Below are 142347 nucleotides of genomic sequence, written 5' to 3'. Positions count from 1 at the left end.
TGCATGTGTCTGCATGTGTGTGTGTGCCCGTGCAAGTGTCTGCATGAGTAAGTGTGTGTGCGCCCGTGCATGTGTCTGCATGAGTGTGTGTGTGCTCGTGCATGTGTCTGCATGAGTGTGTGTGTGCCCGTACATGTGTCTGCATGAGTGTGTGTGCCCGTGCATGTGTCTGCATGAGTGTTGTGTGTGTGTGCCCGTGCATGTGTCTGTATGTGTGTGTGTGCCCGTGCATGTGTCTGTATGAGTGTGTGTGTGTGTGCGTGCCCGTGCAAGTATCTGCATGAGTGAGTGTGTGTGCGCCCGTGCATGTGTCTGCATGAGTGTGTGTGTGTGTGCCCGTGCATGTGTCTGCATGAGTGTGTGTGTGTGTGCCCGTGCATGTGTCTGCATGAGTGTGTGTGTGCTCGTGCATGTGTCTGCATGAGTGTGTGTGTGCCCGTGCATGTGTCTGCATGAGTGTTGTGTGTGTGTGCCCGTGCATGTGTCTGTATGTGTATGTGTGTGTGTGCCCGTGCATGTGTCTGCATGAGTGTGTGTGTGCCCGTGCATGTGTCTGCATGAGTGTGTGTGTGCCCGTGCATGTCTGCATGAGTGTGTGTGTGTGCCCGTGCATGTGTCTGCATGAGTGTGTGTGTGCCCGTGCATGTGTCTGCATGAGTGTGTGTGTGTGCCCGTGCACGTGTCTGCATGAGTGTGTGTGTGCCCGTGCAAGTGTCTGCATGAGTGTGTGTGTGTGCCCGTGCACGTGTCTGCATGAGTGTGTGTGTGTGTGCCCGCGCACGTGTCTGCATGAATGTGTATGTGTATGTGTTCCCGTGCATGTGTCTGCATGAGTGTGTGTGTGCTCGTGCATGTGTCTGCATGAGTGTGTGTGTGTGCCCGTGCATGTGTCTGCATGAGTGTTGTGTGTGTGTGCCCGTGCATGTGTCTGTATGTGTGTGTGTGCCCGTGCATGTGTCTGCATGAGTGTGTGTGTGCCCGTGCATGTCTGCATGAGTGTGTGTGTGTGCCCGTGCATGTGTCTGCATGAGTGTGTGTGTGCCCGTGCATGTGTCTGCATGAGTGTGTGTGTGTGCCCGTGCACGTGTCTGCATGAGTGTGTGTGTGCCCGTGCAAGTGTCTGCATGAGTGTGTGTGTGTGCACGTGTCTGCATGAGTGTGTGTGTGTGTGCCCGCGCACGTGTCTGCATGAATGTGTATGTGTATGTGTTCCCGTGCATGTGTCTGCATGAGTGTGTGTGTGCTCGTGCATGTGTCTGCATGAGTGTGTGTGTGTGCCCGTGCATGTGTCTGCATGAGTGTTGTGTGTGTGTGCCCGTGCATGTGTCTGTATGTGTATGTGTGTGTGTGCCCGTGCATGTGTCTGCATGAGTGTGTGTGCCCGTGCACGTGTCTGCATGAGTGTGTGTGTGTCCGTGCATGTGTCTGTATGAGTGTGTGTGCCCGTGCACGTGTCTGCCTGAGTGTGTGTGCCCGTGCATGTGTGTGTGTCCGTGCATGTGTGTGTGTCCGTGCATGTGTCTGCATGTGTGTGTGTGTGCCCGTGCAAGTGTCTGCATGAGTGAGTGTGTGTGCGCCCGTGCATGTGTCTGCATGAGTGAGTGTGTGTGCGCCCGTGCATGTGTCTGCATGAGTGTGTGTGTGTGTGCCCGTGCATGTGTCTGCATGAGAGTGTGTGTGTCCGTGCATGTGTCTGCATGAGTGTGTGTGTGCCCGTGCACGTGTCTGCATGAGTGTGTGTGTGCACGTGTCTGCCTGAGTGTGTGTGTGTGCCCGTGCATGTGTGTGTGTCCGTGCATGTGTCTGCATGTGTGTGTGTGTGTCCGTGCATGTGTCTGCATGTGTGTGTGTGTGCCCGTGCAAGTGTCTGCATGAGTGAGTGTGTGTGCGCCCGTGCATGTGTCTGCATGAGTGTGTGTGTGCCCGTGCACGTGTCTGCATGAGTGTGTGTGTGTGCACGTGTCTGCCTGAGTGTGTGTGTGTGCCCGTGCATGTGTGTATGTCCGTGCATGTGTCTGCATGTGTCTGTGTGTGTGCCCGTGCAAGTGTCTGCATGAGTGAGTGTGTGTGCGCCCGTGCATGTGTCTGCATGAGTGTGTGTGTGTGCCCGTGCATGTGTCTGCATGAGTGTGTGTGTGCCCGTGCACGTGTCTGCATGAGTGTGTGTGTGTGCACGTGTCTGCCTGAGTGTGTGTGTGCCCGTGCATGTGTGTGTGTGTCCGTGCATGTGTCTGCATGTGTGTGTGTGTGCCCGTGCAAGTGTCTGCATGAGTGAGTGTGTGTGCGCCCGTGCATGTGTCTGCATGAGTGTGTGTGTGCCCGTGCATGTGTCTGCATGAGTGTGTGTGTGCCGTGCACGTGTCTGCATGAGTGTGTGTGTGTGTGCACGTGTCTGCCTGAGTGTGTGTGTGCCCGTGCATGTGTCTGCATGTGTGTGTGTGTGCCCGTGCAAGTGTCTGCATGAGTGAGTGTGTGTGCGCCCGTGCATGTGTCTGCATGAGTGTGTCTGTGCCCGTGCATGTCTGCATGAGTGTGTGTGCCCGTGCATGTGTCTGCATGAGTGTGTGTGTGTGTGCCCGTGCATGTGTCTGCATGAGTGTGTGTGTGCCCGTGCATGTCTGCATGAGTGTGTGTGCCCGTGCATGTGTCTGCATGAGTGTGTGTGTGCTCGTGCATGTGTCTGCATGAGTGTGTGTGTGCCCGTACATGTGTCTGCATGAGTGTGTGTGCCCGTGCATGTGTCTGCATGAGTGTTGTGTGTGTGTGCCCGTGCATGTGTCTGTATGTGTGTCTGTGCCCGTGCATGTGTCTGTATGAGTGTGTGTGTGCCCGTGCACGTGTCTGCATGAGTGTGTGTGTGCACGTGTCTGCCTGAGTGTGTGTGTGTGTGTGCCCGTGCATGTGTGTGTCCGTGCATGTGTCTGCATGTGTGTGTGTGTGCCCGTGCAAGTGTCTGCATGAGTGAGTGTGTGTGCGCCCGTGCACGTGTCTGCATGAGTGTGTGTGTGTGCCCGTGCACGTGTCTGCATGAGTGTGTGTGTGCTCGTGCATGTGTCTGCATGAGTGTGTGTGTGTGCCCGTGCATGTGTCTGCATGAGTGTTGTGTGTGTGTGCCCGTGCATGTGTCTGTATGTGTATGTGTGTGTGTGCCCGTGCATGTGTCTGCATGAGTGTGTGTGTGCCCGTGCATGTGTCTGCATGAGTGTGTGTGTGCCCGTGCATGTGTCTGCATGAGTGTGTGTGTGTGCCCGTGCATGTGTCTGCATGAGTGTGTGTGTGCCCGTGCATGTGTCTGCATGAGTGTGTGTGTGTCTGTGCATGTGTCTGTATGAGTGTGTATATGTGTCCGTGCACGTGTCTGCATGAGTGTGTGTGCCCGTGCACGTGTCTGCATGAGAGTGTGTGTGTCCGTGCATGTGTCTGTATGAGTGTGTGTGTGCCCGTGCAAGTATCTGCATGAGTGAGTGTGTGTGTGCCCGCGCACGTGTCTGCATGAATGTGTATGTGTATGTGTTCCCGTGCATGTGTCTGCATGAGTGTGTGTGTGCTCGTGCATGTGTCTGCATGAGTGTGTGTGTGTGCCCGTGCATGTGTCTGCATGAGTGTTGTGTGTGTGTGCCCGTGCATGTGTCTGTATGTGTGTGTGTGCCCGTGCATGTGTCTGCATGAGTGTGTGTGTGCCCGTGCATGTCTGCATGAGTGTGTGTGTGTGCCCGTGCATGTGTCTGCATGAGTGTGTGTGTGCCCGTGCATGTGTCTGCATGAGTGTGTGTGTGTGCCCGTGCACGTGTCTGCATGAGTGTGTGTGTGCCCGTGCAAGTGTCTGCATGAGTGTGTGTGTGTGCACGTGTCTGCATGAGTGTGTGTGTGTGTGCCCGCGCACGTGTCTGCATGAATGTGTATGTGTATGTGTTCCCGTGCATGTGTCTGCATGAGTGTGTGTGTGCTCGTGCATGTGTCTGCATGAGTGTGTGTGTGTGCCCGTGCATGTGTCTGCATGAGTGTTGTGTGTGTGTGCCCGTGCATGTGTCTGTATGTGTATGTGTGTGTGTGCCCGTGCATGTGTCTGCATGAGTGTGTGTGCCCGTGCACGTGTCTGCATGAGTGTGTGTGTGTCCGTGCATGTGTCTGTATGAGTGTGTGTGCCCGTGCACGTGTCTGCCTGAGTGTGTGTGCCCGTGCATGTGTGTGTGTCCGTGCATGTGTGTGTGTCCGTGCATGTGTCTGCATGTGTGTGTGTGTGCCCGTGCAAGTGTCTGCATGAGTGAGTGTGTGTGCGCCCGTGCATGTGTCTGCATGAGTGAGTGTGTGTGCGCCCGTGCATGTGTCTGCATGAGTGTGTGTGTGTGTGCCCGTGCATGTGTCTGCATGAGAGTGTGTGTGTCCGTGCATGTGTCTGCATGAGTGTGTGTGTGCCCGTGCACGTGTCTGCATGAGTGTGTGTGTGCACGTGTCTGCCTGAGTGTGTGTGTGTGCCCGTGCATGTGTGTGTGTCCGTGCATGTGTCTGCATGTGTGTGTGTGTGTCCGTGCATGTGTCTGCATGTGTGTGTGTGTGCCCGTGCAAGTGTCTGCATGAGTGAGTGTGTGTGCGCCCGTGCATGTGTCTGCATGAGTGTGTGTGTGCCCGTGCACGTGTCTGCATGAGTGTGTGTGTGTGCACGTGTCTGCCTGAGTGTGTGTGTGTGCCCGTGCATGTGTGTATGTCCGTGCATGTGTCTGCATGTGTCTGTGTGTGTGCCCGTGCAAGTGTCTGCATGAGTGAGTGTGTGTGCGCCCGTGCATGTGTCTGCATGAGTGTGTGTGTGTGCCCGTGCATGTGTCTGCATGAGTGTGTGTGTGCCCGTGCACGTGTCTGCATGAGTGTGTGTGTGTGCACGTGTCTGCCTGAGTGTGTGTGTGCCCGTGCATGTGTGTGTGTGTCCGTGCATGTGTCTGCATGTGTGTGTGTGTGCCCGTGCAAGTGTCTGCATGAGTGAGTGTGTGTGCGCCCGTGCATGTGTCTGCATGAGTGTGTGTGTGCCCGTGCATGTGTCTGCATGAGTGTGTGTGTGCCGTGCACGTGTCTGCATGAGTGTGTGTGTGTGTGCACGTGTCTGCCTGAGTGTGTGTGTGCCCGTGCATGTGTCTGCATGTGTGTGTGTGTGCCCGTGCAAGTGTCTGCATGAGTGAGTGTGTGTGCGCCCGTGCATGTGTCTGCATGAGTGTGTCTGTGCCCGTGCATGTCTGCATGAGTGTGTGTGCCCGTGCATGTGTCTGCATGAGTGTGTGTGTGTGTGCCCGTGCATGTGTCTGCATGAGTGTGTGTGTGCCCGTGCATGTCTGCATGAGTGTGTGTGCCCGTGCATGTGTCTGCATGAGTGTGTGTGTGCTCGTGCATGTGTCTGCATGAGTGTGTGTGTGCCCGTACATGTGTCTGCATGAGTGTGTGTGCCCGTGCATGTGTCTGCATGAGTGTTGTGTGTGTGTGCCCGTGCATGTGTCTGTATGTGTGTCTGTGCCCGTGCATGTGTCTGTATGAGTGTGTGTGTGCCCGTGCACGTGTCTGCATGAGTGTGTGTGTGCACGTGTCTGCCTGAGTGTGTGTGTGTGTGTGCCCGTGCATGTGTGTGTCCGTGCATGTGTCTGCATGTGTGTGTGTGTGCCCGTGCAAGTGTCTGCATGAGTGAGTGTGTGTGCGCCCGTGCACGTGTCTGCATGAGTGTGTGTGTGTGCCCGTGCACGTGTCTGCATGAGTGTGTGTGTGCTCGTGCATGTGTCTGCATGAGTGTGTGTGTGTGCCCGTGCATGTGTCTGCATGAGTGTTGTGTGTGTGTGCCCGTGCATGTGTCTGTATGTGTATGTGTGTGTGTGCCCGTGCATGTGTCTGCATGAGTGTGTGTGTGCCCGTGCATGTGTCTGCATGAGTGTGTGTGTGCCCGTGCATGTGTCTGCATGAGTGTGTGTGTGTGCCCGTGCATGTGTCTGCATGAGTGTGTGTGTGCCCGTGCATGTGTCTGCATGAGTGTGTGTGTGTCTGTGCATGTGTCTGTATGAGTGTGTATATGTGTCCGTGCACGTGTCTGCATGAGTGTGTGTGCCCGTGCACGTGTCTGCATGAGAGTGTGTGTGTCCGTGCATGTGTCTGTATGAGTGTGTGTGTGCCCGTGCACGTGTCTGCATTAGTGTGTTTGTGTGCACGTGTCTGCCTGAGTGTGTGTGTGTGTGCCCGTGCATGTGTGTGTGTCCGTGCATGTGTCTGCATGTGTGTGTGTGTGCCCGTGCAAGTGTCTGCATGAGTGAGTGTGTGTCCGTGCATGTGTCTGTATGAGTGTGTATGTGTGTCCGTGCACGTGTCTGCATGAGTGTGTGTGTGTGTGCCCGTGCACGTGTCTGCATGAGAGTGTGTGTGTCCGTGCATGTGTCTGTATGAGTGTGTGTGTGCCCGTGCACGTGTCTGCATGAGTGTGTGTGTGCACGTGTCTGCCTGAGTGTGTGTGTGTGTGTGCCCGTGCATGTGTGTGTGTCCGTGCATGTGTCTGCATGTGTGTGTGTGTGTGTGCCCGTGCAAGTGTCTGCATGAGTGAGTGTGTGTGCGCCCGTGCATGTGTCTGCATGAGTGTGTGTGCCCGTGCATGTGTCTGCATGAGTGTGTGTGCCCGTGCATGTGTCTGCATGAGTGTGTGTGTGCTCGTGCATGTGTCTGCATGAGTGTGTGTGTGCCCGTACATGTGTCTGCATGAGTGTGTGTGCCCGTGCATGTGTCTGCATGAGTGTTGTGTGTGTGTGCCCGTGCATGTGTCTGTATGTGTGTGTGTGCCCGTGCATGTGTCTGCATGAGTGTTGTGTGTGTGTGCCCGTGCATGTGTCTGTATGTGTGTGTGTGTCCGTGCATGTGTCTGTATGAGTGTGTATGTGTGTCCGTGCACGTGTCTGCATGAGTGTGTGTGTGTGCCCGTGCACGTGTCTGCATGAGAGTGTGTGTGTCCGTGCATGTGTCTGTATGAGTGTGTGTGCCCGTGCACGTGTCTGCATGAGTGTGTGTGTGTGCACGTGTCTGCCTGAGTGTGTGTGTGTGTACCCGTGCATGTGTGTGTGTCCGTGCATGTGTCTGCATGTGTGTGTGTGCCCGTTCAAGTGTCTGCATGAGTGAGTGTGTGTGCGCCCGTGCATGTGTCTGCATGAGTGTGTGTGTGCTCGTGCATGTGTCTGCATGAGTGTGTGTGTGCCCGTACATGTGTCTGCATGAGTGTGTGCGCCCGTGCATGTGTCTGCATGAGTGTTGTGTGTGCGTGCATGTGTCTGTATGTGTGTGTGCCCGTGCATGTGTCTGTATGAGTGTGTGTGTGCCCGTGCATGTGTCTGCATGAGTGTGTGTGTGTGCCCGTGCATGTGTCTGCATGAGTGTGTGTGTGCCCGTGCATGTGTCTGCATGAGTGTGTGTGTGTCTGTGCATGTGTCTGTATGAGTGTGTATATGTGTCCGTGCACGTGTCTGCATGAGTGTGTGTGTGCCCGTGCACGTGTCTGCATGAGAGTGTGTGTGTCCGTGCATGTGTCTGTATGAGTGTGTGTGTGCCTGTGCACGTGTCTGCATTAGTGTGTGTGTGTGCACGTGTCTGCCTGAGTGTGTGTGTGTTTGCCCGTGCATGTGTGTGTGTCCGTGCATGTGTCTGCATGTGTGTGTGTGTGCCCGTGCAAGTGTCTGCATGAGTGAGTGTGTGTCCGTGCATGTGTCTGTATGAGTGTGTATGTGTGTCCGTGCACGTGTCTGCATGAGTGTGTGTGTGTGTGCCCGTGCACGTGTCTGCATGAGAGTGTGTGTGTCCGTGCATGTGTCTGTATGAGTGTGTGTGTGCCCGTGCACGTGTCTGCATGAGTGTGTGTGCCCGTGCATGTGTGTGTGTCCGTGCATGTGTCTGCATGTGTGTGTGTGTGCCCGTGCAAGTGTCTGCATGAGTGAGTGTGTGTGCGCCCGTGCGTGTGTCTGCATGAGTGTGTGTGTGCCCGTGCATGTGTCTGCATGAGTGTGTGTGCCCGTGCATGTGTCTGCATGAGTGTGTGTGTGCTCGTGCATGTGTCTGCATGAGTGTGTGTGTGCCCGTACATGTGTCTGCATGAGTGTGTGTGCCCGTGCATGTGTCTGCATGAGTGTTGTGTGTGTGCCCGTGCATGTGTCTGTATGTGTGTGTGTGCCCGTGCATGTGTCTGTATGAGTGTGTGTGTGTGTGTGCCCGTGCACGTGTCTGCATGAGTGTGTGTGTGTGCACGTGTCGGCCTGAGTGTGTGTGTGTGTGCCCGTGCATGTGTGTGTGTCCGTGCATGTGTCTGCATGTTTGTGTGTGTGCCCGTGCAAGTGTCTGCATGAGTGAGTGTGTGTCCGTGCATGTGTCTGTATGAGTGTGTATGTGTGTCCGTGCACGTGTCTGCATGAGTGTGCGTGTGTGCCCGTGCACGTGTCTGCATGAGAGTGTGTGTGTCCGTGCATGTGTCTGTATGAGTGTGTGCGTGCCCGTGCATGTGTCTGCATGAGTGTGTGTGTGTGCACGTGTCTGCCTGAGTGTGTGTGTGTGTACCCGTGCATGTGTGTGTGTCCGTGCATGTGTCTGCATGTGTGTGTGTGCCCGTGCAAGTGTCTGCATGAGTAAGTGTGTGTGCGCCCGTGCATGTGTCTGCATGAGTGTGTGTGTGCTCGTGCATGTGTCTGCATGAGTGTGTGTGTGCCCGTACATGTGTCTGCATGAGTGTGTGTGCCCGTGCATGTGTCTGCATGAGTGTTGTGTGTGTGTGCCCGTGCATGTGTCTGTATGTGTGTGTGTGCCCGTGCATGTGTCTGTATGAGTGTGTGTGTGTGTGCGTGCCCGTGCAAGTATCTGCATGAGTGAGTGTGTGTGCGCCCGTGCATGTGTCTGCATGAGTGTGTGTGTGTGTGCCCGTGCATGTGTCTGCATGAGTGTGTGTGTGTGTGCCCGTGCATGTGTCTGCATGAGTGTGTGTGTGCTCGTGCATGTGTCTGCATGAGTGTGTGTGTGCCCGTGCATGTGTCTGCATGAGTGTTGTGTGTGTGTGCCCGTGCATGTGTCTGTATGTGTATGTGTGTGTGTGCCCGTGCATGTGTCTGCATGAGTGTGTGTGTGCCCGTGCATGTGTCTGCATGAGTGTGTGTGTGCCCGTGCATGTCTGCATGAGTGTGTGTGTGTGCCCGTGCATGTGTCTGCATGAGTGTGTGTGTGCCCGTGCATGTGTCTGCATGAGTGTGTGTGTGTGCCCGTGCACGTGTCTGCATGAGTGTGTGTGTGCCCGTGCAAGTGTCTGCATGAGTGTGTGTGTGTGCCCGTGCACGTGTCTGCATGAGTGTGTGTGTGTGTGCCCGCGCACGTGTCTGCATGAATGTGTATGTGTATGTGTTCCCGTGCATGTGTCTGCATGAGTGTGTGTGTGCTCGTGCATGTGTCTGCATGAGTGTGTGTGTGTGCCCGTGCATGTGTCTGCATGAGTGTTGTGTGTGTGTGCCCGTGCATGTGTCTGTATGTGTGTGTGTGCCCGTGCATGTGTCTGCATGAGTGTGTGTGTGCCCGTGCATGTCTGCATGAGTGTGTGTGTGTGCCCGTGCATGTGTCTGCATGAGTGTGTGTGTGCCCGTGCATGTGTCTGCATGAGTGTGTGTGTGTGCCCGTGCACGTGTCTGCATGAGTGTGTGTGTGCCCGTGCAAGTGTCTGCATGAGTGTGTGTGTGTGCACGTGTCTGCATGAGTGTGTGTGTGTGCCCGCGCACGTGTCTGCATGAATGTGTATTTGTATGTGTTCCCGTGCATGTGTCTGCATGAGTGTGTGTGTGCTCGTGCATGTGTCTGCATGAGTGTGTGTGTGTGCCCGTGCATGTGTCTGCATGAGTGTTGTGTGTGTGTGCCCGTGCATGTGTCTGTATGTGTATGTGTGTGTGTGCCCGTGCATGTGTCTGCATGAGTGTGTGTGCCCGTGCATGTGTCTGCATGAGTGTGTGTGTGCTCGTGCATGTGTCTGCATGAGTGTGTGTGCCCGTGCATGTGTCTGCATGAGTGTTGTGTGTGTGCCCGTGCATGTGTATGTATGTGTGTGCCCGTGCATCTGTCTATATGTGTGTGTGTGCCCGTGCATATGTCTGTATGAGTGTGTGTGTGCCCGTGCACGTGTCTGCATGAGTGTGTGTGTGTGTGGCCGTGCACGTGTCTGCATGAGTGTGTGTGTGCCCGTGCGAGTGTCTACATGAGTGTGTGTGTGTGCCCGTGCACGTGTCTGCATGTGTGTGTGCCCGTGCATGTGTCTGCATGAGTGTGTGTGTGCCCGTGCACGTGTCTGCATGAGTGTGTGTGTGTGCCCGTGCAAGTGTCTACATGAGTGTGTGTGTGTGCCCGTGCACGTGTCTGCATGAGTGTGTGTGTGTGTGCCCGTGCATGTGTCTGCATGAGTGTGTTTGTGTGTGTCCGTGCATGCGTCTGCATGAGTGTGTGTGTGCCCGTGCATGTGTCTGCATGAGTGTGCAGTTTTTCTGTCATTCGCGCCCGTGCGTGCCGACGTTTCGTCTCTGCACAGGCACGGCGATGAGGCCGCGTACGGAGACGGTCCGTGCGCACCAACCACGCGAGTTCGATTCCCGCCTCACGGCCAACACCGGTGACGATTATCATGAACGAGGTCCCGGGCCTCCCCCGAGGTCGACTCGGCCTCAGCCGAGTACCCGGTGCGGTGTGTAAACATCGCCACTGGGGAGACAAAGGCTGCCGGGCGTGGTGCTGGCCACCCACCCCCTCGTGCGCCGTGCCGGCCTTCATAGGTGCTCGCTAACAGAACTTGCCCCGACAGACTTAAGGCTACACGGGTGGGGGGGGGGGGGTTCTTTGTCTTCGTGTCTCTGCAAGCTTCGAACCTGAATCTGTGACACCCCTCCCCCCTGGTGAAAAATATTGTCAGAGGCATTTCAGAGCGTAGCCGTTTCACTGATAAAAACAGAGCTGCCATCAACAATCAAGGGATGATCGAGATCATCTTTTCCGCGCTAAGAATCGGTCTATATATTTTTGATGTTTTATCGCTTCTTTCATTGATCCCACGTGAAGTAGCTCGCAGATTCCGTGAATGCAGCGTCACACCCATAATCAATGCCTTGGAAGATAAAAGTCACCTCAGCACCTATTATCCAGCATTAGACGATTCACCGTTACATGCCCTGCATAAAGTGTTTGACACGTGGCGAACTTAAATGTTGAAGCCAAGTAATAAAAATCATTTTAATACGGATTTCCTGTGCAGTTTTTGTTGGCCAAGCATTTCCGTCGAATGAGAATCGGATTTAAGCACAAGTGGCTGCTAGGATTTGAACCCGCGAACTGGACACATCCATCGTGTTGTGTGTGTGTGTGTTTAGTTTTGATTTGAAATAAATCACAGTGATTTATTTTATACCTACGTGACTTTACCGAAAGAACCAAAGAGTATGTGCTTAGTTTGTTGTAATTCCCCCTACATCTCCGATCAGCACGATTGGCTACGTACGGCGCGAAAGAAGGTCAACATACGTAAGTACAACAACAGTGGCCTTAGATGTAAACGATATTTAAAAAGACGATTTGGACAATGATCCTGCATCGCTCATGAATAGAGGCCAGAGAGACGGAGTGGATTATACGGGTTGGAGACTGCAATTTACATCATGGAGGCTGATGGACAAAAAACCCCATTTAAATTGGCGTATGAATAATGACCTCATCGTCTTGGTAAATAAACTCGTTAACAGTAAAATTATAAAACCCTGCTGGCACGTTGCATTGTGAGAAGGTTTGTTCTTGTGAGGTCAAAGTGCAACTGTAGCGATGCATTATTTTTGCCACAATCACCAAGCCCAATCGAAGGGATTTAACTGCCTCTCAGTTCCCGAGGCAGAGCCATCTAAGAGAGTGTATCGCGCGCCCCGTGCTCCTAATATTGTCATGTCTGGCCAACCCTTTCCACAAGTGTTTATTCATGTGGGAGGAAATTGAAGAAAACATACATTACGTGCGAGGGGGCAACACTCAATCTCCACGAGGGATAGAAGACGGGTGGGAATGAATCCACATGTACTGCCTTACCCTGCAGGTCAGGAGATGGTGACTGCAGTGCTTTTGTTGTGATCCACCAATCCTCATCTCCACGTGGCTGGATTACAGGCATTGCCGGGTTCAGGCATTGCCGGGTTCAGGCATTGCCGGGTTACAGGCTTTACTTGGTTACAAGGATTGCTGGGTTACAGGCATTACTGGGTTACAGGCATTTCCGGGTTCAGGCATTGCCGGGTTCAGGCATTGCCGGGTTACAGGCATTGCCGGGTTACAGCCATTGCCGGGTTACAGGCATTGCTGGATTACAGGCATTACTGGGTTACAGGCTTTACTTGGTTACAGGCATTGCTGAGTTACAGGCATTACTGGGTTACAGGCATTGCCGGGTTCCAGGCATTGCTGGGTTACAGTCATTGCTGGATTACAGTCATTTCTGGGTTACAGTCATTGCTGGGTTACAGGCATTACTGGGTTACAGGCTTTGCTGGGTTACAGGCATTGCTGGGTTACAGGCATTGCTGGATTAAAGGTATTGCTAGATTACGGTCATTGCTGGAATACAGTCATTGCTGGGTTACACGCATTGCTGGATTACAGTCATTGCTGGGTTACAGGGATTGCTGGATTACAGTCATTGCTGGTTTACAGGCATTGCTGGATTATAGTCATTGCTGGGTTACAGTCATTGCTGGATTACAGTCATTGCAGGGTTCCAGGCATTGCTGGATTACAGTTATTGATAGATTACAGTCATTGCTGGGTTACAGGGATTGCTGGGTTACAGTTATTGCTGGGTTACAGGCATTGCTGGATTACAGTCATTGTTGGATTACAGTCATTTCAGGGTTACAGGCATTGCTGGGTTACAGGGATTGCTGGATTACAGGGATTGCTGGATTACAGTCATTGCTGGGTTACAGTCATTGCTGGATTACAGTCATTGCTGGGTTACAGGGATTGCTGGATTACAGTCATTGCTGGGTTACAGTCATTGCTGGATTGCAGTCATTGCTGGGTTACAGGGATTGCTGGGTTACAGGCATTGCTGGGTTACAGGCTTTACTGGGTTACAGGCATTACTGGATTACAGGTATTGCTGGGTTACAGGCTTTGCTGGGTTACAGGCATTACTGGATTACAGGCTTTGCTCAGTTACAGGCTTTGCTGGGTTACAGGCATTGCTGGGTTACAGGCATTGCTTGATTAGAGGCATTGCTTGGTTACAGGCATTGCTGGATTACAGGTGAAGAGGAGTTGGAGACTGGTTAAGCACTTCTTTATTCTTCAACCCACAGCCACACTCGTTCCAAAATCAACCCCGAACATCAGATGTTTCATCTCCTCCTGCAATGCTCTGATATTTTCTGCCTCTGTCTCAAGAGTTAATTTCCCTGACTGGAGAATAATATTCCTTTTGTCAATGGCTTGCAGAACTTTGACCCAAACAGTCAACAGAAAAACAGTATAAAAAGTTTCAAAATACTTTTTTAGGCCGCTGGCTTCAGACCGAGCCTCTGGTGTCAGACTGCAGGTTGAGAGGATGGCATCAAGAGCTTCTAGGACACTGGGCAGGTGCTTGGCTATAGGCTGAACAGCCTTAACCCTTGCACTCCACCGAGTGTCTGACAGACGATGTAAAGTGCAACCCGTTTTTGACTTATAGATGGCCCATCGCTCTGGGCTGGCACTAACAAGTGCATAAAGGCGATTGACAAAGCCAAAAAAGTTGGTAACCTCTGGACTTGATTGAGCTGCATGCACACCAACAAGGTTCAGAGTATGAGACGCACAAGGGGAAAAAGTAGCCAGCTTATTCTTTTTTAATAATTGGGCTTGAACCCCCTTGATTTTTCCAGACATGTTTGCCCCATTATCATAGCCTTGGCCCCTGCAGTCATTCAGATCTATGCCATGACTGTTAAGCACATTTACAATCATGTCTGCAATCTCACTGTTTTTTTGTGAAAATCTTTAAACTCCAAAAACCTTTCAACAACCTCCCATTTCTTGTTTTCTTGATCAAAACCTACATATCGTAAGAGTAATACATTTTGCTCTGTATGTGAAATATCAGGAGTAGCATCGTAAATGACTGAATAATAGACTGATTTCTCCCTTTCCTCAAGAATACTACTTAACACTCGTTTTCCACATAACTCCATAAATTCGTTCTGAATATCTGAGCTTAAATAGTGTCAATCTTGTTCCTGTTTTTTTGTCTCTGACTTTTTATGGATGTTCGTTGAGTAGTGGGTCATAATGGGACAGGAGATCAAGGGTGCCCAAGAAGTTGCCATTATGAAGGTCCCCCAAGTCTTTTGTTTTACCCCTAAAGGGTAAATTTCGAGAAGCCAAGAACAAGGTTACATCTAGTATCCTCTTCAGAATAGCTCTATTTTTGTCTATTTCTGTTTGTATGAGCTTCTTCAGCTTGCTGTCTATTCCCCCAGGGACAGCTGCCATTACAGACTGTTGTAAGGTTTTCCATTTTAAGTAGCACTCTCTGTGTGCTTTGCTGCTTTCGTGGTTAGGGAATTTATCATACATTCGACGCCATGTTATGTCTTTGATTTTATAACCATGTTGACTGCTTAGTGCGCTCATACAAGGTTTATTTAGCTCATGACCAAATAATACACAAGGAATACAAAATAGTGCTTTTGTGCTTTGGCTGTAAATGACCCAGTCTCTCTTAATCTTTTCCCTGCAATTTCCTGACTTTGTGTACTTGAGGTATTCTGGGAAGGCTTTACCTTTTGAATCATGTGGCATTTCTTGTTCTTTATCTTTAGAAGAAGCTATTTTTTCCACAATTTTTTCTCTGTCTGCATTGCTAATTTTTGCTGGCCACAAAGCAGGATCATTTGACACAAGTCTCTTCTTCATCTTCCTCTGAGTCTGCTCTCATGGCTTCCCCTGTTCTCTCATCTTCCTCTGAGTCTGCTCTCATGGCTTCCCCTGTTCTCTCATCTTCCACTGAGTCTGCTCTCATGGCTTCCCCTGTTCTCTCATCTTCCTCTGAGTCTGCTCTCATGGCTTCCTCTGTTCTCTCATCTTCCTCTGAGTCTGCTCTCATGGCTTCCGCTGTTCTCTGATCTTCCTCTGAGTCTGCTCTCATGGCTTCCCCTGTTCTCTCATCTTCCTCTGAGTCTGCTCTCATGGCTTCCTCTGTTCTCTCATCTTCCTCTCTTCTGTTATCTTCCTTTACACTTAGGGCTCCCTCTGTGCTCTCATATTCCACTATTCTCACCGCTTCCTCAACTTCCACACTCTTTCCTGGCAAAACTCTCTGTCTCTCTCTTGTTTCTGTGGAGTTAGGATAGCAAAATTATTTTTGTCCCCCAGTCAACAACAGGTTACAGCTTAGAATTAATATTTTCGTAACTGCATTGTTGAATAATATTATATGAAACATATAACTATACAACACAAGAAAAAAATTAGACAATCCAAAACTTAATTAGTTTTTTACTACCTTGGTAGCTGACCATGTTCACCTTACCTGACACTGAGAGGACTGGGTCATTAGTAGGAGAACGAGGTGCAGACAATAAAGCTGACTCTGCATCTGTATAAGTCAAACACACACACGTAATAATAACCATATTATTTTTATTGGCCTATTTAGTTTTCTTAATATAAAATATTAAAATATATATTTTGTAAACTCCTTATAGCCAATGGTTACTACAGACACATGTTTTATTCAATTTTATATTATTTTTTCTGGGCCATTTTATTCACATTAAGAACGTCAAGTTTGACAGCATTGATCGTAGCAGCAGCACTGTCACTTCACAGAACACACGACACACACACGGCAAACTGATTTTGTAATTTTTGAAGCGTGTAGATTACTTTTTGTTTTGTAAAGTTATCATCATGTGGCGAACATAGTAGATAAGACGTGTTTAGAGGCTTCAATCTTCGTGAAGTTTCGCGCTCAGGCTCACCTTGTTCGGCTGAGACGGGGACGGGGGACGTGGGGGAAGGAGGATGTGGGTGTGCAGCAGCCGCTGAATCTGTGTCTACGAGACATGATAACCCCGGAGACAGCAGAGATGTTATTATTGTTGGATGTAAATCATAATTCAGTAATTATTTTACTAAGCTAGCTAGATAAAAGCAGGTCATGTAGCAACAAAAATAAGTAACTCTGAAAGTTTTGGAATAAAGGAATAGGGCAAGCTACCTTTCTTTTTGAAAAACTGTGTGACATACTGTCGACTTCGGCGTTCTCTGTCTTCTCTTTCCTTCTTTTCTTTCCGTTTTTGATGCCCTGACTTTTGATGTGACATGCCTGCGTGTGTCACTGTCTGCACTGCATCATAGCAAGTGCAATAAGCAAGAGACACTACACTAGCGATCGTAGCTCGGACAGCGCAGGTGGAATGAACCATTGTGAGGGGGAGGGGTGTGACTGAAACAGTAAATACATTATTTGTTTTTTTAAATATTAAATCTATGGTCAAAACGGACAAAATACACATTTAGTGCATGAAGGGCCCTAGCACATTTAATGTATGTATAAAAAAGAGAAAAGAAATAAGAAAATAAAAAGGGGGTCTGCTCTTCTGGGCCCTAAATCAGCCTGGGCCCTTAGAATCGTCCTAACCTTCCACCCCTTTAGGGCGCCCTTGCGAACATGCGTCTCACAGCCCCTTTTAAACCCCCCACCTCCGCCCTCGTTCTCAATACACATCCTCGTCCCGCACGCCTAGTCCGGGTGACGGCAGTGCCCTTTAACCCCTGACCCCCGTCCAGCGCATTTCCGCTCGTGTGATTGGTGCGTGTTATAGTAAGAGCAGAGATTCGTGTCTGAAAAATGTGCAATAAAGCAAAAGTAACACAATACCATTCCCCCTCCGTCTAATTGTTAACAAGAGCACCGCCTCTGTAGCAGACTTCCCTCACGATCCGATCCCTTTAGTGAACACAACAGGGTTGCAGGGATGTCTGTGTCCACAACTGCGACGAGGTGGCGTGAGCGTGAGCGGCTTAAGGGGCCCCGTCCTGTGGCCAAGTCCTCGGCTGATGCTGCGGCTGCGTCTTCAGCCACGGACGCCGATGGATCCGGTGCTGGCGTCCCGGTCACCTGTAGTCCTGCAGGGTGGACAGTGGCTGCATTGTCAGTCGGACACGTTGCAGGCCGCGAGTGTGACAACCTCCTCCCACTCAGCCGAACTGACGATGAAGGTGGTGAAGGTGAAGATTCATACTCTTTGTTTTTTTTCGGTAAAGTCACGTAGGTAAAATAAAAACAACTAAATTAAATCACGACATTTCGGAGGCAACACAAGCTTCCGTCTTCAGGTGGAACAGTCACAGCAGAATAGCTGTATCAAGTGCAGAGCTCTGAGACAACCGAGATTATATACAGGTTAAGGGGGGGGGGGAGGAGCCAAGAAGGGATGTAAGTGGGGGGGAGGGCTGAGTTAAGCCATCTTTTGTTATGCTGTAGGGGGTTCGGGGGGAGAGATGCACGAGTACATGCAACCCACTGAAAGCAATGGCAATGGCTGTACAATTATAAGGCAGTCAAACTTTGACTTGGTTTATAACATCTTTTCAATGGTTACTCAATTTGAAACCATCCTCTCGGTTGAAGTTGTGTCTATGTTTGTATATCTGGATAGCTTCATGAATTTGTCCATGAAGCCATGGATTTGTCCATGAAGCCATCCAGATATACAAACATAGACACAACTTCAACCGAGAGGATGGTTTAAAATTGAGCAACCATTGGAAAGATGTTATAAACCAAGTCAAAGTTTGGCTGCCTTGTAATTGTACAGCCATTTCCATTGCTTTCAGTGGGTTGTGTGTACTCGTGCATCTCTCCCCTCGAACCCCCTACAACATAACAAAAGGGTGTTTTACCCGTTTTCGTACAGTGCACCACCGCTACCCCCGAACCCCCTGCAACATAACAAAAGGTGGCTTAACTCAGCCCTCCCCCCCACCCACATCCCTTCTTGGCTCCTCCCCCCCCCCCTTTAACCTGTATATAATCTCGGTTGTCTCAGAGATCTCCACTTGATACAGCTATTCTGCTGTGACTGTTCCACCTGAAGACGGAAGCTTGTGTTGCCTCCGAAACGTCGTGATTTAATTTAGTTGTTTTTATTTTACCTACGTGACTTTACCGAAAAAAAACAAAGAGTATGAATCCTTGCAGTCACGAAAGCTTCAAATCTAGAAAGGAAGGTGAAGATGCTCGTAGGGGCAGCTCGAGCGCGACGTAACGTTTTAGCCTAGAGGGGTGAACATACCACCTACGCTTTCCCATCTGAATGTGAACACATTGAGGTCGCAATACCTGCAGCACTGTGACCAGGCCCTGCCAGGGCAGTTTTCCTGACATTCCTAAAGGTACCTTGCGAGCTCGCGCAAATACCTGAATGAGTGGCGGAACGTGGCTGGCCAATCTCTTGCACGTGATGGGACAGGGCGCAACTGTGCCTCAATCGGAGGGCTCGGTTCGCGTCCATACATCAAGAAAAATGGTGAATATCCCGTTGATGCATGCAACGCCGAGTGATAGGCCGTCAAAACCCCAGGGATGTGCAAATCCCAGTCTGTCTGCTGGTCAATGACCAAGTGACACAGCATCCCCGAAATGGTGCGGTTAAAGCATTCCATCATCCTGTCCGTTTGTGGGTGGTAAGGAGACGTCCGTACCTTCTTGACACCTGGCATGTCACACACCTCGCGCAAAAGCTTGGAGGAAAAGTTTCTGCCCTGGTCCATCAGTAGCCGCTCGGGAGCCCCCTTGTCAGTGACATACCAATTTACAAAGGCGTCTGCTATGGACGCCGCCATCTGGTCGGCCAACGGGCAGGCAAAGGGCCATCGTATAAAGTACTCCATCCCCAACAGTAGGTATCTACTTCCTCGAGGAGTGGCGGGGAAGGGGCCCAAGATATCGAGGCCCACGAGCTCATTTACCCGGGAAACTTTAATGGACTGCAGGGGAGTGCTTTGCACGACCAGCGGGGGCTTCCTGCGCGCACAGTCCGCGCACGCCGATACCCCACGGCAGATATCGGCGGACATGCCCGGCCAAAAATAGTGAAGGCGGAGTGCAGCCTCGGTCTTACGGCTACCTAGATGAAGCAACTGTCGGACGTGAACAACGGTGGATAGCTGAATTCACAGGGAAGAGGGCACCACCAGGACTTTACGGTTGGCAGTCGCATCCCAGCGCATCAACAAGCCTTCCCACATGAGGAAAAATTTCCCCGACGTGGGGAGATCGTCAGCGCATGCCGCCTCCGCCAGCCGGTGAAGTGGTGCCTTAGCCGCTTCTAGCTGCTGCTGATCCCCCCATTCCCGCAGGGTGAGCCCCAAGTCATTATCAAGCGATACCGGAGGCCTCGCCCGGTTTATGTCCCCGGCGGAAACCGGCGCCACGATCTCGGGTTGCGCCGCGGCCGGTGGTCTACAGTGCGCGGATCCATCGCTGCAGGCGCACTTAACGTGGGCTGCCAGTCTGGACAATGCATCGGCGTTCGTATGCCTAATTCCTTTCCGATGCACCACTCGATACATGTACTCTTGCAACCGCTCGAACCATCGGGCCATCTGACCGGTCGCTTGGTCAATGCGGAGTGAGTACTGCAATGCCGCATGATCTATCTGAACAGTGAAGTCGCGGCCGTACAGGTAGGGCCGAAAAACTGCTGAACAAAGTGGACGATGGCAAGCAGCTCGCGGCGCGTAACGCAATACCGCTGCTTGGCCTGCGACAAGACACGACTTCTGTAGGCATTGACAACCTCTCTCCCCTCCTGAATCTGGGAGAGAATGGCCCCATTGCCCACGTCACTCGCATCCATGTCCAGCAGGAAGGGAATCGAAAAATCGAGGTATGCTAGGGGCGGCGCTTCTGTCAACCACTGGCGTAGTGTCAAGAACGCGTTGGTCTCTGCCTGGCCCCAACGAAACGACTGTCCCTTCGCCGTGAGCGCATTCAAGGGCTTAGCGATGGTAGCAAAGTTCTCGACAAAACGGCGGTAATAGGATACAAACACCACGAATCTGCGGACTTCAGGCACGGACGTGGGTGTTGGACAATCACGGACGCACGCTGTTTTGTCAGGGTCTGTCGTGACCCCTGATGCATTCATGACATGACCCAAGTATTTTATGGAGGAGAGTACCAGATGGCACTTGGAGGGTTTTAACTTGAGCTTTGCATCACGAATTTTCTAAAGCACCTGTCGCAACCAGGTTAAGTGCGCCTCGAATGTGCGAGCAAACACGATCACATCATCCAGATAGATGAGGTACGACTCCCACTGCCAGCTCCATCAACCACTGGAAAGTGGCAGGAGCTGTCTGTAAACCCATCGGCAAACAGTTGAAATGAAAGAGACCTTGAGGCGTTCTGAACGCCGTTTTTGGTCTGATTCAGCATCTAGTGGTAGCTGCCAGAATTCCAGCAAAAGGTCTAGTGTGGAGAAAAGGATTGCTCCTGTGAGTGCATCCAATGAGTCATCTATGAGTGGGAGCGGGTAGGCGTCCGCCAAGGTAACTTTGTTCATCCGCCAGAAGTATATGCAAAAACGCAAGAATCCATCCGATTTCTTAACCAAGAAAACTGGTGCCCCCCCATGGACTCGTAGATGGCGATATGATGTCAGACTCCATCATCTCCTGCACTGCCTGCTGCACTTGCTCCTTCTCGCTAGGACCCATCCTATAGGCGTTCTGCCAAATGGGTGGTGCATCGCCCGTATCAATGTGGTGCTCCATCGGCGTCATGCGACCAACATCGTAGGGACCCTGACTGGACACTTCTGCAAAGTCACTCAACAAAGTCCTGAGCTCCCCCGATTCCCTTGCCGACAGATTGCTGTTCTGTGGCAGGAGCGCATCTATCCATGACATGTCCTCTGCGCTGACCGATGGGCCATCCAATTGCACATTGTTGACGGTGTGCGATTCAGGTTTCAAATGCATGGGACTGACATTTGCAAACAAGGTCTCTTCCTGAATTATAATGGGTGTGTCAGCCGTGTTAAAGACCTGCAGGAACAGTGGCTGATTCCTGTGCACGAGCATGTCAGCTGCTGCTAGACAATGGCGACCCACCACCGACGGTACTGCGGAGACAATGGGTGGTGCATCCGACCGGGAAGTGACAAGCAGGGTGCGATATCGAAGCGGCACCAAGGCCTGCGCACCAGGCAGGATCGAGACCTTAGTCCCGACCAGCGCCTGAACTCGCGGAAGCTGCTTCAGTTCCTGTGACTCAACAGGTCCGTGCCCAGCAGGCAGGGAACCGTGTGCACACTGGAGACCAGTACCAAAGCACGTACCTCCAGCTCCCTGATGCGGACCGGCACTACCACTTGGCCACTATCCCCATACTTCCCCCATTTGCGGCTATGTACCTGGCCTGCACTGGCGCGAGACGACGCTGTCACTCCGGTAACAAGTCAAAGACACACAGGGATATGATGCTGGCCGATGCACCTGTGTCAACCAACACGCAGACGCTAACCCCTGACACCGAGCCTACCAACACGGACGTCCCAGCCATGGCCGCCACCACCCTTCTTGCCAACCGATGCCACTTATTAACCGTGTCCGGCCACGAGCCCGGACCGTCAGCGGGAATCCTAGCTGCCGCCCCCGGGATGATCTGCGGCTGCGGTGGCGGCACTGGGTCTGCACCGCCGGGTTGGTGGAGGAAGGTGCCCACACGGAACAAGCAGCTGCCACGGACCTCATCGATGAGCCGGGAGACGAATCTCGACTCATCGGTTCCATTTCGGAGCAAATCTCGTTCTGGGCACCGAGAGCGTCTTCTGGTTGTGTCTCCCCTTTGGGATCTTGCGTCGGTTGAGGTGAGATATCCCACTGCTGCAAGTGGGATGTCTTAACCAGTCTCCGAAGAGTCGGAGACTGTTTAAGCACCTCTTTATTCTTCAACCCACAGCCACACTCGTTCCAAAACCAACCCCAAACACGCGTCTCACAGCCCCTTTTAAACCCTCCACCTCCACCCTCGTTCCCAATACACATCCTCGTCCCGCACGCCTGGTCTGGGTGATGTCAGTGCCCTTTAACCCTTGACCCTCGACCCCCATCTAGTGTATCCCCGTGCGTGTGATTGGTGCATGTTATACTGAGTGCGGAGATATAATGTCTGCATGGTGCGTGTGTGTGAGGGTGGCTTGCAGATCCCTGATACAGGCATTGCTGGGTTACAGGCTTTGCTGGGTTCAGGCATTCTTGGGTTCCAGGCATTGCTGGGTTACAGGCATTGCTGGGTTACAGGCATTGCTGGATTACAGTCATTGCTGGATTACAGTCATTGCTGGGTTACAGGCATTGCTCTTTTACAGGCATTGCTGGGTTACAGGCATTGCTGGGTTACAGTCATTGCTGGGTTACAGGCATTGCTCTTTTACAGGCATTGCTGGGTTACAGGCATTGCTGGGTTACAGGCATTGCTCTTTGACAGGCATTGCTGGATTACAGACATTGCTGGATTACAGGCATCGCTCTTTTACAGGCATTGCTGGATTACAGACATTGCTGGATTACAGGCATTGCTGGGTTACAGGTGTAGTGGAGTAGACAATACACATGGGTAAGTTGGCCATATACAGTACATACAAACAGTGTGGGTCATGTAAGTTCGATCAGGTGATGAAGTCACGGGTGGTGTAAACAAGCCAAAGTAATTAAGGGAGTCAAGGGACGAGGGCTGTGATTGGTCGAGAGGCTGTTAGCGTTAAGTGGTGGCGTCATGGAGTCTGGGCCGTTGGACAGGTGCGGAGCTGGCGGGATAATGCCAGTGAGGCACGTGACAATTAATTAAGGCTGATTGGAAAGGGGATAAAAACGCTAGGTGATTTGGACGAGGGAGAGTTGGCGAGAAGTGGAGACAGCAGCGGGTAGAGAGAGATGCGAAGAGTGGAAGCCCAGCAAGTGTTAGTGGGAAATAGATTGAGAGCCGAACCCAGAGGACAATAAATAGCGATAGCGAGAGTTAGCTTGAGCAGAGTGGAGATTACGGTATAGGTAAGTACAGGGAGAGTTAGCGATAGACAAGTCACTGTGTGTGAAGAGATTGACGAGTCACTGTGTGTGAATAGATAGACAAGTCACTGTGTGTGAGGAGATAGACAAGTCACTGTGTGTGAAGAGATAGACGAGTCACTGTGTGTGAGGAGATAGAGATAGGAACACTGTGTGTGCGGTGAGAGAAGAAGAGACTGTGTGGGGAGACAAGGAGTATGAGCGGACGGTGCTGAGGGGAATTCGAGTGTTCGAGTTGGCGGAGCGCGGAGAGGAGAAATTATAGTGTGCGGAACGATGGAAATAAAAGTGACGGTGAAAGAAAGGCAATTGTCGTCCGAATGAAATCCAAGGCACTACACAGGCATTGCTGGGTTACAGGCATTGCTGGGTTACAGGTGTGCAGCTTAGCCACAGGCGCCCGGCAACGTGAAGGCATAATGCTCAAGGCATCGTTTAAATCTCGCAGAAACCTTTCCCTGAAACATCCATTTGTAATGATGGCATACAAGACAGCTTGCATAAGATCATCGCCTTGCAGCAATTTCACGTGAAGGTCAAAGTCATCACTTTTCCTGGTCTCAAGCAATGCATGCAAACATTTCTTATTGGATAGATACAAAAATATATAAATATATCTACTCTTTTTTTAAGCAGGCAAAGGTTACCAATAACAATAAGGTCGCATAATTAAAATGTAGCCATAAAACAAATATTGATTGGGCAACAAAAAAATTGTCATAATTTTTCGTGCGGACTGGGCTGCCTCCTCGTGCACGCATTCATGGCTCTATCCACGTCACAACAGTGTCGGGATACAGCCATGGGCGGGGGCGGGGGTTACGTTGGGGGGACACCTTCATTAATTTATTTTCAGTCGTTTACAATTAAGATTAAAAAAGTGCTTAATTACATGTACCCGCGAATCCTGATGTGGGGAACAAAGCGAACCCCTGCCACCCCACTGGTGGATACAGCCTTGTCTCTATTATCTACAACAAAACACAAACCCTGACAGGTTCATACTTAAATGTTGTAACAATCACGAGAAATGTCCTAAAGTCTGTAGATAACCAAAGTTCCATTGACAGCTCCGCTGGCAATTGTCTGGAGGAGTGCCTTTTGGATTCGCTGCAAGGATCCTGTTTGTTGCGGGGAATAGAGCGCCAAGGGGCTTTTACAAACTATGATAAAGTTTTTTTAAAAAAATTATTCGTAACAAAGGGTTTTTGGGTTAGATCGCGTAAATATAAATGTGTCACGTAGAAGGGAAACAATAAAATAATAAAAATATAAAATAAAATTCTCACGACGTTTCGACTGCAACACAAGCAATCATATTCTTGGTTCTTTCGGTAAAGTCACGTAGAAGGGAAACAATAAAATCATAAAAAATATAAAACAATTAAATTCTCACGACGTTTCGACTGCAACACAAGCAATCATCATCAGGTGTGAAAACCACAACAAAAAAATTGTTTCCCTTCTACGTGACTTTACCGAAAGAACCAAGAATCCCTGCAGTCACGAAAGCTTTAAAACAAGCAATCATCATCAGGTGTGAAAACCACAGCAATATATTTTTTTCAAATTTTCTTGCTGTGGTATTCACACCTGATGATGATTGCTTGTGTTGCAGTCGAAACGTCGTGAGAATATTATTGTTTTGTATTATTTTATTGTTTCCCTTCTACGTGACTTTACCGAAAGAGCCAAGAATATGAATCCCTGCAGTCACGAAAGCTTTAAATCAAAATTTATAAATGTGTCGTTAACCCACCACCACCCGACACAGCCAACTAGTAAGGTTTGTCACGTAAAAACAAAACGTGACAAATTAGTTACTTGTTCAGCACACCGGTGTGTTGGGACAGTAAACCCACCAAAACATTTACAATTAGAGTTTCGTGACGTTTCGCCGTTGATTACATCCACCAGCATCATCGGGCGAGTTTGCCATAGCTGGCAAATCAGTGATGCGAATGAGAACGGTTGACGACTTGCCACTCGATACGCTGCATTCCAAGTGGAACAAGATATGTTTAAGACGTTTGCTATTGCCACTTTTTTTCCAATCCCAGCATTAGCAATCCATTACTGCCACCGTGACATCAACATGTAATGGATTGTAATGGTAAACAAATAATATCATAGATTTCTGGAATAATAGAACTCAGATAGACGAGCAATCTGCGTTTGTTATATTAGGTCTAGCGGTTGAAGTAATCAGTTGATTTAGATTGTACTGGTTGGTAAAGTTTAATGTGGTAGGTTTAGCCAATTCCAATTGAGTTCCCTTATAATCAATCGTTCACCTATTTGCAATGGGTGACGTAACTTTATCCAGAGATTAGTTTGTTACATTCGCTCTTTGGTGGGCTATAGAGTAGTGAGAGACGAGGTCCTCGCCCACACAGGGACCGACAGCTGAGCACCCCCCTGGGTCCGGCCTGAACCACGGTACATTAATGACGGTGACTGAAATATACAGCGTGCACATTACATACATACAGGGGCGCCACGGTGGTTAGGAGATGTTAACAACCTCGCCTGGTGTACAGGAGGTCGTGGAGTCGATCCCGACCCTGAAGTCTGCTCTTTATTTGGAGTTTTCGTGTCTCTACCCATGGTAGCGTTGTCCTCCGGTTTTTCCCCCTCCACATTTAGAATCAACACGCGTTTGGAGAATTTGGCTACTGCAATAAATGTCCACGTGATAAGCCACGTTTTTGAGCTATTATTTGTGGCCAGGTCGCTTCTGAAAATAAGCTATGCAGCTCAGTGGGCTTTACCTGGTAAATTAAAATAAACATTTGTACGTGTACAAAGTACAGTGAGGGATTAAAGTATTCGATCCCCTGCAGATTTTGTACGTTTGCCCACTGACAAAGAAATGATCGGTCTATTATTTTGAACAGTGAGAGATAGAATAACAACAAGAAAATCCAGAAAAACGCATGTCAAAAATGTTATCAATTGATTTGCATTTTAATGAGGGAAATAAGTATTTTACCCCCTCTCAATCAGAAAGATTTCTGGCTCTCAGGTGTCTTTTATACAAGTAACGAGCTGAGATTAGGAGCACACTCTTAAAGGGAGTGATCCTAATCTCAGCTTGTTACCTGTATAAAAGACACCTGTCCACAGAAGCAACCAATCAGATTCCAAACTCTCCACCATGGTCAAGACCAAAGAGCTCTCCAAGGATGTCAGGGACAAGATTGTAGACCTACACAAGGCTGGAATGGGCTACAAGACCATTGCCAAGCAGCTTGGTGAGAAGGTGACAACAGTTGGTGCGATTATTCGCAAATGAAAGAAACACAAAAGAACTGTCAATCTCCCTCGGCCTGGGGCTCCAAGGAAGATCTCACCTCATGGAGTTGCAATGATCATGAGAGCGGTGAGGAATCAGCCCAGAACTACACGGGAGGATCTTGTCAATGATCTCAAGGCAGCTGGGACCATAGTCACCAAGAAAACAATTGGTAACACACTACGCCGTGAAGGACTGAAATCCTGCAGCGCCCGCAAGGTCCCCCTGCTCAAGAAAGCACATATACATGCCCGTCTGAAGTTTGCCAATGAACATCTGAACGATTCAGAGGACAACTGGGTGAAAGTGTTGTGGTCAGATGAGACCAAAATGGAGCTCTTTGGCATCAACTCAACTCGTCGTGTTTGGAGGAGGAGGAATGCTGCCTATGACCCCAAGAACACCATCCCCACCGTCAAACATGGAGGTGGAAACATTATGCTTTGGGGGGGGTGTTTTTCTGCTAAGGGGACAGGACAACTTCACCGCATCAAAGGGACGATGGACGGGGCCATGTACCGTCAAATCTTGGGCGAGAACCTCCTTCCCTCAGCCAGGCAGCCAGGGCATTGAAAATGGGTCGTGGATGGGTATTCCAGCATGACAATGACCCAAAACACACGGCCAAGGCAACAAAGGAGTGGCTCAAGAAGAAGCACATTAAGGTCCTGGAGTGTCCTAGCCAGTCTCCAGATCTTAATCCCATAGAAAATCTGTGGAGGGAGCTGAAGGTTCGAGTTGCCAAACGTCAGCCTCGAAACCTTAATGACTTGGAGAAGATCTGCAAAGAGGAGTGGGACAAAATCCCTCCTGAGATGTGCAAACCTGGTGGCCAACTACAAGTAACGTCTGACCTCTGTGATTGCCAACAAGGGTTTTGCACCAAGTACTAAGTCATGTTTTGCAGAGGGGTGAAATACTTATTTCCCTCATTAAAATGCAAATCAATTTATAACATTTTTGACATGTGTTTTTCTGGATTTTGTTGTTGTTATTCTGTCTCTCACTGTTCAAATAAACCTACCATTAAAATGATAGACTGATCATTTCTTTGTCAGTGGGCAAACGTACAAAATCAGCAGGGGATCAAATACTTTTTCCCTCACTGTACATAGGGATGCTGCCATACAGTACAAGACTTGCAATCTGGAGGTCACCTATTTGACCTCATTACTTCTTGCAAGTTTCACACAGCCAATAACTTAGCCCGAAATATTGTCCTTACATCTTACCTTACCTCACTCCCTGATGTTTCATTCCAGTGCCTGTCTTGATGAAACTCACCTTCCTCCTCCATACTGCACACGTGCCGAACACGTTCCAAGCTCCTCTTCCTGATTACATCTATTCCGTAATGCCTTCAAACCTCTTCCCACTTTCTAGTTGCTGCCACACAATCCTTAGTCGTAATCCACACTTATGCACCTCCACTGAAAGCCACGACGTGCCTTCTCGAGCTGCCCTCTATGATTCCCCACTTCCTTACATGACACAGATGTTACCCCTGCCTCCTGACACTAACGTTCCCCTTATAAAGTAATCTATGTGGTTCCTGAGAACGAACCAAATAAAAAGGGCTAATCAATGCTTCCAAGTGACGTCTTTCTCGCTCAAATTAATGTTTGGAGTTGCCCATCTCTCTGTTGGCAGCTCACAATCCCATGGCTGGGAATGGTCGTCCCAACGGTCGTTACCCCCATTGCTAGAGTGGGTCAAATGCCAATCAAGCTCTGTTGTAACGGCTTTCATAACCACCCAGATGGCCCAGTGATTTTAGCGGACCTTGGTCAGTGTTAAAGGTACAGATGGGCAGTAATGAACATCAGCATGATGACTGTAAGTAGCACTCAGTTCCTCTGTATCCTGTTAACACTTTGCTGTATGCTCACAGGACGGATCCCTATGGTCAGTGTGAACATTCCCTTTACACAAGGCCACCCGCCTCTGTTGTAGCAGTCGTTCTAAATCATCTTCCCAAATCTAACAATGTGGCCAGATGTGGGAACCATACTATTTAGGACCTCCAATTAGCACGGTTGGCTACGTACGGTGCGAAATAAGTCCAACGTGCATAGATGCATTGCACTAAAAACATGATCAACTCAAGGTTTCACCGAATATTGTCCAGCCAAACGAATTGAGCGAGGAAATGACCGTGCTTTATAACTAAACTATAAACGAAACTATGTTCTCAACATGGGACCTATGTTTTCAACATTCTTATTTTTTCATAAACTATGTTTTGTTATTTTACCAGGTAAGGCTCACTGAGCTATGTAGATATTTTTCAGAAGTGACCTGGCCATCACAAATGGTAGCTCAGCGAAGTGGCTTATCGCGTAGACATTTATAGCAGCAGCCAAATACTCAAAAATACCACGGGTCCATCCAAACAAAATGTTTAAGATCGTGGCATGTGGATGTTTACGGCCGAGAAAAAAAACAATCCTTTGGAATCTTTCTCCGGCGGAGAGATTGCAATGGGACACTTTTGTCAACAGCACTTCCCGGCATCGACACGCTCCCCACTGCACTGTGGGAACCGCGAATTCCTCATACGGTCACTCTGACAAGAAGGTGGGATTATAAAACATTGGTTTAACTTACATTTTTACTTAAAACTTTCGTGACTGCAGGAGTTCATATTCTATGGTCCTTTCGTTAAAGTCACGTAGATAGACAAAATAATGACAATAAAATTACAAAATTATATGAAACTAGAGTGAATAAAAAATATAAAAAACATCACGATGTTTCGATCGCAACACAAGCGGTCGTCATTAGGAACAGGGAGGTTAGCCTCTGAGGGCAAGCTGTTTATAATGTTAATGTAGGAGATGGCTCCGACATCGGCAGTAGGTCTACACCAATCAAAGCATTTTACCTCGCTCCAAACACCCACACTGCTGACAGTGGAGGTGGACAGGAAAACACAAATCAAGTCATGACCCAAAGTGGTTGAAGACATCTTTTCAATGATTTGCCGAGTTTAAAACCGTCGTCTCGGTTAAAATTGTGTCTGTGTCTGTATATATGGATGGCTTCGTGAACGAATCTTTGTTGATAGCCAGTCGGCTTGCAAAGTACCATCGTATAAGAGAAATGAATTTCATGTGAGCCAGCCGCATTGAAGTAATGATCAGCCACGGCAGAAGTATTGGTCCTGCCGTGTTTCAGATCTGCCTTATGTTCACAAACACGGTCCAAACCATGTCGTTTGGTTTTCTCAATGTAACTGCTGCTGCAGATACAGCTTAGTTTGTAGACGCCGGGATATTGCATGTCAGGAATCTTGTCCTTCACAGATGGGATTAGGTCACAAATTTTATGCACTGTGTTAAATCGGAGCTGGATCTTGTGTTTGTTAAGATTTTGGAAATATTGTTGGTTATCCCTGCTATATAAGGTAAGGTGATGGTTTTGATTGGATCTTCAGATGGCTCCTTTCTCACGGTTGGGGTGATGGCTTTGCGGCTTGTGTAGTCTGAATATCCATTCGCCTTGAGAGCCTGGTGTATGTGTTTGAGTTCACTGGTCAGGTGTTCATGGTCGCAGATACATTGAGCTCTCTGGTGTCGCGTTTTGATGAGGGAATTATTATGGGATGGATGGTGGTGGGAATCAGGTTTTAGGTAGGCGTCAGTATGGGTTACTTTCCTGTTGACAGAGTGGCGCATTGAGCCATCTGGTCTCAATTAGCCACAATGGAGCCCCCCTTCTAGAATCACTCGGGAACAAACAAAATAAAGACTAAAATCCACTTCGTCTGTTTCTGACTTGGCATATTGTTGAACGTCATCATCAGCGGCATCAGCCATGCTCCATCCACTGCCAGATGAAAGCCTCGTCAATGCGCTGCCGTCTGTCACGGTCCTGCGGTGGCAGTGTGCACGGCAAAGGAGGTAAATACCAGTAGTGCCATCCAGTGACTGCCAGTATGCATGTGCTGTGTGCATGTTGAACCTCTTTCGCACCGTACGTAGCCAACCGTGCTAATCGGAGGTGCGGGGGAAGCACAACAAACTAAAACACAAAAAGCAGTTCTCAAGAAATGTGTTTTCAATCGAGTGGATTTAAAAGTGCATAGCTCCAGTGGCTTCCGAATATCGGAAGAGCGTTCCAGACGGCCGCAGAAGCGCATCTGAAAGCGCGCGACGTGGTGACTGCCGTCTTTGTTCGATGGTCAGCCAACATCTGTTGCTGCGAGGTTAATCGTAGTTCGCGTGATGGTTTAAGCTCCTTGACGAGATCAGCCAGGGATTGGAGTTCATCTGTGGCAAGCACTCTGTTGTGTATAATGAGCGCGACCCTATAATGCAAATCGTTCGGCAACCGGAAGCACAATGGAGCTCGGCGAGCACCAGGCAGACGTGTCGGAACTTGCGACGCGTGCAGGGAATGGGACGGCCGTTACCGGCGCACGCTCCTCGGATGTGCGGGCAAGGGGGGTGGGGGCACGTCCCACCCTGGGCGTGCGCAGATGCCGCGCTCGGCCACGCAGGCACAAAGCAACGATTCTAATCGGCGCGAGTGGGTGGGGGGTGCCCCATTAAGCTGCCTCCCCCCAACCCAGAGGTGTGAACGGCAGTAAAACGCAAATCACCACGCCCAATCACGCGGCGTGTGCTGGGCTGGGCACTATCGTGACCGTGGGCCGCACCGCCTCCGTATTCCAGCGACGGTGCCAGTCTCCACAAGACTGGCAACTGACCACCCGAGATCTTGGCACAGCGAGGCTCCGAGTGAGCCAACTAAGCAGCACGCCTCTCTCACTTCCTGCGTTGTTATTCTGACTTCGCGATGACTCTCGTCCTGACGAGTTCTGATGCAGTCCTAAACGAAACGTCGTAATCCAGCCCCATAAGATTTAGTTGTGGGAATTGGCCCTTCGACTTTGCCGGGGAGCTGAAACATTCACAATTGGTGCGGCAATGTATTTGTTTTGGTTACCTCGGGGTGGTTGAGGGTTTTGACACAGATCATCAACGCGGCCCAAACCAAGCGTGAACTTACGGGACACCCATTGAGCCACAGGGCGACTTCTTCAAAATACGCCAAATGCACTCTACTGAGAAAACGCGCGCACTGTGTGGTGGGTGATGTGCAAGTCGCAAATTACGTTGGGAATTTAGAGAATGGGACGTGGCCTCAACCCTCCTGCTGCTGCTGCTACTGCTGCCGTGTGATGAGCAAAGCCCCCAGTCAAGGTCTGCACCACCCCACGCGCTCCGTGGAGTGACGAGCAGCCAAGGAGCAGCCAACGAGCAGCCAACGAGCAGCCAAGGAACAGCCAAAGAGCAGCAAAGGACTGGCCAAAGAGCAGACAAGGAGCGACCATGGAGCAGCCAAGGAGTAGCCAAGGAGCAGCCAAAGTGTAGGCAAAGAGTAGACGATGAGCGGCCAAAATGCAGCCAAGGAGCAGGCAAAGAGCAGCCAAGGAGTGGCCAAGGAGCGGCCAAAGAGCAGTCGAGGAGCGGCCAAGGAGCAGTTTTGCGCAGCAGTGAAGCGTCCCAAACCCCGCGTAGTCACGGACCTCGCAGGAGCACGACGCAGGGCGAATCGCAGTGCTCATGCTCGCCGACCTTACTTTGGGACCGCACTTTTTAACGCAACGGGGAGTTGTGAACCAGAGGTCACCGGTTCAACCTCCCGTCGCGCCAGTCAACTTTCTTATATCATCCCGCCTCTGGTCCGTGCGCTTGTTAAATCTATAGATTGAAAACTCGTTTTTTTAGAACTTCTTTTTTCCTGTTTCGTTTGGTTGTCCCCCGCACCTCCGATGAGCACGGTTGGCTATGTGCGGTGCAAGAGAATCTCAACAATGCATACATTGTACATGCAGTGTAAATGGGTACAACCGTAGCTAGTCGACCGGCAGATCGTGGTTGCGGTTGAACGTCTGGCCAGTGTGGTATAATTACGGTAGGGTAGAGGAGTCGTCTCCACGTTGGCCACTCTCCAGAGGTGCCCGGGGAGCGAGGGGATGGCGCAGGGCTCGGCGGGACCGCGTGGCTCCCTCTATTACCGACGCCGGATTCTCACTGACCGCGCTGGCAGAACACACCCACCTCACTCACCTCACCCACCCCACAACAATCGTCATTCGCCAGTAAGTGGTGGTGACGTCACCACGACGCTTGTGCCAGGCTATGTGCACGTTGCGGCCACGTGAAGTGTCGAACACCCGCTGGCAGGAGGTTACGGGGCAGACCCAGGTGCCACGGGTCGAATGACTGAGATGACTGAGATGACTGGCTGATGCACCACCTGTGCCCCCTACTGTGGCAACTTGCTGTGCTTTATCCACCCGGCGCGCCACTCGTTGTTGTGAGCGTCGCTCCTCCGCTCTCCGTTGTTGTTGGAGGGCGACTGCCTCCAACTGCCCAGTAGCATCCTTCACGAGCCTCCTCCACAGTGGCCGATCTTGACACCGCTGGTACCAGTCATCGGCAAGTCCACTCAGCTCCACATCCTCCTGTACCACATCACTCCATATCTTCTCTAGCCCGTGCCGCGCCCATTTAGCCTTCTCTATCTGGCCGAACAAAAGCTGTTTGGGCATGCGGGCTACATGACCCAGCCAAGGCAGCCTTGCCTGTCGGAGGAGCTCACCGATGGGATTTAATCCAGCCTGGTTAAACCCAGGATGGATCGTAGGCAGGCCAGCCTAAATGTTTCTAACCAGCGAAGATGTTCCATTAGGTGGGTCCACGTTTCACAAGCATAGAGAATGGAGGGAATGACTGTGGCCGAGAAGACCTGAAGCTTCGTGCGGAGCAACAGACCAGGTAGCTTACACACAGCGTTACGCAACAGATGAAAAGATAATGTCGCTCGACTGATTCGGAGACCTCTGCTGTCAAACCTGATCCGGTCATGAGCACACTGCCCAGGTATGGGAAACTCGCCACTCTCTCCACAACTTCCCTATCACCAATTGGGAGTTGTGGGGGTAGAGTGTCTGATGGTACAAAATACCCAGGCAGGTGCTTAGTTTTGGTGGGGTTGATGGTAAGTCCCCAACTCCAGGTTCAGCAGCAGCACCTCCAACTGCTGCTCACTCTTCTGAGTAAGCAGCAATTACCAGATCATCGACATACATAACATGTTCTTGGTTCTTTTGGCAAAGTCACGTAGTTAGGTTCAAATAAAATAACAAAATAACAAAATACTACGACGTTTCGATAGCAACACAAGCAATCGTCATCAGGAGAAAAAATAGCGGGAAAGCTGCCAAGGCAGGATTTTTAAAGGTTTAAAATGGGTGTAACCCAAGGGACATAAGCGAAGTGGGTGGGGCTAGTGATGTTAAAGTGAGAAATTTGCATGTAAATGTAAGGTCGGAGACCTACCTCCATGACGCCAAAGGCACGGAGGTGGCCATTATGTTGTGAGAGATTAGCATGTCAATATAAGATCGCAGAGCCACCGCCACATCGCGGACACGAGCGACGGTGGCTGTGTTAGTGTGAGACATTTAACCTGTTAATATAAACCAGAGAGTCCAAAATAACTACTGTATTTTCCCGCATATAACCCTAAGATGCATATACCCCGCAAAAAATATTGTTTCGTGTAAAACAAATTTCAGATATTTCTAGATTTAAAGCTTTCATGACTGCAAGGATCCATACTCTTTGGTTCTATTCGGTAAAGTCACGTAGGTAAAAAATAAAACAACAAAAGCCATTGGTTTTCACACCTGATGATGACCGTTTGTGTTATGGTCGATTCGTCGTGACAATTTTTATTTTTTATTGTTTTATCTATATTTTATTATTTTATTGTTTCCCTTCAACGTGACTTTACCGAAAGAGCTAAGAATATAAAATCACGAAGTTTCGGCCACAACACAAGTGACCTTCATCAGGTGAAGGGACCAGACTGTACAGAGGACAGCGTTGGAGTGAAGACAGCCAAGCCCAGGTCGTGTCCTTTAAGCTTGCATTCATATATTTAACGTCGTTACCGCAGCTTAATTCCATCATATTAATATTAAGTTTACATTTGTAATACATTCCACTATCAATTATTAAAATTAAAATCATAATGTGCACAAAGAAAACAAACTAACCGGAAACGAGTGAACTTAAAACAGTAAATAAGTAACAAAAGTAAATATCCAATAAATAAGTAATACATAACTGATAGATAAGTAAGTACAGTTTTAGCACTGGTAGAGTGCACACTGCGCAGACAATAGCGGTACTACAATAACGCCATTGTCTCGCCCCCAACCCCCCACCTCTCTCCCCCCAGCTCTCCCGTCACCGGTAAACAAAGTGCGCCCACTTCAAACATTGTAATTTCATTGTACAAACAATTCGAATCATTTAAAAAGTGATAACATGTGCAATTGTAGTGTGAGTGGTTTATTCAGCAGTGCTTTAGTCAAAGGAAATTGTTGCATAGTGGATAGTCCTACCATGCCTTATGTTCACGAACACAGTCAGAGACATATCGCTTAGTATCCCAAATGTAACTACTGCCGCAGACACAGCGTAGTTTGTAGACGACGGGGTATTGCATGTCAGTGATCACATCCTTCACAGATGGGATCAGATCACGAATTTTACATACCGTGTTAAATCGAACCTGGATCTTTTGTAAGCTCATGCTTTTGGAAATATTTGTAGTGACCCTTGCTATGTAATGCAAGGTGATGGGTTTGATTGGGTCCTCAGATGTTACTTTCCCAACGGTTGGGGTGATAGCTTTACGGATTGTGTGGTCTGAATATCCATTCATCTTGAGAGCTTGGTGTACGTGTTCCAGTTCACTGGCGAGGTGATGACGGTCGGAAATACATCGAGCTCTATGTAGAGTTTTGATGAGGGAATTATTCTGGGATGGATGGTGGTGGGAGTCAGCTTTTAGGTAGGCATCTGTATGGGTGGTTTTCCTGTAGACAGAGTGTCCCATTGAGCTATCTGGTCTCTTTTCAATTAAAACATCCAGGAATGGTAACTTGCCATCCTTTTCCACCTCCATGGTGAATTTGATGGCTGGGTGTATGGAATTGATGTGGTCAGCCATGTGGCCAGATGACAAACGTGTCATCTATGTACCTCTTCCACAAGGACGGACGTAGAGTGGATGCCTGGATGGCATTTGTCTCAAATTTTTTCATGAAAGCATTGGCTACACCCATTTCAAACCTTAAAAACAGCCTGCCTCAGCAGCTTTCCCGCTATTTTTTCTTCTGATGACGATTGCTTGTGTTGCAATGGAAATGTCGTAGTTTTTTGTTATTTTTGTTATTTTACTTGAACCTATCTATGTGACTTTACCACAAGAACCAAGAATATGAATTCCTGGTCACAAAAGATTTAAGTTAAGATACATAACATGGTTGAGCAATAGGGAAGCCATTACTTGATCGCACCTGGGCATCGATCAGCCTCCCATTGTATCTGTACCAGATGGAAATTCCTCCAGTATAGCTATTGAAGGCTTCACAAACTACGTGGTCAAAATAGATGTTAAATAATGTGGGAGCCAGAGGACATCCCTGTCGCACCCCAAAGTGAACAGGGTATGGCTCTGACTTCCGTCCACGTAGTTTTACCCGGCACGCTCACCATCCTGAAGGTCCTTAATGATCATGAGCAGAGAGTCAGGGATTCCAAAAGCACGAAGAACAACCCAGAGCCCAGGTCTCATAGGCCTTGACCAGGTCAATAAAGCAGAGATGTAGATCTTGTTGGAATTCCCTGCACCTCTGCTATAGCAGACGGACAGAAAATATGGCATCTGTGCAGGACTGCCCTTTCCTGAAACGACATTGAGCTCTGCAAGCCTCTCCTCAGCGTGCCTGGCAAGGCGGTGTTGAATAATACTTGCCAAAACCTTTCCCAGCACAGTGAGGAGTGAGATGCCCCTGTAGTTGTTACAGTCTGTGCAGTCCCCTTTATTAAAGAGGGGGACCACCAGGGCATCCTTCCAATCCCGCGGAACCCGTCCAGTGATCCCGACTGTTGTTATGATCTTGACTTAAAGCTTTCAGTAAAGTCACTTAGATAGGTTCAAAGAAAATAACAAAAAACTACGACTTCTTTCAAATGTTTCTTGCCGTTGGTTTTCACACCTGATGATGACCGTTTGTGTTATGGTCGAAACGTCGTGAGAATTTTTATTGTTTTATTATTGTATTGTTTCCCTTCAACGTGACTTTACCGAAAGAGCTAAGAATATAAAAAAACTACGACGTTTCGTTCACAATACAAGCGGTCGTCAGCACGATGATGTCGACCGCTTGTGTTGCGATCATCACGATAACGACCGCTTGTGTTGCGATTATCATGATGACGACCGCTTGTGTTGTGATGGAAACGTCGTAGTTTTTCGTTATTTTCTTTGAACCTATCTTCGTTACTTTATCGAAAGACCCAAAGAATATGTTGTTATGATGTCATATAGGGCAATCTGTGCACAAACGCCACCCTCCCTCAGCATTTCGCTTGGGAGATCATCTCTGCCCGGTGCCTTTCCTGGTCTTAGGCTCTGGATCGCCTTCAGTACTTCCTCAACAGATGGCACCTCACTCAGCCACTCACAGGGGGTGACTTCTTCCAATATTTGAGGCAAGACAGCCTCAGCAGGGTCATCCCCACTTTGTCCCACGATGTTTTCCAGGCTGAGGGATTTCCCCTACCCCAGAACCTCACAGAAATGCTCAGCAAATCTGAAAACCTGTTCCTGAGTGTCGGAGATTGGATCACCATTATTTCCGCTAATGATGGTAATAGGTGTGGCGCTGCAGGTTACTTTTTTGATGGAATTAAAGAGCGATTTGTAATCACGGGCCATTGAGGCAGACTCCATCTCCTCAGCAACCCGCGACCACCAACCATCCTTACAGCACCTCACGGCTCTCCGAACCTACGACGTGGGATGTGTAGACGATGAAAGTGGGCCTGTCGTTTTTTCTCAGCCAGCCTGAACACCTCCTCTGTCAGCCACGGTCTCTGAGGGGGTCTGGACTGTGTACCAAAAGCAGCCATTGCAGCTGCATGAGCCACAGTCCTAAACCTCGCCCATTTCCCCTCGACATCAGGAGGAGTGGGGGATGATGGCAACCCCTGCCGCAAGCGATGATGAAATTTTCGCTTGTAACTTTCATCAGCTAGCTGAAGACCATGCCACTATGGGTTTGAATGGGGTCCTGGGAGTACACACACCACCGGAGTGGAAGAATGGCAGGCGCATCTTACAGATGACAAGTCGATGGTCAGTGGACAGATCAGCTCCACGCTAAGTCCTGGTGTCAAGGACATGGGCCCGCATCCGCTGTTCCGTCACTATGTAGTCCAGCAGATTTTCTTGCTTGGACCTGGCATGCATCCATGATGTTGTGTGAATGCACCAATGACGGAACAGCGTATTGGGCTGCACAAAAACACTAGCAGGCTCGTACCCTTGTTATTGAGCTGATTTGGCCCATGTCTTCCAATCACTCCAGACCAGGTGCCAGCATCATGACCAACTTGGGTATTGAAGTCACCCAACAAGATGACTCTATCCCGAGGGTCCACTTTCGCCAGCACCTGTGACAGGTCATAGAAGGCATCTGACTTATCGGCCTTGCCTGCATCCCTCCACGTATGTTCGTCTTCAGTGAGGGCATATGTAACCACGACCACCACTCCTCGCCTCTGGTTGATGGGAAGGCGAGCCTAAAGTTGCCTGGGGTTTACAGCTTCCCACACCTCACCGCCATGCTCCCACATCCCCCTGCATTATTTTGTTCAGAAGAAGAGCCACTCCCTATTGTTTGGCAGTCGCCTGCCCCGAGTAGAGGACTGTCCACCCCTCATGGTGGCAGGAGCCAGAGTCGGTCCACCGGACCTCCTGAATACCACAGAGATCCAGGCAGGACCGGTCTAGCTGCCGACAGAGGAGTGGCAGCCTCTCCTCCGCAGTGAGCGTTCGAACATTCCACGTGGCCATCCATCGTGGCTTTTTGTTGTTTCTGGAGGAGCCCTGAGGGTTCGGATTCAGTCTCCTGGCTCTGTCAAATAGGGTTTGGCGAGGAGACGTCATAGACGCCTGTCCCCCCAGGGCCACCGGCAAAAGCTTAATACATGTTTTACCTCATAGTTTAGTGGTAGTTAATTGAAGGTGGAGGGGTTACCAGCCCCTCGCACCCATCCAGAGCCCCCATTTAGTCACTGTGGTGGTTACAAACGCCATGAAGGGACAGGCCAATTTAAATTGTCCCTCCTCCCACGGCACTGCTCACCACAACGTTGCCGTCTGGCACCACAAGGAGGTAGGGAGTTGTTTTTGCCGGACCCTCACCTCACCCACCCCACCTCACCTCATCCACATAAACTCACCCACCCCACCCTACCTCACCCACCTCACCCCACCTCACCTCATCCACCCCACCCCACTTCACCCACCTCACCCAGCCCACCTCACCCACCCCACCTCACCTCATCCACTCCACCCCACTTCACCCACCCCACCCCACCCACCTCACCCACCTCATCTCACCCACCCCACCCCACCCCACCTCAAACACCCAACCTCACTTCAGCCACCCCACCCCAACTCATCCACCTTATCCACCTCACCCCACCTCACTTCATCCACCCCACCTCACCCACCCCACCCACGCCACCTCATCCACACATGCGAGCACACGCGGCGCTCCTCCAGCCACGGGTTTTTGTTTTATTCACCGTTCAGTAAAATAGTAAATCTGCTGGTCTGACTGCGCTAGCGACATCCGTGCGTGGGGGCTGCTTGATGCGCAGGACGGATCGAGCGTGGAAGCTCGCGCCCCCGTGGATGTTCGCAATTTTCCTCTGCGACGGTGATTTTTTGTTGACGTTTCAGAAACCCACATTAATGAGATGCCATTGACTTAGAGTAGACAGGTAAGGAATACGGTCTTTAGTTGCCACTGAATACATGTGCAGGGATACATCTTTAACGATGAAAGTTCAGTTTATAATAAAATAGAATGTGTTTACCTTCATTATTTTAAGGGATAAATATTGGAATACCGTTCAAACACTCGATTACAAACCATGCACCAGGCCACCGAGCAAGCAATCGGCCAGCAGTGGCGATCGGTGAAACGACCTTTACAGCGATTTGGGAATCAATTTGAGACGTGCCAATGGCTGGCAACCTACACAAAACGCAGGCACATCGTGAAGACACCAGACAGTCCACGAATACCATATTCAGTACTTTCTCTGAAAATGTTTTTATTTAAGTGCCCATATTTGACCTATCAAACTGATATTAAAGTAAAAACTACTTTACCATCGTATTATAATTAGTTAACCATCGGAATATTAAAACTTTATATATATTACTATACACCATTATTACCCAACAAATTAAGCAAGTGATTGGTAGACTTTGTGTATAGGCGTTCTATATATAAGGAACATAGACGGTTACAGAAATATATTTGTAAATGCAATTTTAATGTGCGATTGAAAGAAGTGTGTCTTGCGTGGTTTATCGGGGGTTTGCGATATAAACGCGTGGATGCAATGTGAGGGGGACGTTAACAAAGCTATAACCACAGCCGCGCTTGGGCCTTGTAGTGATGGCATCTGTATATACCTGATAATAGGGAAGGGGTTAAGTGAGGATTCCAATTGATAACCCTTTGCTCGTCCTTCATTGGAACAGGGTTAAGCACGAATTGTGGCTTTTTTTTAAAGTGACAACAACGATGCACAACACAAAAAAAAGAGCAAAACGTGAAATGAGACCTCGAGGATGCGTCACCCACGTTGAGCGGGACGTGAGAGTCACGCCGCTGGCAAGCCGCGTAGAGGTGACACGGGACGGGACCACCCCCCCCCACCTCCTCCCGTGGTGGCCGCGGCATTAGCGTCAATCGCCAAAAGTAACGAGAATGCACGACTCGGGAATTGCCCCGTGATGCGAGCGAGTAGCCGCTAGCCCAAACGCCGCTCGCCAGATAACTCTGGGGGTCACTTTCCCGGACCGCGGACGCTCGACACCGCGGGCAGCCACGGGGCAGCATCGTTCATCGACAGCCCCTCTTTTTAAAATGCACGCTCAATGGCCAAGGCTGTACTGCGTGTGCACACAACAGTAGCCCTTATAGCTTTAGGCTGACATACGCACCCCCCACCACCAGATATCACATTCACGTAACGGGAGCGTTTTTTGTTGTTGTTCCATGTACCGTACACATTGCGTGTGCGTGCGTGCGCGCGCGGCGGCGGCGTTAAAGGAGGAGGCTGTTGTGTACACACGACGCAACGGCGCACCCCTCTATACAATTACAAAAATGGCAGCCCACCCCAACTCGAGGAAGGGGAGGAGGAGTGGGAGAGCTCCGTCGTGCGAGTCAGAGGCGAGTTTGTGCTTCGGGGATGTAGATCTCGATGCTGTCGGCGCTCTCCGTGGCCGAGTTCTGCCGCATCGATGCGGCCCTCTTGGCCGCCAGGAGCCGCTTGCGCGCCTCCACGCGCTGCCGGTCCGCCGCCTCGGCCGACTTCTGGCGGTAGAGGGTGGAGCGCGCGCGGCTCGGCTTGCGCGACATGGGGGGCGGCAGCTGCTGCTCCTCCTGTAAGACAGCAGCAAAAAAAGACACGACGATGACACCACCGCCGCCGCCGCCACCGTAGAACACGGGCAACGGCAAAATCGTTAGTCCAGGCAAGAAATCGGGGTGAGCAAATAGTATGATGTACATCGGTGTGTGCGCGTGTGTGTGCATTGAACTTCTTTCACACTATATGTAGCCAACCGTCAACAAACTAAACACAAAAAGCAGTTCTGAAGAAATGGGGTTTCAGTGTAGATGATTTACAAGTGCATAGCTCCCAGTAGATCCCTGACATCGGAGGGAAGAGCGTTCCAGACGGCCGAAGAAGCGCATCTGAAAGCGCGCGATGCGGTGACCACCTTTGTTCGATGGTCAGCGCCAAGAGCCGTGTGTGACTTCAAGGTTGTGGCAATGCCCCTTTTGATTAACGTTTTTGCCGGTTCTCGAAGCGGGGCGATTCCCCGACTTCAACACGAACTTGGTCATGAAGCTTGGGGCCACTCTCCCATTGAATAGTTCATCAACAAAGTGTGAGGAGAGCACCTCCCCTCCCCACGTTGCGGGCTGACAGGTGACCCCCTCCGCTCTCGCGTAAATTTATTTTCGACAGTCCTTGTGATGCGTTGACAAAGTGCAACTTCAGGCGAACCTTGCATCTCGACGTCGTTGAGCTAAATAAATAAATAGATGCAGAAAAAAAAACGCCCTCACCACGTGCCAAATTCTGGATTCGCAAAGTTTTTCATATTCGCGAGTTACAAAATGTAGACCTGTTCCTTATTCGCGACCCCGCCGGACTTTAGCATTCGCGAGTTGCACTTAGTGCCTGCAGACCACCCACACCGTGAAGGTTCACGCAGAATGCCCCTTACTGTACATGTTACTACTGTCCATGTTCCTAATGTATAATTCCTACTGAACGCCGCTTCAGCTGCCCGCAAAGTCCTCAGTCTCGCAGTCATCCTGCTCCGAACTCGCCATTGTGTATTAAACTTTTGCACGAGGGGACTCGCAGTCGACTCGTCTATCCACGTTGGTATTGACGAGTCGACTGCGTTACAAAGAACGCGAATGCAATCAGGGAAAGTGTTTGCGGGTTGTGCACTCCTCCACAGTGCTGAAGTTATAACTGCGGAGTTGTTTACCAATCGTCTGCGTCTGCCACGGAGTCATCCTCCTGAATTCTTCACCATCACCTCCATCGACATCAAATCATTCTCATCCGTTATTAAAAAAAAAAAATCTGTTTTTATTACTATTCATTTATCGTAGTCATTGTCAAGCATTTACCATTTCCCCACCTGTGTTCACTCGTACCAGGGATGTAACCCCATTTTTTCCCCAATGCAAACGAGGGTTCCTGCACTCGGGAATTCTGCATCCGTGAGCATTTTCGAGAACGTAGCCCTCGCGGATAGAGAAGAAGCGTTCACTGTCATGTGCGTTAACGTGCAAACAAATGTCTACAGACTTTGTAAAGATGTGTTTTCCTTTCTACACGTGTGTGTGTGCTTATTGCCATTTTTAAGGATGGCATCTTCACTATTCTATCTTCCTGGCATAAGAAGAAGCGAGTTTCATTGATCGCCACTTCTTGCTCTCCATCTTTCTTTTTTTTTTAAAGCACCTTTCCTCCATGGATGGAGAAGAGAGGTGGGTGCTATAGCCACCATCCACTTAAAAGGCAACACGTGAAACGCTGGCAGGGAATGACAGCGTCTGAGCAGGTGAGCCATGACATAGAGACGTGGTTCTGCGAGGCTACCTGGACTTCCTCCGCGTCGGCTTCCTTCCACTGGTTGACCTTCAGCTGCTGTAGTTCCCCGAATTTCATGCCAACATCCTCAATGGCCAGCTGCAGCATGTCCCAGAAGCCGGCCAGGTCTTGCGACGTGGGATGTGGGTCTGCCGTAGGGTTCTGTAAAAGAAAAAATCAGTAAAATTGTTGCGACGGATACTTGCTGTGGTGATGTATTACCAACCATCTTTCGGAAAGGTGCAAGATGAACCATGCTGCTAAGCTGCTCCTCACTCAGCGTGGGCGAGTGGCTCGTCACTGTGTCCTAACTCTCACTCGTATTATCTTCTCATCACATCTACTGTATATTTCTTCTGAATACATCTCCTATCTCTGATCAATCTCTTCCGGCACTAGCACAAAGGAACTTCCTCCCCCTGCCATCCATGCTGCTGGCTCCCTGCCCTGTTCGAGTGCAGTCTCAAGACCTCCTCTCTGTCTACTCAGTTTTCTTTACCTCAAAATGTGAAATAAATGAACATTCCCGCTGGTCTAGCTGCGATGCTCCCACGCTTTTTGTAGAGCGGCTTGAGATGGAATGGTTACAAATTCCACATTGTGATCATAATCCAACGGTCGCTGTTGCTGCATCCGATACTGGTGCCGTTGGGTGCACCGGTTGCAGCTCAGGCACCAAACACCGGCAAACGGACAAAGCGACGCCGCAGGACAATCGCATCGAGTAGGCAGCAGCCACTGACTGCAGAAGCTGAGTGCAGCAGCGGCCTATCACGGCCTCAGTGCGACAGGGCCATGAGTCGAGGGTAATAATGCTCTGTGCGTGAGATTGCACAATAACTGTGTACGCTAATGAAAAATATAAGAACATGCTTTACCCTTTCTGGCGATAAAACAAGATCCATAAAGAAGGCTGTCTTTGGTGTAGGCCAATCAGTTGCAAAGACAATGCATGTATTATCAGAGCATGTTCAACGCAAGTACGTATGGTTAATGTAGACTTGATTTCTTGCCAAAGGTATCTGTTTGGTGTTTGAATATCTTAACACAACTCCTTTTGTATTGCCAGAAAGGGTAAAAACCTATTATTATTTTTCATAAAACAAAAGTTGTGTCAAGATATTCAAACACCAAATAGATACCTTTGGCAAGAAATCAAGTCTGCATTAACCACACGTACTTATGGACAAACACGCTCTGATAATAGTTGCTTTGAAATTAGATGCTCTGATAATAGTTGCTCTGATAATAGATGCATTCACTTCGAAACTGATTGGCCTACACCGGGCCATCTGGTGGTTTTAATTCCAGAAGGGGTGAAGCCTATTCTTATATATTTTTCGTCATTTCGATACTGTAAAAAAGATCCCATAGAATGTGTACGCTGCTTACTGCAGAGTACATTGCGCATTAAATACGTTTACTGCATCGTTAGCTTGGAATTAGCGAAAATGCTCACGCTCAATCCGAAAGTCACAAAAAATGCCAAAGTGTGGTGTTACTCATTCCCTGCTTGGACACCTACAGGAATTAATTCCCACTTCAAAATCCTCCGACTCACCCTTTGGGAATAGGTGTTTATTTTGTCATTCCTATTTAGCAATGGTAAACGAAAGAGAGCAGATTCAGAAGTTTTATCAATTATGGGGAGAAGGGGTAGGAATCCATTGGATGTCATCTGGAGAACGTGTTCAATATAGAGCAGTCCCTGTGATGTTCACAAGTGTCCGTTACATGGGCAGGTGTTCGTTGAGATATTGGAAAGTTCAATTGATGTAGAGACACATGTTCATCCTGCGCACCCTCGCCCAATACTTTTAGGAGGCAAACGGGACATTTGTCCAAGACCCAAAACTTGAAAGATCCACCAACAAAATAATACATATGAACACACATTAAGAAAATACTGTTTATCGTTTGGAACCGAGTATGCATCCTGGTGTGTCTCTGTATGTGTGTGGAGAGCGGTAGTGTAGCGGTTAACGCGCTGTGTAACGCGCTGCGCTACGAACCCGGTGGACACGAGTTTGATTCGCGCTCACGGCCAACACCAATGACGATTATCTGAACCAGTATAGGCCTCTCCTAGATTGACTCAGCCTCAAATGAGTACTTGGTGTGGTGTATAAACATAATCACTGGGGAGACAAAGGCGGCCGGGTGTGGTGCTGGCTACCCACCCCCTCGTGTGCCATTCTTGCCTTCGTAGGTGCCACTCGCTAACAGCACTTGCCCCAACAGTCTGTGTGTAAGGCTAGAGAGGGGATCTTTTTTTGGAGGGGGGTAGGCTGGAGTGGGGGAGCTCAATCCAGCCCTGTAGCACCACGGTAGTGAGACGTTAACTACCTCGCCTGTTATACAGGAGGTCGTGGGTTCGATCCAGACCCTGACGCCTGCTGCTGTATATTTGGAGTTTGCGTGTCTCTCTCCCCGTGATCACGTGGATTTTTCTCCGGGTCCTCCGGGTTTTCCCTCCACATTTAAAATCAACATCACGCGTTTAGATCATTCGACTGCTTAAATTTCCACGCGATAAGCCACTTTGTTGAGCTATCATTTGTGGCCAGGTCGCTTCTCAAATATAGCTATATAACTCAGTGGGCCTTACCTGGTAAAATGAAAATCGTATTAATAAACAGTAAAAATAGTGTGCCTCGTACACTGCACACATTTTTTTAACATGGCACGTTAGCCGTGGCATTTCCACGGCCTCCAGTAGAGACCTGGCACTCACCAGGTTCTCATGGCACAGTCCCTGGAATTGCTGGAATTTTTGGCACATGAGCAGTCGCGCACTTCCCACTGCACTGCGGATCTTCCCCAGGACTGCAGGAGAGCACGCACCACAGCACACACAGCACACACATCACACACAGCACACACAGCACACACATCACACACATCACACACATCACACAGAATGCACAGCACACAAAGCACCACAGCACACACTGCACACACTGCACACACAGCACACCTAACCAACACCCTCGTCAAGTGCACAGTACAGCCCTCTTGGTCGACGCAGAAACTGGGATGATCACTCCTGTTAACCGTAGGAAGGTTGGGATGCACTAGATGGATACCACAATGAACATATGTATGATAAACGTAGTCAACCGTGCTAATTGGAGGTGTGGGAGGGCGACAAACTAAACACAAAAAGCAGTACGGAAGAAATTCGTTTTCAATCGAGATTATTTAAAAGTTCATAGCTCAAGCGAGTTCCTAATATTGGAAGGAAGAACGTTCCAGACGGCCGCAACTGCGCATGTGAAAGCGTGCGATGCAGTGACCGTCTCGTCTTTGTTCGATGACCAACTAATAGCTACTGTGAGGATGACCGGAGTTCATGTGATGGTTTATGCTCCTTGACGAGATCAGCAAGGTATTGTGGTTCATTTGTGGCAAGCACTTTGTTGTCTGTAGTGAGTGCGACCTTGCATTGTGTTCGTTCGGCACCCGGAAGCCAATAGAGCTCTGAGAGCACTGGACGGACACGGTCGGATCTTGCAGTACCCGTCACGACACGTGCCAAATAATTGTGTACACCCTGCAGCTTGCTAATTTTTTTTTTTTTTGCCAGACGTCAAGTAGAGGAGTGAGTTGCAAATATCGAGCCTTGCCACAATAATCGAGCCTTGTCATCACCGTCATTCAGCGTGACCCACGGAATTCACTTTCCATCGGTAACGAGAGGCTTCCCAATCCACCCACCCGACGGACAAGAGGAAGATGCGCGGATTGCGTGGAATTTATGATTAATAGGACACTAGATAAGATTATCTTAACAATAAATATAACCATCATCCAGTCGTGGACCAGTTGAAGGCTGCCAGATGAAAACGGTAATTAAATGAGCCAGCCTCACACAGCCCAGGTGATGAAGCCTCAAGGGGCCATCCCTGCTGCTACGAGTCGTCAGAAGAGTCGGGGGTCATCGTGTGGCAGCCTGACAAAAGGGGCGCCCCTTACAAATGTCTGTTCCCACAAGCTTCTGTCTCAGACTTGTAAACTGCGAGGAGGCAGTAAAAACGAGGCATATGCTGGGATTCGATCAAGCCACAAGGGAGGTCATTCATACAGCCGCACACACACAATAAACCTGGAGGGTATCCATTCGTGAGCGTGGAGACAAGGGTGTTTAGTCGTCCTGGAACTGTGTCGGGATGTTACAAGTTTAACTTGATTCTGTGTAACGAGGCAATGACTCTAGAGACCGGGGAATGCAGTCTCACTTGCAGGCGTGACCTGGGTCACAACAACAATGACAAAAACAAAAACAAGAATGGTAAGCACGACAATGAAAGCGAGAACAAAAATCTGAAAAAAATGGCAAACAAATAGAAATCTGCGCAAAAGCAACCCGCGGCTCCGGGAGGACCAGGGAGCGGAGTAACTCACTGTCCTCGGGCAGGTCGTTCTCCTCGGCGTCATTCTCCATCTGCTGGCACCAGCTCTCCATCCGCTCACGCTCGGCCTGCAGCAGCTTGAGGAACCAGGTGCCATCGCGGCGCCCTGCGCTGGCCCGCGGCGCCGCCAGCAGCAGCATCAGTGGCTCCCGGCCGGCGGCAGCGGCGGCGCTGCGTGAGTCCCCCACGCTCGACATGCGCACCTCGGGGGGCGGCGGGGGCGGCGCTCCCCCCGGCCGGCCGCCGGGGCCCCCCGGCAGGCGCCAGGGGTCGAACTCGGGTGGGGAGTCGTCGCTCTGCACGTTCTCCTGGCGGCGCATCTCGGCGCGCCGGGCGTAGCGCATGAACGCGTCCGTCTCGGAGGAGCGCCGCCGCAGCGGCCCCCCGCGACAGGAGCCGTCCTTGTCACGCGCGATGCCGCCGCCCTCGTCCGCCGCGTAGTAGCCCTCCGGCTCCAGGTCGGCCTGCACACTCGCCGACACGCTGTTGGAGCGGCCCAGGCGGCCCAAGCTGCCACACGCGCACAGACAAGTCGTGTTCAGCTTCAGGCAATGGTTCTGCAAAGTTGTTCATTTGTGATTCTTCGAGATGCGGTTGCCATTTCTTTGTAATTACTTTGTTAATTTCTTCGATGTTTTTCCCCAACTGTGGCCGGTAAGTTTGAGGTCACAGAGGGGCAGGGGGTTGGCTCCAGGGGGTAGGTGTTAACCACAGGGGGTAGGGATTGACCCCAAGGGGTAGGGATTGACCGCAGGGGACAGGGGTTGACCCCAGAGCGCAGGGGTGGACCCCAGGGGGCAGAGGTTTACCCTAGAGCACAGGGGTTGACTTCACGGGGTAAGGATTGACCCTAGAAGGCTGGGGTTGGCCCCAGAGGGCAGAGGTTGACCCCAGGGGGTAGGGGTTGACCCCAGGGGGCAGGGGTTGGACCCTAGGGGGCAGAGGTTTACCCTAGGGGACAGGGGTCAACCCCAGAGGGCAGGAGTTGACCATCAGGGATAGGGGATGGCCCTAGGGGGCAGGGGTTGACCTTAGGGGGCAGGGGTTAACTTAGCAATTTAGTAGCAGGGGCCCTACGGAGAAGGGGTAGGACTTGTGAAAGCGGGTCATGAATGAGAGCAACCGCCGATGGACATTTTAAAACACCGTGGAGCGCAACACCTCGTCCAGCGAGATAGCGCCCCTAGTCGTCCCCAGACTAGTTCCCCCCCGTCACCTGACACTTACCGTCGCTCCTCCTCCACCTGAATGCCAATTGATTGAAAGCGACTCAAGATCTTAGTCTCCTTCTCTGCTTCTGGCACTGGCTCCGGGCCGTCCACCTGCACAGCGGAACGCACATCCCTCACTGGACACTGTACGTGCAGCAGCAGCATTCATTACAAATGTCAGAATGAGACTTTGTAGGTATACTGGAGGAATCCTTCGAGCTATGAAGCTGTTTTTTCACAGATGTCCAGTAGGGGCGGGTCAGAACCTTACAACAAGAAACTACAAAAACCACATTAGGAGTGCAAAGTATAGGAAAGGTAAACAAATAACTTCAAAAAAATACAATGACCGTGCACAAACAATATGCGGCAGAACTAAACTCTTTATATTTTTATATTCTTAGTTTTTTCGGTAAAGTCACGTTGAAGAGAAACAACAAAACAACAAAATATATATAAAACAATAAAAAATTCTCACGACGTTTCGACCATAACTCAAACGGTCATCATCAGGTGTGTTGGTTTGCATAAATTTATTTTTAAACGGCACATTTATTTATTTATAAAAAACGTTGGCGTCACGCGCAGCGATTGGCAGCTTGCCCAGGACTAGTCCATCTATTTTTTTCTGGCTTCCATGAGAGATTCGTTCATGAGGCTATCCACATATACAAGCACAGAGACAATTTCAACCGAGAAGATGGATTCTATCTTAGCAATCATTGGAAAGATTTGATAAATCATTTCAGTTCTTGATTGATTGTTCACGCTTACAGTGGCTTTCAGACAGCATACATTATAAAAAATTTCGTCTCCCCCCTCCTCTTTTCAAAAAAATAGATGGACTAGTCCTGGGCAAGCTGCCAATCGCTGCGCGTGACGCCAACGTTTTTTATAAATAAATAAATGTGCCGTTTAAAAATAAATTTATGCAAACCAACACACCTGATGATGACCGTTTGAGTTATGGTCGAAACGTCGTGAGAATTTTTTATTGTTTTATATATATTTTGTTGTTTTGTTGTTTCTCTTCAACGTGACTTTACCGAAAAAACTAAGAATATGAATTACTGCAGTCACGAAAGCTTTAAATCAAAATCTTTATATTTTACCAAGTAAGGCCCATTGAGCTCTTAACTTCTTTTTCAGAAGCGACCTGGCCCCAAATGATAGCTCAACGAAGTGGCTTATCACGTGTCAATTTATGGCAGCCAAATACTCTGAATAATCTAAATAACGGACGTTTCTAACCTGACAAGCAATGCACTCGTGCGGAACTTCACGCTCTCGAGAGTTTAAACACGCTCTCCCGAAGGAGCGTGCCTCCCTGTGTCTCTGTGTCTCCCCGTGTCTTTGCCTCCCTGCGTCTCCGTTGAACCAAAGCAAATGTTTCATGGCTAAGTGGAGTAAATTTGCGGACAGCACCGAGTTCCCCATGATATTCGCGCCCCCCGTCTCCCCACATCGCCCGTGGCTGAGAGGAGTTACACTGCACGAGTAAGATGACCGATGTGTTCCAATAAGAACACAAGGTGGCACTTTGTTAAGTTAAAACAGACGATCGGCAGGGAGCTCACACACGACTGTGCCCCAGGCGCAATCGTTTTACTTATTTACACTTGACAACCCGGCTTCACACAGGAGGAGGGCGGCAGTGGCAGAAGCGTCATTGAAAGAAGAAAAAGGAGAATTGTTTGACTGTACGTTATGCAAAGTCGGTGGTGAGGGAGCTCCTCAATACCAAACTGTGGTCCGCCGCAGTCCAGCGACTGAGCCATGGATGCTGACAGGGGGCGCGGGTCATTTGTGCTTGGTAAAAATCTTCCACATACTTACTGAGGGCCGCAGCATCTCCAGGTTTCACTCAGATGGTCCGGCAAAGTGGCCAACGTGTTCGTCGGTGATCGGGTGGCAGACACTGATTATTACCGGATCTGCTACCTGTGTTGTGTTTAATTTAATTGCAGCGTAATGCGCAGTTTTAATAATAGACTGAGGCCAATTAGCAAATATGTCTGGGTTTGGTCAGTGGGAGAGATGGAAACCCCATGCTCATGCCTGCATCCCAATCCATACGCTGTGCTGCTCACCACGCCAACAACCATGCCCACGAGGGAAACTTAACCCTTTCCCGTTCCGTTGATGTACATGTACGTCATCATGAAATAAAATAACTTTATCGGAACGTCTACAGGTCGGAAGACTTACCGAGGCTCCCACAAGGCCATGCGTGAGGTCTCGTGGCACAGATTGGCGCCAGCTATCATAGAGTGCGGTGGTGGTGTCGCTGCGGTGAGTAACGACGTCTTTAAAAACGGTGCTATGCCCCTCTAAATAAAATGAACGCACACCGCTTGCGCGTTCCGAGATTCGGCGGTGAACAGGACACCACCCTGCAACTTGCAGACTTCTCGGAATGGGAAAGGGTTAACATGCTCCTCTAGCATAGCAATAAAATGCCTTTGCAAAAACTGCAGCACAACCACAAACACTGTAACGTACAGTCGGCGGTGTGCATGGGGCGTGTATCTGTATTGGCGGTGTGTGTGCACGTGTACCTGTATTGGCAGTGTGTGTGTACCCGTATTGGCGGTGTTTACATGCGTGCGTACCTATATTACCATTGTGTGTGTGCATGCGTGCGTACCTGTATTGGTGGTGTGTGCGTACCTGTATTCCAATGGAGAGACAGCGAGTGGGCAGCGGCTCGGCCACCACCAGGGTAACTTCTGGCTGCTCCTTCTCCCGGTGCTCGCCGGGGCCGTGCTTTTGAGCGGCCGCCGCCTCCATGGCGACGCTCAGGGCCTTGGCGCTGTCCAGGCTGTCGGAGGAGTTGCTGTAGTTCTGCTGGCCCCACTCGGAGCACGGCGTCGCCCCGGCGGGCCCGCCCGGCAAGGCCTGGTCGGCCCGCGGCAGCACGGTGCGCTGCAGCGGCGAGGGCCGCCCGGCGCCGGGGCCCGCCCTGTCGGCGCGGATGCCGGGCCTCTGGCGGGGCACCGGCTGCAAGGCCGTGGCAGCTGCGCCATTGCGCCGCTTGCCGGCGCCGGCAGGCTCCAAGTAAGCGTCCTGGGCCGACTCGGTGCTACTTTGCGTCGTGACGGAGATCATCGGCTTGGCCGAACGCGGGGGGATTGGCGGTGGCTTCTTAAATGTTGTTATAGTCGTCACTGGAAGGTAAAACACATTGTCATTGTCATTATTATTCCGACTACGCTTGCTTACCCATGAAAGCCTCACTGAGTCTCAGTTATTTTTTTAGGAGAGTTTTGCCAAGTTTTTAATCGGGGGTGGGGGGTGATGTTATTTTGCATATGTACGCATGTGAATGTTGAACTTCTTTCGCACCGTACATAGTCAACCGTGCTAATCGGAGGTGGTGACGCAAAGGACGACAATGGGGAGCGACAGCAGCACAACTGCGAACGCCCTCGCAGGCGAATAGACTCGGCAAAAAACGCTGCGCTAAAAAGGCAGTGTGTCATAGACAATGTTTTGGACAAAGGCCCTTCCTCAAACACACACAGAGGCCAGAGACGTGGGAGAGTATATTTGAGAGGTGGGAGGGTATATAATTGCGGTTCTTGAGCGCTACTTTTGCCAATGCCGTTGTGGGTCACGTTGCATGGCAGGCAAGCGAGCGGCTTGTTACCGGCGGTGTGACAGATCTGTTGAGAGGTCCGCGCCGGCTGATAGCATGCGCCGGCGCTGGCTCTGATGGTCGAGATAGCGGTCATGGGCGGTGGCGGTGACCCGGAGCGAATGGAGATGCCGTCGCTGCCGTCGGCGTATCCCTCTTGGATGGCTCGCAGGTAGCTGTGTGAGCGCGAGCGGAAGCAGCCAGGCAGGTCCAGGGCCTCCATCGCCTGAGACTCCATTTCACTGAACACGGATTCACACACCGTCTCAAACTGAAACACGCACGCGCACACAGGCAGACACACAAAACAGCCACAAATGGAAGTTACCGGTTAATCAAAACGAGTTGTGTGGGATCCAAAATAAAACAAACATCATTATGAATAATAATCTACAGCCCTTTCTCAATCTACTGCTAGACGTAAGCCTCTCCATGGGGGCTGTTTGACCATACCTCACCAAGGCGGTCAGTTAAACTTAAATCTTTTTTTATTTTACCAGGTAAGGCTCACTGAGCTATACAGCTTTTTTCAGAAGCGACCTCACTACAAATGATAGCTCAACGAAGTGGCTTATCACGTGGAAATGTATAGCAACCAAATAGTCTAAACGCATGTTTCTAATTGTGGAGGGAGAACCTGAGGGCCCAGAGATAAATCCACACAACCACTGGATCAGAGACATGCAAACTCCAAATACAGTGAGGGAAAAAAGTATTTGATCCCCTTCTGATTTTGTACATTTGCCCACTGACAAAGAAATTATCGGTCTATAATTTTAATGGTAGGTTTATTTGAACAGTGAGAGACAGAATAACAACAAAAATCCAGAAAAACGCATGTCAAAAATGTCATAAATTGATTTGCATTTTAATGAGGGAAATAAGTATTTGAACCCCTCTCAATCAGAAAGATTTCTGGCTCACAGGTGTCTTTTATACAGATAACGAGCTGAGATTAGGAGCACACTCTTAAAGGGAGTGCTCCTAATCTCAGCTTGTCACCTGTATAAAAGACACCTGTCCACAGAAGCAATCAATCAGATTCCAAACTCTCCACCATGGCCAAGACCAAAGAGCTCTCCAAGGATGTCAGGGACAAGATTGTAGACCTACACAAGGCTGGAATGGGCTACAAGACCATTGCCAAGCAGCTTGGTGAGAAGGTGACAACAGTTGGTGCGATTATTCACAAATGGAAGAAACACAAAAGAACTGTCAATCTCCCTCGGCCTGGGGCTCCATGCAAGCTCTCACCTCGTGGAGTTGCAATGATCATGAGAACGGTGAGGAATCAGCCCAGAACTAATCGGGAGGATCTTGTCAATGATCTCAAGGCAGCTGGGACCATAGTCACCAAGAAAACAATTGGTAACACACTACGCCGTGAAGAACTGAAATCCTGCAGCGCCCGCAAGGTCCCCCTTCTCAAGAAAGCACATATACATGCCCGTCTGAAGTTTGCCAATGACCATCTGAATGATTCAGAGGACAACTGGGTGAAAGTGTTGTGGTCAGATGTGACCAAAATGGAGCTCTTTGGCATCAACTCAACTCGCCGTGTTTGGAGGAGGAGGAATGCTGCCTATGACCCCAAGAACACCATCCTCACCATCAAACATGGAGGTGGAAACATTATGCTTTGGGGGTGTTTTTCTGCTAAGGGGACAGGACAACTTCACCGCATCAAAGGGACCATAGACGGGGCCATGTACCGTCAAATCTTGGGTAAGAACCTCCTTTCCTCAGGCAGGGCATTGACAATGGGTCGTGGATGGGTATTCCAGCATGACAATGACCCAAAACACATGACCAAGGCAACAAAGGAGTGGCTCAAGAAGAAGCACATTAAGGTCCTGGAGTGGCCTAACCAGTCTCCAGACCTTAATCCCATAGAAAATATGTGGAGGGAGCTGAAGGTTCGAGTTGCCAAACGTCAGCCTCGAAACCTTAATGACTTGGAGAAGATCTGCAAAGAGGAGTGGGACAAAATCCCTCCTGAGATGTGTGCAAACCTGGTGGCCAACTACAAGAAACGTCTGAGCTCTGTGATTGCCAACAAGGGTTTTGCCACCAAGTACTAAGTCATGTTTTGCAGAGGGGTCAAATACTTATTTCCCTCATTAAAATGCAAATCAATTTATAACATTTTTGACATGCGTTTTTCCGGATTTTTGTTGTTATTCTGTCTCTCACTGTTCAAATAAACCTACCATTAAAATTTATAGACTGATCATTTCTTTGTCAGTGGGCAAACGTACAAAAGCAACAGGGGATCAAATACTTTTTTCCCTCATTGTATACAGGCACCAGGGTGGGGATCGTATCCACGACCTCCTGTATATCAGGCTGCATATTATAAGAGTCGTGACCTAACCAGGATTCGAACTCACGTTGCCAGGTTCATTGCACAATGCGCTAGCCACTGCGCCACCGCTCCACCCCAGAACCAAAATAGGAAGTGGTAATCATGTTATAAAGAGATCCCATAGCCCTAGATTCGGATGTTGGGTTGCCACCTGTTCTTGTTTTCCCAGTATCCTTTTTTTAGGCACCTGCTGTCCTGGAAATTCTGCACATTTCTTTGGGATTTTAAAAGTCCCAGTTTTTCTGCATTGCTAATAATGCACAACTCTGGACAATGCATTTGCTTGCAGATCTCCCCTCTCCTGGTGCTGCGGCAGAGTCTCCTTGCCACGACCTATCCTGGTGCAAAGCCCCGAGCAAGGTGGCAGCCCTCGTCACTAGCTCCGAGTCCCTCCCTTGGCAGGCTCTCTCAGGCCCTGCTCGCCCTCGCGGTCGACTGGGGCTCTGCCATGCTCGCCGCGCTCCCTTCGGAGCCACTGTGGACCGGGAGCCAATCCGTCCTCTCCAGCGAACGCCGGTCGGGCCTGGAAGCACCTCTGCTCATCGCAGGGTGTCTCGACATATTCGTCATGTTCGCCACGTGCATACGGGGTGTCGAGCAATCCTGCGCCTGTGCTCATGTCAAAGGGAAGCTCCGTGAATGGGTTCGGTTGAGGTGTAAAAGGCTGACTCTGGGCAATGTGGTTTTGGCAGCGGGCGAGCATAGAGGAATCGATTGTGCGGGTTTGCTGACCTGGCTGACGCAGCTGGCCTGACTCACGGTGCTCACTGCTCGCAGGTAGCTCTCGTTACGCGACCGATACCTGCGATCAGCGCACGCACGCACAGCGCATGGTCACAGCGTGGGTCACAGTGCTCGGTCACAGTGCTCAGTCACAGCGTGGGTCACAGCGCTCGGTCACAGCGTGGGTCACAGTGCTCAGTCACAGTGTGAGTCACAGCGTGGGTCACAGAGTGGGTCACAGCGTGAGTCACAGCGCTCGGTCACAGCGTGGGTAACAGTGCTTAGTCACAGTGTGGGTCACAGAGTGGGTCACAGCGTGGGTCACAGTGCTCGGTCACAGCGTGGGTCACAGAGTGGGTCACAGCGTGGGTCACAGTGCTCAGTCACAGTGCTTAGTCACAGCGTGGGTCACAGCGTGGGTCACAGCGTGGGTCACAGCGCTCGGTCACAGTGCTCGGTCACAGCGCTTGATCACAGCTCGAGTCACAGTGCTCAGTCACAGCGTGAGTCACAGCGTGGGTCACAGTGCTCGGTCATAGCCCAGGTCACAGCGTGGGTCACAGCGCTTGATCACAGCTCGGGTCACAGTGGTCAGTCACAGCGCGAGTCACAGCGCGGGTCACAGCGCGGGTCACAGCGTGGGTCACAGCGTGGGTCACAGCGCGGGTCACAGTGCTTGGTCACAGCGTGGGTGACAGTGTGGGTCACAGCGCTCAGTCACAACACGAGACGCGTCAGACACCCGCGAGACACAGCGAGTCGCAACGTAAGACATGAGACACGGTGTGAGTCACAGTGAGCGACAGCATGAGCCACTTGCCGACTGGGAGTGCGGAGAACCCTGTTTACCTGTCGGCGGCATGCTCGCTCATGGTGCGCTGCCCGGTGGCCTTGAGGTAGCTCTCCCGCCGAGAGGCTCCTTTGGGGGACACCTTGGGGCTGTCCGACTCCCCGCCGCTGTCCTCGTCGCCCATCGCCTTGATGTAGCTGCCGCTCCGCATGCGTCTGCAAGGGATCTCGTCCTCCTTCCCGACGTTCCATTCCTCCTTGGGCACCTGTGACACAAGCGGACACTTCTGCATTAAGATTGTGTTTTTTCCGGCCATGTGGAAGCGGGGGGGGGGGAATGTGGGGGGGGGGGGGGGCTGGGGTGCCACCTGTCTAGTTTTGACCCAGACAGTCCAGCAATCGGAGTGTGTTCGTCTGGTAGAAATTGATTGGGGTGCTGCGGTGGCGAGATGTTAACTCCCTCGCCTGGTATGCATGAAGGTTGTGGGTTCGATTCGGACCCTGACGCTTGTATATCTGGAGAGTGCTTGCTCTCCTACCATGGTCACGTAGATTTTTATCGGTGTGCTCCAGATTTTCCCTTCACATTTAGATTCAATGTGTGTTTAAGAGTATCTGGCTTCCATACATTTCTACATGATAAGCCACTTCGTTGAGCTATCATTTGTGGTCAGGTCGCTTCTGAAAAAGAACTACACAGCTCAGTGAGCCTTACCTGATTAGATAAAATAGGTAAAAATTGGTAATTGGATTTGCACCGAGCCCCTGGCAGCGGTCTCGCTGTGTTGATCTCTATTCGTGTCGAGCAGTGATAGTGTCGTCTCCCATTCCAGGCGTTATCCTGGTGCCACAGCACTGCAGCACGGCTGCGCCTTGGGCTGTAAGTTGCAACTGGTTTTACGTGGTGCCGAGGGCTGTCGATAGGAGGGGGTATAGGAATCAAGGGCCAGTGGCACCATCTTTGTTTTTGTGCGGCAAGCTGGACCGGTCGGGCAGGGCACGGCGCTCCATGCCTCTGCACTGCTGCTTAGAAGCCGGTTGCAAGTTTGTTGCAGTTTTCGGCTTTTAAAACGTTGGAAAATGTACACGCAAATGCGCTCAATGGGGATCGTACACGCACACGGAAATCGTAGCTCCCTGCTGAAAGACCACTGCCAATTTGCAAACAAGGTACTTTGCTGAGTTACGTATCCGCAGGGGCAGCTGCCACTGGGGGTGTCATCTCCTGTGTTTACGATGAGATGGGGTAAAAGTTCTCTCAGATGCTCAGTGTAGAGGGCGCTTCATCAAAAACTAAATCACGATAGTGTGTGTATACACTGTAATAGAATATCATTACGCCATTTGTTTATATATAGTTTACAATGAATATCCATAAAAGCGCCACTGTCAGCTCTGGGCATGGGTGTTTCCAGGCAGGAGATTGAGTGACCCTTGAGGCCTACTGGCCGAAGTCAGGAACTTTGACTCGGTTGTGCAGGGGCGCCATGATCGCGAGATGTTCATTCCCTCGCCTGGTATACAGGATATCATGGGTTCGATCCCGACCGTAACGCCTGTTGCTGTATATTTGTCTGCGATACATTTACACGTGATGATAAGCCACTTCGTTGAGCTATCATTTGTGGCTAGGTCGCTTCTGGGGAAAGTGCTACATAGCTCAGTGGGTCCTACCTGGTAAAGTAAAAAGAGTTTAGTTCTGCCGCACGTTGTTTGTGCATGGTCATCGGTGTTCCCAGCTCGTAAAACGAAACACGGGGACACTGCTTGTTATAGTTGTGTTTAGCTTCTTGTCCCCCCCGCCCCCCACCTCCGATTAGCGCGGTTGATTACGTACGGTTCGAAAGAAGTTCAGCATGTGGGCAGTCCTCGGCTCACCAACACAATTCGTTCCTGAGAGCCGTTTGTAAGTGGGACGGCTCGTAAGTCGGAACACAATAATGTACTGTATTTAAATGCCCATACGGTCAGTGTTGGGCATTTAAATAGGGTGGAATGGGCATTAGAAATTTGAATTCTTATATTTAAATGTGTTATGGTTCAACAAGGGAAGCATTGTTACACTCATAATTAAGAATACATATTGCACATTTGCATGCAGCACTGTAAAGAAATACTATATAGTAAACAAAGCATAAAATAATTAACATGTGTAGTGATGGTAGCATCACTGTGTACACACGCCCAAGTGTGACGTCACTAAGTGGGGGAGCGTCATGACCACGCAGGTCTACACACACATGACGTCATCACGGCTGGAGGCAGGAATGACGTTGGGGCCGGTTCTGGACTCGGGAGGCCACGAGGGTGGTGTGAGGCCGTGGCACTCTCTGTGACCCCGGCTTGACACGTAACTGGACCCCAGTGGGGGCCGGGGGCCTAGGGGGCACCTCGGGGGGCACGTGGACAGCAGGGGGGCTTCGAGAGGGTTCTCGAAGGGAGGCGTGGCCGGGGCGGGGCCTGGGCACGCCGAGGCCCATATAAGCAGCCTCCTCACGAGGTTCGAGGCTGCTGCCCATATCAAGAGTGAAGATGCATCGAGAAGACGCCAAGAAGAGTCAAGCCTCCAGTCAGCGGACCTGCCAGTAGCCCACCTGGCTTGGTCACGCTAGAGTATCTGAGAAGTGTGTGTTAGCTAGAGTAGGTCGGTGGTCACCACCTTATGTACAGTGTTATATTACTTACCGTTCTAATACATAAGTGTTGCCTCCCAAGGAGTTGTGTGTGCACCTAATTCGAATCCACTACATATGTAATGGGCTCCAATTAGGCGCACTCACAACTTCTTGGAAGGCAACACTATTTATTGTTAATACAACACAACATAGGGTGGTGACCACCGATCTATTCTCGCTAACACACACCATCACTCACGAGCACTAACTCTCGGATACAACTAGCATGACCTAGCCAGGAGGGCTACTGGCTGGTCACGCTGACTTGAGGCTTGACTCATCTTCATGAGGCGTCTTCTTGAGGCATCTTCTTTCTTGACACGAGCAGCCTCGAACTCGGTGCGGAGGCCGCTTATATGCGCCTCGGCGTGTCTGGGCCACACCCCGGCCACGCCCACCTTCGAGAACTCTCGAGAAGGTTCCTCTCCTGTCCACGTGGCTCCCAAGGTGGCCCAAGGACCCCTGGGCCACCACCTTGATCCGGTTACGTGTCCAGCCGGGTTCACTCAGAGTGCCACAGCCATATCTAGTGCCACACTCAACTCTACAAACAGCTACCCTAATTACTTTGTGTCCATACTTGTTCGATTTGCCACTACACCTGCAAATGAAACAGCTCATAGACACTTCTAGACTCCATCTTTGTATCCTGTTAAACCCTATCTTTGTCCCATTACTTCACCAGCACTCCTTCCAAACTTCATTCTGCTCTTAAAAATAACACCATCTGCGAGCTGCTGCTATTCGTCCAAGGTTCGCCGATCTTCATCCTTTCACAGAAAATACTTGTGCAAACTATTAATTCTACTTTTCTTATTTCTGGGTGGTATTGAGCTTCATCCTGGCCCAAATGTAAAGAACTCGTCTAATTCTGTAGATTTTTCTGGCAGAAAAGGTGTTGGTGTTCTACATGTCAACATCAGAGGGCTTGTGACTAAGTCAACTAAAACTACAAGTGGCAAATCTTGACCTGGACATTTTTTGCCTAACAGAAACATTTCTCACTCCTGCCGTCAATGACTTGCAGATTACGATTGACAACTACAACTTTTTTCGGCTTGACCGAGGATCTAAAGGAGGTGGAATTGCCATCTATGTTCGTAATACTATTGCATGTTCACCAGCTCACTCCTTGTTAAAAAAATGTTGCTTTGAAGGTTTGGCTCTCAGAATAACTCTCCCAAATAATCAACAGATATTGGTAGTGTGCTGCTATAGACCGCCTTGTGGGAAGGATGTTGAAGCTGCATCGGCACTGAGAGAGCTTTTTGGGGGCCTCCCTAAAGGTGAAATTGTTTTAGTGGGTGATCTAAATTGGAATTGGCTAAACCCGCCGGCCGTGGCCACACATTTTACAGATGAATTTAACCTGTTTCAATTAATAAATGTCCCCACAAGACCCAACCTAAAAAATCCGGGACAGTCAATTCTGCTTGACGTCCTATTGACAAATGCCCCTCACAATTTCGCACTGACTGGTCTTCTGGGTAATAACCTTAGTGATCACTCCTTCATTTTTGGGGTGAGATCATCAGCCAGACCCAAAGCCCCCCCTAAAATTGTTGAGAAGCACTCTTTGAGGCACTTCAGCACTCAGGCATTTACAAATGATGTGCTTCACTCGGATATTGATAAGGTCTGTGATATCCTCAACCTGACTACGGCTTGGGAGACTTTCAGGTACACGTTTCTCCAAATTCTTAACAAACATGCTCCGTTGGTTAAATTTAAAACTAAAGGCAACCGCCCACCATGGTATGATCCTTTGATTACAAAGCTCATGAAAACTAGGGACAAGGCTTGGGCATGTGCTCAAAAAAGTAATTTGGTAAATGACTGGCTAGAATACAGGATTTTAAGGAATAGATGCGTAAAAAAAATACGGCATGCAAAAAATGCCTACTTTTCCTCCACTCTCCTGGAATCACATGGAAATGCCAGGATTTTTTGGAAAACAATCAAATCTATCGAAAAGGCATCCAAAACAGACAATCTGCCCGTTGAGATTAACCGAAATGGGGAATATTTTTCAAATCCCAAAAAAATTGTTGACAATTTTAACCTTAATTTTTCTGAAGCTGGTAATCTTTTTGATAATGTATTGGGAGTCATCCCTGCTCCTGCAAATTCCTACACCCCTGTCCAAACATTAAACAAATTTAGTTTCCAACCAATCCACGAAAATAATGTTCTGAAACAACTGTCCTACCTCAAAGGGTCCTCCGCTACCGGAGCAGATAGTTTTCCCGTCTTTGCTCTACTAACTGTTGGTCACCTAATATACAAACCTATACCCATATTTTCAACCCGTCCATCAAAGAAGCATCAGTTCATCTAGAATGGAAACATTCTTATGTCCGTCCACTTCACAAAGGGGGCCCTAAAGATGATCCCAATAACTACCGACCTATCTCAATTTTGTCCCCATTGATGAAAATTTTTGAAAAATTATTGAACTACCAAATTAGCAGTTTCCTGTCCACCAACAATCTACTACATCTAAAACAATCTGCGTTCCGAAAAAATACAGCACCACATCTGCTGCATTAGACTCTTTGAATCAAATTTACAATAGCCTTGATAATAAGCAGTACTGTGCCTGTCTTTTTCTTGACCTGTCCAAAACTTTTGATACAGTAGACCACAACACCCTGCTTAGTAAACTAAGTTGCCTCGGTTTTTCCGAGAAAACAGTACAATGGTTAAAAAATTACCTCTTTTCTCGCACCCAAACTGTATTCACAGATGGTTGGAGGTCAAACAGTGTTAAGATAACAAAAGGGGTTCCACAGGGTTCCATCCTCGGCCCCCTCTTGTTCTCTCTTTATGTCAATGACTTGGGCACTGACCTGGATCATTCCAGGGTAAATCTTTTTGCAGATGACACGATACTGATTACTGCTGGCCGCTCTCCGGATGACGTGATTGCTAAGCTCCAGGCTGATTTCAACAAACTAAAACATCAGCTAGTTTCTCTTAAACTAGTTCTTAATACCTCCAAAACCAAGGTGCTATGCTTCTCACCAGGACTAAAGCAGGAAGTTATTTTTCCCCAATTACATTCCTTGAATAATTATCAAATAGAGCAAGTCAAGATCTATAAGTATCTTGGGGTCATCCTGGATTCAAAACTTAATTTTGAAGATCACATTGATTATATTGGTAAAAAGACAAAAATAAAAATTGGTTTTCTGTATCGACACAAGCACTGCTTCCCCCCAATGTTCCATTTGGAATTGATAAAAGCTACCATACTGCCTCTACTCGACTACTGTGACATCGTGTATAAATCAGCCCCAAGTACTGTACTGAAGAAGCTTGATTCCATCTATCACTCGGCCTTAAGATTTGCATTTAACTGCCCATATAGGACTCACCACTGTGATCTGTACATTGGGTCAAGCTTAACATCTCTTAATGTTCGACGGCTTGTGCACCAGATCTTATTTATTCATGATGTACTTACAAAAAAATCCGCAGACTACCTACTGGATCTCCTCTCTGTTTCAAAGAACAAATTTGACCTCAGGTCTTCGCTCATCTACCAGCTTCACATTCCCTATTGCCGTACAAAAACTGGAGGAAGGGCCTTTGCTATTGATGCCCCCAGGGTCTGGAATGCTATTGCCAATAAACTGCAACTTGAATCACTACCTATGAGATCTTCACTCAAAACTGCTCTAGAGGAGTTGTACACCCCTAGCTGCCACTGCTATTCAGTGGCCTAAAATATGGCTCTAGATTTTGGTGTTATAATTTATGTAGTGTATTGTTAAAAATTCGGTCACAGTCCCTATGATCGCTGTTACATTGCATTTATGGCTTTTATTTTGGTGATTTCGAAAACGTTTTTTTGTTTTGGCCATGTTTTTGTTTATTGTAGTAGGGAGTTAGACTGATGGCCTTAATCTTAGTTGCCTTGTGGTTGTTGTTGTTATTTGACTTGCATCCCACTGGGATTTTTGCACACAGCGTTGGTGTACGGTGCTATTTCAGGAATATTTTTGTTTTTTTCCTGGATTTTCTGTTTGCACTTTAAGGTGTTTTCTTGTTCATGTTTTTTGTTTGTTGCGGTTGCACCCGATTCAAGAGCCGAATGGCTCACAGGGCTATATCAAATAAATGAACTATGAACTCACACAACCCCTGCGGCTACGCACGGCCTCCAGATCTCCCGAACCGGCCGTGACGTCATTCCCGCGTCCAGCAGTGAATACGTCATGTGTATGTGTGTGGACAAGCGTGGTAGTAACGCTCCCCCGCGTAGTGACGTCACGCGCGTGTGTGTGTCCACATGGTACTGACGCTACAAGTCACTATAAATATAAGGAAAAAATCAGTTGCATTTTCACTTACCTCGAGTCCTGATGCTGGCTTGCTTGTCGGAAGGCGGGAAATGAGTCACCACAATTACACATGCAACAAAGATCCCCCGTATGGCCTGAGCATACTGTTGAGGCAAGTGCTGTTAGCGAGCACCTATGAAGGCCGGAACGGTACACGAGGGGGTGGGTGGCCAGCACCACGCCCGACCACCTTTGTCTCCCCAGTGGTGATGTTTACACACCGCACCAGGTACTCATTTGAGGCTGAGTCGACCTAGGGGAGGCCCGAGACCGGTTCAGATAATCGTCACTGGTGTTGGTCGTGAGCGGGAATCGAACCCGGGTCGCCAGGTTCATAGCGCAGCGCGCTAACCGCTACACTATCGCTCCCCACACACTCACTTTCACACACACTCACTTTCACACACACTCACTTTCACACACACTCACTTTCACACACACGTGTGCACGCACACACACTCACCCTCAGCGCGAGGCCCACTCACTACATCTTGCAGAGCAGGGGTCGGGAACCTATGGCTCGCGAGCCAGATGTGGCTCTTTTGATGATTGCATATGGCTCGCAGATAAAACAAAATATTCTCACTTGTTTTAATCCATCCATCAATTTTTCACTGCGCATGTCCTGTTCAGGGCTGCAGGAGCAATTGTCCATTATTTTAATTGGATGATACTGGCCTACGTATGCATGTGAGCAGTCATTCTCACATCTTAAAAACATCAAGTCCAACCTACGATCACGTTTAACGGATGAAAGCCTCAACGCTTGCATGAAGCTTAACCTCACCAAGTACCAACCCGACTACAAAGACATCAGCAAATCCATGCAGCACCAGAAGTCGCATTAATGGTGAGTGTTATAACAACATTATTTAAAAGAATAAATTCAGAGGCTTATTATACTGACATTTAGTTGAATTCACTTTTAAAATATATTATATGGCTCTCACTGAAATAAATTTCCAAATTTTTTGCTTTCATGGCTCTCTTAGTCAAAAAGGTTCCCGACCCCTGTTGCAGAGGATCGCTCCTCTGAACAAAATAGTTCCATCCACGATTCAATTTGCAAGTGCGAGTTAGCGTTATAAGTCAATGTTCATTTTTGTTATATTTCGTAGAAGCTGGTTCGTTAGTATGGGTGTTCGTAAGTATGGGAATTCATAAGTGTAGGTTTTTGTAAGTATGGGTGTTCATAAATGTGGGTGTTCGTAAGTATGGGTTGTCTGTAAGTCGATGCCTGCCTGTACATACAGACGCGGTGGCGAGCGATGCTGGCACAGGTTGGGCACGCGGCAGTGACACACGGAGAGGGCATACGGACCCGCGCGGCAGGGGGCCCCCCTCTCTCCCCCGAAAGCCCCCCCCCCCAACTCCCTACCCCTACCCCCACATTCATCTCCACAGCCCCACCGCCCCGGACCTATCCTCTGCGCGAACCACCGCCCGTGGGCAGAGCGACGCTGCATCTCAGTCAAGGGCCCAGGAGAATATTTCCCATCCAGCACAACCACTACCAACCATCACCACATCCAGAATACCTCCTGCGATGGCTGTAGCCTGCGAGTTGTGTGCCACCTACTGCAGTTATCAGCATGCTGTTGAACAGCCAATCAGAAATGAAACTCTACAGCAAAACCATAGACCACGTTTTGCTTTCTTTAAAAAAAACTATTCACTTGATTTCAGCTCATATATTTACGGCTTCTATCGTTTGTATTTTAAAAAATATTCTCTGAAATCCTTCCCTTGTCACAGGATATTTATGTATTAACCAAAACAACATTCAAAATAAACACAACAAAACCTTTCCAAAGTATTTAACCGTGAATTCCAAATATGCAGTATTAACCTACAATATTGATTGCCTAATATTTCCCTTCAGTAGACGGCATTAGGAACGGCCCAAATGGCTCCTCGTACAAAGTCATTACAGAAACAGCTGCTGCAGGTCCGACAGAAAACATGAAGTATAAACTGTGCAGAGCCCTGTGGAATTCTGGAGCCTGAATCTCCCAGACACGTGACATGATAACAACTGCAGATGCATGCAGATTGTGGTCTTTAGCAAAAGTGTCATACTGTCATAAATTGTGTGGGGGCAACCCCAGCAAATCATACAATACCCACTCGACCAAGCGTGTTTATCATGTGTGACATGAGGCCCTTTTCCTATATGGCAGGTGCAAGATATGGGGTGTGTGAGATGAGTGAGACAGAGAGTGAGGGAAAAGTAGGGCGAGTGCGATGAACCGGATGAATGAGGTAGGGGAGTGAGACGTGGGATGGGTGGGATGGTCCAGACTGACAGGCATCTGAGACCTGGGCATCTGAGACATGGGCATCTGAGACACGGGCATCTGAGACACGGATATTTCAGACATGGGTATCTGAGACACGGGCATCTGAGACATGAGCATCTGAGACACGGGCATCTGAGACAAGAGCATCTGAGACACGGGCATCTGAGACACGAGCATCTGAAACACGGGCATCTGAGACACGGGCATCTAAGACACGGGCATCTGAGACACGGGCATCTGAGACACGGGCATCTGAGACACGAGCATCTGAGACACGGGCATCTGAGACACGAGCATCTGAGACACGGGCATCTGAGACACGGGCATCTGAGACAAGGGCATCTGAGACACGGGCATCTGATACATGGGCATCTGAGACACGGGCATCTGAGACATGAGCATCTGAGACACGGGCATCTGAGACACGAACATCTGAGACACGGGCATCTGAGACACGGGCATCTGATACATGGGCATCTGAGACATGGGTATCTGAGACATGGGTATCTGAGACACGGGCATCTGAGACACGGGCATCTGAGACACGGGCATCTGAGACATGGATATTTGAGACATGGGTATCTGAGACACGGGCATCTGAGACACGAGCATCTGAGACACGGGCATCTGAGACACGAGCATCTGAGACACGGGCATCTGAGACACGAGCATCTGAGACACGGGCATCTGAGACACGGGCATCTGAGACACGGGCATCTGAGACACGGGCATCTGAGACACGAGCATCTGAAACACGGGCATCTGAGACACGAGCATCTGAGACACGGGCATCTGAGACACGGGCATCTGATACATGGGCATCTGAGACACGGGTATCTGAGACATGGGTATCTGAGACATGGGTATCTGAGACACGGGCATCTGAGACACGGGCATCTGAGACACGGGCATCTGAGACACCGGCAGGCACAGCAAGATGATCGAAGCGATACCTGAACAAGAAATAGGGAAAAACGGGAGGAGACACAGACGAGGAAGACAGAGCCAAACAGGGCATGACATTGCTTGTATATCTATTAAGTGTTCTTGTATGGATCATTAAAGGTTCAGGATGATTTCGATTTAAAGCTTTCATGACTGCAGGGATGCATTGTTTTGGTTCTTTCGGTAAAGTCACGTAGAATGGAAATAAAATAATAAAAATGAAACATAATAAAATAAAATTCTCACGACGTTTCGGCCACAACACAAGTAGCCTTCTTCAGGTGAAGAAACAGGACTGTCCAGAAGACAGCGCTTGAGTGAACACTTCCAAGCATGGACAGCGTCTTTTAAGCTGTGTGGGAGTAATTAACATATGAATTAGCATGTTAATATGAGGGACAAGCTTCGGAACGGAGGAGGGGGGGGTTAAAAATAGAAAACAGCCACGGTGCCCTGCTCTGTCCTGTGTTGCGTTATAACTATGCTATAAACTGGACTACTATACAATACAATATCATACCTTCCAATCAAAACTACATGGTATAATATCATATCCATAGACAAATTCCACCTTTGAATTATACAATGCGTTACTATACACTACCCTATACTTTAGACTATAAAATATTAGACTTGTAATATTACACTGTCTTATTCTATCAACCCTACTGTATACCACACTGCTGTATATTCACTATACAATTACGATACTATATATTGCCTTATGAATTATGTTAAACATTACAATGTTATACTATTTATTATTATACAACATGCTATAAACCATACCATTGACCGTCGTGTGAAAGGTATTAAGAGGCAGTGCCAGCGAATGGACTGCAGTCTGAAGGTCACCGTAAAATACAATCAATTAAGAACCGAAACGGCTTATAACATCTTTCCAATGGTTACTAAGCCAGAATCCATCTTCTCGGTTGTGTTTGTATATGTGGATGGCCTCATGAACGAATCTCCAGACCAATTCCTCGATCACATCAATTCCAGACATCCAGCCATCAGATTTACCATGGAAGTCGAAAAAGATGGCAAGCTACCCTTTTTGGATGTCCTAATTAAAAGGAGACCTGATGGTTCAATGAGCCACTCTGTCTACAGGAAAGCTACCCATACGGATGCTTACTTAAAACTGGATTCCCACCACCATCCATCCCAGAAGAACTCCCTCATCAAGACTCTATTACCATAGAGCCCAATGCATTTCCGACCAGGAACACATTACCAGTGAACTCAAGCACGTACACCAAGCTCTCAAGGCTAATGGTTACTCCGACTACACAATCCGCAAAGCCATCACTCCAGTCATGAAGAAGGATCCTCTTGAGGAGCCATTCAAAACCATCACCTTACCCTGCATTTCGGGGGTCACAAAAAGATCTCCAAAATCCTGAATAAACACAAGATCCAGGTCCGATTCAACACAGTACATAAAATCCGTGATCTGGTTCCGTCTGTAAAAGATGTGGTTCCAGACATACAGTACCCGGGCGTTTACAAACTAAGTTGCCTTTGCGGTAGCAGCTACATTGGAGAAACCAAATGACATATCTCGGACCGCATCCATGAACATAAAGCAGACTTGAAACAAGGTAGGACGAACTCCTCAGCCGCGGCAGATCACTGTTATAATTCAGTGGGCTCACATGACATTGACTTTTCCAAGACGGAGGTTCTCTGTAAGCCATCCGGCTACCATGAGAGATTCGTTCATGAGGCCATCCACATATACAAACACAGAGACAATTTCAACCGAGAAGATGGATTCTGGCATAGTAACCATTGGAAAGATGTTATACACCATTTCGGTTCTTAATTGATTGTATTTTACGGTGACCTTCAGACCGCAGTCCATTCGCTGGCACTGCCTCTTAACTTTCACACGATGGTCAATGGTATGGTTTATAGCATGTTGTATAATAATAAATAGTATCAAATTGTAATGTTTAACATAATTCATAAGGCAATATATAGTGTAGTGGAGTACGAAGGTGCATTGTGGAAACAGCGTGAATACATGATCACACAGACAGTACGGGTTATCTTGGGTCAGCCTGTAGTGAAGGCGAATACAGTGCAGGTTATGTTAGGGCAATCAAGCTGGGGTAGCCGTGGACGGCTGTGATTGGTTGGTGCTGTTGCCGGGACTGGAGAGGCGTCTGGAAGTCTGGCGAGAAACAGGTGTGCCGGTCACGCGGAGCGCCGTTGGGACGCGGGTTAATTAATTGGAGGTGTAATGAGAGCGGGTATAAGAGCGGGAGTCGGAATCAACAGAGGGGAGTTGAGTTGGAGTGAGGAGTTGGAGTTGGGAGCTGGACGAGACAAGACGTGGAGTTTGGAGGAGAGTTTGGAGACAGAATTGGAAACAGAGTTTGGAGACGGAATTGGAAACAGAGATTGGAGACAGAGTTGGAGACGGTTGGAGACGGAGTTTGGAAACAGAGTGTGGAGCGGAACTGAAGAAGAGAATAGCCAGCAGTGGAGTGAGCATAGCGATAACGGAGCTGAAGAGAATAGCCAGCAGTGGAGTGAGCATAGCGATAGTGGAGCTGAAGAAGATAAGTACTTAGAGTAGAGAGAGTGCGTAGCGATAGCGGAGCTGGAGACGAGAATAGCCAGTAGTGGAGAGAGTGTAGCGATAGCGGAGCTGAAGACGCTGTGTGCGAAGTTGCTGTGTGCGAAGACGCTGTGTGCGGAGTTGCTGAGTGCGGAGTTGCTGAGTGCGGAGTTGCTGAGTGCGGAGTCGCTGAGTGCGGAGCAAGCGAAGTAATTGTGGGGAGTGGAGAGACAAAGGTGGCGAGCGAGTCGAGTGAAGCATGGCGAGCGAGCCGTGGCGACCTGGATATTGTGGAATGTGGAGGACATGCTAAGAGTTGTAAATAAAGCGGCGTTCGAAGAAAGACAAAAGTTGTCCGAGTGAAATAGAACACTACAATAGTATCGTAATTGTATAGTGAATATACAGCAGTGTGGTATACAGTAGGGTTGATAGAATAAGACAGTGTAATATTATAAGTCTAATATTTTATAGTCTAAAGTATAGGGTAGTGTATAGTAACGCATTGTATAATTCAAAGGTGGAATTTGTCTATGGATATATTATACCATGTACTTTAGATTGGAAGGTATAATATTGTATAGTAGTCCAGTTTATATCATAGTTATAACGCAACACAGGACAGAGCAGCGCACTGTGGCTGTTTTCTTCTTTTTTTAACCCCCCCCCCCCCTCCTCCGTTCCAAAGCTTGTCCCTCATTTTAACATGCTTATTCATATGTTAATTCCTCCCACACAGCTAAAAAGACGCTGTCCATGCTTGGCAGTGTTCACTCAAGCGCTGTCTTCTGGACAGTCTTGTTTCTTCACCTGAAGAAGGCTACTTGTGTTGTGGCCGAATTTTATTTTATTATGTTTTATTTTTATTATTTTATTTCCATTCTATGTGACTTTACTGAAAGAACCAAGAAGTTCAGGATGATGTGAATATACAAGTGGATGGTTATCTCGGGAGGAGGAAAATTTAAATTCTCTAAAGGGTAAATACCAATAAACTAAAATCAAATAAATCAGCTGGCATCCCATGCCAAGAGCTGGAATAATAAATACTAAAGATCAAGATCTATATGTCACCATGGCGAAAGCCGTTAACACCACCAAAATATGAAAACTCATTAAACGATAAAACCTAAGTAAATATGCCGACATTAAAGGTGCATAGGTCAGATTGTTACAGGAATAGATACCGAGACAGATCTGTGCCTAGATTGGAACACCAAGCCGATCGAGATCGGGTCACATCCCACACGGTTCATGAGACCGCGGTCCACTCAGCCAATTGGAGTGAGCCAAGCGAGCGAGTGAGCGAGCAGGCAGCTGGGACCCGGCGCTGGAGTGAACAATGCCTGCGCTGTGCACGGCCGCTCGCCTGCTGCGACCCCACAGCCGGCGCCCCGTGGAGCAGCCTCAGATCTCTCCTCACGGCTTGGCGCTCTCCCTGTGATCTCTCTTCATGGCCTGGTGCTCTCCCTGTGATCTCTCTTCATGGCCTGGCGTTCTCCCTCTGATCTCTCTTCATGGCCTGGTGCTCTGCCTGTGATCTCTTTTCATGGCCTGGCGTTCTCCCTGTGATCTCTCTTCATGGCTTGGTGCTCTGCCTGTGACCTCTCTGCACGGGGCTCTACTCAAGTGAGCACACAAACGATCACTCGCACGAGCTTGTTTCCACCCCCCCCCCCCCCATGTCTTCGTTGCTCCCTCCACCTGGGGCTCCACTCAGCTCACCACTGACACGCCCTGCGATGGCCTCACCTTGACCTCCGTCTCTGCTTTGGTTCCATCCCGTCCTGCCGGTCTACGTTGTCGGCAGGCTGAATTGAGCTTATGTTTAACCTGAGCATCCTCACCCCACGTGGTGTTCGTGTTGGGATGTTCTGGTGGCAGGGATTACTTCATAGCGATATCTGGTGCTGTTCTGTTTAGCTTTATTAAAGGACACAGCACAGTTTTGATAACAGACCTCGGCTTACCAAGTGGCGCTGAATAGGGCGATCTCCATGCACGCCGCTTCATTTTACCCCACTCGACCTCTCCCGTGACCCGCTTAGCGGTGGCGTCCCGGGCAACCGGCTGGCTGGCTGGCGTTGCTCACCTGGAGGTAGTGGGGCGACTTGTCGATGGTGACCTTCCTGGTCATCTCAGGATGCGGCTTCCAGGGGAGCTCCGGAGGGGGCAGCCGCCGAAGAGGGGGCTCCGACACTCGCCACGCCAGTTCTGGAGGTTTGCGGGGCACCTCGGGCTTAAACGTGGGGGGCCGTTCCCTCATTTTATCCACGTTCATCGCCGCCTTGCTGTAGACCTCTCGCGCTTGGCTCACGGTGAGCGAGGACCAGGAGCTGTGCTTCACGAAGCGGCCCTCGGGAACGGCCTGCAGGCTCACACAGGTCGGGCACTTTACGATGTCCTCATTGCTCTTGGAGGCCTTGAGGGCCTGCTCAGGCAGGGAGTGCGACGACTCGAGCTGGTAGCGCGGCGGCGGCAGCGGGAACTCAGCGTAGCGCGCGGGCACGACGGGACCGTGGCACAGGCTCTCGCTGTCCAGGTTGTCGTCGGAGCTCCACCAACCGGCCTGCGGGGTGCGCGGCTTACCGCGGTCACGGCTCTTGCTCCGTTTTCCATGGTGCCTGCCATGGTGCGTCTGGTCGTTCTGGTGGTGGTGGTGGTGCTTCACCACGGAGCCGGCGCCGTGCAGCTTGCTCTTGGCGGCGGCTCCCTCCAAGGAGTGCGACTTGGTGAAGAGCTTCTGGACAGAATGGACCAGGTGACGGATTTTGCCGGGGCTGTCGCTGCGATGCTCCGTCATGGTGCGCTGGTACTGCAGCGTGAGGAAGCCGTCACGGTGCAGAGGAAGCTGCCGCTCGAACTGATCGATGAGCCCTGGAGGAATGCGGTTCACGCGCCCGGGCGGGGGCCCGAAGGGCACGCACTCCTCGGGGCCCTCATAGTAGGAGGGCGGGCAATGCATGCGAGGGAATGTGCTGCTGGAAAGGGGCTCGGGGAGGGATGTCGTCGGCACGAGCTGGCATTCCGAGTGGATGGAGTTCCTGGGGGCGTAGCCGGAGCGGTGCGGGTCTCCTCCTTGGCACAGGTCCACGGGGCCCACGAGGCAGGGCCCGTGCATGCCCTCCTGGCAGCAGTGCGAGGGCTGCTGGTGCACATGGTCGTGGTGCACGCGGCAGTCGTGGTGTAGGAAGGTGTTGGTGGCTGCAGCTGGGCCCAGCTGCATGATGCCGCGCGTGTTGGCCAGGCTCTTCATGCCGACCGAGAGGCTGCGCGGTCGCCCGCTTCCGGGGGCTGCGGGGGCGACGCCGCAGCGGACGAGCGCTGGGCACCGTTAGGGGGGCAGCCGCCGCCGCGTCACATCCCAGGGCGCGCGCGGTGCTCCCCCCTCTTGTGCAGGCTCATGACGTACTACCTGCGACGTGGCCACACGGGGACGAGCTGTCACGCGGCGAGCAATGGGGTGCGCTGCGCCTCGGGGACGCGCATGCATGGCCATCCTGTCGACTCCGTCAACATTTTTTTAGTATCTTTTTGTATGCATCACAACGAAATGGTTCCATGGCACCCAGATGGTGTGGGATCACTCGGGGAGCATTGGGTAAGGCGGGGGGCGAGCCAGGGGTGGGGGGGGGGGTGTAATTGGTGTGCATCGCCTGCTGTGCGACATCAGTGACACGGACACTGACAGAAATGAAATAACAGTGAGAGGAGCATGGAGAGGTGCATGCTTGGAACTGCGTTGACAGACAAAAACAGGAGCACACGGATTAGAGAACACGTGTACATGTGGTGAACTTCATTCATTGAACTTTCTGGTGAGCCGCGGACAAACACACAATCAACCCCACAGACCACGGAAACGATAACATCTTCAGCCAGGCAAGAACTCAGGAGACCAAACAGTACGATGTAAGCATTATTCGTTGAACTTCTGTGACACACACTATACCTAGCCAACCATGCTACTCTGAGGTGCGGGGGAAAAAAGCCACTGCAGCATAGCTGTATCATAGCTCCAGTAGCTTCCTCATAGCAGAAGTAAGAGCGTTCCAGACGGCTGCAAAAGTGCATACGAAAGCACACAATTGGGTGGCTGTTCGATGGTTAGCCAAAAGCCGCCGCTGCGAGAATGACCGGAGTTCACGTGAGGGTGAAATGCACGCAGTTTAAATAATAATACTATTTTATATAGCGGCATTCATGCAATTGCATCCTATAACGCTGCAGATCAATGAGCTGGTCCCTGTTCAGATGAAACAAAACCCTCACTTAGCAAATCAAAAACAAATATTAATTACTACTATAATGAGCCAAGAATGTCTGTGTGTAACGCGCGTGACGTCACTCCACATGCCCCCCCCCACTGTCATTAATATTCATGAGCGGGTGGATTTTTACACTCGGGCAGAAGAAAGCCGAGTGGAAAGACATTTTTTTCGCAAATTCGCTTTAAGTTTCACGTTACTTTATTGAAAGTGAATCTAATAAATAATTCTACGCAGCAACAAGTGGATTTGGTGTCTTTATTTATTTCTTCAGCACTTGAGACAAAAGGTAAGTCTAATTTATACTTCTATATTATGGTAAAATAGATATTTCCCAGTGGTTTTCCAGATAGATTTACAATTAATTTCAACCCCAAAGACCGAAAGCAGAAGAGAATAAAGTATCACAGCAGTGAATTTGAAAAAATTTAAGGTCAGTTACAGAGGGAAAAAAGTATTTGATCCCCTGCTGATTTTGTACGTTTGCCGACTAACAAAGTAATGATCAGTCTATAATTTTAATGGTAGGTTTATTTGAACAGTAAAAGACAGAATAACAACAACAAAATCCAGAAAACGCATGTCAAAAATGTTAAAAATAGATTTGCATTTTAATGAGGGAAATAAGTATTTGACGCCTCTGCAAAACATGACTTAGTACTTGGTGGCAAAACCCTTGTTGGCAATCACAGAGCTCAGACGTTTCTTGTAGTTGGCCACCAGGTTTGCACACATCTCAGGAGGGATTTTGTCCCACTCCTCTTTGCAGATCTTCTCCAAGTCATTAAGGTTTCGAGGCTGACGTTTGGCAACTTGAAACTTCAGCTCCCTCCACAGATTTTCTATGGGATTAAGGTCTGGAGACTGGCTAGGCCACTCCAGGACCTTAATGTGCTTCTTCTTGAGCCACTCCTTTGTTGCCTTGGCCGTGTGTTTTGGGTCATTGTCATGCTGGAATACCCATCCACGACCAATTTTCAATGTCCTGTTTGAGGGAAGGAGGTTCTCACCCAAGATTTGACGGTACATGGCCCCGTCCATCATCCCTTTGATGCGGTGAAGTTGTCCTGTCCCCTTAGCAGAAAAACACCCCCAAAGCAAAATGTTTCCACCTCCATGTTTGACGGTGGGGATGGTGTTCTTGGGGTCATAGGCAGCATTCCTCCTCCAAACACGGCGAGTTGAGTTGATGCCAAAGAACTCTATTTTGGTCTCATCTGACCACAACACTTTCACCCAGTTGTCCTCTGAATCATTCAGATGTTCATTGGCAAACTTCAGACGGGCATGTATATGTGCTTTCTTGAGCAGGGGGACCTTGCGGGTGCTGCAGGATTTCAGTCCTTCACGGCGTAGTGTGTTACCAATTGTTTTCTTGGTGACTATGGTCCCAGCTGCCTTGAGATCATTGACAAGATCTTCCCGTGTAGTTCTGAGCTGATTCCTCACCGCTCTCATGATCATTGCAACTCCACGAGGTGAGGAGCCCCAGGCCGAGGGAAATTGACAGTTCTTTTTTGTTTCTTCCATTTGCGAATAATTGCACCAACTGTTGTCACCTTCTCACCAAGCTGCTTGGCAATGGTCTTGTAGCCCATTCCAGCCTTGTGTAGGTCTACAATCTTGTCCCTGACATCCTTGGAGAGCTCTTTGATCTTGGCCATGGTGAGAGTTTGGAAACTGATTGATTGATTGCTTCTGTGGCCAGGTGTCTTTTATACAGGTAACAAGCTAAGATTAGGAGCACTCCCTTTAAGAGTGTGCTCCTAATTTCAGCTCGTTACATGTATAAAAGACACCTGGGAGCCAGAAATCTTTCTGATTGAGAGGGGTCAAATACTTATTTCCCTCATGAAAATGCCAATCAATTTATAACATTTTTGACATGCGTTTTGCTGGATTTTGTTGTTGTTATTCTGTCTCTCACTGTTCAAATAAACCTACCATAAAAATTATAGACTGATCATTTCTTTGTCAGTGGGCAAACGTACAAAATCACCGGGGGATCAAATACTTTTTTCCCTCACTGTATATACAGTGCTACAGTAAAACACAGTGAAGTGTTTGATGACGTACTTTTGTGCAAGATTCACTGCCATTAAATTTACACACGATACAGTTATACTCTGCTCAATTTTTTCATAAATATTACAGCTTCCATCCTAGGAAGGGCAAAGGGCAAGCACATAAATAACGAGAAAAAAATTGCATCAATTTGAGTCCCATTGGGTAGGAATCCTCACGAGAAGAGACGATGGACGGTCGGGGGTGAGACAGAGAACCGAGTGGCAGCCCCGGGAGGGAGTGTGTTCAAAGGGATGCCTCCCGCGGAGACGGAGCTACGCGATCGACTCAACGGCTCACGTGCCGGGCGGACAGTCACATTGCGAGGGCTAACGAGGGTCGGCGACGGCTTTGGGAAGGCTTCAACCAGCGGTGAAGTGATCCGTGGCTGGCGACGTGTCATCACCTCATCCGTAGGATGGACTTATCGATTTGCGGATGAAGTCAAAATGAGGAGGCTTGCGGACGGGTGGGGCATGCGTGCAGATTGGAGGTGAACCAGCGTGGGCACCGACCGAGGGGCTCAGTTATCGCGGGGTAGATCTACTACTAGATTAACCGAATACTGCGAGGGTGCACCTCGTGTAGGGAGCTCCATAGCACGAAACAATTGCTGAGCTCAGATCCCCAAAAGCCCCAAAACGACAAAAATCCTGCAACAAAGAGCACTCCCATAGTTGTGGTGGATAGAGAGTGCAACGCGCTTCTTGAATGGAACAAGGTTAGAAGAGCTTTGGGAAAAGGAGACGATTGGAGGCAGATGCCAGGGAAGACGCAAAAAGAGTGTAGTGACCAGCAGATGTTAACTACCTCGCCTGGTAAACAGGAGGTCGACGTTTTGATCCTGACCCTGACGTCTGCTATATATTTTGAGTTTGCATGTTCTCCACGTGGTCATGTGGATTTTTCTCCGGGTCCTCCGTTTATTCCCTCCGCATTTATTAAACATGCGTGAGGGGGCATTTGTCTGCTGCTATAAATTTCCACGTGATGACAAGCCACTTCGTTGAGCTATCATTTGTGGCCAGGTCACTTCTGAAAAAGAGCTACATAGCTCAGTGTCCCTTAACTAGTAAAATAAACATAGTAGTAGTAGGATAGCGGCTTAAAGCAGCTTCCCAAAGTGTAACCAATCGGCGGTTAGGGCTCTGAACTATGAGGCGGCCGACCTCAGGGGGAAGTGCTCCAACTGGGCACCCTCATGGCAGGCGGAGCGACCGTGAGAGGACACAGCACGGCTGCAGCTGGAGCAGAATGCCACTGCGTCAAGTAGCAGGCCGGCAACCCTGAACCAAGTACTGCCTGTTCTCCTATATAACGTGATGAATGTATTGGGGAACACATTTTATTTTTATAACGCGAAAGTGAATTTGATATAACGCGATCGAGCGAATGGAACGATGTCGCACGAGTGGGAATAAGCAGTCATATGGCTGCCTCGGCGTAGCATCACACAAGGCGGGATGCTGCTGGATGCTTCTAGATGCGCCTCCGTCCTTGTTCAGCCTGCGTACGCATCTCGCATGTTATCGCGGATTGTGCTTTACCCTATATTATCATTATGTATTATTTATTACAACACGATATTTTCCATAATGCAGCGTTCTTCAGGAATGCAACAACTACTGTCTGTGTCACAGGAGAAATATGAGAACGAGACTGTGCAAGGGGAGGGCACAGAGCCGCTTGAGAATCTGTGCAGGACGAGCGAGACACCCCCGGGAGCCGAGGGCACCGACCGCCTCTGTCGTGGCGAGCGGCACCGGTAGCAGCGGCGGCCACAGCGGCACGGGTTGCCCGCTCCGTGCGCCTCCCTCGCAGCAAAATGCCGCAGAGCAGATAGATTGTGATCGCAAGTTTGCTAAATTCAGAGTTTTATCGTTGCAGGGCAATGTTTGACGATTGGTAAGTGTGAATTGTTCTTACCTGTTCACTTTGGATTTCATTGTTACTTAAGGAAGTGCCTCTTCTCTGTCTTGTTCCTGTAGATTCATAGAAAAATAAAAACGTGGGCATGTTTTGCTGAATATCGTCATGGTTGTACTTGTTTACCCGTCACAGCCTAGCTCAACAAATACGGAAGGCTGATCTGCGTGCCCAGTCCAGACTTGTGCGGTCTGCCATTGCCGTGGCGTGTGGCCAGGTCGCTTCTGAAAAAGAGGCTCATAGCTCAGTGGGCTTTATCTGGTAAAATAAAATTATTGAGATTTGGTTACCTTTCCTATGCTTTGCACTCCTATTGTATGTTTGTATTGTTTGTTCTCGTAACGTTCTGACCCATACTTACTGGACATCTGTAAAAAAGAGCTTTATAGCTCATCGGATATCTCCAGCATAAATATTCTGTACCTGATTGGTTCACCTCGTGCCATACGAGGCCTACCGCTTCCAAACGGCATAAACATGTACAGTATCTGTCATTGTAATTTATCTGTCAGTGTTGAGACTTCAATTTCTCGAAGCATTGACAGTGGTGAGATATTAACTTCCTCGTCTGGTATACAGGAGGTCGTGGGTTCGATCCCGACCCTAACGCCTGCTGTATATTTGGAGTTTACATGTGTCTCTCCCTCTCTCTCCCCGTGGTCGTGTGGATTTTCCTCCGGGTTCTCCGGTGTTTCCCTCCACATTTAGAATCAACAACATGCGTTTATAGTATATAGCTGCTCTATATTTCCACATGATAAGCCACTTTGTTGCGCTATCATTGTGGACAGGTCGCTGTATAGCTCAGTGAGCCTTACCTGGTAAAATAAAAATAGTTTCTAGTTTAGTTTTTAATTGTTTTAATATAAAAGGCATTTTATAAAATAGAGATTATTATTTCTAGATTTGAAGCTTTTGTGACTGCAAGGATTCATACTGTGTCAAGTGGACAGCTCTGAGACAGCCGGGATTATATACAGGTTAAGGGGGGGGGAGGAGCCAATTAGGGACGTGGGTGGGGGGGAGGGCTGAGTTAAGCCGTCTTTTGTTATGCTGCAGGGGGTTCAAGGGTAGCGGTGGTGCACTGCACGAAAACGGGTAAAACACCCTTTTGTTATGCTGCAGGGGGTTCGGGGGGAGAGATGCACGAGTACACGCAACCCACTGAAAGCAATGGAAATGGCTGTACAATTATAAGGTATTCACAATAAAGGTTTTTTAAGGTTGCCAAACTTTGACTTGGTTTATAACATCTTTTCAATGGTTGATGCTGTAGGGGGTTCAGGGGAAGAGATGCACGAGTACATACAACCCACTGAGAGCAATGGCAATGGCTGTACAATTATAAGGCAGCTAACGTTTGACTTGATTTATACCATCTTTCCAATGGTTGCTCAATTTGAAACCATCCTCTCAGTTGAAGTTGTGTCTGTGTTTGTATATCTGGATGGCTTCATGGACAAATCTCTGGTAATAACCGGGAGGTTTGCAGAGAACTTTGGTATCAGAGAAGACAATGTCATGAGAACCCGCTGTGTTGAAACAATGATCAGCCACGGTCGAAGAATTCGTTCTGCCGTGTTTCAAATCTGATTTGTGCTCGCGGATTCGGTCAGAAATATGTCGTTTCGTCTCCCCGATATAGCAGTCACCGCAAGTACAACTCAATTTGTAAACACCGGGGTACTGTAAGTCAGGAATGACATCCTTTACGGATGGGATCAGATCACGGATTGTGTCCTGTATTGAACCGGACCTGGATCTTCTGTTCATGCAGGATTTTGGAGATCTTTTTAGTAACCCCTGCAATGTAGGGTAACGTGACGTTACGTGACGTTACCATACATAATAGGCTGTCCACTTGACACAGATATTCTGCTGTGACTGTTCCACCTAAAGACGGAAGCTTGTGTTGCCTCCAAAACGTCGTGATTTAATTTAGTTTTCTTTTCTTTTATTTTACCTACGTGACTTTACCGAAAAAACCAAAGAGTATGAGATTATTATTGTTATTGCACCTCAGCCCCACTAACCGGGTACACGGAGGGGAAACCTTTAACCTAGCAATATCGCAAAGGTGAGAGCTCAGTATTTTAGCTTTTGATTATGTAACTCTGAGGTGTGCCTCTATGCTGCCCACCAAAGGCATTCGTAAATCCTATTCCACCTTCCGTAAGGAAAATTCCTATACTCCCCTGCATCACATTTACAAGCGTAGTTTTCCATATTCGTATGGTTTCAAAACACACGATGGTACATACCTAATCAGACAGTATAGCAGATCCTCTTGTGACGGCTGTATAATGCCCACAGCTGATGCATGTCAAGATGAAATTACTTCTATTGCAGGATGGAGGGTTGTTTCCATGCCCAGCAGCCTGTGCGATGCACAAAAACACAAAGAGAAGACAGAGATCCCCGGTATGACCTTAACAGACTGTAGGAGCAAGTGCTGTTAGCGAGAACCTATGAAGGTCGGCACGGCGCACGAGGGGGGGGGGGGGAGGTGGCCAACACCACGCCCAGCGCCTTTTTCTCCCCAGTGGTAATGTTTACACACCACGTCAGGTACTCATTCGAGGCTGAATCAAGCTTGGGGAGACCCAGGATCGGAATCAAACTCGGGTCGCTGGTGTCATAGCGCAGTGCGCCAATTGCTTCACCGCCACTCCCCACAAACACAGAGCTTGTCCTGTGAAAGGAAACAAACAAGTTTACCCTTTGGTGAACAAAACCTCCTCCCCATTGAGGGACATTTTCCATTGATAATTATTCAACGTGCCACACTCAAGTTATTCATAATCTCGATACTCATCGAAAAAAATATATTTCTTATCGGGCTACAAGAAACACCAAAAACCAATATTCGACATGCGCTACTAAGTGACGGTGACGTCACCACGGCGCCTGTAACCAGGTCAGGTGCACTTTTGAGACTACGTGAAGTGTCGAAAAGCTTGCTGACAGGAGGTCATGGGACAGACCCAGGTGGGTTGACTGAGATGACTGGCAGATGCACGAGCTGTGCCTCCTACTGTGCCAACTTGCTGAATTTCAGCCGCCCAGCGCTCCTCTGCCCTCTGTTGTTGTTGGAGGGCGACTGCCTCCAACTGACCAGTAGCGTCCTTCACGAGCCTCCAAAGGAGCGTCCTTCACTAGCCTCCACAAGAAACACCCAAAATCGGACACATGCCATGCAATTAGAGTTACCACCTGCCAGGGTTTGACCCAGATGGGCGTCTGTGTTCACGTGGCAGGAATTGGTATGTGCCGTGCTGCGTTGAACTTCATTGCAGTAGTGAACGGCAGTGCCGATAACGGTGGCAACACGGCTTAAAATTCCTCTCTTCCCCCCTTCTGTCTGTATTCATGCACATGGGAATTACATCGCGGCAGCGCTGCGTTCACCACCGTTTCCTTTTCAAAGGTTCTACTGGGAGTGTAGCTGTTTTGGGGCTGTGTAATGCAGGCAGCTTTAACGCCCGTCTACGGGGTGGCTGTCGTGGGTGTTGAGGAGGCTGATGGGATGGCGCTACTATGCATGCCATGCCTGTGTTCAATCCAGGGATGGGGAAACGTATGGCAGCGTGGAACGATTTAAAATTCCCGAACAATTGGAATTTTCAGAAAGCAACTTGCAGAATGCAGAATTTTTTTTTTAACAAAACATTGGGAACGGAATGTTTTACATATTCAATGACTTTTGATTTAAAGCTTTCGTGACAACAGGGATTCATATTCTTGGTTCTTTCGGTAAAGTCACGTAGAAGGGAAGCAATAAACTAATAAAAATATAAAACAATAACATTCTCACGACGTTTCGACTGCTACACAAGCAATCAACACCTGATGATGATTGCTTGTGTTGCAGTCGAAAAGTCGTGATAATTTTATTGTTTTATATTTTTATTATTTTATTGTTTCCCTTCTACGTGACTTTACCGAAGAACCAAGAATATTCAATGACTTGTTCAGCAGTTCTCCTGCTTTGTTTGTCTCACCTGATGACGGTTGCTTGGGTTGCAATCGAAATGTCGTGATCTATTAATTTTCTATCTACGTGACTTTACCGAAAGAACCAAAGAGTATCTTAACACCTGTTTTATTGCCAAAAAGGGTCAAATCTAATTTTTTCACACTGATAGTATTTATTTACAGTAATAAAATATACCTAGTAGTAGGTATGTTTAACTTCTTTCGCACCGTATGTAGCCAATCCTGCTGATCGGAGGCACAGTAGTAACTGCATCATGATGAATCTGAAGAAATTAGCAGTGGATTTAAACTTCGACTCACAGCACCGCACGAGGGCTCCCGGAGAGGGGCACCATCAGTAGCAGAGTAATGAGCGGAGCTCCCCTTGACAACCACCATAGTGATGTTTTCAACAACAATGTAAAAAACAAAAAAACGTATTTAAAACATGGTTTAAATTTATTTTCATGAAAATGCTTTCATTTAACGTTCCAAGTTTCATTTTAATTTAACCAGAGCGGGAAGGTTTGGCTTCCACAAATCAAATATTGGGGCCCCACACGACCAATTGCCACACCCCTCGGGCTCATAATATTGTCGTCACTACGCCACTAGACACCGTACACCGCGTTCGCTGGAAGTGAGATTCGCGGTCGTGTAAATTATCATTTAGAAATCTGTACTCCACAAATCGAGCATTTGTCACAACCAGGGAGGGTGCAAATTAACGGGACTAAAGTGTCCATTACACGGTCGTGTAATGGTCACGCGCTCCGCCCTGTAACGTGAGCAATGGCAAGCGGCAACAGCCTGCCCCGAATGTTATTACATCCCTCCACCTCCCCCGTATATCCACGCCACCACCGAGGTGAGCCCCACCACCTGCTCCTCCTCTATATTCAGTCGACATCACAAGAGAGCATGCACGCGGTCACCACCCCGGTGGTGTCTTTGTCATCGCGGGTCCATCTGTGCGCGTCATGTTTCAGCAGCACCTCCTCCTCCTCGGCACGCTAACATCACTAGTTTCTCTATATAACTGCTTATTTTTGTTGTCTTTAGTTTGTTGTCCCCCCCCCCGCACCCGCACCTCCGATTGGCACGGTTGTCTACGTACGGCGCGAAAGAAGTTGAAGGCATGCTTACATCGTACTGTTTGGTCTCTTGCTTTGCGAAATATGTTTTCGTTTCCGTAATCTGTGGAACTCATTGTGTTTGTCTGCGGCTCGCCAAATATACACCTTTTGTGTGGCATCAAGTATGCATTAACCACACGCAGTACTGGTGGCAAAACATGCAAACAAACATGCTCGGATAATACAGTGAGGGAAAAAAAGTATTTGATCCCCTGCTGATTTTGTACGTTTGCCCACTGACAAAGAAATGATCAGTCTATAATTTTAATGGTAGGTTTATTTGAACAGTGAGAGACAGAATAACAACAAAAAATCCAGAAAAACGCATGACTAAAATGTTATAAATTGATTTGCATTTTAATGAGGGAAATAAGTATTTGACCCCTCTGCAGAACATGACTCAGTACTTGGTGGAAAAACCCTTGTTGGCAATCGCAGAGGTCAGACGTTTCTTGTAGTTGGCCACCAGGTTTGCACACATCTCAGGAGGGATTTTGTCCCACTCCTCTTTGCAGATCTTCTCCAAGTCATTAAGGTTTCGAGGCTGACGTTTGGCAACTCGAACCTTCAGCTCCCTCCACAGATTTTCTATGGGATTAAGGTCTGGAGACTGGCTAGGCCACTCCAGCACCTTAATGTGCTTTTTCTTGAGCCACTCCTTTGTTGCCTTGGCCGTGTGTTTTGGGTCATTGTCATGCTGGAATACCCATCCACGACCCATTTTCAATGCCCTGGCTGAGGGAAGGAGGTTCTCACCCAAGATTTGATGGTACATGGCCTCGTCCATCGTCCCTTTGATGCGGTGAAGTTGTCCTGTCCCCTTAGCAGAAAAAACACCCCCAAAGCATAATGTTTCCACCTCCATGTTTGACGGTGGGGATGGTGTTCTTGGGGTCATAGGCGGCATTCCTCCTCCTCCAAACACGGCAAGTTGAGTTGATGCCAAAGAGCTCCATTTTGGTCTGATCTGACCACAACACTTTCACCCAGTTGTCCTCTGAATCGTTCAGATGTTCATTGGCAAACTTCAGACAGGCATGTATATGTGCTTTCTTGAGCAGGGGGACCTTGGGAGCGCTGCAGGATTTCAGTCCTTAACGCAGTAGTGTGTTACCAATTGTTTTCTTGGTGACTATGGTCCCAGCTGCCTTGAGATCATTGACAAGATCCTCCCGTGTAGTTCTGGGCTGATTCCTCACTATTCTCATGATCATTGCAACTCCACGAGGTGAGATCTTGCATGGAGCCCCAGGCCGAGTGAGACTGACAGTTCTTTTGTGTTTCTTCCATTTGCGAATAATCGCACCAACTGTTGTCACCTTCTCACCAAGCTGCTTGGCAATGGTCTTGTAGCCCATTCCAGCCTTGTGTAGGTCTACAATCTTGTCCCTGACATCCTTGGAGAGCTCTTTGGTCTTGGCCATGGTGGAGAGTTTGGAATCTGATTGATTCATTGCTTCTGTGGACAGGTGTCTTTTATACAGGTAACAAGCTGAGATTAGGAGCACTCCCTTTAAGAGTGTGCTCCTAATCTCAGCTCGTTACCTGTATAAAAGACACCTGGGAGCCAGAAATCTTTCTGATTGAGAGGGGGTCAAATACTTATTTCCCTCATTAAAATGCAAATCAATTTATAACATTTTTGACATGCGTTTTTCCGGATTTTTGTTGTTATTCTGCCTCTCACTGTTCAAATAAACCTACCATTAAAATTATAGACTGATCATTTCTTTGTCAGTGGGCAAACGTACAAAATCAGCAGGGGATCAAATACTTTTTTCCCTCACTGTATTATCCGAGCATGTTTGTTTGCATGTTTTTCCACCAGTACTGCGTGTGGTTAATGCATACTTGATGCCACACAAAAGGTGTATATTTGGTGTTTGAACATCCTAACACCTATTTTATTGCCACAAAGGGTAAAACCTATTCTTACTTTTCTTCACTGGGAGTAGTTGATACAGACGTAGTAAACAACCACTGCTGGTGGTTAACGCTTGCCTCACTCTACTTGGGAATCATCAGTGGTGCCGCCAAGCGAGAGCCCTGCAAACGTCCACTGCCATAATTCACGCCACGAGCTCTTCAGACGGAAAGCTGCCCAGGCACAACGAGCCGTGATCGCACCATGTCATTGACGAACCGCAGCCAAGCGGCTGTGAAGAATGAGCAGCTGGGATTCTCTCCAGGCAGAGGAGAGGCAGTCGAGACCCTGATCTCAGACGTCCCTCCGTGGACCCCCATCTTGCCCGAACAAATGTCCCTTCCCATCTAAAATCGCTCTAATTTTTTTGTTGCAACGCTTTAAAAAATATGTAAAGTGCTGTGAGCCAAGGCGCTCTATAAATATATAATACAAAGAGAAAAGCATGTATCCCACAAAAAGAACTGCAGCGTATATGTTTGCACATCGCTGGTTGCTTTTTTGCTTAGAATGAACACGGACGGAAAATGCATTGCTCGGCGTGGCACCACTGATTATCACGCATTTCACGTGCGTGATAATCAATGCTCGCTCTCTCTCCCTCTCCCTCTCCGGCCACACGGCTCTTCCCCTGCCCTGTGGCTGATCTGCAGCCTCCTTCCACCACCACAGTCAATACCAGAAGACATCTCTTCAATATCCCCACTCCCCTTCCTCCTCCTCTCCCGCACTGGTGCCACCTGCCGGCCAGTCCCACTTCATTTCCCGGCATCCACGAGAGACGGTGTTGATGTAATCAGCATCGGGCACAGCCAGGCGAGGCCAGCCAGGCCAGGCAAGCCAGGCCAGTCAAGCCAGGCCAGCCCAGCCAGGTCAGCCCAGCCAGGTCAGCCCAGCCAGGCCAGAGAAAGCCCCTTTGTGAATTCGGGCTTCGGAGCCTCGGGGAAAATAGCGACAGATTTGGCCAAAACAAAACCTGATCGCCGGATCCCACGAAATAACATCTGGGATTGAATCTCAACCTTGAAAAGAACGGTCCTCGTTAAATCAAATTCCGCATGCCTCGTGGCAGAATGGCCCACTGGCACCTCGACAAGCAAGGAATCCAAACAGCCCGGCGTGCAAAACACCAACCCGGACCATCGGCCACTGCAGACTTAGTACCAGTCTACGAGTCTCTCCGTGAGTTTATACGAGTATGAGTCTCTATGTGAGTCTTTGAGTCACTCGGCCAGCAAGCACTGTGAACTCCAAAAGTTCAATGTAGGCATTGGAGCAATCACCGCACACCAAACCCAAGTCATTTTCCTGGCGAACTAATCCGCGCGTAGACGTGTAACTTTGCTATTCATATCCGGCCACATGGAGGAGCGAGCTGATCATTCGTGCTACCCTCCCCTACCCACATCCCCACAGCCCTCAGCCAGACAGCCACGGCTCCTCCAATACCCCTTTGTGCTGGGTTAAATAACGGTCCCCCAGGACCATTCCCAAAACTCTTACCTAAGCGTGAGTAAGGGTTGCTACTCGGCCACGACGCTATCTATATACAACGCCATATGCAAGAAGTGGCATAAGCGTGCTCCAGACACTGACCTAGGCTAGGGGGGGATCCCTCGGGGGAAACTTCCGGATTTCACTTTATCTCTTTTTTATTGCCGATTTTTGTTATGGCAAGATGTTGCATCAATCCCTATACATCGCATCTCAAACATCTGAAGGGGCCCCCCCCCACCCCACTAGTGGCAGCTGTCCCTGTGCTGCACGAGGTGACTCAAAGTGGGCACGAGTCTGGTCTGCTCTGTACGTAGGCAATGATTGCCCTCTTTGTGTAGTAATCCCAGTTGAGCGATTTGCACGTCCTCCATACGCCACGGTCAAAATTTGATAAATTAGGGAAAAAATATGCTTGTGCATAATCCTAAAATAGTCCTCCACGATCCTAAGGGAGTCGTTTTTTTTGTTGTAATTTGGCAAATGTTGACGGTGACGCTGATGCGCATGATGCCTGACAACTCATTTTGAATGCATCAAGAGGTCATTGCAGTGGCTCTCTCCCCGTGGTCGCGTGGATTTTTCTCCGGGTACTCCAGATTTTCCCTCCACATTTAGAATCAACATCACGCGTTTAGAGTATTTGGCTGCTGCTGTAAATGTGCACATGATAATAAGACACTTTTGTTGGGCTGTCATTTGTGATGGCCAGGTCGCTTATGAAAAAAACGAGCTACAAAGCTCAGTGGGGCCTTGCCTGGAGGTAAAAAAATAATACAAATAATTAACGGACACTGTGAAGCAGGTGGCGCGGGAGTGCGTTAGAGACAAACTCAACCCGCAGCGTTAACTCGGGGCTGCCTGGCGGGACCGAACCGCAACCCTCGACAACAAGTTGTGTCAGCGAGCACCCCTCCTACTAACGTATTAGTAGGAGGGGTGCTCCCTTTCCTAGATGACACACAGTCGGGTTTTTTTTTTAATCTGGCATTCAATCAATTCATGTTGACACGTTTCTGTTATTTTTTCTCTTTTCCATGCGTCAAGCTTTAAGGCGTTCTCTTGGTGAGAACAAAAAAGTGTTGCCTTTGTTAAATGTTGTATAAAAACGTATTCAGTGGGATTACACAGCGAGAGAGAGGGAGAAGCAATGATCGTCCCTTTACTGGCGCCTCGGACCCGCTTGCAGAGCAGGTAACGAGTCGCCCTGTGCCCGCAGGGTCAGCTGCCGCTGGGGGTGCCCTTTTAAAATGTTTGAGATGCCCAGTGTATATATATATGGTACCGTATCAAACGCCAAATAATTATCATTGTTACCCGAGGTCAATGACTCGGGCGATATGTGGAACATTCCGAACTCTCTACCACATTGCTGTAGGCCGAGTGGAAACGCACAAAAAAATATGATACTATACACCTACCATCACGTGGTAATTAAGGCTATATAAATATAAAGGGGTTAAAGATTTGTCAAAATGTTATACAGGCATTGAATCCGTTACAAATGCACTTGTGTCAACGCATCACACAGACCAACTTTTGAGAGCGGCGTGTTCCCTACCCATGCCCACCCACGTATACAGTGCGTCCATAACTGAGCACGCCACGTGCTGACGCGGCAGTTAAAGCGTTCGAAATTCCACACAAAGTTGCCTCTGAGATCGATGTCGTTGGCCTGGCCCTCGGGTGCCACGCTCACGATGGGCGCTGTCGCCTTCACCGCCAAAATTCGCGTGGAGCTTGCGCCGTCGGCATCGGCATCATCGCCGTCATTCACATCCGTCTCAAGGTGAAATTAAAATTTGCCATCAAATTTGTTTTATTTTACCAGATAAGGGCCCACTGAGCCATATATAAGCAGCTATTTTTCAGAAGCGATCTGGCTGGCCACAAATGATATCTCAACGAAGTGGCTTATCATCACGTGGGAATTTATAGCAATCAAATAACTCTAAACGATTGATGTTGATTCTATATATGGAGGGAAAACCCGGAGGAACCGGAGAAAAATCCACGCGACCACAGGGAGAGATACAACTCTAAATACAGCAGGCGTGGTCAGGGTTGGGATTGAACCCACGACCGTCCTGCATACCAGGTGAGGTAGTTAACATCTCCTCACCACCGCGGCCGCCCTAACCACAGAACTGCCCCTGCCGTGATGTTGTTTTGTGAAGCGGTGCTCGGGTGTGCACCGTCGCTCAAACACAAAGCGTGCAGACGAAATGCACGTGGAACCTTGCCGTGCTGCAATGGATTTACAAACCTCACACTGACGGCCTTGTTAAACGACAAAAACAGCGGACGTTTTTTACGTGACAAGAAACTTCATTGTCATCATCATCGTCGGCAACGCATTTATCTTCATCAGGATAATATCGTGGGGTTCCGTGCAGGACGCAGCTGTAAATCTTCGGCTGTGTTCCATCAGCCCACTTGAGCGGCTGGCGTCCCATGGCGAGTCCCGGGTGTTGCACAATAGACAGCGCCCTCGTCAATTGTACTTCGACTCGGATTCATTGTAATAAAGGATGCTTTAAATTGTTTTTTAAACACTTGTGAGAATTTGCAACAACACCACAAGAAATGTGCTGCTGCCTCCGGGCTCTGGAGACCACCTGGAGAAGATTCCAGGCACGTGTTGACAATGATGGCGAACAAGTGGATACTCTTTGATGTTTTGAAGCTATTAACATACATGTGTGATCATGTTACAATGCATTTACCGTTCGTTTTCCATTTAAGTGTTAACATTTCTTTTGACGCACCCTGTATATTGTACCGTTTATGTTGTGCGCTTGTGTACTTGTGCAGCGTCTGTGTCAATCCACTGCTGTGAGTCTCCCCCCCCCCCGCCTTCACTAACCGTCACGTGGGTTATGTGACCATACTTCACCACTTTGGTCAGCGTGGGTAGAGACGGAGAGGGGGAAGAGGGGGAAGCAGAGACGTTGGGAGCACACAGGAGTACATCACAACCACGGGTTGCATTGCACCGCCGCCCTCTGCTGACGGCCGCAGCGTGGTGGTCGCCCATCCAAGCACTAGAAAGGCTCAGCCCCGCTTAGCTTCCACTAGATCCGATGAGACCGGATGCATTTGAGGTGCACAATGTCAGAGGCGGAACACATTTCTGTATCATCGTTCTTGCTGTTATAATTATACATGGCACGTGAAGGCAACTACCCATCAACATCCATCCGCGAGACGCAGACCGGGCTGGAGGGTTGGAATGGTCGTGTCTGCCCGTGTCCCCGTGTCTGCCCGAGGTTGCCCGAGCCACAGAGGACACCCCCGCAGCAACCAACACAGCACGGGGTGGTGGTGGTGATGGGGTTGTCGAGGGTGTGGATTCCTCCGTCCGGAACGACGGGGGGCTGGGACGGCGACCGTCATTGGGTTACAACGATAGAAGCGCAGCCCTGCAATTTGCGTGCTGGAGCGCAGGCCTTTGGAGCCCCCTTCCTGGAGGGTACTTGGCCTACTCTTCCAAGCTCACCAGACGTCTTGGAAAGAGCCCCCCCCCCTCCCCGCCACATGCAACCTGTCAATCAACTGTGGTGTACAGTGACCCAGTTATACTGCGGAGAGAATAACTTGTGAAGATGCAAGTTCAGTGAGCCCGCCATCGCGGCACAGCAGCACCACTTCATTAACGAATCGACCGAACGTTATAATCGGCGAATTGTTCATGGTGGATTACTCGGGGCCTCTTTAACAACAGCGGGCACCACGACACGCTGCCTCCCGAAGGCGGGAACCCCCCCCCCCCCTCTTACAGGCCACGCCCAGCATGACGCGACTGATGACGACGATGGCATCACCAAGCCCCACCTGCCACCTCCCGTCCAGCGGCACACATGGAAACAGGTGAGACTCCCTCATTATTCGAGTTTAAACCTATAATCGACAGAGTTAATTGATTAACCAATTTACAGTGTGGGAAAAACGTATTTGATCCCCTGCTGATTTTGTACGTTTGCCCACTGACAAAGAAATGATCAGTCTATAATTTTAATGGTAGGTTTATTTGACCAGTGAGAGACAGAATAACAACAACAAAATCCAGAGAAACGCATGTCAAAAATGTTATGAATTGATTTGCATTTTAATGAGGGAAATAAGTATTTGACCCCTCTGCAAAACATGACTTAGTACTTGGTGGCAAAACCCTTGTTGGCAATCACAGAGGTCAGGCGTTTCTTGTAGTTGGCCACCAGGTTTGCACACATCTCAGAAGGGATTTTGTCCCACTCTTTGCAGATCTTCTCCAAGTAATTAAGGTTTCGAGGCTGACGTTTGGCAACTCGGACCTTCAGCTCCCTCCACAGATTTTCTATGGGATTAAGGTCTGGAGACTGGCTAGGCCACTCCATGACCTTAATGCGCTTCTTCTTGAGCTACTCCTTTGTTGCCTTGGCCGTGTGTTTTGGGTCATTGTCATGCTGGAATACCCATCCACGACCCATTTTCAATGCCCTGGCTGAGGGAAGGAGGTTCTCACCCAAGATTTGACGGTACATGGCCCCGTCCTTCGTCCCTTTGATGCGGTGAAGTTGTCCTGTCCCCTTAGCAGAAAAACACTCCCAAAGCATAATGTTTCCACCTCCATGTTTGACGGTGGGGATGGTGTTCTTGGGGTCATAGGCAGCATTCCTGCTCCTCCAAACATGGCGAGTTGAGTTGATGCCAAAGAGCGCCATTTTGGTCTCATCTGACCACAACACTTTCACCCAGTTGTCCTCTGAATCATTCAGATGTTCATTGGCAAACTTCAGACGGGCATGTATATGTGCTTTCTTGAGCAGGGGGACCTTGCGGGCGCTGCAGGATTTCAGTCCTTCATGGCGTAGTGTGTTACCAATTGTTTTATTGGTGACTATGGTCCCAGCTGCATTGAGATCATTGACAAGATCCTCCCGTGTAGTTCTGGGCTGATTCCTCACCGTTCTCATGATCATTGCAACTCCACCAGGTGAGATCTTGCATGGAGCCCCAAGCCGAGGGAGATTGACAGTTCTTTTGTGTTTCTTCCATTTGCGAATAATCGCACCAACTGTTGTCACCTTCTCACCAAGCTGCTTGGCAATGGTCTTGTAGCCCATTCCAGCCTTGTGTAGGTCTACAATCTTGTCCCTGACATCCTTGGAGAGCTCTTTGGTCTTGGCCATGGTGGAGAGTTTGGAATCTGATTGATTGATTGCTTCTTGTGGACAGGTGCCTTTTATACAGGTAACAAGCTGAGATTAGGAGCACTCCCTTTAAGAGTGTGCTCCTATTCTCAGCCCATTACCTGTATAAAAGACACCTGGGAGCCAGAAATCTTTCTGATTGAGAGGGGGTCAAATACTTATTTCCCTCATTAAAATGCAAATCAATTTATAACATTTTTGACATGCGTTTTTCTGGATTTTGTTGTTATTCTGTCTCTCACTGTTCAAATAAACCTACCATTAAAATTACAGACTGATAATTTCTTTGTCAGTGGGCAAACGTACAAAATCAGCAGGGGATCAAATACTTCTTTCCCTCACTGTACATTGGGTAACCCAGCTATTAAATATCAGGAGCAATGGACAAAACATATCGGAACACGAATCTGTTCGGGACAACGACGACGATGCTGTTGCTATACCAATCTCCTTGCTCCACGTTACACCCAGGGCTTAACTTCAACCCAGTCCGTTGGTGACGCTGCAGACACCGTAACTCGGGGCCCGGCACCCCACGTCCAGTATACCCCCGAGCCTCCCACCCACGCATCTCGCGATGGCAGTGGCTCAGAGCCACATTCCGCCTGCTCACCCCTCTCTCTCTCGCTCCCTCTGTGTCGTCTGCGAGCGACCCTGGGAAGATGTGCAGTGATAAATGGAGCCGCGCCGATGCGGAAGAATGTGCATCACATGCAGCCTCCTCCTCCACCCCCCCGATGATGCATTTACAGCAGAGTCAACTGTGCGAATAAAATGCTTTATAGCTCATCGGATTCCTCCAGTATAAAGACGTGCTTCCAGGACGGCACTAACAATCAGTGTACTCAGAGTAAGGGCCGTTGTTGGTTGTTGTTTTTTTGCAAAATGAGCAGTCACGGGAGATGGAGGAAGGGAGGAGGTTGTGACTGCGAAATTAATTCCACTTTCTCTGTTTTGTGAAGGAACGATTCGTGGTGCAAATCCGAATGTGACTTTCACGCCAGAGTTGGGCATCCACAGGGTGACGTGTAGTGTCATTGCTCCAAACACCCGCGATTGGAGCGGTGTCGCAGTGGGGTCAGCGCACCTCTCTACGCGAACCTGGGCTGAGCCGAGTTCGATTCTAGGCCACGGCTAACATCAGTTGGAGAGAAAGAGTGAGTGAGAGAGATCTGAGCCGGTTGTGGAGTGGGCGCCACAGACCCGTAGCGAAGAGTAGAGTACACCCTCAAACAAGAGGAGTATACTCTTTGGTTCTTTCGGTAAAGTCACGTAGGTAGAAAAAATAATAGATCACGACGTTTTGATCGCAACACAAGCAACCATCTTCAGGTGAGAGACAGAAAGCTACTGAAACAAGGTCTTATGTAGGCTTGAGATGGGTGCAGCCTCAGGGTGGGGCTAGAGATGGTCTGCCTGAGGCTGTGGAAGTGGCTATTGTATTGTGATAGATTAGTGTGAGTTGGAGCACGTACACCAAGCCCTCAGGATAAACGGATATTCTGACCGTACAATCCGCAAAGCTGTCTCCCCAGCCATGGGGAAACAACCTTCTGAGGATCCAACCAAAACCATCACCATACATAGTAGGGGTTACCAAAAAGATTTCCAAAATCTTAAACAAACACAAGATCCAGGTTCGTTTTAACACAGTACACTAAATCCGTGATTTGATCCCATCTGTAAAGGATGTCATTCCTGACATGCAATACCCTGGTGTCTACAAACTAAGTTGTGGTTGCGTCAGCAGTTACATTAGGGAAACAAAACGACATGTCTCGGACCGCGTTCGTGAACACAAGGCAGATCTCAAACACGGTAGGACCAATACCTCTGCCGTTGCTGATCATTGTTTTAACGATGTGGGCCCACACGAAATAGATTTTTCCAAGACGAAAGTACTCTGCAAACCCACGGGCTATCTTCATTGATTTGTTCATGAAGCCATCCAGATATATGAACAGAGACGCAACTTCAACTGAGAAGATGGGTACAAACTGAGCAATCATTGGAGGGACGTTATTAACCAGGTAAAGTCTTAACTGACTGTGATGTTTCCATCCTACGTGCCTATGTCGTCTGTTATTTCTGACTCTTTGTGTGTCTGTCTCTCTCTCTCTGTGCCTGTTGGATTGCACTCTCATACTAGGCAAGTCACCGATCCGGTGGCATACTAAGCTCGTGCATTGATATGCTAATCTCTCACAATACAATAGCCACTTCCACAGCCTCAGGCAGACCAACTCTAGCCGCCCTCTTACCCTGAGGCTGCACCCATCTCAAGCCTACATAAGACCTTGTTTCAGTAGCTTTCTCTCTCTCACCTGAAGATGGTCGCTTGGGTTGCGATCGAAACGTCGTGATCTATTATTTTTTCTACCTACGTGACTTTACCGAAAGAACCAAAGAGTATGGATTACTGCAGTCACGAAAGCTTTAAATCAAGAGGAGAGTACACACACACAAACAAGTGGAGAGTACACACACAAACAAGTGGAGAGTACACACACAAACAAGTGTGTAGTCCGGCAAAACAACCCCCTACCTCCTCGCAGTGCCGAACGGGCAACTCTGTCATGGACAGTGCTGTGGGGGGAGGGCCAATTCCGATTGGCTCCTCCCCTCATGGCGTCTGTGTCCACCACAGTGGCTAAACGGGGGCTCTAGATGGGTGCGAGGGGCTAGTAACCCCTCCACCTTCAATTAATTACCACTAAACCACGAGTTAAACTGCAATATGTAACTAATAAGCTTGTACCAGAGGACCCGGGGGACAGGCGCCTATGACGTCTCCTGGCCAAACCCCAATTAGTGGAGCCAGGAGATTGAATCTCTACCCTCGGGGCTCCTCCAGAAACAACGAAAAGCCACTACGGATGGCCACGTGGAATGTTCGAACCCTCACTGCGGAGGAGAGGCTGCCACTCCTCTGTCGGGAGCTGGACCGGTACCACCTGGATCTCTGTGGCATTCAGGAGGTCCAGTGGACCGGTTCTGGCTCCTGCCACCATGAGGAGTGGACAGTCCTCTACTCGGGGCAGCAGACTGCCAAACAACAGGGTGTGGCTCTTCTTTTGAACAAAAGAATGAAGGGGGCGTGGGAGCGTGGCGGTGAGGTGTGGGAAGCTGTAAGCCCCAGACTACTTTGGGCTCGCCTTCCCATCAACCGGAGGCAAGGAGTGGTGGTCGTGGTTACTTATGCCCCCACCGAAGACGAACATCCGTGGAGGGATGCAGGCAAAGCCGATGAGTCAGATGCCTTCTGTGACCTCCTGTCACAGGTGCTGGCTAAAGTGGCACCTCGGGATAGAGTCATCATGTTGGGTGACTTCAATGCCCGAGTTGGTCATGATGCTGGCACCTGGTCTGGAGTGATTAGAGGGCATGGGCCAGATCAGCTCAATAACAACGGTAGGAGGCTGCTAGATTTTTGTGCAGCCCATGGGCTTGTAATTACCAACACGCTGTTCCGGCATCGGCTCATTCACACAACATCATGGATGCATGCCGGGTCCAGGCAAGAACACCTGCTGGACTACATAGTGACGGACCAGAGGATGCGAGCCCATGTCCTTGACACCAGGACCTACCGTGGAGCTCATCTGCCCTCTGACCATCGACTAGTCATCTGTAAGATGCGCCTGCCATTCTTCCACTCCGGTGGTGGGTGTACACCCAGGACCCCATTCCAACCTAAAGTGGCCTGGTCTCAGTTATCTGATGAAAGTTGCAATCGAGAATTTCATCATCGCTTGCGGCTGGGATTGGCATCGTCCCCCACTCCTCCTGATGTCGAGGGTATATGGGCGAGGTTTAGGACTGTGACTCATGCAGCTGCAATGGCTGCTTTGGGTACGCGGTCCAGACCTCCCCAGAGACCCTGGCTGACAGAAGAGGTGTTCAGGATGGTTGAGAAAATGCTACAGGCCCACTGTCATCAGCTACAGAATCCCACGTCAGAGAATGAGCAGGCTTACCGCAGTCTTCGCTCGGAGGTTCGGAGAGCCGTGAGGCACTGCAAGGATGGGTGGTGGTCGCGGGTTGCTGAGGAGATGGAGTCTGCCTCAGTGGCCCGCGATCACAAATCTCTATTTAACTCCATCAAAAAAGTAACCTGCAGCGCCACACCTATTACCATCATTAGGGGAAAAAACGGTGATCCAATCTCCGACCCCCAGGAACAGGTTTGCAGATTTGCTGAGCATTTCTGTGAGGTCCTGGGAGAGGGGAAATCCCTCAGCCAGGAAAAGATCGTGGCACAAAGTGGGGATGACCCTGCTGAGGCTGCGGTGCCTCAAATATTGGAAGAAGTCACCCCCTGTGAGTGGCTGGCTGAGGTGCCATCTGTTGAGGAAGTACTGAAGGCGATCCGGAGTTTGAGACCAGGAAAGGCAGCGGGCAGAGATGATCTCCCAAGCAAAATGCTGAGGGAGAGTGGCGTTTGTGCACAGACTGCCCTATATGACATCATAACAACAATCTGGACCACTGGACGGGTTCCGCAGGGGGACCGCACAGACTGTAACAACTACAGGGGCATCTCACTCCTCAGTGTGCCAGGAAAGGTCCTGGCAAGGATTATTCAACATCGCCTTGCCAGGCACGCTGAGGAGAGGCTTGCGGAGCCACAATGCGGTTTCAGGAAAGGGCGGTCCTGCACAGATGCCATATTTTCTGTCTGTCTGCTACAGCAGAGGTGTAGGGAATTCCAACAAGACCTACATCTCTGCTTTATTTACCTGGTCAAGGCCTATGATACCATCAGTAGGCCTGGGCTCTGGGTTGTTCTTCGTGCTTTTGGAGTCCCTGACCCTCTGCTCACGATCATTAAGGACCTTCATGATGGTGAGCGGGCCCGGGTAAAACTACGTGGCCGGGAGTCAGAGCCATTCCCACTACACCTTGGGGTGCGACAGGGATGTTCTCTGGCTCCCACGTTATTTAACATCTATATTGACCACGTAGTTCGTGAAGCCTTCAATAGCTGTACCGGGTGAATCTCTATTTGGTGCAGATATAATGGGAGGCTGATCGATGCCCAGGTGCGGTCAAGGGATGGCTCGCTATTGCTCAACCATGTTATGTATGCCGATGATTTGGTAATAGCTGCACATTCAGAGGAGGAGTTGGAGACGCTGCTGCTGAGACTAGAGCGTGCCACTAAGAGATGGGGCCTTACCATCAGCCCCACCAAAACTAAGCACCTGCCTGGGTATTTTGAACAATCAGACACTCCACCCCCACACTCCCAATAGGTGATGGGGCAGTTGTGGAGAGAGTGGAGAGTTTCCCATACCTGGGGCAGTGTGCTTATGACTGGCTCCAGTTTAACAGCAGATGTCTTACTCCGAATCAGTCGAGCGGCAATATCTTTTCATCGGTTGCGTAACGCTGTGTGGAAGCTACCTGGTATGTCGCTCCGCACTAAGCTTCAGGTCTTCTCGGCCACGGTGATTCCCTCCCTTCTCTACGCTTGCGAAACGTGGACCCCCTTAATGGAGCATCTTCGCCGGTTGGAAACATTTAGGCTGGCCTGCTTGTGATCCATCCTGGGTTTAACCAGGCTGGATTGTGTGAGGAGCTCACAAATCCTTGAAAGATCTGGGCAAGGTCCCATCGGTGAGCTCCTCCAGCAGGCAAGGCTGCATTGGCTGGGTCATGTAGCCTGCATGCCCAGCCACCGCATGCCGAAACAGCTTTTGTTCGGCCGGATCGACGGGGCTAAGCGGGTGCGGCACGGGCTAGAGAAGAGATGGAGTGATGTGGTACAGGAGGACGTGGAGCTGAGTGGACTTGCCGATGACTGGTACCAGCGGTGTCAAGATCGGCCTCCGTGGAGGAGGCTCGTGAAGGACGCTATTGGGCAGTTGGAGGCAGTCGCCCTCCAACAACAACGGAGGGCGGAGGAGCGACGCTCACAACAGCGAGCGGAGCGCCGGGTGGCTAAAGCACAGCAGGTTGGCACAGTTGTCCTCTGAATCATTCAGATGTTCATTGGCAAACTTCAGACGGGCATGTATATGTGCTTTCTTGAGCAGGGGGACCTTGCGGGCGCTGCAGGATTTCAGTCCTTCATGGCGTAGTGTGTTACCAATTGTTTTATTGGTGACTATGGTCCCAGCTGCATTGAGATCATTGACAAGATCCTCCCGTGTAGTTCTGGGCTGATTCCTCACCGTTCTCATGATCATTGCAACTCCACCAGGTGAGATCTTGCATGGAGCCCCAAGCCGAGGGAGATTGACAGTTCTTTTGTGTTTCTTCCATTTGCGAATAATCGCACCAACTGTTGTCACCTTCTCACCAAGCTGCTTGGCAATGGTCTTGTAGCCCATTCCAGCCTTGTGTAGGTCTACAATCTTGTCCCTGACATCCTTGGAGAGCTCTTTGGTCTTGGCCATGGTGGAGAGTTTGGAATCTGATTGATTGATTGCTTCTTGTGGACAGGTGCCTTTTATACAGGTAACAAGCTGAGATTAGGAGCACTCCCTTTAAGAGTGTGCTCCTATTCTCAGCCCATTACCTGTATAAAAGACACCTGGGAGCCAGAAATCTTTCTGATTGAGAGGGGGTCAAATACTTATTTCCCTCATTAAAATGCAAATCAATTTATAACATTTTTGACATGCGTTTTTCTGGATTTTGTTGTTATTCTGTCTCTCACTGTTCAAATAAACCTACCATTAAAATTACAGACTGATAATTTCTTTGTCAGTGGGCAAACGTACAAAATCAGCAGGGGATCAAATACTTCTTTCCCTCACTGTACATTGGGTAACCCAGCTATTAAATATCAGGAGCAATGGACAAAACATATCGGAACACGAATCTGTTCGGGACAACGACGACGATGCTGTTGCTATACCAATCTCCTTGCTCCACGTTACACCCAGGGCTTAACTTCAACCCAGTCCGTTGGTGACGCTGCAGACACCGTAACTCGGGGCCCGGCACCCCACGTCCAGTATACCCCCGAGCCTCCCACCCACGCATCTCGCGATGGCAGTGGCTCAGAGCCACATTCCGCCTGCTCACCCCTCTCTCTCTCGCTCCCTCTGTGTCGTCTGCGAGCGACCCTGGGAAGATGTGCAGTGATAAATGGAGCCGCGCCGATGCGGAAGAATGTGCATCACATGCAGCCTCCTCCTCCACCCCCCCGATGATGCATTTACAGCAGAGTCAACTGTGCGAATAAAATGCTTTATAGCTCATCGGATTCCTCCAGTATAAAGACGTGCTTCCAGGACGGCACTAACAATCAGTGTACTCAGAGTAAGGGCCGTTGTTGGTTGTTGTTTTTTTGCAAAATGAGCAGTCACGGGAGATGGAGGAAGGGAGGAGGTTGTGACTGCGAAATTAATTCCACTTTCTCTGTTTTGTGAAGGAACGATTCGTGGTGCAAATCCGAATGTGACTTTCACGCCAGAGTTGGGCATCCACAGGGTGACGTGTAGTGTCATTGCTCCAAACACCCGCGATTGGAGCGGTGTCGCAGTGGGGTCAGCGCACCTCTCTACGCGAACCTGGGCTGAGCCGAGTTCGATTCTAGGCCACGGCTAACATCAGTTGGAGAGAAAGAGTGAGTGAGAGAGATCTGAGCCGGTTGTGGAGTGGGCGCCACAGACCCGTAGCGAAGAGTAGAGTACACCCTCAAACAAGAGGAGTATACTCTTTGGTTCTTTCGGTAAAGTCACGTAGGTAGAAAAAATAATAGATCACGACGTTTTGATCGCAACACAAGCAACCATCTTCAGGTGAGAGACAGAAAGCTACTGAAACAAGGTCTTATGTAGGCTTGAGATGGGTGCAGCCTCAGGGTGGGGCTAGAGATGGTCTGCCTGAGGCTGTGGAAGTGGCTATTGTATTGTGATAGATTAGTGTGAGTTGGAGCACGTACACCAAGCCCTCAGGATAAACGGATATTCTGACCGTACAATCCGCAAAGCTGTCTCCCCAGCCATGGGGAAACAACCTTCTGAGGATCCAACCAAAACCATCACCATACATAGTAGGGGTTACCAAAAAGATTTCCAAAATCTTAAACAAACACAAGATCCAGGTTCGTTTTAACACAGTACACTAAATCCGTGATTTGATCCCATCTGTAAAGGATGTCATTCCTGACATGCAATACCCTGGTGTCTACAAACTAAGTTGTGGTTGCGTCAGCAGTTACATTAGGGAAACAAAACGACATGTCTCGGACCGCGTTCGTGAACACAAGGCAGATCTCAAACACGGTAGGACCAATACCTCTGCCGTTGCTGATCATTGTTTTAACGATGTGGGCCCACACGAAATAGATTTTTCCAAGACGAAAGTACTCTGCAAACCCACGGGCTATCTTCATTGATTTGTTCATGAAGCCATCCAGATATATGAACAGAGACGCAACTTCAACTGAGAAGATGGGTACAAACTGAGCAATCATTGGAGGGACGTTATTAACCAGGTAAAGTCTTAACTGACTGTGATGTTTCCATCCTACGTGCCTATGTCGTCTGTTATTTCTGACTCTTTGTGTGTCTGTCTCTCTCTCTCTGTGCCTGTTGGATTGCACTCTCATACTAGGCAAGTCACCGATCCGGTGGCATACTAAGCTCGTGCATTGATATGCTAATCTCTCACAATACAATAGCCACTTCCACAGCCTCAGGCAGACCAACTCTAGCCGCCCTCTTACCCTGAGGCTGCACCCATCTCAAGCCTACATAAGACCTTGTTTCAGTAGCTTTCTCTCTCTCACCTGAAGATGGTCGCTTGGGTTGCGATCGAAACGTCGTGATCTATTATTTTTTCTACCTACGTGACTTTACCGAAAGAACCAAAGAGTATGGATTACTGCAGTCACGAAAGCTTTAAATCAAGAGGAGAGTACACACACACAAACAAGTGGAGAGTACACACACAAACAAGTGGAGAGTACACACACAAACAAGTGTGTAGTCCGGCAAAACAACCCCCTACCTCCTCGCAGTGCCGAACGGGCAACTCTGTCATGGACAGTGCTGTGGGGGGAGGGCCAATTCCGATTGGCTCCTCCCCTCATGGCGTCTGTGTCCACCACAGTGGCTAAACGGGGGCTCTAGATGGGTGCGAGGGGCTAGTAACCCCTCCACCTTCAATTAATTACCACTAAACCACGAGTTAAACTGCAATATGTAACTAATAAGCTTGTACCAGAGGACCCGGGGGACAGGCGCCTATGACGTCTCCTGGCCAAACCCCAATTAGTGGAGCCAGGAGATTGAATCTCTACCCTCGGGGCTCCTCCAGAAACAACGAAAAGCCACTACGGATGGCCACGTGGAATGTTCGAACCCTCACTGCGGAGGAGAGGCTGCCACTCCTCTGTCGGGAGCTGGACCGGTACCACCTGGATCTCTGTGGCATTCAGGAGGTCCAGTGGACCGGTTCTGGCTCCTGCCACCATGAGGAGTGGACAGTCCTCTACTCGGGGCAGCAGACTGCCAAACAACAGGGTGTGGCTCTTCTTTTGAACAAAAGAATGAAGGGGGCGTGGGAGCGTGGCGGTGAGGTGTGGGAAGCTGTAAGCCCCAGACTACTTTGGGCTCGCCTTCCCATCAACCGGAGGCAAGGAGTGGTGGTCGTGGTTACTTATGCCCCCACCGAAGACGAACATCCGTGGAGGGATGCAGGCAAAGCCGATGAGTCAGATGCCTTCTGTGACCTCCTGTCACAGGTGCTGGCTAAAGTGGCACCTCGGGATAGAGTCATCATGTTGGGTGACTTCAATGCCCGAGTTGGTCATGATGCTGGCACCTGGTCTGGAGTGATTAGAGGGCATGGGCCAGATCAGCTCAATAACAACGGTAGGAGGCTGCTAGATTTTTGTGCAGCCCATGGGCTTGTAATTACCAACACGCTGTTCCGGCATCGGCTCATTCACACAACATCATGGATGCATGCCGGGTCCAGGCAAGAACACCTGCTGGACTACATAGTGACGGACCAGAGGATGCGAGCCCATGTCCTTGACACCAGGACCTACCGTGGAGCTCATCTGCCCTCTGACCATCGACTAGTCATCTGTAAGATGCGCCTGCCATTCTTCCACTCCGGTGGTGGGTGTACACCCAGGACCCCATTCCAACCTAAAGTGGCCTGGTCTCAGTTATCTGATGAAAGTTGCAATCGAGAATTTCATCATCGCTTGCGGCTGGGATTGGCATCGTCCCCCACTCCTCCTGATGTCGAGGGTATATGGGCGAGGTTTAGGACTGTGACTCATGCAGCTGCAATGGCTGCTTTGGGTACGCGGTCCAGACCTCCCCAGAGACCCTGGCTGACAGAAGAGGTGTTCAGGATGGTTGAGAAAATGCTACAGGCCCACTGTCATCAGCTACAGAATCCCACGTCAGAGAATGAGCAGGCTTACCGCAGTCTTCGCTCGGAGGTTCGGAGAGCCGTGAGGCACTGCAAGGATGGGTGGTGGTCGCGGGTTGCTGAGGAGATGGAGTCTGCCTCAGTGGCCCGCGATCACAAATCTCTATTTAACTCCATCAAAAAAGTAACCTGCAGCGCCACACCTATTACCATCATTAGGGGAAAAAACGGTGATCCAATCTCCGACCCCCAGGAACAGGTTTGCAGATTTGCTGAGCATTTCTGTGAGGTCCTGGGAGAGGGGAAATCCCTCAGCCAGGAAAAGATCGTGGCACAAAGTGGGGATGACCCTGCTGAGGCTGCGGTGCCTCAAATATTGGAAGAAGTCACCCCCTGTGAGTGGCTGGCTGAGGTGCCATCTGTTGAGGAAGTACTGAAGGCGATCCGGAGTTTGAGACCAGGAAAGGCAGCGGGCAGAGATGATCTCCCAAGCAAAATGCTGAGGGAGAGTGGCGTTTGTGCACAGACTGCCCTATATGACATCATAACAACAATCTGGACCACTGGACGGGTTCCGCAGGGGGACCGCACAGACTGTAACAACTACAGGGGCATCTCACTCCTCAGTGTGCCAGGAAAGGTCCTGGCAAGGATTATTCAACATCGCCTTGCCAGGCACGCTGAGGAGAGGCTTGCGGAGCCACAATGCGGTTTCAGGAAAGGGCGGTCCTGCACAGATGCCATATTTTCTGTCTGTCTGCTACAGCAGAGGTGTAGGGAATTCCAACAAGACCTACATCTCTGCTTTATTTACCTGGTCAAGGCCTATGATACCATCAGTAGGCCTGGGCTCTGGGTTGTTCTTCGTGCTTTTGGAGTCCCTGACCCTCTGCTCACGATCATTAAGGACCTTCATGATGGTGAGCGGGCCCGGGTAAAACTACGTGGCCGGGAGTCAGAGCCATTCCCACTACACCTTGGGGTGCGACAGGGATGTTCTCTGGCTCCCACGTTATTTAACATCTATATTGACCACGTAGTTCGTGAAGCCTTCAATAGCTGTACCGGGTGAATCTCTATTTGGTGCAGATATAATGGGAGGCTGATCGATGCCCAGGTGCGGTCAAGGGATGGCTCGCTATTGCTCAACCATGTTATGTATGCCGATGATTTGGTAATAGCTGCACATTCAGAGGAGGAGTTGGAGACGCTGCTGCTGAGACTAGAGCGTGCCACTAAGAGATGGGGCCTTACCATCAGCCCCACCAAAACTAAGCACCTGCCTGGGTATTTTGAACAATCAGACACTCCACCCCCACACTCCCAATAGGTGATGGGGCAGTTGTGGAGAGAGTGGAGAGTTTCCCATACCTGGGGCAGTGTGCTTATGACTGGCTCCAGTTTAACAGCAGATGTCTTACTCCGAATCAGTCGAGCGGCAATATCTTTTCATCGGTTGCGTAACGCTGTGTGGAAGCTACCTGGTATGTCGCTCCGCACTAAGCTTCAGGTCTTCTCGGCCACGGTGATTCCCTCCCTTCTCTACGCTTGCGAAACGTGGACCCCCTTAATGGAGCATCTTCGCCGGTTGGAAACATTTAGGCTGGCCTGCTTGTGATCCATCCTGGGTTTAACCAGGCTGGATTGTGTGAGGAGCTCACAAATCCTTGAAAGATCTGGGCAAGGTCCCATCGGTGAGCTCCTCCAGCAGGCAAGGCTGCATTGGCTGGGTCATGTAGCCTGCATGCCCAGCCACCGCATGCCGAAACAGCTTTTGTTCGGCCGGATCGACGGGGCTAAGCGGGTGCGGCACGGGCTAGAGAAGAGATGGAGTGATGTGGTACAGGAGGACGTGGAGCTGAGTGGACTTGCCGATGACTGGTACCAGCGGTGTCAAGATCGGCCTCCGTGGAGGAGGCTCGTGAAGGACGCTATTGGGCAGTTGGAGGCAGTCGCCCTCCAACAACAACGGAGGGCGGAGGAGCGACGCTCACAACAGCGAGCGGAGCGCCGGGTGGCTAAAGCACAGCAGGTTGGCACAGTAGGGGGCACAGGTGGTGCATCAGCCAGTCATCTCAGTCAGTCGACCCGTGGCACCTGGGTCTGCCCCGTGACCTCCTGCCAGCGGGCGTTCGACACTTCACGTGGCCTCAGGGTGCACATAGCCTGGCACAAGCGTCGTGGTGACGTCACCGCCACTTAGTGGCGAATGGCGGTTGTTGTTGTTGTTGTATGTGTGTATGTGTGTGTGTGTATATGCTACCAATCTGGCAAAACAACCCCCTACCTCCTTGCGGTGCCGGACGGGCAACTCTGTCGTGGACAGAGTGCTGTGGGGGGAGGTCCAATTCTGATTGGCTCCTCCCCTCATGGCGTCTGTGACCACCACAGTGGCTAAACGGGGGCTCTGGATGGGTGCGAGGGGCTGGTAACCCCTCCACCTTCAATTAATTACCACTAAACTACGACTGAAATATGTAACTAATAAGCTTGTGCCGGAGGCCCCGGGGGGACAGGCGTCTATGACGTCTCCTGGCCAACCCCAATTGGCGGAGCCAGGAGATTGAATCTTTACCTTCGGGGTTCCTCCAGAAACAACGAAAAGCCACTACGGATGGCCACGTGGAATATTCGAACGCTCACTGCGGAGGAGAGGCTGCCACTCCGCTGTCGGGAGCTAGACCGGTACCGCCTGGATCTCTTTGGCATTCAGGAGGTCCGGTGGACCGGTTCTGGCTCCTGCCACCATGAAGGGTGGACAGTCCTCTACTCGGGGCAGCAGACTGCCAAACAACAGGGTGTGGCTCTTCTTTTGAACAAAAGAATGAAGAGGGTGTGGGACCGTGGCGGTGAGATGTGGGAAGCTGTAAGCCCTAGGCTACTTTGGGCTCGCCTTCCCATCAACCAGAGGCGAGGAGTGGTGGTCGTGGTTACTTATGCCCCCACTGAAGACGAACATCCGTGGAGGGATGCAGGCAAAGCCCATGAGTCAGATGCCTTCTATAACCTCCTGTCATAGGTGCTGGCTAAAGTGGCCCCTCGGGATAGAGTCATCTTGTTGGGTGACTTTAATGCCCGAGTTGGTCATGATGCTGGCACCTGGTCTGGAGTGATTGGAGGGCATGGGCCAGATCAGCTCAATAACAACGGTAGGAGGCTACTAGATTTTTGTGCAGCCCACGGGCTTGTAATTACCAACACGTTGTTCCGGCATCGGCGCATCCACACAACATCATGGATGCATGCCGGGTCCAAGCAAGAACATCTGCTGGACTACATAGTGACGGACCAGCGGATGCGAGACCATGTCCTTGACACCAGGACCTACCGTGGAGCTGATCTGCCCTCTGACCATCGACTAGTCATCTGTAAGATGCGCCTGCCATTCTTCCACTCCGGTGGTGGGTGTACACCCAGGACCCCATTCCAACCTAAAGTGGCCTGGTCTCAGTTATCTGATGAAAGTTGCAAGCGAGAATTTCATCATCGCTTGCGGCTGCGGTTGGTATCGTCCCCCACTCCTCCTAATGTTGAGGGTAAATGGGCGAGGTTTAGGACTGTGACTCATGCAGCTGCAATCGCTGCTTTGGGTACGCGGTCCAGACCTCCCCAGAGACCCGAACTGACAGAGGTGTTCAGGATGGTTGAGAAAAAGCGACAGGCCCACTGTCATCGGCTACAGAATCCCACGTCAGAGAATGAGGAGGCTTACCGCAGCCTTCGCTCGGAGGTTCGGAGAGCCGTGAGGCGCTGCAAGGATGGGTGGTGGTCACAGATTGCTGAGGAGATGGAGTCTACCTCAGTGGACCACAATCACAAATCTCTATTTAACTCCATCAAAAAAGTAACCTACAACGCCACACCTATTACCATCATTAAAAAAACAATGATTCAATCACCAACCCCCAGGAACAGGTTTGCAGATTTGCTGAGCATTTCTGTGAGGTCCTGAAAAAGGGGAAATCCCTCAGCCAGGAAAGCATCGTGGCACAAAGTGGGGATGACCCTGCTGAGGCTGCGGTGCCTCAAATATTGGAACAAGTCACCCCCTGTGAGTGGCTGGCTGAGGTGCCATCTGTTGAGGAAGTACTGAAGGCAATCCGGAGTCTGCGACCAGGAAAGGCACCGGGTAGAGACGATCTCCCAAGCGAAATGCTGAGAGAGGGTGGCGTTTTTGCACAGACTGCCCTATATGACATCATAATAACAATCTGGACCACTGGACGGGTTCCGCAGGATTGGAAGAATGCCCTGGTGGTCGCCCTCTTTAAGAAGGGGGACCGCACAGACTGTAACAACTACAGGTGTATCTCACTCCTCAGTGTGCCGGGAAAGGTCCTGGCAAAGATTATTCAACATCGCCTTGCCAGGCACGCTGAGGAGAGGCTTGCGGAGCCACAATGCGGTTTCAGGAAAGGGCGGTCCTGCACGGATGCCATATTTTCTGTCCGTTTGCTACAGCAGAGGTGTAGGGAATTCCAGCAAGACCTACATCTCTGCTTTATTGACCTGGTCAAGGCCTATGATACCATCAGTAGGCCTGGGCTCTGGGTTGTTCTTCGTGCTTTTGGAGTACCTGACCCTCTGCTCACGATCATTAAGGACCTTCATGATGGTGAGCGGGCCCGGGTAAAACTACGTGGCCGGGAGTTAGAGCCATTCCCTGTACACCTTGGGGTGGGACAGTGATGTCCTCTGGCTCCCACATTATTTAACATCTATTTTGACTACGTAGTTCGTGAAGCCTTCAATAACTGTACCGGGGGAATCTCCATATGGTACAGATATAATGGGAGGCTGATCGATGCCCGGGTGCGGTCAAGGGATGGCTCCATATTGCTCAACCACATTATGTATGCTGATGATTTGGTAATAGCTGCTCAGTCAGAGGAGGAGTTGGAGACGCTGCTGCTGAGACTGGAGCGTGCCACTAAGAGGTGGGGCCTTACCATCAGCCCCACCAAAACTAAGCACCTGCCTGGGTATTTTGTACCATCGGACACTCCACCCCCACAACTCCCAATCGGTGATGGGGCAGTTGTGCAGAGAGTGGAGAGTTTCCCATACCTGGGCAGTGTGCTTATGACTGGCTCCAGTTTAACAGCAGAGGTCTCACTCCGAATCAGTCGAGCGGCAATCTTTTCATCGGTTGCGTAACGCTGTGTGGAAGCTACCTGGTCTGTCGCTCCGCACTAAGCTTCAGGTCTTCTCGGCCACGGTCATTCCCTCCCTTCTCTACGCTTGCGAAACGTGGACCCCCCTAATGGAACATCTTCGCCGGTTAGAAACATTTAGGCTGGCCTGCCTACGATCCATCCTGGGTTTAACCAGACTGGATTGTGTGAGGAGCTCACAAATCCTTGAAAGATCTGGGCAAGGTCCCATCGGTGAGCTCCTCCAGGCAAGGCTGCGATGGCTGGGTCATGTAGCCCACATGCCCAGCCACCGCATGCCGAAACAGCTTTTGTTCGGCCGGATTGAGGGGGCTAAGCGGGCGCGGCACGGGCTAGAGAAGAGATGGAGTGATGTGGTACGGGAGGACGTGGAGCTGAGTGGACTTGCCGATGACTGGTACCAGCGGTGTCAAGATCGGCCTCCGTGGAGGAGGCTCGTGAAGGATGCTACTGGGCAGTTGGAGGTAGTCGCCCTCCAACAACAACGGAGGGCGGAGGAGCGACGCTCAGAACAATGAACGGAGCGCCGGGTGGCTAAAGCACAGCAGGTTGGCACAGTAGGGGGCACAGGTGGTGCATCAGCCAGTCATCTCAGTCAGTCGACCCGTGGCACCTGGGTCTGCCCCGTGACCTCCTGCCAGTGGGCGTTCGACACTTCACGTGGCCTCAGGGTGCACATAGCCTGGCACAAGCGTCGTGGTGATGTCACCGCCACTTAGTAGCGAATGGCGGTTGTTGTTGTGTGTATGTCTGTGAGTATGTGTGTGTGTATGTGTGTATGTATGTGTGTATGTGTATGTGTGTATGTATGTATGTGTATGTGTGTGTATATATGTGTATGTGTGTATGTGTGTGTGTATATGTGTGTATTTATGTGTGTATATATGTGTGTATGTGTGTGTATGTGTGTGTATGTGTGTGTATGTCTGTGTGTATGTCTGTGTATGCGTGTGTATGTGTGTATGTGAGTATGTATTTGTGTATATGTGTGTATGTATGTGTGTATGTGTGTGTATGTATGTGTGTATGTGTGTGTATGTGTGTGTATATGTGTATATATGTGTGTGTATATATGTGTGTATGTGTGTATGTGTGTGTATGTCTGTGTGTATGTCTGTGTATGCGTGTGTATGTATGTGTGTATGTATGTATTTGTGTATATGTGTGTATGTATGTGTGTATGTGTGTGTATGTGTGTGTATATGTGTGTGTGTATATGTGTGTGTATATGTGTGCATGTGTGTATGTGCGTGTGTGTATGTGCGTGTGTGTATGTATGTGTGTGTATGTGTATGTATGTGTGTGTATGTGTGTGTGTCCATTCCCATTCCCACGCGGTCTCCCCGCCGTGACGCGCCGCCGCATCCAGACCGACTCCTCGGATCTCTCCTCGATCTCTCGACGTTTCGCTCACTCGACCTTTGCGCGTCAACAAACCATCGCTGCTTCTGCTGCCGGATCCGAGGTCTCGGGATTCTCGCACACTCGGTGTTTTTTGGTAGTGTTTGTTATTTACTGCCGTGGACGCCTAAACGCCGACCCCCCCCTCCCCGAGCCTCTCTCTCACGTGTGCTGGCATCCAGACCACGGCGGCGTCATTAGAATAACAATGAGGCACGGCGCTCAGATGCTCGCCCCACACACCACCACCACCCAGAGCGGCGTGCGGCCTCGCTATGATGAACGAATGCTGCCGGTTGTTGCACCCTCCCCATCGTCAGCGCGCTCTCTCGCAAAAACCACGACCCCACATTGCAAACGCTCCACCGCCACCACCACAGAAATCCCCGTGTCACCAACCTTGAATGAATTCAGAGCAGCCTTCCTTCCTCACTAGCACAAGGCACTGGGCGACATCCGATGAGGCGGCGGCGGCAGGGGGAATGGACGCCAGGTGAGCGATGGTGTTGGGTGCTGTGAGAATTCTGATCCAGAAATGGTCAATGAACGGTGGAGGGGATGGGGAGAGCAGGCGGGGACTCTGTTGCTGCAGCACCGCTGACGTCGACCGGGAGGGATGGAGGAGGAGGGAGGGGAGGGAGCGCATGAATCACTCAGCTGATGAACGCGAGGAGCGAGCGCGCACTGATCCCAGCAGCAGGGCCAGGGGAGGGGCCACTCCTCGACGCGCAGGGGTGGGGGTAGGCCCACCCCCCACCCCGATGGGGGGTGGGGGGTGGGGGTAGGCCCACCCCGATTGGGGGGTGACATCACAGTGAGCGGACACCCTGAGAGCCCAATTGTCAGCGAATCCCGGAGAAGCCCCGCAGGAGGGAAGACCACGTGTGTGCGACTCGACGGGACGAGGTGGAGAACGTGTGCGGGAATGGCGGCTGTGTGAGAGAGAAAGAGTAAAACAAAATTACGTTACAAGAGCACAGAGCGAGCGACGGGAGTCGGTCTTACGAGACGACTCGGCTCGGAGACTCCGATCAAAACCCCACTGGCTCCAATCACTCGCACGGAGCGCGCACCCCCCCCCCCCAGGCCCCCGCCACTGCGACCCCAGACGGAGAGGCACTGCAGCATCAACACCTCTCACGCGGGGCGCTCTCGGGGCCACGGCCGCTCGCTCGCGAGGAGCAGCGCGGAAGCGAGGCCACGTGGCGGGAGGGGTGGCATCCCGGCTCCTACTGCACCTCTCTGTGTGTGTGGCTCACACGGCCTTCACCGACCCGCACTGACCAGCGTGGTGAAGTATGGTCAAATAACTCCCAGGACCCCGCAGCAGCGGCACGGGCACCCAGGGAGGAGGTGGAGGAGTTGGGGGTGTTCAGGACCAAACACCACTCGGCGCTTGACCCCGAGAGCAAATGGGCGAATGTTCAAGAAAACGGTTGTGACGTGTGGGCCATTGCCAATCCACTGCTGGATGAAGGTCTCCGCACGCCGTGTTGTCTGACCATACTTCACCACGCTGGTCAGCGTGGGTTCGTGAAGAGGGGGGAAGCAGAACAGGTTCACGACTCGCACGCCACTCACGTGAGTCCTGACCGGGAGTGGAGCTAACTCAGGCACCGGGTTCAGTATAGCAGCGCATACGAACTATGTACTCACTATGTGCAGATTATACACTTATATTATAGTTAGCGTATATGCATGGTAGTACTTTTTTAAAAACACGATATACAAATGGATTAAATTGGATACATCAAACTCCAGTTTTGTAAGTCCCAGGTTAAATTGGTGGCGAGATGTTAACTACCTCGCTTGATATGTAGGAGGTCGTGGGTTCCACCCCGACCCTCACGCCTGCTGCTGCTGTATATTTGGAGTTTGCGGTGTCGCTCTTTCCGTGGTTGCGTGGATTTTTTCCTCGGGTCCTCGGGGGTTTCCCTCCATATTTAGAATCAACATCGCTACGCATTCAGAGTGTTTGGCTGCTATAAATATCCACGTGATGAGAAACTGCTTCGTTGAGCTGTCATTTGTGATCGCCAGGCCGCTTGTGACAAAAAGAGCTACAAAGCTCAGTGGGCCTTACCTGGTGAAACAATTTTAATTTAGTTAGTTTAGTAATGAGGTATTTGTATACAATGCGTAAAGGCAATGTTGCGAAAAACTGCAGAAATGTGTCACTATAAGGATGGGAAATTAACGACTTTGCTCGGTGATACTCAGAGAGTGCCGGGTCCATCCGTATCGTGGCGAGAATACCCCCACAGTCTACAGCGAGACGACAGCATTGGGCACGCCGAGAGTGGCTCGCTCCTCCAGACTCGCGGCGTAATTGCAGTGGACAGCACGACACGTGCTGCAGCCCGTTTGGCAATCCACTTAAAAGGTACCCCACTGAAATAATAATAGGGATATTTTTAGAGAGAGAGAGAACGACATCGTATTTCAAAGCCTCGAAACGCGTCTCCCACCCAACTCTGCGAAGCATTAACACCATGAACACGATCGTCTGTGATATATGCAGCCTTCACTGTGACAATATGCAGTCACTTGTTGAGAAGAGAGAGGCTCACTAGGAATCAGTGGGTGGCTGATTAAGGGAAGAGTGAGGGACTGATTGGGGGAAGAGTGAGGGGCTGATTGAGGGGAGAGTGAGGGGCTGATTGGTGGGAGAGTGATGGGCTGATTGGGGGGAGAGTGAGGGGCTGATTGAGGGGAGAGTGAGGGGCTGATTTGGGGGAGGGTGAGGGGCAGATTGAGGGGAGAATGAGGGGCTGATTGAGGGGAGAATGAGGGGCTGATTGAGGGGAGAGTGAGGGGCTGATTTGGGGGGAGAGTGAGGGGCTGATTTGGGGGGAGAGTGAGGGGCTGATTGGGGGGAGAGTGAAGGGCAGGTTGAGAGAAGAGTGAGGGGCTGTTGGGGGGAGAGTGAGGGGCTGAATGGGGGAAGAGTGAGGGGCTGATTGAGCGGAGAGTGAGGGGCTGGTTGGGGGGAGAGTGAGAGGCTGATTGAGGGAGAGTGAGGGGCTGATTGAGGGAAGAGTGAGGGGCTGATTGGGGGAAGAGTGAGGGGCTGATTGCGGGGAGAGTGAGGGGCTGATTGGGGGAAGAGTGAGGGGCTGATTGGGGGAAGAGTGATGGGAGGATAGTGAGGGACTGATTGAAGAGAGTTAGGGGCTGATTGGGGGAGAGTGAGGGGCTGATTGGGGAAAGAGTGAGGGGCTAATTGGGTGAAGAGTGAGGGGCTGATTGGGGGAAGAGTGATGGGCTGATTGCGGGGAGAGTGAGGGGCTGGTTTTCGGAATAGTGAGGGGCTGATTGCAGGGAGAGTGAGGGGCTGATTGGGGGAAGAGTGAGGAGCTGATTTTGGGAATAGTGAGGGGCTGATTGCGGGGAGAGTGAGGGGCTGATTGGGGGAAGAGTGAGGGGCTGATTGGGGGAAGAGTGAGGGGCTGATTGGGGGAAGAGTGAGGGGCTGATTGGGGTGAGAGTGAAGGGCTGTTTAGGGGGAGAGTGAGGAGCTAATTGGGGGAAGAGTGAGGAGCTGATTACGGGGAGAGTGATGGGCTGATTTTGGGAAGAGTGAGGGACTGATTGGGGGCAGAGTGAGGGGAGAGTGAGGGACTGGTTGGGGGCAGAGTGAGGGGCTTATTGGGGGGAGGGTGAGGGGCTGATTGGGAGAGAGTGAGGGGATGATTAGGGGAAGAGTGAGGGGATGATTGGGGAAAGAGTGAGGGGCTGCTTGGGGGAAGAGTGAGGGGCTGATTGCGGGGAGAGTGAGGGGCTGATTGGGGGAAGAGTGAGGGGCTGATTGAGGGAAGAGGGAGCGGCTGATTGCGGGGAGAGTGAGGTTGTAGAGTGAAGGGCAGGTTGAAGGAAGAGTGAGGGGCTGCTTGGGGGAAGAGTGAGGGGCTGATTGAGGGGAGAGTCAGGGGCTGATTGGGGGGAGAGTGGGGCTGATTGGGGGGAGAGTGAGGGGCTGATTGAGGGGAGAGTGAGGGGCTGATTTGGTGGGAGAGTGAGGGGCTGACTGAGGGGAGAATGAGGGGCTGATTGAGGGGAGAATGAGGGGCTGATTGAGGGGAGAGTGAGGGGCTGATTTGGGGGAGAGTGAGGGGCTGATTTGGGGGGAGAGTGAGGGGCTGATTGGGGGGAGAGTGAAGGGCAGGTTCAGAGAAGAGTGAGGGGCTGTTGGGGGAGAGTGAGGGGCTGATTGGGGGAAGAGCAAGGGGCTTATGAGGAAAGAGTAAGGGGCTGAACGTGGGAAGAGTCAGGGGTTGATGGGGGGAGAGTGAGGGGCTGATTGGGGGAAGAGTGAGGGGCTGATTGAGCGGAGAGTGAGGGGCTGGTTGGGGGGAGAGTGAGAGGCTGATTGAGGGAGAGTGAGGGGCTGATTGAGAGAAGAGTGAGGGGATGATTGGGGGAAGAGTGAGGGGCTGATTGCGGGGAGAGTGAGGGGCTGATTGGGGGAAGAGTGAGGGGCTGATTGGGGGAAGAGTGATGGGAGGATAGTGAGGGACTGATTGAAGAGAGTGAGGGACTGATTGGGGAAAGAGTGAGGGGCTGCTTGGGGGAAGAGTGATGGGCTGATTGGGGGAAGAGTGATGGGCTGATTGCGGGGAGAGTGAGGGGCTGATTTTGGGAATAGTGAGGGGCTGATTGCAGGGAGAGTGAGGGGCTGATTGGGGGAAGAGTGAGGAGTTGATTTTGGGAAGAGTGAGGGGCTGATTGCAGGGAGAGTGAGGGACTGATTGGGGGCAGAGTGAGGGGAGAGTGAGGGACTGGTTGGGGGCAGAGTGAGGGGCTGATTGGGGGGAGAGTGAGGTGATGATTGGGGGGAGAGTGAGGGGATGATTGGGGAAAGAGTGAGGGGCTGCTTGGGGGAATAGTGAGGGGCTTATTGCGGGGAGAGTGAGTGGCTGATTGGGGGAAGAGTGAGGGGCTGATTGGGGGAAGAGTGAGGGGCTGATTCGGGGAAGAGTGAGGGGCTGATTGGGGTGAGAGTGAAGGGCTGTTTGGGGGGAGAGTGAGGGGCTAATTGGGTGAAGACTGAGGGGCTGATTACGGGGAGAGTGATGGGCTGATTTTGGGAAGAGTGACGGACTGATTGGGGGCAGAGTGAGGGGAGAGTGAGGGGCTGGTTGGGGGCAGAGTGACGGGTTTATTGGGGGGAGAGTGAGGGGCTGATTGGGGGAGAGTGAGGGGATGATTAGGGGAAGAGTGAGGGGATGATTGGGGAATAAGTGAGGGGCTAATTGGGGGAAGAGTGAGGGGCTGATTACGGGGAGAGTGATGGGCTGATTTTGGGAAGAGTGAGGGAATGATTGGGGGCAAAGTGAGGGGAGAGTGAGGGGCTGGTTGGGGGCAGAGTGAGGGGCTTTTTGGGGGGAGGGTGAGGGGCTGATTGGGGGAGAGTGAGGGGATGATTAGGGGAAGAGTGAGGGGATGATTGGGGAAAGAGTGAGGGGCTGCTTGGGGGAAGAGTGAGGGGCTGATTGCGGGGAGAGTGATGGGCTGATTGGGGGAAGAGTGAGGGGCTGATTGGGGGAAGACTGAGGGGCTGATTCGGGGAAGAGTGAGGGGCTGATTGGGGTGAGAGTGAAGGGCTGTTTGGGGGAAGAGTGAGGGGCTGATTGCGGGGAGAGAGAGGGGCTGATTGGGGGAAGAGTGAGGGGCTGATTGGGGGAAGAGTGAGGGGCTGATTCGGGGAAGAGTGAGGGGCTGATTGAGGTGAGAGTGAAGGGCTGTTTGGGGGGAGAGTGAGGGGCTAATTGGGGTGAAGAGTAAGGGGCTGATTACGGGGAGAGTGATGGGCTGATTTTGGGAAGTTTGAGGGACTGATTGGGGGCAGAGTGAGGGGAGAGTGAGGGGCTGGTTGGGGGCAGAGTGAGGGGCTTTTTGGGGGAGAGTGAGGGGCTGATTGGGGGAGAGTGAGGGGATGATTAGGGGAAGAGTGAGGGGATGATTGGGGAATAAGTGAGGGGCTAATTGGGGGAAGAGTGAGGGGCTGATTCGGGGAAGAGTGAGGGGCTGATTGGGTTGAGAGTGAAGAGCTGTTTGGGGGGAGAGTGAGGGGCTAATTGGGGGAAGAGTGAGGGGCTGATTACGGGGAGAGTGATGGGCTGATTTTGGGAAGGGTGAGGGACTGATTGGGGGCAGAGTGAGGGGAGAATGAGGGGCAGGTTGGGGGCAGAGTGAGGGGCTTATTGGGGGGAGGGTGAGGGGCTGATTGGGGGAGAGTGAGGGGATGATTAGAGGAAGAGTGAGGGGATGATTGGGGAAAGAGTGAGGGGCTGCTTGGGGGAAGAGTGAGGGGCTGATTGCGGGGAGAGTGAGGGGCTGATTGGGGGAAGAGTGAGGGGCTGATTCGGGGAAGAGTGAGGGGCTGATTGGGGTGAGAGTGAAGGGCTGTTTGGGGGGAGAGTGAGGGGCTAATTGGGGTAAGAGTGAGGGGCTGATTACTGGGAGAGTGATGGGCTGATTTTGGGAAGAGTGAGGGACTGATTGGGGGCAGAGTGAGGGGAGAGTGAGGGGCTGGTTGGGGGCAGAGTGAGGGGCTTATTGGGGGGAGGGGGAGGGGCTGATTGGGGAAGAGTGAGGGGATGATTAGGGGAAGAGTGAGGGGATGATTGAGGAAATAGTGAGGGGCTGCTTGGGGGAAGAGTGAGGGGCTGATTGCGGGGAGAGGGAGGGGCTGATTGGGGGAAGAGTGAGGGGCTGATTGAGGGGAGAGTGAGGGGCTGATTGGGGGGAGAGTGATGGGCTGATTGGGGGGAGAGTGAGGGGCTGATTAAGGGGAGAGTGAGGGGCTGATTGCAGGGAGAGTGAGGGGCTGATTGAGGGGAGAATGAGGGGCTGATTGAGGGGAGAATGAGGGAATGATTGAGGGGAGAGTGAGGGGCTGATTTTGGGGGAGATTGAGGGGCTGATTTGGGGGGAGAGTGATGGGCTGATTGCGGGGAGAGTGAGGGGCTGATTTTGGGAATAGTGAGGGGCTGATTGCAGGGAGAGTGAGGGGCTGATTGGGGGAAGAGTGAGGAGTTGATTTTGGGAAGAGTGAGGGGCTGATTGCAGGGAGAGTGAGGGACTGATTGGGGGCAGAGTGAGGGGAGAGTGAGGGACTGGTTGGGGGCAGAGTAAGGGGCTGATTGGGGGGAGAGTGAGGTGATGATTGGGGGGAGAGTGAGGGGATGATTGGGGAAAGAGTGAGGGGCTGCTTGGGGGAATAGTGAGGGGCTGATTGCGGGGAGAGTGAGGGGCTGATTGGGGGAAGAGTGAGGGGCTGATTGGGGGAAGAGTGAGGGGCTGATTCGGGGAAGAGTGAGGGGCTGATTGGGGTGAGAGTGAAGGGCTGTTTGGGGGGAGAGTGAGGGGCTAATTGGGTGAAGACTGAGGGGCTGATTACGGGGAGAGTGATGGGCTGATTTTGGGAAGAGTGAGGGACTGATTGGGGGCAGAGTGAGGGGAGAGTGAGGGGCTGGTTGGGGGCAGAGTGACGGGTTTATTGGGGGGAGAGTGAGGGGCTGATTGGGGGAGAGTGAGGGGATGATTAGGGGAAGAGTGAGGGGATGATTGGGGAATAAGTGAGGGGCTAATTGGGGGAAGAGTGAGGGGCTGATTACGGGGAGAGTGATGGGCTGATTTTGGGAAGAGTGAGGGACTGATTGGGGGCAGAGTTAGGGGAGAGTGAGGGACTGGTTGGGGGCAGAGTGAGGGGCTGATTGGGGGGAGAGTGAGGGGCTGATTGGGGGGAGAGTGAGGGGATGATTGGGGGGAGAGTGAGGGGATGATTGAGGAAAGAGTGAGGGGCTGCTTGGGGGAAGAGTGAGGGGATGATTGCGGGGAGAGTGAGGGGCTGATTGGGGGAAGAGTGAGGGGCTGATTGGGGGAAGAGTGAGGGGCTGATTCGGGGAAGAGTGAGGGGCTGATTGGGTTGAGAGTGAAGAGCTGTTTGGGGGGAGAGTGAGGGGCTAATTGGGGGAAGAGTGAGGGGCTGATTACGGGGAGAGTGATGGGCTGATTTTGGGAAGAGTGAGGGACTGATTGGGGGCAGAGTGCGGGGAGAGTGAGGGGCTGGTTGGGGGCAGAGTGAGGGGCTTTTTGGGGGGAGGGTGAGGGGCTGATTGGGGGAGAGTGAGGGGATGATTAGGGGAAGAGTGAAGGGATGATTGGGGAAAGAGTGAGGGGCTGCTTGGGGGAAGAGTGAGTGGCTGATTGCGGGGAGAGTGAGGGGCTGATTGGGGGAAGAGTGAGGGGCTGATTGGGGGAAGAGTGAGGGGCTGATTGGGGGAAGAGTGAGGGGCTGATTCGGGGAAGAGTGAGGGGCTGATTGGGGTGAGAGTGAAGGGCTGTTTGGGGGAAGAGTGAGGGGCTGATTGCAGGGAGAGTGAGGGGCTGATTGGGGGAAGAGTGAGGGGCTGATTGGGGGAAGAGTGAGGGGCTGATTCGGGGAAGAGTGAGGGGCTGATTGGGGTGAGAGTGAAGGGCTGTTTGGGGGGAGAGTGAGGGGCTAATTGGGGGAAGAGTGAGGGGCTGATTACGGGGAGAGTGATGGGCTGATTTTGGGAAGAGTGAGGGACTGATTGGGGGCAGAGTGAGGGGAGAGTGAGGGGCTGGTTGGGGGCAGAGTGAGGGGCTTTTTGGGGGAGAGTGAGGGGCTGATTGGGGGAGAGTGAGGGGATGATTAGGGGAAGAGTGAGGGGATGATTGGGGAATAAGTGAGGGGCTAATTGGGGGAAGAGTGAGGGGCTGATTCGGGGAAGAGTGAGGGGCTGATTGGGTTGAGAGTGAAGAGCTGTTTGGGGGGAGAGTGAGGGGCTAATTGGGGGAAGAGTGAGGGGCTGATTACGGGGAGAGTGATGGGCTGATTTTGGGAAGAGTGAGGGACTGATTGGGGGCAGAGTGAGGGGAGAGTGAGGGCGGGTTGGGGGCAGAGTGAGGGGCTTATTGGGGGGAGGGTGAGGGGCTGATTGGGGGAGAGTGAGGGGATGATTAGAGGAAGAGTGAGGGGATGATTGGGGAAAGAGTGAGGGGCTGCTTGGGGGAAGAGTGAGGGGCTGATTGCGGGGAGAGTGAGGGGCTGATTGGGGGAAGAGTGAGGGGCTGATTCGGGGAAGAGTGAGGGGCTTATTGGGGTGAGAGTGAAGGGCTGTTTGGGGGGAGAGTGAGGGGCTAATTGGGGGAAGAGTGAGGGGCTGATTACTGGGAGAGTGATGGGCTGATTTTGGGAAGAGTGAGGGACTGATTGGGGGCAGAGTGAGGGGCTGATTGGGGGAAGAGTGAGGGGCTGATTCGGGGAAGAGTGAGGGGCTGATTGGGGTGAGAGTGAAGGGCTGTTTGGGGGAAGAGTGAGGGGCTGATTGCGGGGAGAGTGAGGGGCTGATTGGGGGAAGAGTGAGGGGATGATTAGGGGAAGAGTCAGGGGATGATTGGGGAAAGAGTGAGGGGCTGCTTGGGGGAAGAGTGAGGGGATGATTGCGGGGAGAGTGAGGGGCTGATTGGGGGAAGAGTGAGGGGCTGATTGGGGGAAGAGTGAGGGGCTGATTCGGGGAAGAGTGAGGGGCTGATTGGGGTGAGAGTGAAGGGTTGTTTGGGGGAAGAGTGAGGGGCTGATTGCGGGGAGAGTGAGGGGCTGATTGGGGGAAGAGTGAGGGGCTGATTGGGGGAAGAGTGAGGGGCTGATTCGGGGAAGAGTGAGGGGCTGATTGGGGTGAGAGTGAAGGGCTGTTTGGGGGGAGAGTGAGGGGCTAATTGGGGGAAGAGTGAGGGGCTGATTACGGGGAGAGTGATGGGCTGATTTTGGGAAGAGTGAGGGACTGATTGGGGGCAGAGTGAGGGGAGAGTGAGGGGCTGGTTGGGGGCAGAGTGAGGGGCTTTTTGGGGGAGAGTGAGGGGCTGATTGGGGGAGAGTGAGGGGATGATTAGGGGAAGAGTGAGGGGATGATTGGGGAATAAGTGAGGGGCTAATTGGGGGAAGAGTGAGGGGCTGATTCGGGGAAGAGTGAGGGGCTGATTTGGTTGAGAGTGAAGAGCTGTTTGGGGGGAGAGTGAGGGGCTAATTGGGGGAAGAGTGAGGGGCTGATTACGGGGAGAGTGATGGGCTGATTTTGGGAAGAGTGAGGGACTGATTGGGGGCAGAGTGAGGGGAGAGTGAGGGGCGGGTTGGGGGCAGAGTGAGGGGCTTATTGGGGGGAGGGTGAGGGGCTGATTGGGGGAGAGTGAGGGGATGATTAGAGGAAGAGTGAGGGGATGATTGGGGAAAGAGTGAGGGGCTGCTTGGGGGAAGAGTGAGGGGCTGATTGCGGGGAGAGTGAGGGGCTGATTGGGGGAAGAGTGAGGGGCTGATTCGGGGAAGAGTGAGGGGCTTATTGGGGTGAGAGTGAAGGGCTGTTTGGGGGGAGAGTGAGGGGCTAATTGGGGGAAGAGTGAGGGGCTGATTACTGGGAGAGTGATGGGCTGATTTTGGGAAGAGTGAGGGACTGATTGGGGGCAGAGTGAGGGGCTGATTGGGGGAAGAGTGAGGGGCTGATTCGGGGAAGAGTGAGGGGCTGATTGGGGTGAGAGTGAAGGGCTGTTTGGGGGAAGAGTGAGGGGCTGATTGCGGGGAGAGTGAGGGGCTGATTGGGGGAAGAGTGAGGGGATGATTAGGGGAAGAGTCAGGGGATGATTGGGGAAAGAGTGAGGGGCTGCTTGGGGGAAGAGTGAGGGTCTGATTGCGGGGAGAGTGAGGGGCTGATTGGGGGAAGAGTGAGGGGCTGATTGGGGGAAGAGTGAGGGGCTGATTCGGGGAAGAGTGAGGGGCTGATTGGGGTGAGAGTGAAGGGTTGTTTGGGGGAAGAGTGAGGGGCTGATTGCGGGGAGAGTGAGGGGCTGATTGGGGGAAGAGTGAGGGGCTGATTTGGGGAAGAGTGAGGGGCTGATTCGGGGAAGAGTGAGGGGCTGATTGGGGTGAGAGTGAAGGGCTGTTTGGGGGGAGAGTGAGGGGCTAATTGGGGGAAGAGTGAGGGGCTGATTACGGGGAGAGTGATGGGCTGATTTTGGGAAGAGTGAGGGACTGATTGGGGGCAGAGTGAGGGGAGAGTGAGGGGCTGGTTGGGGGCAGAGTGAGGGGCTTTTTGGGGGAGAGTGAGGGGCTGATTGGGGGAGAGTGAGGGGATGATTAGGGGAAGAGTGAGGGGATGATTGGGGAATAAGTGAGGGGCTTATTGGGGGAAGAGTGAGGGGCTGATTCGGGGAAGAGTGAGGGGCTGATTGGGTTGAGAGTGAAGAGCTGTTTGGGGGGAGAGTGAGGGGCTAATTGGGGGAAGAGTGAGGGGCTGATTACGGGGAGAGTGATGGGCTGATTTTGGGAAGAGTGAGGGACTGATTGGGGGCAGAGTGAGGGGAGAGTGAGGGGCGGGTTGAGGGCAGAGTGAGGGGCTTATTGGGGGGAGGGTGAGGGGCTGATTGGGGGAGAGTGAGGGGATGATTAGAGGAAGAGTGAGGGGATGATTGGGGAAAGAGTGAGGGGCTGCTTGGGGGAAGAGTGAGGGGCTGATTGCGGGGAGAGTGAGGGGCTGATTGGGGGAAGAGTGAGGGGCTGATTCGGGGAAGAGTGAGGGGCTGATTGGGGTGAGAGTGAAGGGCTGTTTGGGGGGAGAGTGAGGGGCTAATTGGGGGAAGAGTGAGGGGCTGATTACTGGGAGAGTGATGGACTGATTTTGGGAAGAGTGAGGGACTGATTGGGGGCAGAGTGAGGGGAGAGTGAGGGGCTGGTTGGGGGCAGAGTGAGGGGCTTATTGGGGGGAGAGTGAGGGGCTGATTGGGGAAGAGTGAGGGGATGATTAGGGGAAGAGTGAGGGGATGATTGGGGAAATAGTGAGGGGCTGCTTGGGGGAAGAGTGAGGGGCTGATTGCGGGGAGAGGGAGGGGCTGATTGGGGGAAGAGTGAGGGGCTGATTGAGGGGAGAGTGAGGGGCTGATTGGGGGGAGAGTGATGGGCTGATTGGGGGGAGAGTGAGGGGCTGATTGAGGGGAGAGTGAGGGGCTGATTGCAGGGAGAGTGAGGGGCTGATTGAGGGGAGAATGAGGGGCTGATTGAGGGGAGAATGAGAGGATGATTGAGGGGAGAGTAAGGGGCTGATTTTGGGGGAGACTGAGGGGCTGATTTGGGGGAGATTGAGGGGCTGATTGGGGGGAGAGTGAAGGGCAGGTTGAGCGAAGAGTGAGGGGCTGTTGGGCGAGAGTGAGGGGCTGATTGGGGGAAGAGTAAGGGGCTTATGAGGAAAGAGTGAGGGACTGAATGAGGAAAGAGTCAGGGGTTGATGGGGGTAGAGTGAGGGGCTGAATGGGGGATGAGTGAGGGGCTGATTGAGCGGAGAGTGAGGGGCTGGTTGGGGGGAGAGCGAGGGGCTGATTGGGGGGAGAGTGAGGGGCTGATTGAGGGGAGAGTGAGGGGCTGATTTGGGGGGAGAGTGAGGGGCTGATTGATGGGAGAATGAGGGGCTGATTGAGGGGAGAATGAGGGGCTGATTGAGGGGAGAGTGAGGGGCTGTTGGGGGAGAGTGAGGGGCTGATTGGGGGAAGAGTAAGGGGCTTATGAAGAAAGAGTGAGGGGCTGAATGTGGGAAGAGTCAGGGGTTGAAGGGGGGAGAGTGAGGGGCTGAATGGGGGAAGAGTGAGGGGCTGATTGAGCGGAGAGTGAGGGGCTGGTTGGGGGAAGAGTGAGGGGCTGATTGCGGGGAGAGTTAGGGGCTGATTGGGGGAAGAGTTAGGGGCTGATTTGGGGGAGAGTGAGGGGCTGATTGAGGGGAGAGTGAGGGGCTGATTTTTGGAAGAGTGAGGGGCTGATTGCGGGGAGAGTGAGGGGCAGATTGAGGGGCTGATTGAGAGAAGAGTGAGTGGCTGATTGGGGTGAGAGTGAGGGGCTGATTCGGGGAAGAGTGAGGGACTGAAGAGAAAAGAGTGAGGGGCTGATTGGGGGAAGAGTGAGGGGCTGATTGCAGGGAGAGTGAGGGGCTGATTGGGGGAAGAGTGAGGGGCTGATTGAGGGGCTGATTGAGAGAAGAGTGAGTGGCTGATTGGGGTGAGAGTGAGGGACTGATTCGGGGAAGAGTGAGGGACTGAAGAGAAAAGAGTGAGGGGCTGATTGGGGGAAGAGTGAGGGGCTGATTGAGGGGAGAGTGTGGGGCTGATTGGGGGAAGAGTGAGGGGCTGATTCGGGGAAGAGTGAGGGGCTGAGTGGGGTGTGAGTGAAGGGCTGTTTGGGGGGAGAGTGAGGGGCTAATTGTGGGAAGAGTGAGGGGCTGCTTGGGGGAAGAGTGAGGGGCTGATTGTTTGGAAGAGTGAGGGGCTGCTTGGGGGAAGAGTGAGGGGCTGATTGGGGGAAGAGTGAGGGGCTGATTCGGGGAAGAGTGAGGGGCTGAGTGGGGTGTGAGTGAAGGGCTGTTTGGGGGGAGAGTGAGGGGCTAATTGTGGGAAGAGTGAGGGGCTGATTACGGGGAGAGTGATGGGCTGATTTTGGGAAGAGTGAGGGACTGATTGGGGGCAGAGTGAGGGGAGAGTGATGGACTGGTTGGGGGCAGAGTGAGTGGCTGATTGGGGGGAGAGTGAGGGGATGATTCGGGGGAGAGTGAGGGGATGATTGGGGAAAGAGTGAGGGGCTGCTTGGGAGAAGAGTGAGGGGCTGATTGCGGGGAGAGTGAGGGGCTGATTGGGGGAAGAGTGAGGGGCTGATTGGGGGAAGAGTGAGGGGCAGATTCGGGGAAGAGTGAGGGGCTGATTGGGGTGAGAGTGAAGGGCTGTTTGGGGGGAGAGTGAGGGGCTAATTGGGAGAAGAGTGAGCGGCTGATTACGGGGAGAGTGATGGGCTGATTTTGGGAAGAGTGAGGGACTGATTGGGGGCAGAGTGAGGGGAGAGTGAGGGGCTGGTTGGGGGCAGAGTGAGGGGCTTATTGGGGGGAGGGGGAGGGGCTGATTGGGGGAGAGTGAGGGGATGATTAGGGGAAGAGTGAGGGGATGATTGGGGAAATAGTGAGGGGCTGCTTTGGGGAAGAGTGAGGGGCTGATTGCGGGGAGAGTGAGGGGCTGATTGGGGGAAGAGTGAGGGGCTGATTGAGGGAAGAGGGAGCGGCTGATTGCGGGGAGAGTGAGGTTGGAGAGTGAAGGGCAGATTGAGGGAAGAGTGAGGGGCTGATTTGGGGAAGAGTGAGGGGCTGATTGAGGGGAGAGTGAGGGGCTGATTGGGGGGAGAGTGAGGGGCTGATTGGGGGGAGAGTGATGGGATGATTGGGGGGAGAGTGAAGGGCTGATTGAGGGGAAAGTGAGGGGCTGATTTGGGGGGAGAGTGAGGGGCTGATTGAGGGGAGAATGAGGGGCTGATTGAGGAGAGAATGAGGGGCTGATTGAGGGGAGAGTGAGGGGCTGATTTGGGGGGAGATTGAGGGGCTGATTTGGGGGGAGAGTGAGGGGCTGATTGGGGGAAGAGTATGGGGCTTATGAGGAAAGAGTGAGGGACTGAATGTGGGAAGAGTCAGGGGTTGATGGGGGGAGAGTGAGGGGCTGAATGGGGGAAGAGTGAGGGGCTGATTGAGCGGAGAGTGAGGGGCTGGTTGGGGGGAGAGTGAGGGGCTGATTGGGGGGAGAGTGAAGGGCTGTTTGAGGGGAGAGTGTGGGGCTGATTGGGGGAAGAGTGAGGGGCTGATTCGGGGAAGAGTGAGGGGCTGAGTGGGGTGTGAGTGAAGGGCTGTTTGGGGGGAGAGTGAGGGGCTAATTGTGGGAAGAGTGAAGGGCTGCTTGGGGGAAGAGTGAGGGGCTGATTGTTTGGAAGAGTGAGGGGCTGCTTGGGGGAAGAGTGAGGGGCTGATTGGGGGAAGAGTGAGGGGCTGATTCGGGGAAGAGTGAGGGGCTGAGTGGGGTGTGAGTGAAGGGCTGTTTGGGGGGAGAGTGAGGGGCTAATTGTGGGAAGAGTGAGGGGCTGATTACGGGGAGAGTGATGGGCTGATTTTGGGAAGAGTGATGGACTGATTGGGGGCAGAGTGAGGGGAGAGTGATGGACTGGTTGGGGGCAGAGTGAGTGGCTGATTGGGGGGAGAGTGAGGGGATGATTCGGGGGAGAGTGAGGGGATGATTGGGGAAAGAGTGAGGGGCTGCTTGGGAGAAGAGTGAGGGGCTGATTGCGGGGAGAGTGAGGGGCTGATTGGGGGAAGAGTGAGGGGCTGATTGGGGGAAGAGTGAGGGGCAGATTCGGGGAGAGTGATGGGCTGATTTTGGGAAGAGTGAGGGACTGATTGGGGGCAGAGTGAGGGGAGAGTGAGGGGCTGGTTGGGGGCAGAGTGAGGGGCTTATTGGGGGGAGGGGGAGGGGCTGATTGGGGGAGAGTGAGGGGATGATTAGGGGAAGAGTGAGGGGATGATTGGGGAAATAGTGAGGGGCTGCTTTGGGGAAGAGTGAGGGGCTGATTGCGGGGAGAGTGAGGGGCTGATTGGGGGAAGAGTGAGGGGCTGATTGAGGGAAGAGGGAGCGGCTGATTGCGGGGAGAGTGAGGTTGGAGAGTGAAGGGAAGATTGAGGGAAGAGTGAGGGGCTGATTGGGGGAAGAATGAGGGGCTGATTGAGGGGAGAGTGAGGGGCTGATTGGGGGGAGAGTGAGGGGCTGATTGGGGGAAGAGTGAGGGGCTGATTGAGGGAAGAGGGAGCGGCTGATTGCGGGGAGAGTGAGGTTGGAGAGTGAAGGGCAGGTTGAGGGAAGAGTGAGGGGCTGATTGGGCAAAGAGTGAGGAGCTGATTGAGGGGAGAGTGAGGGGCTGATTGGGGGGAGAGTGATGGGCTGATTGGGGGGAGAGTGAGGGGCTGATTGAGGGGAGAGTGAGGGGCTGATTTGGGGGGAGAGTGAGGGGCTGATTGAGGGGAGAATGAGGGGCTGATTGAGGGGAGAATGAGGGGCTGATTGAGGGGAGAGTGAGGGGCTTATTTGGGGGGAGATTGAGGGGCTGATTTGGGGGGAGAGTGAGGGGCTGATTGGGGGAAGAGTATGGGGCTTATGAGGAAAGAGTGAGGGACTGAATGTGGGAAGAGTCAGGGGTTGATGGGGGGAGAGTGAGGGGCTGAATGGGGGAAGAGTGAGGGGCTGATTGAGCGGAGAGTGAGGGGCTGGTTGGGGGGAGAGTGAGGGGCTGATTGGGGGGAGAGTGAAGGGCTGATTGAGGGGAGAGTGAGGGGCTGATTTTGGGGGGAGAGTGACGGGCTGATTGAGGTGAGAATGAGGGGCTGATTGAGGGGAGAATGAGGGGCTGATTGAGGGGAGAGTGAGGGGCTTATTGGGGGAAGAGTAAGGGGCTTATGAATTAAGAGTGAGGGGCTGAATGTGGGAAGAGTCAGGGGTTGATGGGGGGAGAGTGAGGGGCTGAATGGGGGAAGAGTGAGGGGCTGATTGAGCGGAGAGTGAGGGGCTGGTTGGGGGAAGAGTGAGGGGCTGATTGCGGGGAGAGTGAGGGGCTGATTGGGGGAAGAGTTAGGGGCTGATTGGGGGAAGAGTGAGGGGCTGATTGAGGGGAGAGTGAGGGGCTGATTTTGGGAATCGTGAGGGGCTGATTGCAGGGAGAGTGAGGGGCTGATTGGGGGAAGAGTGAGGAGCTGATTTTGGGAAGAGTGAGGGGCTGATTGCGGGGAGAGTGAGGGGCTGATTGGGGGAAGAGTGAGGGGCTGATTTGGGGGAGAGTCAGGGGCTGATTGAGGGAAGACTGAGGGGCTGATTCGGGGGAAGAGTGAGGGGCTGATTGAGGGAAGAGTGAGGGGCTGATTGGGGTGAGAGTGAGGGGCTGATTCGGGGAAGAGTGAGGGACTGAAGAGAAAAGAGTGAGGGGCTGATTGGGGGAAGAGTGAGGGGCTGATTGAGGGGAGAGTGTGGGGCTGATTGGGGGGAGAGTGATGGGCTGATTTGGGGGAGAGTGAGGGGCTGATTGAGGGGAGAGTGAGGGGCTGATTTGGGGGGAGAGTGAGGGGCTGATTGAGGGGAGAATGAGGGGCTGATTGAGGGGAGAATGAGGGGCTGATTGAGGGGAGAGTGAGGGGCTGTTGGGGGAAAGTGAGGAGCTGGTTGGGGGAAGAATAAGGGGCTTATGAGGAAAGAGTGAGGGGCTGAATGTGGGAAGAGTCAGGGGTTGATGGGGGGAAAGTGAGGGGCTGAATGGGGGAAGAGTGAGGGGCTGATTGGGGGAAGAGTTAGGGGCTGATTGGGGGAAGAGTGAGGGGCTGATTGAGGGGAGAGTGAGGGGCTGATTTTGGGAATCGTGAGGGGCTGATTGCAGGGAGAGTGAGGGGCTGATTGGGGGAAGAGTGAGGAGCTGATTTTGGGAAGAGTGAGGGGCTGATTGCGGGGAGAGTGAGGGGCTGATTGGGGGAAGAGTGAGGGGCTGATTTGGGGGAGAGTCAGGGGCTGATTGAGGGAAGACTGAGGGGCTGATTCGGGGGAAGAGTGAGGGGCTGATTGAGGGAAGAGTGAGGGGCTGATTGGGGTGAGAGTGAGGGGCTGATTCGGGGAAGAGTGAGGGACTGAAGAGAAAAGAGTGAGGGGCTGATTGGGGGAAGAGTGAGGGGCTGATTGAGGGGAGAGTGTGGGGCTGATTGGGGGGAGAGTGATGGGCTGATTTGGGGGAGAGTGAGGGGCTGATTGAGGGGAGAGTGAGGGGCTGATTTGGGGGGAGAGTGAGGGGCTGATTGAGGGGAGAATGAGGGGCTGATTGAGGGGAGAATGAGGGGCTGATTGAGGGGAGAGTGAGGGGCTGTTGGGGGAAAGTGAGGGGCTGGTTGGGGGAAGAGTAAGGGGCTTATGAGGAAAGAGTGAGGGGCTGAATGTGGGAAGAGTCAGGGGTTGATGGGGGGAAAGTGAGGGGCTGAATGGGAGAAGAGTGAGGGGCTGATTGAGCGGAGAGTGAGGGGCTGGTTGGGGGGAGAGTGAGAGGCTGATTGAGGGAGAGTGAGGGGCTGATTGAGGGAAGAGTGAGGGGCTGATTGGGGGAAGATTGAGGGGCTGATTGCGGGGAGAGTGAGGGGCTGATTGGGGGAAGACTGAGGGGCTGATTGGGGGAAGAGTGATGGGAGGATAGTGAGGGACTGATTGATGAGAGTGAGGGGCTGATTAGGGGATGAGTGAGGGGCTGATTGCGGGGAGAGTGAGGGGCTGATTGGGGAAAGAGTGAGGGGCTGCTTGGGTAAAGAGTGAGGGGCTGATTGGGGGAAGAGTGATGGGCTGATTGCGGGGAGAGTGAGGGGCTGGTTGGGGGGAGAATGAGGGGCTGAATGGGGGAAGAGTGAGGGGCTGATTGAGCGGAGAGTGTGGGGCTGGTTGGGGGGAGAGTGAGGGGCTGATTGGGGGGAGAGTGAGGGGCTGATTGAGGGGAGAGTGAGGGGCTGATTTGGGGGGAGAGTGAGGGGCTGATTGAGGTGAGAATGAGGTGCTGATTGAGGGGAGAATGAGGGGCTGATTGAGGGGAGAGTGAGGGGCTGATTGGGGGAAGAGTAAGGGGCTTATGAATTAAGAGTGAGGGGCTGAATGTGGGAAGAGTCAGGGGTTGATGGGGGGAGAGTGAGGGGCTGAATGGGGGAAGAGTGAGGGGCTGATTGAGCGGAGAGTGAGGGGCTGGTTGGGGGAAGAGTGAGGGGCTGATTGCGGGGAGATTGAGGGGCTGATTGGGGGAAGAGTTAGGGGCTGATTGGGGGAAGAGTGAGGGGCTGATTGAGGGGAGAGTGAGGGGCTGATTTGGGAATCGTGAGGGGCTGATTGTAGGGAGAGTGAGGGGCTGATTGGGGGAAGAGTGAGGAGCTGATTTTGGGAAGAGTGAGGGGCTGATTGCGGGGAGAGTGAGGGGCTGATTGGGGGAGAGTCAGGGGCTGATTGAGGGAAGAGTGAGGGGCTGATTCGGGGGAAGAGTGAGGGGCTGATTGAGGGAAGAGTGAGGGGCTGATTGGGGTGAGAGTGAGGGGCTGATTTGGGGAAGAGTGAGGGACTGAAGAGAAAAGAGTGAGGGGATGATTGGGGGAAGAGTGAGGGGCTGATTGAGGGGAGAGTGTGCGGCTGATTGGGGGGAGAGTGATGGGCTGATTTGGGGGAGAGTGAGGGGCTGATTGAGGGGAGAGTGAGGGGCTGATTTGGGGGGAGAGTGAGGGGCTGATTGAGGGGAGAATGAGGGGCTGATTGAGGGGAGAATGAGGGGCTGATTGAGGGGAGAGTGAGGGGCTGTTGGGGGAAAGTGAGGGGCTGGTTGGGGGAAGAGTAAGGGGCTTATGAGGAAAGAGTGAGGGGCTGAATGTGGGAAGAGTCAGGGGTTGATGGGGGGAAAGTGAGGGGCTGAATGGGGGAAGAGTGAGGGGCTGATTGAGCGGAGAGTGAGGGGCTGGTTGGGGGGAGAGTGAGAGGCTGATTGAGGGAGAGTGAGGGGCTGATTGAGGGAAGAGTGAGGTGCTGATTGGGGGAAGATTGAGGGGCTGATTGCGGGGAGAGTGAGGGGCTGATTGGGGGAAGAGTGAGGGGCTGATTGGGGGAAGAGTGATGGGAGGATAGTGAGGGGCTGATTGAGAGAAGAGTGAGGGGATGATTGGGGGATGAGTGAGGGGCTGATTGCGGGGAGAGTGAGGGGCTGATTGGGGAAAGAGTGAGGGGCTGCTTGGGTAAAGAGTGAGGGGCTGATTGGGGGAAGAGTGATGGGCTGATTGCGGGGAGAGTGAGGGGCTGATTTTGGGAATAGTGAGGGGCTGATTGCAGGGAGAGTGAGGGGCTGATTGGGGGAAGAGTGAGGAGCTGATTTTGGGAAGAGTGAGGGGCTGATTGTGGGGAGAGTGAGGGGCTGATTGGGAGAAGAGTGAGGGGCTGATTGGGGGAAGAGTGAGGGGCTGATTGGGGGAAGAGTGAGGGGCTGATTGGGGTGAGAGTGAAGGGCTGTTTAGGGGGAGAGTGAGGGGCTAATTGGGGGAAGAGTGAGGGGCTGATTACGGGGAGAGTGAGGGGAGAGTGAGGGACTGGTTGGGGGCAGAGTGAGGGGCTGATTGTGGGGAGAGTGAGGGGATGATTGGGGGGAGAGTGAGGGGATGATTGGGGGGAGAGTGAGGGGATGATTGGGGAAAGAGTGAGGGGCTGCTTGGGGGAAGAGTGAGGGGCTGATTGCGGGGAGAGTGAGGGGCTGATTTGTGGAAGAGTGAGGGGCTGATTGGGGGAAGAGTGAGGGGCTGATTCGGGGAAGAGTGAGGGGCTGATTGGGGTGAGAGTGAAGGGCTGTTTGGGGGGAGAGTGAGGGGCTAATTGGGTGAAGAGTGAGGGGCTGATTACGGGGAGAGTGATGGGCTGATTTTGGGAAGAGTGAGGGACTGATTGGGGGCAGAGTGTGGGGAGAGTGAGGGGCTGGTTGGGGGCAGAGTGAGGGGCTTATTGGGGGGAGAGTGAGGGGCTGATTGGGGGAGAGTGTGTGGATGATTAGGGGAAGAGTGAGGGGATGATTGGGGAATAAGTGAGGGGCTAATTGGGGGAAGAGTGAGGGGCTGATTACGGGGAGAGTGATGGGCTGATTTTGGGAAGAGTGAGGGACTGATTGGGGGCAGAGTGATGGACTGGTTGGGGGCAGAGTGAGGGGCTGATTGGGGGGAGAGTGAGGGGCTGATTGGGGGGAGAGTGAGGGGATGATTGGGGGGAGAGTGAGGGGATGATTGGGGAAAGAGTGAGGGGCTGCTTGGGGGAAGAGTGAGGGGCTGATTGCGGGGAGAGTGAGGGGCTGATTGGGGGAAGAGTGAGGGGCTGATTGGGGGAAGAGTGAGGGGCTCATTCGGGGAAGAGTGAGGGGCTGATTGGGTTGAGAGTGAAGGGCTGTTTGGGGGGAGAATGAGGGGCTAATTGGGGGAAGAGTGAAGGGCTGATTACGGGGAGAGTGATGGGCAGATTTTGGGAAGAGTGAGGGACTGATTGGGGGCAGAGTGAGGGGAGAGTGAGGGGCGGTTGGGGGCAGAGTGAGGGCTTATTGGGGGGAGGGTGAGGGGCTGATTGGGGGAGAGTGAGGGGATGATTGAGGGAAGAGTGAGGGGCTGATTCGGGGTAAGAGTGAGGGGCTGATTGAGGGAAGATTGAGGGGCTGATTGGGGTGAGAGTGAGGGGCTGATTCGGGGAAGAGTGAGGGACTGAAGAGAAAAGAGTGAGGGGCTGATTGGGGGAAGAGTGAGGGGCTGATTGAGGGGAGAGTGAGGGGCTGATTGAGGGGAGAGTGATGGGCTTATTGGGGGGAGAGTGAGGGGCTGATTGAGGGGAGAGTGAGGGGCTGATTTGGTGGGAGAGTGAGGGGCTGATTGAGGGGAGAATGAGGGGCTGATTGAGGGGAGAGTGAGGGGCTGTTGGGGGAGAGTGAGGGGCTGATTGGGGGAAGAGTACGGGGCTCATGAGGAAAGAGTGAGGGGCTGAATGTGGGAAGAGTCAGGGGTTGATGGGGGGAGAGTGAGGGGCTGATTGAGGGAAGAGTGAGGGGCTGATTGGGGGGAGAGTGAGGGGGAGATTGCGTGGAGAGTGAGGGGTTGATTGGGGGAAGAGTGAGGGGCTGATTGGGGGAAGAGTGATGGGAGCATAGTGAGGGACTGATTGAAGAGAGTGAGGGGCTGATTGGGGGATGAGTGTGGGGCTGATTTTGGGAATAGTGAGGGGCTGATTGCAGGGAGAGTGAGGGGCTGATTGGGGGAAGAGTGAGGAGCTGATTTTGGGAAGAGTGAGGGGCTGATTGGGGGAGGAGTGAGGGGCTGATTGGGGGAAGAGTGAGGGGCTGATTGGGGGAAGAGTGAGGGGCTGATTGGGGTGAGAGTGAAGGGCTGTTTACGGGGAGAGTGAGGGGCTATTTGGGGGAAGAGTGAGGGGCTGATTACGGGGAGAGTGATGGGCTGATTTTGGGAAGAGTGAGGGACTGATTGGGGGAAGAGTGAGGGACTGGTTGGGGGCAGAGTGAGGGGCTGATTGTGGGGAGAGTGAGGGGATGATTGGGGGGAGAGTGAGGGGATGATTGGGGGGAGAGTGAGGGGATGATTGGGGAAAGAGTGAGGGGCTGCTTGGGGGAAGAGTGAGGGGCTGATTGTGGGGAGAGTGAGGGGCTGATTGGTGGAAGAGTGAGGGGTTGATTGGGGGAAGAGTGAGGGGCTGATTCGGGGAAGAGTGAGGGGCTGATTGGGGTGAGAGTGAAGGGCTGTTTGGGGGGAGAGTGAGGGGCTAATTGGGTGAAGAGTGAGGGGCTGATTACGGGGAGAGTGATGGGCTGATTTTGGGAAGAGTGAGGGACTGATTGGGGGCAGAGTGTGGGGAGAGTGAGGGGCTGGTTGGGGGCAGAGTGAGGGGCTTATTGGGGGGAGAGTGAGGGGCTGATTGGGGGAGAGTGAGGGGATGATTAGGGGAAGAGTGAGGGGATGATTGGGGAATAAGTGAGGGGCTAATTGGGGGAAGAGTGAGGGGCTGATTACGGGGAGAGTGATGGGCTGATTTTGGGAAGAGTGAGGGACTGATTGGGGGCAGTGTGTGGGGAGAGTGAGGGGCTGGTTGGGGGCAGAGTGAGGGGCTTATTGGGGGGAGAGTGAGGGGCTGATTGGGGGAGAGTGAGGGGATGATTAGGGGAAGAGTGAGGGGATGATTGGGGAATAAGTGAGGGGCTAATTGGGGGGAGAGTGAGGGGCTGATTTGGGGATAGATTGAGGGGCTGATTTGGGGGGAGAGTGAGGGGCTGATTGGGGGGAGAGTGAAGGGCAGGTTGAGAGAAGAGTGAGGGGCTGTTGGGGGAGAGTGAGGGGCTGATTGGGGGAAGAGTAAGGGGCTTATGAGGAAAGAGTGAGGGAGTGAATGTGGGAAGAGTCAGGGGTTGATGGGGGGAGAGTGAGGGGCTGAATGGGGGAAGAGTGAGGGGCTGATTGAGCGGAGAGTGAGGGGCTGGTTGGGGGGAGAGTGAGGGGCTGATTGGGGGGAGAGTGAGGGGCTGATTGAGGGGAGAGTGAGGGGCTGATTTGGGGGGAGAGTGAGGGGCTGATTGAGGTGAGAATGAGGGGCTGATTGAGGGGAGAATGAGGGGCTGATTGAGGGGAGAGTGAGGGGCTGATTGGGGGAAGAGTAAGGGGCTTATGAATTAAGAGTGAGGGGCTGAATGTGGGAAGAGTCAGGGGTTGATGGGGGGAGAGTGAGGGGCTGAATGGGGGAAGAGTGAGGGGCTGATTGAGCGGAGAGTGAGGGGCTGGTTGGGGGAAGAGTGAGGGGCTGATTGCGGGGAGAGTGAGGGGCTGATTGGGGGAGGAGTGAGGGGCTGATTGGGGGAAGAGTGAGGGGCTGATTGGGGGAAGAGTGAGGGGCTGATTGGGGTGAGAGTGAAGGGCTGTTTACGGGGAGAGTGAGGGGCTATTTGGGGGAAGAGTGAGGGGCTGATTACGGGGAGAGTGATGGGCTGATTTTGGGAAGAGTGAGGGACTGATTGGGGGCAGAGTGAGGGGAGAGTGAGGGGCGGTTGGGGGCAGAGTGAGGGGCTTATTGGGGGGAGGGTGAGGGGCTGATTGGGGGAGAGTGAGGGGATGATTGAGGGAAGAGTGGGGGGCTGATTCGGGGTAAGAGTGAGGGGTTGATTGAGGGAAGAGTGAGGGGCTGATTGGGGTGAGAGTGAGGGGCTGATTCGGGGAAGAGTGAGGGACTGAAGAGAAAAGAGTGAGGGGCTGATTGGGGGAAGAGTGAGGGGCTGATTGAGGGGAGAGTGAGGGGCTGATTGAGGGGAGAGTGATGGGCTTATTGGGGGGAGAGTGAGGGGCTGATTGAGGGGAGAGTGAGGGGCTGATTTGGTGGGAGATTGAGGGGCTGATTGAGGGGAGAATGAGGGGCTGATTGAGGGGAGAGTGAGGGGCTGTTGGGGGAGAGTGAGGGGCTGATTGGGGGAAGAGTACGGGGCTCATGAGGAAAGAGTGAGGGGCTGAATGTGGGAAGAGTCAGGGGTTGATGGGGGGAGAGTGAGGGGCTGATTGAGGGAGATTCAGGGGCTGATTGAGGGAAGAGTGAGGGGCTGATTGGGGGGAGAGTGAGGGGGAGATTGCGTGGAGAGTGAGGGGTTGATTGGGGGAAGAGTGAGGGGCTGATTGGGGGAAGAGTGATGGGAGCATAGTGAGGGACTGATTGAAGAGAGTGAGGGGCTGATTGGGGGATGAGTGTGGGGCTGATTTTGGGAATAGTGAGGGGCTGATTGCAGGGAGAGTGAGGGGCTGATTGGGGGAAGAGTGAGGAGCTGATTTTGGGAAGAGTGAGGGGCTGATTGGGGGAGGAGTGAGGGGCTGATTGGGGGAAGAGTGAGGGGCTGATTGGGGGAAGAGTGAGGGGCTGATTGGGGTGAGAGTGAAGGGCTGTTTACGGGGAGAGTGAGGGGCTATTTGGGGGAAGAGTGAGGGGCTGATTACGGGGAGAGTGATGGGCTGATTTTGGGAAGAGTGAGGGACTGATTGGGGGAAGAGTGAGGGACTGGTTGGGGGCAGAGTGAGGGGCTGATTGTGGGGAGAGTGAGGGGATGATTGGGGGGAGAGTGAGGGGATGATTGGGGGGAGAGTGAGGGGATGATTGGGGAAAGAGTGAGGGGCTGCTTGGGGGAAGAGTGAGGGGCTGATTGTGGGGAGAGTGAGGGGCTGATTGGTGGAAGAGTGAGGGGTTGATTGGGGGAAGAGTGAGGGGCTGATTCGGGGAAGAGTGAGGGGCTGATTGGGGTGAGAGTGAAGGGCTGTTTGGGGGGAGAGTGAGGGGCTAATTGGGTGAAGAGTGAGGGGCTGATTACGGGGAGAGTGATGGGCTGATTTTGGGAAGAGTGAGGGACTGATTGGGGGCAGAGTGTGGGGAGAGTGAGGGGCTGGTTGGGGGCAGAGTGAGGGGCTTATTGGGGGGAGAGTGAGGGGCTGATTGGGGGAGAGTGAGGGGATGATTAGGGGAAGAGTGAGGGGATGATTGGGGAATAAGTGAGGGGCTAATTGGGGGAAGAGTGAGGGGCTGATTACGGGGAGAGTGATGGGCTGATTTTGGGAAGAGTGAGGGACTGATTGGGGGCAGAGTGTGGGGAGAGTGAGGGGCTGGTTGGGGGCAGAGTGAGGGGCTTATTGGGGGGAGAGTGAGGGGCTGATTGGGGGAGAGTGAGGGGATGATTAGGGGAAGAGTGAGGGGATGATTGGGGAATAAGTGAGGGGCTAATTGGGGGGAGAGTGAGGGGCTGATTTGGGGATAGATTGAGGGGCTGATTTGGGGGGAGAGTGAGGGGCTGATTGGGGGGAGAGTGAAGGGCAGGTTGAGAGAAGAGTGAGGGGCTGTTGGGGGAGAGTGAGGGGCTGATTGGGGGAAGAGTAAGGGGCTTATGAGGAAAGAGTGAGGGAGTGAATGTGGGAAGAGTCAGGGGTTGATGGGGGGAGAGTGAGGGGCTGAATGGGGGAAGAGTGAGGGGCTGATTGAGCGGAGAGTGAGGGGCTGGTTGGGGGGAGAGTGAGGGGCTGATTGGGGGGAGAGTGAGGGGCTGATTGAGGGGAGAGTGAGGGGCTGATTTGGGGGGAGAGTGAGGGGCTGATTGAGGTGAGAATGAGGGGCTGATTGAGGGGAGAATGAGGGGCTGATTGAGGGGAGAGTGAGGGGCTGATTGGGGGAAGAGTAAGGGGCTTATGAATTAAGAGTGAGGGGCTGAATGTGGGAAGAGTCAGGGGTTGATGGGGGGAGAGTGAGGGGCTGAATGGGGGAAGAGTGAGGGGCTGATTGAGCGGAGAGTGAGGGGCTGGTTGGGGGAAGAGTGAGGGGCTGATTGCGGGGAGAGTGAGGGGCTGATTGGGGGAAGAGTTAGGAGCTGATTGGGGGAAGAGTGAGGGGCTGATTGAGGGGAGTGTGAGGGGCTGATTTTGGGAATCGTGAGGGGCTGATTGCAGGGAGAGTGAGGGGCTGATTGGGGGAAGAGTGAGGGGCTGATTGGGGGAAGAGTGAGGGGCTGATTGAGGGGAGAGTGAGGGGCTGATTTTGGGAAGAGTGAGTGGCTGATTGAGGGGAGAGTGAGGGGCTGATTGAGCGGAGAGTGAGGGGCTGGTTGGGGGGAGAGTGAGAGGCTGATTGATGGAGAGTGAGGGGCTGATTGAGGGAAGAGTGAGGGGCTGATTGGGGGAAGAGTGAGGGGCTGATTGCGGGGAAAGTGAGGGGCTGATTGGGGTAAGAGTGAGGGGCTGATTGAGGGGAGAGTGAGGGGCTGATTTTGGGAAGAGTGAGGGGCTGATTGCGGGGAGAGTGAGGGGCTGATTGGGGGAAGAGTGAGGGGCTGATTTGGGGGAGAGTCAGGGGCTGATTGAGGGAAGAGTGAGGGGCTGATTGGGGGAAGAGTGAGGAGCTGATTTTGGGAAGAGTGAGGGGCTGATTGTGGGGAGAGTGAGGGGCTGATTGGGGGAAGAGTGAGGGGCTGATTGGGGGAAGAGTGAGGGGCTGATTTGGGGGAGAGTCAGGGGCTGATTGAGGGAAGAGTGAGGGGCTGATTCGGGGGAAGAGTGAGGGGCTGATTGAGGGAAGACTGAGGGGCTGATTGGGGTGAGAGTGAGGGGCTGATTCGGGGAAGAGTGAGGGACTGAAGAGAAAAGAGTGAGGGGCTGATTGGGGGAAGAGTGAGGGGCTGATTGAGGGGAGAGTGTGGGGCTGATTGGGGGGAGAGTGATGGGCTGATTTGGGGGAGAGTGAGGGGCTGATTGAGGGGAGAGTGAGGGGCTGATTTGGGGGGAGAGTGAGGGGCTGATTGAGGGGAGAATGAGGGGCTGATTGAGGGGAGAATGAGGGGCTGATTGAGGGGAGAGTGAGGGGCTGTTGGGGGAAAGTGAGAGGCTGATTGGGGGAAGAATAAGGGGCTTATGAGGAAAGAGTGAGGGGCTGAATGTGGGAAGAGTCAGGGGTTGATGGGGGGAAAGTGAGGGGCTGAATGGGGGAAGAATGAGGGGCTGATTGAGCGGAGAGTGAGGGGCTGGTTGGGGGGAGAGTGAGAGGCTGATTGACGGAGAGTGAGGGGCTGATTGAGGGAAGAGTGAGGGGCTGATTGGGGGAAGAGTGAGGGGCTGATTGCGGGAAAGTGAGGGGCTGATTGGGGGAAGAGTGAGGGGCTGATTGGGGGAAGAGTGATGGGAGGATAGTGAGGGACTGATTGAAGAGAGTGAGGGGCTGATTGGGGGATGAGTGAGGGGCTGATTGCGGGGAGAGTGAGGGGCTGATTTGGGAAAGAGTGAGGGGCTGCTTGGGTAAAGAGTGAGGGGCTGATTGGGGGAAGAGTGATGGGCTGATTACGGGGAGAGTGAGGGGCTGATTTTGGGAATAGTGAGGGGCTGATTGCAGGGAGAGTGAGGGGCTGATTGGGGGAAGAGTGAGGAGCTGATTTTGGGAAGAGTGAGGGGCTGATTGTGGGGAGAGTGAGGGCTGATTGGGAGAAGAGTGAGGGGCTGATTGGGGGAAGAGTGAGGGGCTGATTGGGGGAAGAGTGAGGGGCTGATTGGGGTGAGAGTGAAGGGCTGTTTAGGGGGAGAGTGAGGGGCTTATTGGGGGAAGAGTGAGGGGCTGATTACGGGGAGAGTGATGGGCTGATTTTGGGAAGAGTGAGGGACTGATTGGGGGCAGAGTGAGGGGAGAGTGAGGGACTGGTTGGGGGCAGAGTGAGGGGCTGATTGTGGGGAGAGTGAGGGGATGATTGGGGGGAGAGTGAGGGGATGATTGGGGGGAGAGTGAGGGGATGATTGGGGGAAGAGTGAGGGGCTGATTGAGGGGAGAGTGAGGGGCTGATTGGGGGAAGAGTGAGGGGCTGATTGAGGGGAGAGTGAGGGGCTGATTTTGGGAAGAGTGAGGGGCTGATTGCGGGGAGAGTGAGGGGCTGATTGGGGGAAGAGTGAGGGGCTGATTTGGGGGAGAGTCAGGGGCTGATTGAGGGAAGAGTGAGGGGCTGATTGGGGGAAGAGTGAGGATCTGATTTTGGGAAGAGTGAGGGGCTGATTGCGGGGAGAGTGAGGGGCTGATTGGGGGAAGAGTGAGGGGCTGATTGGGGGAAGAGTGAGGGGCTGATTTGGGGGAGAGTCAGGGGCTGATTGAGGGAAGAGTGAGGGGCTGATTCGGGGGAAGAGTGAGGGGCTGATTGAGGGAAGACTGAGGGGCTGATTGGCGTGAGAGTGAGGGGCTGATTCGGGGAAGAGTGAGGGACTGAAGAGAAAAGAGTGAGGGGCTGATTGGGGGAAGAGTGAGGGGCTGATTGAGGGGAGAGTGTGGGGCTGATTGGGGGGAGAGTGATGGGCTGATTTGGGGGAGAGTGAGGGGCTGATTGAGGGGAGAGTGAGGGGCTGATTTGGGGGGAGAGTGAGGGGCTGATTGAGGGGAGAATGAGGGGCTGATTGAGGGGAGAATGAGGGGCTGATTGAGGGGAGAGTGAGGGGCTGTTGGGGGAAAGTGAGGGGCTGATTGGGGAAAGAATAAGGGGCTTATGAGGAAAGAGTGAGGGGCTGAATGTGGGAAGAGTCAGGGGTTGATGGGGGGAAAGTGAGGGGCTGAATGGGGGAAGAGTGAGGGGCTGATTGAGCGGAGAGTGAGGGGCTGGTTGGGGGGAGAGTGAGAGGCTGATTGACGGAGAGTGAGGGGCTGATTGAGGGAAGAGTGAGGGGCTGATTGGGGGAAGAGTAAGGGTCTGATTGCGGGGAAAGTGAGTGGCTGATTGGGGGAAGAGTGAGGGGCTGATTGGGGGAAGAGTGATGGGAGGATAGTGAGGGACTGATTGAAGAGAGTGAGGGGCTGATTGGGGGATGAGTGAGGGGCTGATTGCGGGGAGAGTGAGGGGCTGATTTGGGAAAGAGTGAGGGGCTGCTTGGGTAAAGAGTGAGGGGCTGATTGGGGGAAGAGTGATGGGCTGATTACGGGGAGAGTGAGGGGCTGATTTTGGGAATAGTGAGGGGCTGATTGCAGGGAGAGTGAGGGGCTGATTGGGGGAAGAGTGAGGAGCTGATTTTGGGAAGAGTGAGGGGCTGATTGTGGGGAGAGTGAGGGGCTGATTGGGAGAAGAGTGAGGGGCTGATTGGGGGAAGAGTGAGGGGCTGATTGGGGGAAGAGTGAGGGGCTGATTGGGGTGAGAGTGAAGGGCTGTTTAGGGGGAGAGTGAGGGGCTTATTGGGGGAAGAGTGAGGGGCTGATTACGGGGAGAGTGATGGGCTGATTTTGGGAAGAGTGAGGGACTGATTGGGGGCAGAGTGAGGGGAGAGTGAGGGACTGGTTGGGGGCAGAGTGAGGGGCTGATTGTGGGGAGAGTGAGGGGATGATTGGGGGGAGAGTGAGGGGATGATTGGGGGGAGAGTGAGGGGATGATTGGGGGAAGAGTGAGGGGCTGATTGAGGGGAGAGTGAGGGGCTGATTGGGGGAAGAGTGAGGGGCTGATTGAGGGGAGAGTGAGGGGCTGATTTTGGGAAGAGTGAGGGGCTGATTGCGGGGAGAGTGAGGGGCTGATTGGGGGAAGAGTGAGGGGCTGATTTGGGGGAGAGTCAGGGGCTGATTGAGGGAAGAGTGAGGGGCTGATTGGGGGAAGAGTGAGGATCTGATTTTGGGAAGAGTGAGGGGCTGATTGCGGGGAGAGTGAGGGGCTGATTGGGGGAAGAGTGAGGGGCTGATTGGGGGAAGAGTGAGGGGCTGATTTGGGGGAGAGTCAGGGGCTGATTGAGGGAAGAGTGAGGGGCTGATTCGGGGGAAGAGTGAGGGGCTGATTGAGGGAAGACTGAGGGGCTGATTGGCGTGAGAGTGAGGGGCTGATTCGGGGAAGAGTGAGGGACTGAAGAGAAAAGAGTGAGGGGCTGATTGGGGGAAGAGTGAGGGGCTGATTGAGGGGAGAGTGTGGGGCTGATTGGGGGGAGAGTGATGGGCTGATTTGGGGGAGAGTGAGGGGCTGATTGAGGGGAGAGTGAGGGGCTGATTTGGGGGGAGAGTGAGGGGCTGATTGAGGGGAGAATGAGGGGCTGATTGAGGGGAGAATGAGGGGCTGATTGAGGGGAGAGTGAGGGGCTGTTGGGGGAAAGTGAGGGGCTGATTGGGGAAAGAATAAGGGGCTTATGAGGAAAGAGTGAGGGGCTGAATGTGGGAAGAGTCAGGGGTTGATGGGGGGAAAGTGAGGGGCTGAATGGGGGAAGAGTGAGGGGCTGATTGAGCGGAGAGTGAGGGGCTGGTTGGGGGGAGAGTGAGAGGCTGATTGACGGAGAGTGAGGGGCTGATTGAGGGAAGAGTGAGGGGCTGATTGGGGGAAGAGTAAGGGTCTGATTGCGGGGAAAGTGAGTGGCTGATTGGGGGAAGAGTGAGGGGCTGATTGGGGGAAGAGTGATGGGAGGATAGTGAGGGACTGATTGAAGAGAGTGAGGGGCTGATTGGGGGATGAGTGAGGGGCTGATTGCGGGGAGAGTGAGGGGCTGATTTGGGAAAGAGTGAGGGGCTGCTTGGGTAAAGAGTGAGGGGTTGATTGGGGGAAGAGTGATGGGCTGATTACGGGGAGAGTGAGGGGCTGATTTTGGGAATAGTGAGGGGCTGATTGCAGGGAGAGTGAGGGGCTGATTGGGGGAAGAGTGAGGAGCTGATTTTGGGAAGAGTGAGGGACTGATTGGGGGCAGAGTGAGGGGAGAGTGAGGGACTGGTTGGGGGCAGAGTGAGGGGCTGATTGTGGGGAGAGTGAGGGGATGATTGGGGGGAGAGTGAGGGGATGATTGGGGGGAGAGTGAGGGGATGATTGGGGAAAGAGTGAGGGGCTGCTTGGGGGAAGAGTGAGGGGCTGATTGCGGGGAGAGTGAGGGGCTGATTGGTGGAAGAGTGAGGGGCTGATTGGGGGAAGTGTGAGGGGCTGATTCGGGGAAGAGTGAGGGGCTGATTGGGGTGAGAGTGAAGGGCTGTTTGGGGGGAGAGTGAGGGGCTAATTGGGTGAAGAGTGAGGGGCTGATTGCGGGGAGAGTGAGGGGCTGATTGGTGGAAGAGTGAGGGGCTGATTGGGGGAAGAGTGAGGGGCTGATTCGGGGAAGAGTGAGGGGCTGATTGGGGTGAGAGTGAAGGGCTGTTTGGGGGGAGAGTGAGGGGCTAATTGGGTGAAGAGTGAGGGGCTGATTACGCGGAGAGTGATGGGCTGATTTTGGGAAGAGTGAGGGACTGATTGGGGGCAGAGTGTGGGGAGAGTGAGGGGCTGGTTGGGGGCAGATTGAGGGGCTTATTGGGGGGAGAGTGAGGGGCTGATTGGGGGAGAGTGAGGGGATGATTAGGGGAAGAGTGAGGGGATGATTGGGGAATAAGTGAGGGGCTAATTGGGGGAAGAGTGAGGGGCTGATTACGGGGAGAGTGATCGGCTGATTTTGGGAAGAGTGAGGGACTGATTGGGGGCAGAGTGAGGGACTGGTTGGGGGCAGAGTGAGGGGCTGATTGGGGGGAGAGTGAGGGGCTGATTGGGGGATGAGTGACGGGCTGATTTTGGGAATAGTGAGGGGCTGATTGCAGGGAGAGTGAGGGGCTGATTGGGGGAAGAGTGAGGAGCTGACTTTGGGAAGAGTGAGGGGCTGATTGCGGGGAGAGTGAGGGGCTGATTGGGGGAAGAGTGAGGGGCTGATTGGGGGAAGAGTGAGGGGCTGATTGGGGGAAGAGTGAGGGGCTGATTGGGATGAGAGTGAAGGGCTGTTTACGGTGAGAGTGAGGGGCTAATTGGGGGAAGAGTGAGGGGCTGATTACGAGGAGAGTGATGGGCTGATTTTGGGAAGAGTGAGGGACTGATTGGGGGCAGAGTGAGGGGAGAGTGAGGGACTGGTTGGGGGCAGAGTGAGGGGCTGATTGTGGGGAGAGTGAGGGGATGATTGGGGGGAGAGTGAGGGGATGATTGGGGGGAGGGTGAGGGGATGATTGGGGAAAGAGTGAGGGGCTGCTTGGGGGAAGAGTGAGGGGCTGATTGCGGGGAGAGTGAGGGGCTGATTGGTGGAAGAGTGAGGGGCTGATTGGGGGAAGAGTGAGGGGCTGATTCGGGGAAGAGTGAGGGGCTGATTGGGGTGAGAGTGAAGGGCTGTTTGGGGGGAGAGTGAGGGGCTAATTGGGTGAAGAGTGAGGGGCTGATTACGGGCAGAGTGATGGGCTGATTTTGGGAGGAGTGAGGGACTGATTGGGGGCAGAGTGTGGGGAGAGTGAGGGGCTGGTTGGGTGCAGAGTGAGGGGCTGATTGGGGGGAGAGTGAGGGGATGATTGGGGGGAGAGTGAGGGGATGATTGGGGAAAGAGTGAGGGGCTGCTTGGGGGAAGAGTGAGGGGCTGATTGGGGGAAGAGTGAGGGGCTGATTCGGGGAAGAGTGAGGGGCTGATTGGGTTGAGAGTGAAGGGCTGTTTGGGGGGAGAGTGAGGGGATGATTGGGGGGAGAGTGAGGGGATGATTGGGGAAAGAGTGAGGGGCTGCTTGGGGGAAGAGTGAGGGGATGATTGGGGGGAGAGTGAGGGGATGATTGGGGAAAGAGTGAGGGGCTGCTTGGAGGAAGAGTGAGGGGCTGATTGGGGGAAGAGTGAGGGGCTGATTCGGGGAAGAGTGAGGGGCTGATTGGGTTGAGAGTGAAGGGCTGTTTGGGTGGAGAGTGAGGGGCTAATTGGGGGAAGAGTGAGGGGCTGATTACGGGGAGAGTGATGGGCTGATTTTGGGAAGAGTGAGGGACTGATTGGGGGCAGAGTGAGGGACTGGTTGGGTGCAGAGTGAGGGGCTGATTGGGGGGAGAGTGAGGGGCTGATTGGGGGGAGAGTGAGGGGATGATTGGGGGGAGAGTGAGGGGATGATTGGGGGAAGAGTGAGGGCCTGATTGCGGGGAGAGTGAGGGGCTGCTTGGGGGAAGAGTGAGGGGCTGATTGCGGGGAGAGTGAGGGGCTGATTGGGGGAAGAGTGAGGGGCTGATTGGGGGAAGAGTGAGGGGCTGATTCGGGCAAGAGTGAGGGGCTGATTGGGTTGAGAGTGAAGGGCTGTTTGGGGGGAGAGTGAGGGGCTAATTGGGGGAAGAGTGAGGGGCTGATTACGGGGAGAGTGATGGGCTGATTTTGGGAAGAGTGAGGGACTGATTGGGGGCAGAGTGAGGGGAGAGTGAGGGGCGGTTGGGGGCAGAGTGAGGGGCTTATTGGGGGGAGGGTGAGGGGCTGATTGGGGGAGAGTGAGGGGATGATTGAGGGAAGAGTGAGGGGCTGATTCGGGGTAAGAGTGAGGGGCTGATTGAGGGAAGAGTGAGGGGCTGATTGGGGTGAGAGTGAGGGGCTGATTGAGGGGAGAGTGAGGGGCTGATTGAGGGGAGAGTGATGGGCTTATTGGGGGGAGAGTGAGGGGCTGATTGAGGGGAGAGTGAGGGGCTGATTTGGTGGGAGAGTGAGGGGCTGATTGATGGGAGAATGAGGGGCTGATTGAGGGGAGAGTGAGGGAATGTTGGGGGAGAGTAAGGGGCTGATTGGGGGAAGAGTAAGGGGCTCATGAGGAAAGAGTGAGGGGCTGAATGTGGGAAGAGTCAGGGGCTGATTCGGGGTAAGAGTGAGGGGCTGATTGAGGGAAGAGTGAGGGGCTGATTGGGGTGAGAGTGAGGCGCTGATTCGGGGAAGAGTGAGGGACTGAAGAGAAAAGAGTGAGGGGCTGATTGGGGGAAGAGTGAGGGGCTGATTGGGGGAAGAGTGAGGGGCTGATTCGGGGAAGAGTGAGGGGCTGATTGGGTTGAGAGTGAAGGGCTGTTTGGGGGGAGAGTGAGGGGCTAATTGGGGGAAGAGTGAGGGGCTGATTACGGGGAGAGTGATGGGCTGATTTTGGGAAGAGTGAGGGACTGATTGGGGGCAGAGTGAGGGGAGAGTGAGGGGCGGTTGGGGGCAGAGTGAGGGGCTTATTGGGGGGAGGGTGAGGGGCTGATTGGGGGAGAGTGAGGGGATGATTGAGGGAAGAGTGAGGGGCTGATTCGGGGTAAGAGTGAGGGGCTGATTGAGGGAAGAGTGAGGGGCTGATTGGGGTGAGAGTGAGGGGCTGATTCGGGGAAGAGTGAGGGACTGAAGAGAAAAGAGTGAGGGGCTGATTGGGGGAAGAGTGAGGGGCTGAGTGAGGGGAGAGTGAGGGGCTGATTGAGGGGAGAGTGATGGGCTTATTGGGGGGAGAGTGAGGGGCTGATTGAGGGGAGAGTGAGGGGCTGATTTGGTGGGAGAGTGAGGGGCTGATTGATGGGAGAATGAGGGGCTGATTGAGGGGAGAGTGAGGGAATGTTGGGGGAGAGTAAGGGGCTGATTGGGGGAAGAGTAAGGGGCTCATGAGGAAAGAGTGAGGGGCTGAATGTGGGAAGAGTCAGGGGTTGATGGGGGGAGAGTGAGGGGCTGATTGAGGGAGATTGAGGGGATGATTGAGGGAAGAGTGAGGGGCTGATTGGGGGAAGAGTGAGGGGGAGATTGCGTGGAGAGTGAGAGGTTGATTGGGGGAAGAGTGAGGGGCTGATTGGGGGAAGAGTGATGGGAGCATAGTGAGGAACTGATTGAAGAGAGTGAGGGGCTGATTGGGGGATGAGTGAGGGGCTGATTGGGGGAAGAGTGAGGGGCTGATTGGGGGAAGAGTGAGGGGCTGATTGGGGGAAGAGTGAGGGGCTGATTGGGGTGAGAGTGAAGGGCTGTTTACGGTGAGAGTGAGGGGCTAATTGGGGGAAGAGTGAGGGGCTGATTACGAGGAGAGTGATGGGCTGATTTTGGGAAGAGTGAGGGACTGATTGGGGGCAGAGTGAGGGGAGAGTGAGGGACTGGTTGGGGGCAGAG

General features: G+C 51.8%; 1 protein-coding gene and 1 long non-coding RNA gene across 4 annotated transcripts; both read right to left on the bottom strand.

The window, feature by feature from the left end:
* Positions 1 to 13716: 13716 nt before the first annotated feature.
* Positions 13717 to 16940, bottom strand: LOC116946525 (uncharacterized). Of its 2 annotated transcripts, none has more exons than XR_004403574.2 (3): positions 16008 to 16221; positions 15557 to 15622; positions 13717 to 15360 (listed from the first exon to the last, which is right to left on the bottom strand). It is a non-coding gene; the product is annotated as an uncharacterized LOC116946525 (long non-coding RNA). The 2 variants fall into 2 exon arrangements; XR_012945464.1 differs by lacking the exon at positions 13717 to 15360 and adding an exon at positions 16247 to 16940 and having other exon boundaries at positions 15384 to 15622; positions 16008 to 16082.
* Positions 16941 to 39061: 22121 nt separating this feature from the next.
* Positions 39062 to 108326, bottom strand: LOC116946527 (disks large-associated protein 2-like). Of its 2 annotated transcripts, XM_076070134.1 has the most exons (13): positions 107984 to 108322; positions 79203 to 79319; positions 76942 to 76997; positions 70776 to 72098; positions 55906 to 56111; positions 55066 to 55135; positions 51981 to 52239; positions 51002 to 51498; positions 48348 to 48442; positions 47113 to 47630; positions 45443 to 45534; positions 42718 to 42870; positions 39062 to 40970 (listed from the first exon to the last, which is right to left on the bottom strand). In XM_076070134.1, exons 4-13 carry the CDS (start codon positions 71937 to 71939, stop codon positions 40752 to 40754), a joined length of 3273 nt encoding a protein of 1090 aa, XP_075926249.1. In that variant the 5' UTR covers positions 71940 to 72098; positions 76942 to 76997; positions 79203 to 79319; positions 107984 to 108322; the 3' UTR covers positions 39062 to 40751. The 2 variants fall into 2 exon arrangements, with proteins under 2 accessions (XP_075926249.1, XP_075926250.1); XM_076070135.1 differs by lacking the exons at positions 39062 to 40970; positions 42718 to 42870; positions 45443 to 45534 and adding an exon at positions 46815 to 46959 and having other exon boundaries at positions 107984 to 108326.
* Between the last annotated feature and the right edge of the window lie 34021 nt (positions 108327 to 142347).

This window comes from Petromyzon marinus, chromosome 27 (assembly GCF_048934315.1).
Source record: "Petromyzon marinus isolate PM22_M1 ecotype Great Lakes invasive population chromosome 27, UKy_Petmar_22M1.pri1.0, whole genome shotgun sequence".
Classification (NCBI taxonomy): Eukaryota; Metazoa; Chordata; class Hyperoartia; order Petromyzontiformes; family Petromyzontidae; genus Petromyzon; species Petromyzon marinus.
The sequence above is the reverse complement of the archived record's forward strand: the minus strand, read 5'-3'. Positions and strand labels throughout refer to the sequence as shown.

Bases quoted from the DNA above. Each gene is read 5' to 3' on its own strand.
- LOC116946527 (XM_076070134.1), bottom strand. From the start codon at position 71,939: ATGAAGAGCCTGGCCAACACGCGCGGCATCATGCAGCTGGGCCCAGCT. The intron at 52,240-55,065 runs GTCAGCAAACCC...TGCGTGTTTCAG, and splicing joins AGGCCAGCTGCGTCAGCCAG to TTTGAGACGGTGTGTGAATC. The intron at 40,971-42,717 runs GTAGCCTCGCAG...GCTGTCTTACAG, and splicing joins CCGACGCGGAGGAAGTCCAG to GAGGAGCAGCAGCTGCCGCC.